The sequence below is a fragment of the Narcine bancroftii genome, chromosome 10 (genome assembly GCF_036971445.1).
Source record: "Narcine bancroftii isolate sNarBan1 chromosome 10, sNarBan1.hap1, whole genome shotgun sequence".
Taxonomy (NCBI): domain Eukaryota; kingdom Metazoa; phylum Chordata; class Chondrichthyes; order Torpediniformes; family Narcinidae; genus Narcine; species Narcine bancroftii.
This window is the reverse complement of record NC_091478.1, coordinates 95693198-95819158: the sequence shown is the minus strand read 5'-3', so window position 1 is coordinate 95819158 and position 125961 is coordinate 95693198. Positions and strand designations below refer to the sequence as shown.

At 46.6% G+C, this 125961-nt stretch overlaps 4 protein-coding genes across 5 annotated transcripts in view; 2 read left to right on the top strand and 2 right to left on the bottom strand.

The window, feature by feature from the left end:
- Positions 1-4550: 4550 nt before the first annotated feature.
- Positions 4551-60853, bottom strand: cdh16 (cadherin 16, KSP-cadherin). 2 transcript variants are annotated; one of them, XM_069902024.1, is made up of 19 exons: positions 60794-60808; positions 60383-60440; positions 59026-59078; positions 52449-52547; positions 50666-50803; positions 48478-48616; positions 44857-45012; positions 38584-38780; positions 35381-35512; positions 33931-34081; positions 30356-30580; positions 28670-28746; positions 27168-27359; positions 26044-26291; positions 25151-25275; positions 12035-12256; positions 9684-9800; positions 6513-6629; positions 4551-5727 (listed from the first exon to the last, which is right to left on the bottom strand). In XM_069902024.1, exons 2-19 carry the CDS (start codon positions 60417-60419, stop codon positions 5618-5620), a joined length of 2535 nt encoding a protein of 844 aa, XP_069758125.1. In that variant the 5' UTR covers positions 60420-60440; positions 60794-60808; the 3' UTR covers positions 4551-5617. The 2 variants fall into 2 exon arrangements, with proteins under 2 accessions (XP_069758125.1, XP_069758126.1); XM_069902025.1 differs by lacking the exon at positions 60383-60440 and having other exon boundaries at positions 60794-60853.
- Positions 60854-63818: 2965 nt separating this feature from the next.
- rrad (Ras-related associated with diabetes) lies at positions 63819-73837 on the bottom strand. Its single transcript, XM_069899533.1, has 5 exons — positions 73697-73837; positions 71909-72254; positions 68553-68626; positions 66382-66586; positions 63819-65710 (listed from the first exon to the last, which is right to left on the bottom strand). The coding sequence occupies exons 2-5, from the start codon at positions 72240-72242 to the stop codon at positions 65433-65435; spliced, it is 891 nt and encodes a 296-aa protein (XP_069755634.1). The 5' UTR covers positions 72243-72254; positions 73697-73837; the 3' UTR covers positions 63819-65432.
- Positions 73838-87929: 14092 nt separating this feature from the next.
- Positions 87930-96092, top strand: ciao2b (cytosolic iron-sulfur assembly component 2B). Its single transcript, XM_069902023.1, has 5 exons — positions 87930-88075; positions 89109-89186; positions 91015-91140; positions 93414-93459; positions 94550-96092. The coding sequence occupies exons 1-5, from the start codon at positions 87947-87949 to the stop codon at positions 94645-94647; spliced, it is 477 nt and encodes a 158-aa protein (XP_069758124.1). The 5' UTR covers positions 87930-87946; the 3' UTR covers positions 94648-96092.
- A 3753-nt stretch (positions 96093-99845) lies between these two features.
- Positions 99846-125961, top strand: part of ces2b (carboxylesterase 2b) — a 74953-nt gene continuing 48837 nt past the window's right edge. Inside the window, exons 1-7 of the mRNA XM_069902016.1 lie at positions 99846-99953; positions 111402-111606; positions 117215-117356; positions 118515-118648; positions 119392-119545; positions 122712-122816; positions 125326-125430. Of these exons, the coding sequence (XP_069758117.1) occupies positions 99896-99953; positions 111402-111606; positions 117215-117356; positions 118515-118648; positions 119392-119545; positions 122712-122816; positions 125326-125430 (903 nt within the window). The 5' untranslated portion in view covers positions 99846-99895. The remainder of the gene's footprint in view (positions 99954-111401; positions 111607-117214; positions 117357-118514; positions 118649-119391; positions 119546-122711; positions 122817-125325; positions 125431-125961) is intronic.

The window sequence follows — 125961 nt, the reverse complement described above, 5'->3', positions numbered from 1 at the left end:
TTCCCTCACAGGATTTTTCCATAAGGCTGTGCAATATCAATGTAGAATGGGAAAGTGGGGGAGGGGAGAAAGACAGAGGTGGAAAGAGCCATGGGAAGGGAGAAAACAGAGGAGGAAAGAGCCTGGGGTGAGAAGGGTGCACAGAGGAGGAGAGAGCCAGGGGTGGTGGAGAACAGAGGAGAAAGCCGGGGTGGGGGGGGGGGGAGGATTAGAGGAGTAGTCAGGGGCCAGGGGTTGGAGAACAGTGGAGAGAGCTGAGGAGGGGGGAACAGGAGGTACATAGGAGGGGAAAGAATAGAGGGGAAGAGAGCCAGGGTGTGGGGGGAGGAAGTGGGACAGAGGGAGAGAGAGCCATTGTGTTTGGGGGGAGGAACAGAGGGGAAGAGATTTGGGTAATGGGAGAGGGGAAGAGAGGAGAGAGATAGGGGAGGGGAGAACAGAGGAGGAGGAAGGCCTGCAGGATTGGGCAACAAAAAAAACCAGGGCAGGAGGGCAGGGAGGATCAGAAGTGGAAAAACTGTTGGGGGGTGGGGAGATGGGGGGGAAGGATAAATGATCACTGTTGGCATACACCAAAAATGGAAAGGGGACAATATAACATTCACGTAATCCTCCAGATGCAGGAACTATAATTTAAGAGCACTTGGAAGTTTCCAGGTCCTGTGCCAAGCTCGGGCACGGTTCCAAGGGGACGGTTATCTGGCTGGAGCTGTCATTGAGGGCTGATCCTCCATAGCCCAAACTATGCCCACCATAATGGGATGATGTCCTGTTGTAGAGCACCATGCTTTGCAGGAGGAATGGGTGTGGACCACCGTGGAATCAGGAGGGGCAGCAGGTTACAGCAGTCTCTCCCAGCTGGGTCACGAAGGGAAGCTCTCGGGGGATGGGTGAGGGGGGAGGTTTAACTCAATCCCTGACAAGTTTTGCTGCATCAGTAGCTGGAAAATGTGAGCAAGGCACGCATTTATTGCAGGAAGATCTCTTCCCGCTCCGCCTCTAGCTTTATTATAGTTTCCATCCATTAGCCGTTATCTAGCGCAACGAGGACTGAATCACTATCTCCTAATTGGTTTTAAAAGTATTTATAGAAATCTATTGAACGACAGGATGAAAAACCAAAACATTATACTCCTCTCTGTGACCTGGGTTAAAATCTGGGAGGAGGCGGGGTGCAGGCTCCACGACAGAAGGCTGGTGGATGCAGTGTTCACGGGTGGGTTCCTGGTTTTTATGGGTCCTCATCAACTTGAGCATTTTGTTGTAAACTACAGGGAATCAGGGGAGGGGTTGGAGAAAGAGGGGACGTGTTAAGGCCAAGATTGGATCTAAGTGAAAGGTGGTGTGGACTTCTGATCTCGTTTCTTATGTTTGTCTTATTTATATATTTTCAAAATCTTAATCCACCTCTGCTGGGTTTGCACCTCTACCCAGTGATGTCCAAAGTACCCATTATTCATGTACAGTTCGATCTCGAGTAAAATACAGCTTGAGCAAGCAACAAGAAGCTGGAGGGACCCAGAGGTTTAGGTAGCACCCGTGGAGAGTGATGATCAGTCAATGTTTCGAGATCCTTTGTCGAGATTGAAGTGGGTAGAGGAGGTAGCGAGCATAAACATGAGTGGGAAAAGGCAGGGGCAGGTAGGGGCCAAGAGGAGACAAGATGTTGGACAGAGAAAGGTGGGAGAGATGAACAACACACAAAGTGCTGGAGGAAGTCAGTAGGACAAGCAGCATCTGTGGTAGGCAATAAACAGTTGAGGTTTTGGGTTGTGACCCTTCAGGGAGTGGAAGGGAGAAAGGGAGTATGCAATGGAGTGATGGGGACTGTTCTCATGCTGTTGGGTTTAAGGCTGTCCAGGAGAACCATGATACGTTGTACCTTCTTCTTACAAAGAAACAAGATTCATAAAGTGCAGACTCGACAAGAGCACAGAGTGGTGCAGGTTGTAGAAAGTCCATGCTTGACTTGGGCTGGAGATGATTTCGCAACAACCTCCACAGGTGTCAACACTGGGATTAACGTCCCAAACATAAGGTCTTTTTGCCTTAACCAGGAAGTATTGAGAAACCTTATTCACATGTTCTATTTACTGTAAATTTGCAGATTCTTTTCAAATGCATCCAGGAAGGAGTTTAAAACAGGTTGCAGGAACACACACCAAAGGTGAGCTGTCATGGGATAGGTAGAAGACCATAGTGGAATCTTTTGTGAGCAGTGACTACAATTTGGTCAGCGTCAAGGTAGTCATGCAAAGGATTAAGGCTGAAAAGGCTGAACCTAACACAAAGGTCCTCAACTTGGAGGGGGTGGGGGGGAAGGATTTAATATTGTGCACAGATCTGATCATGACACACTACTCAAGGGTGCTGGAGAGCTTCATCAAGATGCTGCCTAGGCAGGCTAGGCTCGCTGGAGAGTAGAAGACTGATGGGTGACCCTACAGAGGTTGATATTTGCAGTCTTTCTCCAAGGGTCGGGAGTCTAAAAGTAGAGGGAATGGTTTAAGTTAAGAGGGATTTGATTAGGTATATTAACAGGAGGGAATGGATGAACTACAGCAAAATGAAATCCATAGATAGGCATCTCAGCCAGCACAGATGAGTTGGGCCAAAAGGCCTACTTCCTTGCTTGGAAAATATATAGACAAAATATTCCTTGCATTATTGTTTCCTGCTGCTGAAGGGTTCAAGTCTGAAACATTGGTTTTGATCTTTATCTTTGCTGTATAAAGTACACTGCTTGACCGGAGTTTCTCCAGCACCATGTTTTTATTTTAACCATGATGTCTGCAGACTTTCGTATTTTACTTCTGTTTGCTGCTGTGCATGCTTTGATTAAACTGTACACTGTACAGTGGTATGGACTCTGTATGCTGTACACTGCCTGGACCCTGTACACCATACCATGACTCGAACTCTGTATGGCGTGCCCGGTCCTGGATCCTGTATGTCATACCATAGCCCGGTCCCTGTATGCCGTACCGGGGCCTGGATCCTTTAGGCTGCACTTGGGTCTGGGATCTGAATGTCATAACGGGGCCAGGACCCTGTACACCATACTGTGGCATTGACCTGTATGCTGTACTGGGGCCAGGACCCTGTACACCATACCATGGCACAGACCCCATATGCCGTACTGGGGCCAGGACCCTGTACGCTGTACCGTGGCATGGAGCCTGTATGCTATTTTCCTCATTGTTTGGTTTTGGGAAATTCCAGTCCTTACTTGCAGTTAACTGGTAGTATTGACATTGAAGTTGCTGAAGTATTCTTCCGCAGATTAAATGTTGCTCACATAGATTTCTCTGCCAGAAGTGCTGGCATCTGTACCTCCCGTCTCCTCTTCATTGGCTGACAATGCCATCAGTGGGAGCTCCAGTCCACCTCTCCTCACTGCTACCTTCAGGTAGATTGGACAAGCTGGGCTTTTTCTTGCTGGAGTGTCAGAGGCTAAGGGGTGACACCACCTCAGTCCAGCTCCTCTAGGTTTAAGAGCAGTATTTTTCAATGGCTATCAGACTCTCAAACCTCCTCTTACCATCCTAACCATAAACCATAAAAAGAATAATCTGTACTATTGTAACATTCCTCTTCTTCTTACACCTACTGCAACTGTGGATATTTATTATCTACCTCTTTTATATTTATTATCTCTTTCCATACACAGTATAACGTATACTTCCGGAGTTGTTTCTTTTATGAAAGTACCTGTTTGGCTGCAGCACGTGATAATTTTGGAGCATCTGTACAGAGTACTTATGTATATGACAATAAATGCATTAGCATTAAAATGGACATCTGGAAAGCACTGCACTAAACCTGTATAATTCATAATTACAATGTATTCAACCCTGTTATTCTGCCAAAGCAAATTTATAGACCACTGGTTAACGTTAATGCCAGTGTGAAGATTCTTCGTATTGAAATCTGTGGTGAATTCACATAAATCTCAGATCTACTTGATTCATATCTTCATTACATTGCAAAGTGAACAGATCCTGGCATGACCAAGGCAAGCGGTTACTCCAACAACTGATCTATGCCGCGGCTCTCAACCCTCACCACCAGGGTCACAATAGGGAGAGCAGGGTATGAAAAGGGGCAGAGACTGCAAGTTCCACACAATTGGTGGTCCACATGTAAACCATACCTGTCATCTCCACCTCAAAGCCAATACCCCAGATTGAAAATAATGCACACCCCCAGCACACTAAGTATGTGGTGTGCCAGTCATGTTATATACCATGTAATGCATCAATGAGGTGTGTCACTCACTATGTACCACATTCAGTAAATGATGGGAGTGGTATGTGTATGGCAGGCTGTGAATCCAATGCACTGTACATCATACTCATGAGTGAGAGGTGATTTCATAGCACAAGAATAGAACTCTTTGATCCAATTTCTCTTACAGATTTGTCTGCACCTGAGGATCTTTCTTGCATCCTTCTCTGTCTCCATGCTTATCATGCTCCTCTCCGTATCCCCCTTGCTATTCCCCATTCTCCTCAGCCTCTGCATATAAACCAGATCTTATTCTTAGAGGATTTATGAATGACTGTCTTTTATTTCTGATTAGTTTAGCATCTTTCACACATTTACCCTCCTGCTTGTCAGCAACTACCTTACCAAAAGACTACATAACTTTAACAGTGTTTATCAGATCATATTCAGCCCTTTTTTTGCTAGAGACCTGTGACTGTATCTATCCAAATCAGTCCCAATATATAGCACAGGCCACCCTTCTCATAATCTATTGCCCCAACACATCAGACCCAATAGAACCCAATATATCATACAACAGAGCATGCAGGTATATCACACCCATTATATATCATCCTGTTACAAATACTTATATTATATAGAATCATAAGGACCAAAGAACATTTTCGACCATTGCCTCATTTGCACACAAGCCCAGTCCCATCTTCTTCCACTGCTAGTGACACTCCTCATTCACCCAAACTCTGCTTAAGTGTGATGTGGGATTGACCAGTTCCAGTGTTATGAACAATGGTCAAACCACATTCATGTGGGTTGTCTGATCTCCGCATGGCCAGTTGTACACTGTGTGCGCCCTTTCCCCTGCTGAATTATCAGATCCGATGGTCTAATGTCCTACTCCTGGCTTTTGGCTTCTTAGGAGAGTGGGAACTGGGGTAGGGAGGGCAGAGGAAGTTTCCAGCACAAAGATGGGGGAGGGGGGGAGGAATTCAGTGGATGATCTGGCCTCTCTCTGCCTTGTGTTTTGTACATTTGTATCTTGGTACCACTCTGACTGCATCATCTGTGTCACATAGGGTGTCCAGTCCTGAGATAATGTGAGGAAATTCAGCCCTCCAAACACCCGTTCCACATCTCCTACCTCATCCTGATCTGTATAAAGATTAACAGTGCAAAACACTCCCAGTGAAAACTGTGCTATAGAATTCTCTGAATTTTCTAGCTATTCTAATGCAAACATAAAAATTTCAGTGAGCTCCAGGTCATCAAATAATACAGCAATAAAATGAAATTAACAAAATCATGGTTAGACAGATTCCAGCGTGGACTCTCCCCAGATTTCAGTGGAACCTTCCAACCGATCGATGCAATTGGTTGTTGAACAGGCCATCTATGCTGAGAAGCGTAAAGAAGTGGATTCCATGCTGGTGTCCCTCTGCCTCTTCTTGCCCAGTTTCCCGGTCATGGACAGGCGCACAAGTATGATGACCAGGGAAAGCCCTGTCCATGGGGAATGAGGAGGAATTATACCACAAACAGAGAAAAAACAGCAATATCACCCAGCTCCTCTCTCAACCTTAAACCAAGCATTTTGAAGTGGCAACCTCTGTGTGTAGGTCCAAGGAGGAACTCCTGGGAGCTGACCATTTCAACTTCCCAATCATTCCCACGTGGAAATGTCTGTCTTCGGCCCCACCCAAGAGAGGGCCAGGACCTCAGGTCAGAAGCTGCAGCTCCTCCTGCACCAATCATGGGTGACCTTTCATCCCAGCGTCACCCCCAATTCTTATAGAATCATAACATCTATCGATCTCTATCAGAAATATCAGGGAGCCTCCAGCATCCTCCAGAGCAAAGCTCTGCACCATGTCAATGGCCAACCATTTATTTGAGACTTTGATTATTTCTTCTCTCTCTTTCTCTGACATTCTCTCATTCATTCACTCTCATCACCTCTGACTATCTGATTCAGACCTCACTATGAATCATTCTCTCTCTAATTCAGACATTTATTTTCATTGCCTCTCTCTGACTGTCCCCCCCTCTCTCTGACACTTTTTCACTAACCCTGACTTTCACTCACTCTCTCTCTCACTCTCTTTCACACACACACACACACACACACACACACACACACACACACACACACACACACACACACACACACATACATGAGAAAGAGCGAGAGAAAAATCAGGCAGAGTTGCCCCTTTTAATCCCTTTCTCTATTTTCCCAATACCCCTGGAGCTAATCCAGAATTGTTTCTACTTAAACCCTCACTCACCGATCACAGTAAAGGTGCCAACAAAGGTGCTCACAGTAGTCAAGATGGTGGGTTTACCCTGAACAGGCTCAAGGTCAATCTGGCATTGTCCCTGTGAACTGCAGGTACAAATGGTGACTGCAAAGCAAGGAGGAAATGTTAGGAGGGAACACAAGGTACTGGCAGTACACAACAAGTCAGGCAGCATCTGTAGAGAGAAGCATTGACCAGGATGAGGTAGGAGTTAATGCTTCATGTAAAAGCCTCTCATCTCAACTGATACCGCCTTAAGATGAAAGGAATGGTGGTGGAGGTGGAGGGGGATGATTGGGGAAGACAAAGCAAGGCAGTGATGGAGGGAGATGGGTCAACAATGAAAGTGGGAACATAGTTTTGTTTGGAGGAGGTAGAGGAGGAAATTTACAAAATGATTATAAGATCATTATCTAAATGGTGAAAGATTGTAGCCTGCTGCTGTCCAGAGGGAGTGAGGGTGAAGGAAATTGCTGTGTTATGTGGAAGGACTGTTAGGGTATCTTAGAATGTAGGATGTAGTAAAATAAGGAACAGGCCCTTTGGCCCATCAGGTCTGTGCTGCCCATTTTGACAACCTAAATTAATCCCATGGGCCAGCATACATGGTCTGTATTGCTTCATACCTTAGTCCATCTAAATGCCTCTTAAGCATTGCTATCAACTCTGCTTCCACCGCCTCACCTGGCAATGAGTTCCAGGCACCTGTAAAAACCTTGGGTTTAAACTTTCCCCTTCTCATCTTCAAGGTATGAGCTTTAGTAACAGACAATTCTACCCTGGGAAAGAGATTCTGACTGTCCTTTCTGTCAGTGGCTCCCATGATTTCAGAAGCCTCTATCAGTTCTCCCCCCAGCCTCAACACAGCAGAGAAAATTTGTTCAACCTTTCCTTATAGCTCATCCTCTCTGGTTCAGGCAACATCTCCTGCAAGCCTCCACGTTCCACCTACACACCATATCTCAAACATTTTATACAGCTGTAACTGAATTACCAACTTTTATACTGAATGCTCCAACCAATGAAGTTAAGAATGCTGTTTGCCTTATTTCCCACCCTTTCCACTTGTGTTGCCACTATCAGGGAGCTATGGTCTTGAACCCCAAGATCCCTCTACACATCAATGCTCCAAAGGATCTGCCATTAACTGGATACTTTCCTCTTGCATTTCACCTCCAAAAAGATCACAAATGTGTCCAGATTAAACTCCGGCTGCATTTCTGCTCTCTAGTTTCCAACTGGCGTATATCTTGCTGATTCTTCCTCGTTCTTCACAGATTTACTTATTTTTGTGTAATGTACAAAGTTACTAATCTGATTATCTACAATTTCATCTGGATTCTTTATAGATATCACAAGCATTAATCCCCGTTGAACACCACTAGTCAAAGACCTCGTGTCAGAGGAACACCCCTCCACCACTACACTCTGCCTACTGACTCAGTCTTAATCTGCTTGAACCTCTGGACATGGGGGATCTTGGCAAATGCTTTACGAAAGTCCACATAAACAATGTCCTTCCACTTATCAGCCACCTTCAATCGTTCCTCAAAAAGCTAAATCAAATTTGTGAGCCAGGACCTCCCTTCCACAAAGATTTCCCAAATAAATCCACGCATTTTCAAATCCCAGTAAATTCTGTCTTCTATGGGATATCAGAGCCAGGGCTGAGGGAGGGCTGGCAGTTCAATGTTCCACAGTATAGACACGACAGGCTGAATAGAGGCAGAGGTATGAGCGGGGGACATGGGGGAGCAGGTGGAGGGGAGGTTACATTTTTGATTAGGGAGATCGTCGTGGCAGTAGGTAGGGAGGATATTTCTGGGGCATTGTTTGAGTGAGGCTCTCTGGGTGAAGCTTTAAATAAGCAAATGATTACTTTGACGGGAATGTATTATAGGCACCCCCCAATAGTCAGTGGGAATTAGAGGAGAAAGTGTGCAGAGAGAGATCACAGACAGCTGTAAGAATAAAAAGGTGGTAACAATAGGAGATTTTAATACCATCACGTTGACTCAGTCACCCATCATGCTGAGGGCTTGGATAGGGTGCAATTTCTTAAGGAACATGATCTAAAACAACATGCATTCAGTTGTGGTCACCTTGCAGGAAGGATGTGGATACTTTAGAGACAGTGCAGAGGAGATTTACCAGGAGGGCTTGAGTTATAAGGAGAGGCTAGATAGGCTGGACCTGTTTTCCCTGGAATGCCAGAAGCTGAGGGATGACCTGATTGATGTTTATAAAATCATATGGTGTATACAGTCGCAGTCTTTACCATAGGAAAGGGGACCTAAAACTAGAGGGCATAGGTTAAAGGTGAAAGATTTAAAAGGGAACTGCGAGGCAACTTTTTCACATCATGTAATCATGGTTGTGGGGGTGTGGAACAAGCTGCTGGAAGAAGTGGAACTTACAATGTTCAAAGGACATTTAGACAGATGCATGGTAGGAAATGTTTTGAGTGTATTACATGAAAGTGCTGGAGAAACTCAGCAGATTACGCAGCATCTGTAGGAGGCACTAGGCAGTCAACATTTCGTGCCTGAGCCCTTTGTCTGGAATGTGGAAAATCAGGCAGACGCCTGAATTTAGGGGGAGTGAGGATGGGAAGGGGAGGAGCACAGGCTAACAGGTATTACCTCCACCTTGAATCGCCACCATCCTTCAGTATGGGTCAGTCTAAGGGTGTTGATGGGAAGAATTCCAAGGCTCCAACGAAGGAATGGTGAGAGAACAGTAATGATATTTGCATTTTAAGATGGTGTGTGACTGGAGGGGAACCGGTAGCTGGTGATGTTCCCACTCATTGCTCTCTGTGCCCTGCTGAATGGCAGAGGTGGTGGAATGGGAAGGGTTGTCAGAGTACTTGGGCAGGGGGACTGCAGTGGGCAGGGCTGTCAGATTACCTGGGCAGGGGACTGCTGTGGGAAGGATGGTGAGTACCTGGGCAGGGGACTACAGTGGGAAGGGCTGTCAGAATACCTGGGCAGGGGACTACAGTGGGAAGGATGGTGAGTACCTGGGCAGGTGAGCGACATACTCTCCACAGGTATGGAATCAGAACAGAAAGCTCATGGTTAGTAGAGGAGCCATTATTAAGGTATGGTTATGACGGAGAGGGATCTAACAACTTTTGAAACTAATCTACTGTCTTACCTGGGAGGGTATCTCTGTGTCTCACTGTCTCATCCCCTCTCTCGCTGAGGGCAATAACAACTTGGTATAAGCCTGGTTCCATCCAGCTCAGAGCAATGGACAGAAGTGCAAGGGTGTCTGAAAGAGACATGGACTATCAGTTGTGGAGAGTACTGAAGCTTCCCCCACCCCCCCACCCCCCCCACCCTTGTCTCCAAGTAGACTAGGGCTTATTGGCCAGCATAAAGCTACCACAAGCAACAACAACACCCCTACATTTCTTTACCACCATTTAGATCTCCAGATGCAATTTACAATAGATGAGATACTATTTAATCTCTAGGGTGGCTTGGTTAGTGTAACAATGCCACACTATTAAAGTGCCGCCAACCCTGCCTTGAACCCGCCCCTGTTTGTTAGGAGTTTGGTTGTTTTCCCCATGACCACACAGATTTCTGGGTGCTTTGGATCCCTCCAACATTCCAAAAATGTATGGGTTTGTAGATTAATTGGTCACATTGGTGTACTTGGGCACCATGGACTTGTGGGCTGCAAAGGCCTCTTACCATGATGCACCTCCAAAACAATAACTAAATTATCTTAAGCATGGAAGACTGTTATAATCTGGGAATCACACCAGGAGGCTGTGTACAGACAGGAGGACCAATGTGATAATGGTACGATGATGTACCCATGGTATGATGGAGAGATATGTGTTGGCAGACGTATCAGAAAAAGATCTGTCTCTCTCTGTGAGGTTTGTACAACCACCAGGGAGGTTTAAATCTCTATACGTGTTGTAACTAGGACCCCGTTTATTGCCCATCCCTAAATGGCCCTGAACTATTCCCCTTCTCGACCCCCTGCATTGGGTAACAGACTGTCACCATTCTCCTTTTCTATGCCTCGCAACCCTATTGCAATGAGCTTGGAATCATATCGAGTTAAGAACAGAAAATATCTTCTCTCAAGGGCCTTAGTGAACCAACGAGATTTTCCTCTTCTCCATCAGTCCTAAGGACTAGCTATGTGTTTTTAAATTAACTTCCACATTGACCTAATTTAAATTATGGCTGCCACTTTGATGGGACTTGAACGCTGGATGAATGGTCCAGTCATTTAAAAACTACGCCAGCAAAACAGCACATGTGATGATGCCGTGCTCCCTCAGTCCTGCATGGAGGGTACAGTAAACAGGTTCTGGGATTGGAGTTACAGGGAGAGGTGGGATAAGTTGGGACTTTTTTCTGTGGAGTGTAGGAGGCTGAGGAGGGATCTTTTAAATGTTTATAAAATCACGAGAGGCAAGGATAAGGTGAATGGTCACCATCTGTTTCAGGCCATTTAAAACTAGAGGGCAAAGATTTAACATGAGAGGGTGAAGTGATCAGAAGGGTATCTTTTTCCACAGAGGGCAGTGGGAGTGTGGAACGAGCTGCAGAGGAAGTGGTAGAGGCAGGGACAATTGTAACATTTAAAAGATATTTCAACAAGTATGTGGATGGGAAAGGTTTAGAGGAATATGAGCCAAACCCAGCTAAATAGAACTAACTTGTTTGGCATGGACAAGTTCGGCAGAAGGGCCTGGTTCTGAGTTAGAGGACTCTCTGTCTCTGATTCTATGGAAGTTCATCTAGATATCTGATATGTCTGACGAGACTCCATATGTCATCAGACACTCTTATTGAACTTCTACTGGTGATCTATGGGAAGTGACTGGTTGCATCACAGCCTGGTTTGGAAACCCAAGTGCCCAGGAACACAGGAACCTGCAGGAAGTGGCAAACCTAGCCAGGTCCATCACAGGCACTGACCTCCTCTCCACTGCAGACGTCTATGTGAAACACTGGCTCAGAAGGCAGCTAACTTCACAAAGGACCCGCATCCCCCTGGTCATGATCTCTTCTCACTGCTATCTTCAGGCAGAAAGTACAGGAGCCTGAATTCCACACCTCTAGGTTCAAGAACAGGATTTATCCAACAGCCAACAGGCTCTTGAACCTCCTTGTAACCATAAAGTACTTTGGGATTACCAAAAGATTTTTCTGCATGATTGAAATGATGTTTTTTTTTCTTTGATAATTGGAACTGTGAATATTTAGTTATCATATCAGTTTTCATATTTATTTACTTATTTTAATTAACAGATATTTATCATCTCTTTTTCCGCATTTATTGTGGTAATTTAATCTGTTATTGACATTGGTGCATTTTATGTCCTGGTGTGGCTGCAGCAAGTAAGAATTTCAGTGAATCTGTATCTTGTACTTATGTATATGTCAATAAATTCTCATTGAACATGGGACAAGCCTCCTGACTTTGAGATTTGGGGAGACCAGGATTTAGCTGGTGGTCTCTTCCTTCATACTTACCATTCACTTGGTCAATCCTCCACTTCCTCTGCTCCATCGGCTGACCTTCGACAGATAGAATCATCGGCATGGCTCTGTGAGACACTGTGATGGCAATCACTTGCTCTTCCCTCCTTGGTGTGCAGAGGAAGTTTCCGGAAGATACCAATAATGGACCAGGAGTCTCCTCAAATTCTTCAATGTGAATGACAAGGTGGGCCATCACAAACAAGGATGGATCATCTGCAGGGATATTGGTGAATAACATGGACTTACTGTCACTGTGAACGGGTGGCCCAGTTATACTCTAGACCCTCAAAAGCCAAACCACTGTAGTCCCCACTGTTCCTGTTCACCAACTTCCAAATAGAAACAGTCGGTGAGCTTCCAACTCTCACCTGAAATGTTTATCTCTCTCTCCACACATGCTGACTGACCTGCTGAGTATTCCTAGCAGTCTCATAGCTCCAGCTCCTGAAAAGTGGCATTGAAACTCCCCACTTTTATACTCCAGACCCTCTGCAATGAAGGCCAATGCTCCACGACCTTTCCTGATTAGTGGTTTCCCCTGCAAACCAGCCCTTTGTGAGTCATGAATGAGCCCCTCAGTACCTGTGCCCAGGAACATTTTGTTACTTTGCTTCATTTAAACAACAATAATTTGCTTTTCCTTATTTTGAAATGAAAATTCTCACATTTTCCCACATCATAACCCATCTGTAATTTTCTTGCACACTCACTGAACCCATCTCTATCCTTCTTTGTGTCCTTCCCATAATTTGCTAAGCTGCCTATCTAGGTCCACATGTGAATGTGGCAGGAGGAGACCATTCAGGCCCTTGTGCCTGCTGTAATGTGAAAATATCTGATAGAAATCTGGACTATCCAAGGTCATCCTTCATTCAAGGTTCAGGGATCCTTTTATTGTCAAGAAATAATACATTAAAACTGTCACATTCCTGATATGCTTTGCTTTTTGTTCTCCATGAGGGAAACAATAGGAGAAAAAGAAGCTAAAGAGAATCCCTTCAGAGTAATTGAATGTCCTTGGATTCACCTCCAGGGCTCCCGCAGGCTCTGCAGCCGCAGCTGCTGTTCGATCCATTGGCCACTCAAGTTCCAGATCCAAACCTTCAACACTATCAGGAAGTCTTCAGCACCCGAGGCTCTTCGGAAGCCCTTCTTCTCCTCAGCACCCTCTCAAATCCAACCTCGAGTACCTGGTTCTCTCGAGCCAGTGTCAAGTAGCCCCTACCCTGTGTGAATCCCCCAAACATAAGTCACCTGCAGCCAGTGAAGGTCCTCCAAGTGCAAAGCCCCTCTCTGGTCTGCTGTGGTCACCATCCTATAGGGTTCTTCAGCTGCTGAGACCCTTGCTAGTCTGCTGCCATGGTAACCATCTTATTCTCAGCGGTGGGGGGGGGCGGGTTCCACCAGTTTCTGATGCCCTGTGCCGATCCATTGCCGCCCCCAGAGTCTGTAAATCCCCGTGGTCACTTCAGGTACAGGTGCCACTATCTTAGGCATCTTGGGCATAGACCCCATGGTTGCAGGATTTTATTTACAAACACTGTTGGCTCCATTAACAGGCTGTTTAAAATCTGTACAAAGCTGCCGGCATTAGGGGATTGTGGTGGTACACCACCGGCCTACTGCTGGGGGAAACCTCTGTACCTGCAGGAGTGTAAGGGGACAGGACAACATCTGGCCGGCTGTCGATCAAGCCCCACCCGGTCGGGTGTCAATCACCCTCCGGGATATAAGCCTGCACTGGCCTCCCGAGGCCTCACTCAGAGTTGCAGCCACAGCCAGTCTGGCTCTGTGGAAGTCTTTGTGGATTAAAGCCTGTTGTTCAGTCTTTACCTTGTGTGTGTCTGATTCTGTCTAACAGCACACCACAATTTAATCCACAAAATTTTCCCACGGCAACCATGGAAAATCTTCTGAGCACAGGGAGCCTCGAGGTTGACCCACACCACCCGGAAGCCCAGACACACTTCGAGATCTGGCAGTCATCGAGGCACACAAGGACGACATCCTAGACTCCGATCAGAAAAGGTTGGTCCTACTCCGGTCAAAGCTGGGTCCCCACGTCTTCCAGGTAACCAAAGGCTGCTCCACATACAAGAGCGCAATGGACACTCTTGAGAATTTGTACAAGCCCCCCATGAATGTGGTCTGTGCAAGGTACCTCCTTAACACCTGAGCCCAACAACCCGGGGAGACGACTGAATCTTACCTGGGACACTTGCAAGAGTTGGCCCGACCATGTCTGGCTGAACCCGGGGTAGGTGTAGAGGAGGTCGAGAGGCTGATCCAGGATGCCTTCATCCGAGGGCTACGCTTGAGGGCCATCAGGCAGAAGCTGCTGGAAGACAACATCTATGCCCTAACCAGGACTGTGGAAGTGGTCCAAACCATGGAAGCAGCAGCCCTGCACGTCAAAGCCTTCAATTCCAGGTTCCCCCAGGCATCCTCGTGGCCCTCTCACACTGCAGCTGCAGCCCCAAGCCGAACTGGGAAGGAGAACGTCGCTGCAGCAGGTGCCCGTGTGCCCCTGTAAGTACTGTGGGTCCTGGTGTGGATCAGATCGATGATCGCGCCAAAACTGCCCAGCTAGGAAACAGAATTGTACCTGATGCGACAAGAAAGGTCACTTTGCAAAAGTGTGCCTCTCTAAACCTGCCAGCAGCTCAGCGGCCCTCTATGACCTCCCTACCTCCCCCGCGGACCCCCACCCCCCCTCGTGCGCATGCCGGATGGCCCCATTGTCCTCGCGACGACTTCCACCTTCCCCGACTTCGACTGTGCAACATCTTGCCCCGCCAGCAACTGTTGCAGCGTGTGCCCCGAGCATCTGCACCAGCCCTCGCCCTCGCCGCTCGCTGAGAACTACAGCAACGTCACTTCCAGCTGATGTAACGATGTCACTACTGCCGGCCATGATGACATCACTTCCCCCGGCGCAGCGGACACAGCTGGGGAAGGAGGCCAGCCACGCAATGGCTCCCCATGTGCTGCCGCCATCTTGAGCCTGGCATCGCCCAACACGGAGGGCCCCCGACGACGTTGAGAACGACGTGGTCAACATGGCCAATGACCAGGCCATCCTACTGATGCTCCCCACACCTCCGGATGCCATCAGCTGCTGCACGCCGCACCCAGCGACCAACGGCAATGTGGTCAATGTGGGCGATGACCAGGCTGCCCTATCGATGCTCCCTATCCCTCTGGATAGCGACGACTCTATCTCCGAGATGGTCCTGGTCCCCACCACGCTGACCAGGGACATTCCCCATGATCTCGGGCGCTCAATGATGGACGTGCGAGTCCACGGGCAGGTAACAAAGTGCCTGTTGGACAGTGGCAGCACCGAGAGCTTCATTCACCCGAACGTGGCCCACTCCCTAAGGTTAAAGGTCCACCCCACCACCTGCTCGATCGCCCTCGCCACCAAGGATAAGACTGTTGGTACCCTTGGGCACTGCTCGGTTGATATAACGGTGGGAGGGGAGACTTACACAGGATTCAGGCTCCTGGTCATGCCCAAACTCTGCTCACCACTCCTCCTGGGCTTGGATTTCCAGTGCCACTTGCAATGTCACCCTTGCCTTCGGGGGGCCCCAACCTCCACTCACATTGTACAGCACGCCATCCTACCAGCCCCGGCCATCCTGCAGCCTCTCTACACTGCACATCACCCCACCGGCGCTCTTTCCACATCTTGCGCTAGGCTGCAAGCCAATCACTGCCAGAAGTAGGCGCTATTGCACTGCAGACAGGGACTTCATCAAGGCAGAGGTGCGGCGACTCCTGATGGAAGGCGTTATAGAGCCCAGTAACAGCCCAAGTCCTGGTGGTCAAAGGGGGAAGTAAGCCGAGGATTGTTGTGGATTACAGCCAAATCATTAATCAGTACACCCAGCTGGATACCTACCCCCTGCCGAGGATCGCCGACATGGTCAATGAGATTGCCCGCTACCGGGTTTTCTCCACGATTGACCTGAAGTCGGCGTATCACCAAATCCCTATCCACCCGAAGGACAAGCCCTACACCGCCTTTGAGGCGGACGGACGCCTGTACCAGTTCCACCGGGTTCCTTTTGGGGTCACGAACAGGTTCTACGTCTTCCAGCGGGAGATGGATCGCATGGTAGACCGGAACAAGCTGAAGGCAATATTCCCATATCTGGATAACGTTACTATCTGCGGCCGTGACCAGCAGGACCACGTTGCTAACCTGGAAAAATTCCTCCAGACGGCCGCGAAGCTGAACCTCACTTACAAGGAGAAGTGTGTGTTCAGCACCACCCACCTCGCCATCCTGGGGTACATCGTGCCCCATGGAGTCGTCGGCCCAGATCCGGAAAGGATGCGCCCATTAATGGAGTTACCCCTTCCCCCCACGCCCTCTGCAGGTGCCTAGGCCTGTTCTCTTACTCGCAGTGGGTCCCTCACTTCTCGGACAAGGTCTGCCCACTGGCCCAAGCTACAACATTTCCCCTCCCACCTGAGGCGCAGGCAGCCTTCACCTGCATCAGGCAAGACATCGCGGACGCCACAATGCAGGCTGTGGATGAGGACTCCCCCTTCCAGGTGGAGAGCGATGCCTCCAAGGTGGCCCTTGCTGCTACCCTCAACCAAGGGGGGGCACCCCGTTGCCTTCCTCTCCAGGACCCTCCATGGCTCTGAGCTAGGGCACTCCGCCATTGAAAAGGAGGCCCAGGAAATTGTGGAAGTGGTCCACCGCTGGCGCCATTACCTGGCCGGCAGGAGATTCACGCTCCTCACGGACCAGCGAGCCATGGCGTTCATGTTTAACACTACCCACAAGAGCAAGATAAAGAACGATAAGATCCTGCGTTGGAGAGTCGAGCTGGCAACCAACAGCTACAACATCCAGTACCGCCCCGAGAAGTTTAATGACTCCCCTGATGCCCTCTTCCACACCTGTGTGTCTATTCATGATGACAGTTTGCAGGCATTGCATGAGTCCCTCTGCCATCCGGGCGTCACCCGGTTGTACCATTTCGTTAAGTCCCGAAATCTGCCGTACACCATTGGGGACTTCAGGGACATGACCGAGGCCTGTCAGGTCTGTGCACAGTGTAAACCCCGTTTCTTCCAACCCCCCCAGGCCCATGTTGTAAAGGCTACTCGGCCTTTCAAGCGTCTCGGTGTGGACATCAAAGGGGCCCTGCCATCCATGAACCTCACGGTAGTGGACGAGTACTCACGCTTCCCTTTCGCCATCCCTTGTCCGGACACCTCCACGGCCACCGTCATCAGGGCCTTGGGGCAGATTTTCACCATGTTTAGCTACCCCGCCTTCATCCACAGCGACCGGGGGTCTAGTTTCATGAGCAGCGAGCTGCGCCAGTACCTGACGGCGAGAGGTATCACGACCAGTCGCTCGACAAGCTATAACCCAAGAGGCAAAGGGCAAGTGGGGTGGTCTGGAAGGCAGTCCTCCTGGCTCTCAGGTCAAAAGGGTGGGCCGTTGAGTTCTGGCAGGACACCCCGCCCAAGGCACTCCATGCCATTCGGTCACTGCTATGCACGGCTACCAACGAGACCCCTCACGAACATCTGTTCTAATTCCCCAGGAGGTTGGCAACTGGAATGTCACTCCCAGCATGGCTTACGTCCCCGGGACCGGTGCTTCTGTGTAAGCATGTATGGACACACAAGGCCGAAGCCCTGGTGGAGCAGGTTTTCCTCCTTCATGCAAACCATAACTACGCTTACGTTAGGTTCAGCAGTGGCAGGGAGGACACCGTCTCAACCAGGGACCTGGCACCAGCAGGAGCACCCACCACACCACGCCACCCTCCAACCCAGGACGACGCTGACCAGGCATACATCCCCGTCCCCATGCAGCTATGGGGCACGCAGGGCCTCCTTGACCACCAGGGGCCCGCTTCAGCCTTAGGAGACGAACCCGCCACCCCACCCATCCAATATGACCCACATACGTTGACCCCAGCCCCCCTGGCCAACACTCCGCATGGCACCACACCAGCCACACACACCCCTGCCGCCAGCCTCCCCACCTCCCCTCTGACCAGCGACCAGGAGCCAGTCCTACGACGGTCACAGAGACCCTGGTGGCCGCCAAATCGTCTCAACCTGTAAATATTGTATATACATAGTGGATGCGATTCCTTGTTACTGACCCCCCCCCCCCCACCAACCAGGACAATTTTAAAGAAGGGGGTGAATGTAATGGTACACCACCAGCCTACTGCAGGGGGCAACCTCTGTACCTGCAGGAGTGTAAGGAGACAGGACAACACCTGGCTGGCTGCCAATCAGTCAGCCTGAATGGATCAAGCCCCACCCGGTCGGGTGTCAATCACCCTCCGAGGTATAAGCCGGCGCCGGCCTCCCGAGGCCTCACAGCCAGCCTGGCTCTGTGGAGATTTTTCTGGATTAAAGCTTGTTGTTCAGTCTTTACCTTGTGTGTGTCTGATTCTGTCTAACAGCGCACCACAGGGATTTGAATCCTTTGGAGCAGTGCTGAGTCTCTGTTCTCCCAGGACTGCACCAGGCTCAGTGCTGTCATTACAAGAGCTCCAGCAGGGCTGTCCTTTCTTTTCTCAAAAAGTTTTGCTATACAATATCTCCCTTTACCATAAAAATATTCAGACTTTGCTTCCAACGCACTTTGGGAAGGGGTCTATCTCCATCCTGGGTGGGCACCTCTTATTTATGAGGCAGCACATTCCTGCTCAAGGTTCTCCCACATGGGGGCACTTCCTGTCCATGTTCACCCGCTTGTCAAGGCCCCTCAGTTGTCCCTCTGATCGCTTGGAACTCCAGCCATGGCGAGAGTCCTTCGAGTAATCCTTCCCCGACTGCGTTCAGTGTATTCACATGCTTCCTCAAGGAGCAAGCAGAGGGTAATCACCCCTGGAACTTGCCAAACGATTCCTGGCTGATCCACGTTGGCCTCAACTTCCCCATGTCCACTACTTCCTCCAGCACCTGGCTCCACCCTCTGTCCTTCAGGTACCCATTCAATCTTTCACCTCTCACCTTAAACCTATTTTCTCTGCTTTTAGACTCCCTACCCTGGGGGAAAAGGCTGTGACCATCCACTTTATCGATGCTCTCATGACTTTATAAAATTCTATAAGGAACCCCTCAGACTCCCATGTTCTAGGAGAAAAGTTCTAGCTGATCAAGTCTCTCCTTATCTCAAACTCCAAGTCCTGTGGAGCCTCCTGGTGAATCCTTTCTGCACCCTCTGTGCAAGGCTGAGAGAACACAGCACCATCATATGTGCCACGTTTTGATGAACCTCAGTTCCTTGATCTATCGAAAATTTAACTATCTCAACCAGATCAAAATTGAACTAGCTTCCAGGGGTATCGGAGGCTGGGAATTGCATCAGAGCCTGGGAATTCCTCACATTCATGGGAGGAATAGAACAGGTGAACGCAGTGAGTCTTTTGCCCAGAGTAGGGGAATCAGTAACTGGAGGAAAGAGGCTTAAGGTGAGAGGGGAGAGAATTAACAGGAACCTGAGGGGGATCTTTTTTTACATGGATGCTGGTGGGTTGCATACAACAGGATGCTGGGAGAGGGGTTTAAAGCTGGTACTATTGGACGGATGCATAGATAGTGTTGGAGAGAAATGAGACAACCTCAGGCAGGTGAAACTAGTGTGGGTGAGCAGGTTGGGCCAAAGGACCTGTTTCCATTCTGTGTCTCCATGACCAATACCATTCCAGAGATGGCCCTATCAGTGCCCTTGTCAACTAAAGCATCTCCTGGGTTCTTTTGTGTTTAATTCCACCAGCAATGACTTGCCTACTGACCTTATGCAGTTCATAATTTGATGGGCTGAATGGTGTCCTCCTATGTCAGAACATTTCTGTGGTCCCTTGACAAACACAAGAGTGGGAATTGGGGAAATGGCCAAAAGGAATAGGATTGCAAACCAAGTTACTCAGCAAGTGCTGGGACTGGTGTGCAGAGCGGACAGAATGATGGAAGCAGATTCCACAGCCGTACTAGAGCGCTCAAAGGGGATGATGGGGGTACAGGAGATTGAGGGCCAAATGGCCTCTCAGTGGCATGTACTGTTAGGGAAACCATCGATTTCTGGCTCGATTCTGTCAGATTATCTTCACTGACTCTTGGTTTTTTTATTCCAGATTCCCTAGATTCTTGCTAAATGGCTGCAATTCTGTGAAAACCTGAAAGAAGCCTTTAAAATTACAAGAGATATGACAGACAGTCAAAATCTTTTGCCCAGGATAAAAATGTCACACAGTAGAGGAAATGCCTTTAAGGTGAGGTCGTGAAAGTTGTGTGGGGAAAATCTTTTCCAGAGAGCGGTGGGTGCCTGGAACAGGCTGCCAGGAGTAGTAATGAAAGCAGATACAACAGAAGCTTCTGTTCAAAAGGCTTCTAGATAGACACATGAATACAAAAGGGAAGGGATGCAGAGCTATGAAGATGGGCAGCAGAGGTTTAGTTTAATTTGTGCATGTCCAGCACACACATCGTGGGCCGAAAGGCCTGTTTCTGTGCTGTACAATTCTATGTTCCGTGTTCTAGGTTCCAACCCACAGACATTTCCTGCTGTCACCAACAAGTCTGTGTGGTGGGGCGGGGGGCGGGGTGGAACTGAGACATGGTAGACGGAATCTGCCCAGGTTTCTCAGCTGACGAAGGGCACCTGCTGCCACTCACGCAGAGACCCATGAGTATGGGACACGGTCACCAGACTCAGCTGACAGCGCGACAGGACATTCAATGTGCTGAAGTGAAGCCAGGATAAATATTAGGTTCTGGGCTCTGCAGAGACGTTCCTGAACAGTTGCCTCATTGTCAGGGCAACACAGCATGGTTTCTATGGCGACATCAGTCAGTTTGTTTTATCGCCATTCGCGTAACTAATGCACCACTCAGGGCTGACCCTTTTTCTTGCCAAGGTTGATGTTGGTGAGGAATGTGTCTCAAAGCCAACAGCTCAGGCAGCCTATGGATCAGGCTGGGGTTAGAGAGTCTTGACCTAGCCCTTCTGGTGTGCACCACAGGGCTTTGGCACTCTGAGCCTAAACCTCACACCATATTGGTACTCCAAACTTAAGCCCCACACCATGGTGGCACTCCGAGCCTAAACCCCACACCATGGTGGTATTCTGAGGCTAAACCACACACCATGGTGGCAATCTGAGCCTAAACCCCTCACAACAATGGTACTCTGAGCCTAAACCCCACACCATGTTGGTTCTCCGGGCCTAAACCTCACACCATGTTGGTTCTCCAGGCCTAAACCACACACCATGGTGGTACTCCGGGTCTAAACCCCACACCATGGTGGCAGTCCGGGCCTAAACCCGCACCATGGTGGTACTCCGTGGCAAAACCACACCATGGTGCCTGCAGCCATAGAATGTATTACGAAATGCTGGAAACACTCTGCAGGTCAGGCAGCATCCATGGGAAGAGAAGTATAGAGTTAATGGTTCGGGTCAAAGGGTCCCACTACTGAAGCATTCCTCTCCACAGATGTTGAGTGTTGGTCAGCTCAAAATTCCAGTGCCTGCAGCCTTTGTGCTTCTCTGGAATTACAAGTCTAGTGACACCACCACTGTGCTTCTAAACCCCTCCTGCCGCCTCCTGTCGCCTCCCGCTGGAAGTTGGACACCCCCAAAGGGGTGTCCCGGACTCCCCTAGCACCATCTGTGTCCAGCTTACGTGTGCAGAGGTGACATCAGTGTGCTGGGAGGCAATGCTGCCTCAAAGGACTGTGAGCCCGGACATGGGTTAACGGCAGGAGCTGAAGCTGCCAGCAGCTCCAAACATTGTGATTGCTTCATGCATTTGTGTCATGCACTGTGGCAGTAAACACCTCCAGTAAACCTGCAAGGAATGAGCTCCTGTTTACCGTATCCAGCCTTTCATTCTCCTTATTTATTGCAATATTCCCACTCCAAACGGGGCTTTCAGCAGCTGTTATTGCTCATGCACCTGGCTTTGACTGACTCACCCAGTGTTACACTGATGTCACATTCACTGAAGGCAATTGTCTGCAGTTTATTGAAACGGTTCTAACAAAGAGAGAGAGAGAGTGGGACAGAGAGGAGAGGGAGGGTGTTACATTGACCATGGGGACAGGGGAGAGAAGTAGGCAAGAAAAAAACGAGACGTGCAGGGCAGAGGGGCAGAGAAAGTGAGAGAGTGGAATGGAGAGAGAGAGGGGAAGGAGAGGGAGAGAGAGAAAGAGAATGAAAGAGAGGGAGAGAGATAAAGGAAGGGGAGGGAGAGATAGAAAGAGAGGGGAGGGAGAGAGTTAGAAAGAGAGGGGAGGGAGAGAAGAGATAGAGAGTGCTGCAGAGATCATGGGAATAGAAAGAAAGGGGGAAGGTGAAGGAGAAAGAGAGCAGGAGTTGTAGTTCAGTGAGATGGGAGAGAGACCAAGAAAGACATAACTAATCTACAGGAAATTATTGAGGATCGGGGATCTATTGTGATGGAGGGGCTAAAGGAAATATTTGTAAGTCGAGAAGTTGTATCAGTTAAATTGCAGGGATTAAAGGCGGATAAATCCCCACGGCCGGATAGTCTGCATCCGAGAGTGCTGAAGGAAGTAGCTCGGGAAATAGTGGATGCGTGGGTGATAACGTTTCAAACCTCTTTGGATACTGGATTAGTTCCTGAGGAGTGGAGGGTGGCCAACGTAACCCCACTCTTTAAGAAGGGAGAGGGAGAGAAATCGGGAAAGTACAGACCAGTTAGCCTGACATCGGTAGTAGGGAAAGTGCTAGAATCGGTTATTAAAGATGTAATTGCAGTACATTTGGAAAGTAATGGTATCATTGCACAGAGTCAGCATGGTTTTGTGAAGGGGAAATCATGTTTGACGAATCTAATAGAGTTTTTTGAGGATATAACCAGTAGAGTGGATAGGGGAGAACCAGTGGATGTGGTATATCTGGACTTTAGTAAGGTTCCGTACAGAAGACTAGAGTATAAACTTAAAGAGCACGGTATAGGAAGTATGGTATTAAGGTGGATAGAGAATTGGTTGAGGGAAAGGAAGCAAAGAGTAGGAATAAATGGGTTCTTTTCAGAATGGCAGCCAGTGACTAGTGGGGTACCACAGGGCTCAGTGCTGGGGCTGCAGTTGTTTACAATATATATCAACGACTTAGATGTGGGAATAGATAGCAGTATTTCGAAATTTGCAGACGATACGAAGTTGGGTGGCAGGGTTAGCTGTGTGGAGGATGCTAGGAGAGTGCAGGGTGATTTGGACAAGTTAGGCGAGTGGGCCAGGACGTGGCAGATGCAGTATAATGTGGATAAATGCGAGGTTATCCACTTTGGAGGTAAGAACAGGAAAGAGGATTATTATTTAAATGGTATCTGTTTAGGAAAAGGGGAGACTTGGGTGTTGTTGTGCATCAGTCATTGAAAGTGGGCGTGCAGGTGCAGCCGGCGGTGAGGAGGGCGAATGGTATGTTGGCGTTCATAGCGAGAGGATTTGAGTCCAGGAGTAGGGAGATCCTGCTGCAGCTGTACAGGGCCTTGGTGAGACCACACCTGGAGTACTGCATGCAGTCTTGGTCGCCTTATCGGAGGAAGAATATCCTTGCCTTGGAGGGGGTGCAGAGAAGGTTCACTAAGCTGATACCAGGGATGGAGGGACTCGCATATGAAGAAAGGTTGGATAGATTAGGCTTGTATTCTCTGGAATTTAGAAGATTGAGGGAGGATCTTATAAAATTCTTAAGGGTTTAGACAGACTAGATGCAGGAAGGTTGTTTCCAATGCGGGGTAAAACCAGAACCAAGGGTCATAGTTTAAGGATAAAGAGGAAATTTTTTAGGACTGAGATGAGGAAAAATTTCTTCTCTCAGAGAGTGGTAAATGTGTGGAATTCTTTGCCACAGGAAGTAGTTGAGGCTGGTTCCCTGTCAATATTTAAGTGTAGGTTAGATTTGGCCCTTGTGGCCTAGGGGATTAGGGGGTATGGGGAGAAGGCAGGAACTGGGTACTGATCAGCCATGATCATAATGAATGGTGGTGTCGGCTTGAAGGGCCAAATGGCCTACTCCTACACCTATTTTCTACGTTTCTATGTTTCTATTAAACCATGAAATGCAAGAGCAGAATTCAGCCCATGCCATTGAGTATGGTCCACCATTCGAATCATAGCTAATAAAGTTTTCCTCTTACCCCATTCTCCTGCCTTCTCCCCATAACCATTAAAAGGGAGAGTGAGTGAAGGACAGGCATGGTAAGCAAAGGAGAAATCACGAGCGGGCTGAATGTTGTCTGCGTGAGTGGTCCCATCAGGGAAAGTAGTGTCTGTCTGGGAAAGTTAACCTGTCAGGGTGTGTGGTGTCCCGTCTGGGACATGGATTCTGTCTGAGAGTGTGGTGTTTATCTAGGTAGGTGGTGTCCCGTCTGGGAGAGCATTCTGCTGTCTGGGTGAGCAGCATCCTGTCTGGGTGAGGGATTCCGCCTGGGTGACCAGTGTCCGTCTGAGTGAGCTGTGTCCCTTCTAGGTGAGTGATGTTGCATCTGGGAGAGCATTCTGTCATCTGGGTGCGTGGTGAGAGGTGCCCTGTCTGGGTGTGCACCTTCATCTGGGTGAGAGGCCCCAGCTGGGTGAGTGATCCCATCTGGGTGGGTGATCCTGTCTGGGTGAGCAGTCCCACCCAGTTGAGATGTTCTGTTTGGTTGAACATTGTCCCATCTGGTTGAGAGGTCCCGTCTTATTGAGTGGGCTCGTCTAGTGAGAGGTTCTGTCTGATTGAATGCTGTCCCATCTGGGTAAGCAATATCCTGTCTAGATGAACACTGTCCCGTCTGGGTGAGCGGACGTCTGGGTGAGAGGTTCCATCTGGTTGAACACTGTCCCGTCTTGGTGAGCAGTGTCTTGTCTAGGTGAGTGATGTCTGTTTGGGTGTGTTGTCCTGTCAGGGAGAGCAGTGTGGGACTGGGAGAGTGGTGTCTTTCTGGGAGAGGAGTGTGAGTCTGGGAGTGAGGTGTCCTGTCTGAGTGAGTGGTGTCCTGTCTGGGTATGCAGTGTCCCATCTGGGAGAGTGGTGTCCGTCTGAGCCTCACCTCCTCCCAACCCACTGCCCTGCAAGGTGATGACTGCTTCCTCACCTCCATCCTCCACCCGGACGTCCATCAGGTGGGGACTCCCTGCTGGTCCACGGCCCAGGAACGTCACTTCACCGGACTCAGCACCAATCGAGAGCCAATGTTGAGATTCGTTGTTCAAACGGTACCTGTGAGACCAGAACTCTCCTGTTACATCCATGCTCAGTGATTCCCACCAACATCGTACCCCAGGGAACTCCTCAGAGTGTGAACTGGGAATGCCAAGCCTAACTGGAGGAAGTGAGACATGAATTTCTGCAGTGCCCCTAACCTCTGGGGAAGGAAGATGATGCCGAGGTGAAAGATCAGCCAGCAACTGACTGAATGAAGAAGAGTGAAGGGTTGAATGACCTCCTGCTTCCATGCCTGACATACCCCAGAACAAAGTGGAATTCCCGCAGGAAGCTCATTGTGCATCTCTCCTCCCTGCATGGGCGGGGGGAAGGCTGCCGAAACTGGAGGGATTCTGACGAGTTCCATCAGATTGGACTCATTCACATTCACTGAGAGTTTATTATCATACACACATGTCCAGATGTACAGACATTCTGACTTGCTGCAACCATTCAGGAACGTCAGAGAATACCAATGACAGCAGAAACAATATAAATGATCACTAATGCAAAACAGAAAAAGAGATAATAAATATCAAAGGATGGCAAAATAAATATTCTCAGTTGTGGGTTAGTGGAAGAAATGTGTGGTACAGTTGGATGTTCTGGTTCTAGAGCAGTTTCTAGCTAGGGTCAGGGGTAGGGTAGCATTTGGCACCATGTGGGCCCGTTCCTGTGCTGGACTGTTCTTAGGGCAGTGAAGGTGAGCAGCCATTGGAAGGGTGAAGTGAAGAGAGGGGCTGAATAGCCTCGTGCTGTTGGAAGGCTGTGGAAGTTCCTTACCGCACGGATGTTGGTGGGGTGTCAGGGTCGCGTCCTTCTAGCTTCAGTAACAGGCTGCCAGGCCGTGAGTCACGAGACACATTGACCACGTACACTTCCTGGCGAAGTTCCGGGCGTTCGTTCACGTCCTCCACGTGGATGAAGAAGGTGGCGGTGGAACTGGCCCCGTAATTCACGCCCTCCAGCTGCTCAGAGTTCCTGGCACTCACCACCATAATGTACTCACTCACTGCCTCAAAGTCAAGAGCCTGTAAACATGGGCAGGACACAGTCACCTCACTGTCCCTCTCATAGGGTGACGCTCCCTCAGTGCTGTCTCTCCCACAGGGTGACACTCCCTTGGTACTGTCTCTGAAAGGTGCATCTCTGTGTCCTCGGCAAATAGCATATTAAGAAATTGGAGTGTGGTAGACAGCAAGAGTTGGGGAAAGGGCAGGAGGAGAGAGACAGGGAAAGGTTGTGTGTCAGAAGAGGATAAACTCCTGTGGTTATTTGTCGGAGGGCTTGGAGTGAAATAGAGAAATAGAATTAGAGAGAGAGAAAGATCAGAAAAAGAGGTGGGTTGAGGAGAGAGAGAGAGAGAGAGACAAGGGGAGAGTAAGATTAAGTTTTGGAGGGAGGTATGGATTATTTCAAAGAATTATGAGAGGAAGTGAGAGAGTGATAGAGAAAGAAAGAGATTGGAAAGAGCATAGATACTTGGAGAGATAGAGTATTTTTATATACGGATGGTGGTAGAGAGATGGTGAGGTGGATAATTTACAGAAGGTGGAGGGATGGATACATGGAGTAAAACAAATAATCTGCAGACACTGTGATTGAAGTAAAAACATAATGCTGGAGAAACTCAGCATACATCATATAGCTAAGATAAAGATACATAACCAACATTATATGGTGGAGAGGAGAGGTACCGAGCTGGATCGATGAATGGAAGGGGTTTGGAGATGGGAGGAGATAGGGACTGATTGAGTTAGAGGGACATGGGATTGGACCTGGAGAGAAGGAGATGGAGGTGGGATGGGGGAGAAGGATGGGAAGAGACTGATACAGATTGCTGACAGCAATGGGATGGAGCAGAAGATGGAGATGTAGGTTGGTGTGGTGCAGAGGAGTGAGCCTACCTTACGCAGGGTGAGCTTCCCTGTGTTATTCCATTCATCCTGGATAATTCCAAATGTTTGGTCCTCGTTCCCAGACTGGAACAAATAGGTCACAAGCCAGCTGTTGGACATGTACAAATCAGCATCACTGGCATTGATGGAGGTGATGACATGTCCAACGACAGCATCCTCAGGTACACTGATTGGACCATACTGAAGAACAGCAAGGGAGGAAAAACCAATGAAAAGTAAGCAACAGACTCCTGGGTCTGAACTCCAGCCAATTAGATTACAACGGTCTCCACACCAGCTTCATTCAAGGTAGCACTGGAGTGAGAATCTGGCAGATCCGTGACCTTCCCATCTCTACTCCACAACCTCGAATCTCTACTCCCACCCCAGCAGAATCAGTAACATTGTTCTTTTAGTTTCACTGCTCCTGGATCAGTTTTCTTCCTGCAGCCATCAGGCTCCTGAATGAACCTCACAACAATGCTCTAACACTGCTTTGCTTGGAACGAATTGATCTAGTTTTATTGTAACTCTATACTCTGTATAGTGCGCTCATCTACTTCACTCAACTATGGGAGATGACCCATTAGACAGCTCGCAGAAAAACCCTTGGATACAGTGCAGCAAATAAACCATTAAATCTACTTGTAGGTGAGGAGGGACGTTATGGAAACATATAAGATTGTTGAAAGGAAGAGATAAGATAGAAGCAGGGAATTTGCTTCCACTGGCAAATGAGACAAGAACTAGGGGATAAAGGCTCAAGGTTCTGCAGGAACTGCTTCTTCCAGAGAGTGGTGAATCTGTGAAATTCTTTGTCCAAGGAAGCAAAAGAGACTGCCTTATTAAATATACTTAAGACACAGATAGTTTGATGTTTGAAGAACAGGGGAATTAATGGTTATGGGGAGGAAGGGGTTAAGTGGAGCTGAGTCAATGGCCAGATCAACCATGGTCTCACTAAATTGCGAAGCCAGATGCTCAACACTGTCTCTTACTTCTGATGTGCTCCACTGCCTACAGCTGGACAATTGTGTCTGGTCAACACACCAGGAAAGATGCAAAGGCTCTGGAGATGGTTCAGGAGAGATTTGGCAAAGTGTTTCCTGGGTTGTGATACATTAGCTCTATTGAGAAGCTGGAGTGTGCGATGGAACACTATAGGGGAGATTCATGATGCTTAACCCTGGATTTTGTATGATAGGACAGGATAGGGGGAGCTTCATATGCGTCTAACTCTGGAAATGTGTGATGGAACAGTATAGGTGCCTAACCCTAGGAATGTATGACAGGTCAGTCTAACCCTGGGACTATGTGACCACTCAGTATGAAGGTGGTTTCATTCTATGTTTAACCTTGGGAACGTGTGATGGGATAATATGAAGGAGCTTCACTCTGTATCTAACCCGTGTGGTCTCTGTTCTGAGAGAGTGTGAGGGAACAATGCAGAGCAAGTTGATTCTGAGGTTCAGAGATTCATTCTTGACCAATGGGTTTAGAAAAACCTGTACCTGTTCCTGGGTGAACTCAGGGGCGTGGTCATTCAATTCATCCACGTGAATGATAACAGTACATGTACTTGACAAGCCTGTGGAATAGAAGGGCACAGTCAGGCTGCACTGTGGATCATCCACATCCAGTCACACTCTCAATCTCCCCCAGGCAAGGCTAGCCCACCTCCTATATCAGACGGCAAGATCCTCGGTTCTCCCCGGGTCACAAAATTGTAGGATCACGTCTGTCTCCAGGAAACAACCCTATTGCAGGACAGATTGACTGCAGATCACCAGAGGAGTACTGCCCATCAGCTCTCTGATGTCAGAGGGATTTTCCCTCCTGCATTTGGCCAACATTCCTCCTCCAACACAATTCACAAGAAGCAGATTAAGTAGTCGATTACTGTGCAGCAGAGAATCAGGCCATTCAGCCCATCTGCACAATGCTTTGACATCATCCATTGTCTGATGAAGGCACAACAGTGCTCATATTCAGTGACAGAGCCTGCTCTCACAGCTCTCCGCGAGCCCATCCTCCAAAGGATGATCAGACAACTTTCCCCAGTAACCAAAATGATGTAATCAAATCTTTCAAGTGCCTGGATCAGTGTGATGGGACAGTATAGAAAGAGCTTAACCCTACATCTAAAACCCCTGTCCCTGCCCTGGGTCTCTGTAATGGGACAGTACAAAGGAGCTTAACTCTACATTTAAACACCCCTGACCCTGCCCTGGGGACTGTGCGATGAAACAGTAGAGAGGGAGGTTTACTCTATACGTTACCCATGCTGCCTGTGCCCTGGGATCTGTGATGAGACCATACAGAAGGTGCTTTACCCCTTGTTCCTACCCTGGGATGTGTAGTGGGACAGTGGAAGAGGAGTTTACTCTATTTCTGTTCCTGCCCCGAGTACTTGTGAAAGGACAGGGTTCCATAGAGCTGGTTCTACAGAGGAAGAGAGGAGTTAAGATGCCATTAACAATTAATGTTAACCCAATAATACCCAAGATATTGGTCCTCAAAGCTATCTGCATTCCATCCAGTGAGATTTTGGATCAGAGATGTTGCCATGGTGTATAAAGTTAAATCTTGTCTTTGCAAGAGTGAAAGCAGGCAATTGACTGGGGAGTCATGGAGAGCAAAGCCCTTTCTTTCTGATCTTCCTGTCTCCCAAAATGGCATGGTTAGTGTAGTGGCTAGCACAACATTCTTACAGCATGAGTGACCAGGATTCAAATCCACCGTTTTCTGTTCTCCTCATGTCTATGGGCGTTTCCTCTAGGTTCTCTGGATACCTCCCACATTTGAAAGACATACAGGGTTAGTGGGTCACATGGGTGTAATGGGGAAGCACAGGCTCCTTGGCCAGAAGGGCCTGTTACTGTGTGGAATATCTAACTTAAAATTAAAAAATTAAAAAACTTAAAGCTCAGTCAGACTATACAGCTTTTCATAACTCCTATTAAACCCTTTAACCGGGAGATTTACTTGACATCCAATCCCAGGTCCCTCTCCTGGGACAGTCTCACTTCCCCAGTCTACCCCAAATGGTGGGGATGGGTTTGGATGGCCAAAGGGTAAACTGGATAAGCCCCCAGTAGAAGTGATGGCAGGTGGAAGGGGGCTAGTGATTGATAAAGGGCTGAACTACCTTTTCCAGCTGTACAGGTGACTGTATGAAATGTTTCGAGAGCACCTACCACCTTCAGCTCCACCTAGATCAGCCACGTGGACAAAGAGCTGGTAGTTCAGAGAGTGGTAGTCTCTCATATCCCTGGCTAAAGTAATGACTCCATCACTGTCCACTGTGAACAGAGGCTCCTCGGGGCCCTGAGGCTCCTGTCTGTGCAGTCGGAAGAAGAGATGGCCATTCTCAGTCAGAGGATCATCCCGATCTTCTGCCCTCAGTTCAACAATACAGGAACCTGGAAAATGATGAGTAACACACAGGATAAGGGATGGTTAACAAAGCAGAAAGGTGCTAGGTCATTGAGACAGCAGCCCACTTAGCCCCATCTCTCCCCATTCCAGTGCATCTAGGATCACAGCAATACCCTCGGGAATCCATTCTTCTGGCCTCAGTGCTTTCACTTTTAACTCTGAAACATTTGACTCATGATCATTCTGGAAATTTTATTTTATCTATACAGGTATAGATCACTGCTATTAAACCTCTCTTAGCATCCCTAGAGCAAGGACCTCAAAGCCTGCCTCTCCAGTTCCTTTCCAAGACTGAAGCTCTTCATCCCTCATCTTCGCAATACCTCAACATCATTCCTAAGACATATTGTCCCCGCCCCTCTTCGCTTTCTACAGGGACTTCTCCCTCTAGAAATTCATCCACTCTGGAAATTCATCCACTAATCTCTTCCCACCAGTTGCCCCCTTGTCACCTTCCCCTGTGACCACAGGAAGTGCTACACTTGTGCCCTCACATCCTCCCTCATCACTATTTGGGACCCCAAGCGATCCTTTCCAGTGAAGCAGATTCACTTGCGAATCTGCAGGGGTCATTTAATGCATCCGGTGCTCCTGATGTGGCCTCCTCTACATCAGGGAGACTGAATGCAGACTGGGAGATCACTTTGTTGAGCACCTTCGGTCTGTCTGCTGCAACAGACTTACCTAGTGGCCAACCACTTCAATTCCACATACAATTGCCTCACTGACTTGTCTGTCTGTGGCCTCACGTACTGCCAATCAAGGTCATGGGCAAATTGGAGGAACAACACTTTAATTCTGTTTTGACAGTCTCCAACTAGACACCATCAATATCAACCCCTCCCCTCTCCCTGTCTCCTTTCCTCCAGCACCCCACCCCTTCCATTCCAATTCCTATCAGAGAGCTACTCTTCTCAGCCCTCTGCCCAAACCACTTTTCAGATTCTTTCTCTTCTACCCTCCCACCTGTTGTGGTGAGATAACTACCAGTCTACTGTAGGGGACGATCTCTGTACCTGCAGGAAGACCACCTAAGGGGCTGACTCCATTTGGCTCCAACTCCAGCTCCAATTCCATAACTCAGTTTGTAAGGAGCTTCAGCCGAACTGAAGATAAACCTGAGCCAGCCCCTCCTGAGCCAGTCACAGGGGGAGCTACCAGGGCATGAACTGGTGTTCAGACTTTCACTGGAATAAAGCCTGTTGTACAGTCTTTTGAGTTTGGCTTGCTTGCTGCTACCTCAGTGCACCACAGTCTAAACCTTCCTGATTGTTCCATGTGGGACCTTGTCAAAGGCCTTACTAAAGTCCATGTAGACAATATCCACAGCCTTTCTTTCATCAGCTTTCTTGGTAACCTCCTCAAAAACTCTGTAAGATTGGTTAAACACAACCTAACTCGCACAAAGCCATGATGATGACCCCTAATCAGTCCTTGGCTATCCAAATACTTGTATATTCAATCTCTTAGGACACCCAATAATTTACCTTCTACTGATGTCAGGCTCACCCTGGTAATTTTGGTGCCTTTTTTTTAAACAATGGAACAACATGAAATTACATTCTAATCCTCTGGCACCTCATCTGCAGCTAAGGGCATTTTAAATATTTCTTTCAGGGCCCCTGTAATTTCAACACTAGCCTCCCTCAAGGCCCAAAGGTATACTTTTTCAGGCCCTGGGGATTTATCCCCTCTTTATTTGTTTTAAGACAGCAAGATTTAATCTGTAGAGGTTCCATGACCTCGCTGCTTGTTTTGCTTACTTTCCTTTTCCTGAGTGAATACTGATGAAAAACAATTTAAGACCTCTCCCACAAGGATATTACCTCCCTTCCAATTCAGACTGACCCATCAGAACAGGTCCCACCTTCCCTGGAAGAGATGTCAGTGATCCAGAAGCCCTCCCTTCTGCACCATGTCTTTAGCCACATGTTAAGGTACATTATCCTCTTATTTCTAACCTCGTTTGCACATGGCATGGGTAGCAATCCTGAAATCACAACCCTGGACCTAACTCCCTGAACTCTCTTTGAAGGACCTCCTCACCCTTCCTACCCATGTCATTGGTCACTATATGAACCACAACATCTGGCTGCTCACTCTCCTTCCTGAGAATGCTGTGAACTTGATCTGAGATATCTTGGAACCTGGCACCAGGGAGGCAACAAACCATCCAGGATTCTTGATCTCTTCCATGGAACCACTTATCTGTCCCCTTAAATATCGAGTCCCTTATCACTACAGCATGCCTCTTCTCCTTCTTAGCCACAAGACCAAACTCCATGACAGAGACATGACCACAGTAGCTTGTCCTTGGTAGAGTCACCCCCACCCCCCCACCATCACATTATCCAAAATGGTATGCTTGTTATAGAGGGGAATGGCCACAGGGATTCCCTGCTCTGATTGTATGTTCCCTTTCCCTCTCCTGACCTACACCCAGCTTCCTTCCTCCTGCCTCGTAGGTGTGATAGCGCCCCTGTAACATCTGTCCATCATCCTCTCAGCTTCCTGAATGATCCGGAGTTCATCCAACTCCAGCTCCAATTGCATAACTCAGTTTGTAAGGAGCTGCAGTTGGATGCACTTCTCGTAGATGAAGTCAACAGGGATACTGTTGGCTTCCCTGTTTATCCACATCCTGTATGTCCCTGTCATGGCTGCCATTCCCACTCTCTATGAAACAGGAAAAAAAGTTAGAACAGCCCGTCCTTAACTTGCCTCAACTCTTGCACCTTCTGCTCAGCCTCTGCTCACTGAAGCCTCATGAACAAAAACCTCGAATTCCCACTCCTACACTGAGCCATTCACACACTGACAGCTCTGCTCTGTCCATGCTTTATTTTTATTTTCTCCCTGACCTGGGTGTAGCTTTCTCGCTCATCGACTGGATTGGTCCGTTGCTAAAGAGGCACCTGTGCCAGACAGCTTCTTCACCACCCTATGCCAGATGCCCAACTCAGGGAGATTTTGTGGACTAGCTGGGAATGATCCAACTGTGAAAGGTTTTAAAGCTAGGCCTACCCTGTTACTGTGGGAGGAATCACAGTTTCAGTTCTCAACGGATTTATTAAACTGTGGAAGCTTCACCCCTTGTCCAATGCCTCGCCCAGTGATTAATCGTTTATCCTGCGTTGAGCCAGCCATCCACCATGCACTTCCTTTCTCATACAATACACAAAGGTGCTGGAGATTGCCTTTAACATTAAAGGGTTCAGGCCCGTAATGTCGAATCCCCTTTACTTCCTGAGGATGCTGTGTAACCTGCTGAGTTTCTCCAGCACCTTTGTGTATTGCACTCAATCCCCAGCATCTGCAGACTTTTGTGTTTAACCTTTTTGCTCGTGCTCCTGCACCATGGTCAGGTACAGCTCTGGGGAACACCTGGGCTCGTTGTCATTCTCATCCACCACCCTCACTATCAGCTCCAGTGGCTCAGCATAAGGATCTCCATTGTAATCCAGCGCTGATATCTCCAGGTAGTACTGTATGAGGAGAGGACATAGTTTATCTCACAGGTACAGTGCAAGCCCCCTTGGGTGTTAACAATCTTTCAGGTCATCCACATGGTTCCCCTAATTTGCAGACAACACATTTCCCCCACCGACCCCCGACCCCCAACTCTCTCTCACTCCACCACTCACACACAGTGGCTGCAGTGTGCTCTGCCTACAAAATACTTACTCACTCAACTGGCTCTCCCAAGCCCACCTTCACTACTAACCAGATACTCAGTGGGACACCACTGACTGATGAAGGGTCTTTGACCTGAAACATCAGCTGGTTTCTTTCTCTGCAGACACTGTTTGGCTAGCTGAGCTCTTTTCCAGTTTTGGGTCAGGGTCCAGTTTGCTTCTCCTCCAGGTCGCGCCCAGCTCCGACTTGGAAAGATCACCCATTCCTTCATGCTTGCTGGCTCTATGTGCTGCTGCTCCCACCCCACCAGCTCCATGCAAGCCCTTTCGCCAGAGAACTAGTCTTCAATTGACTACATGTCTCACCCCCACCTGACCAGCAATATCCAGATCCCATATGTAAAGAGGATGCTACTCAGATCACTCTGCTATGCTAGCTCTTCTAATGAGTGATTACGTTTGGTCCCACGCACTTTTCCTGCATTTCATTTTGGAGAGGAGGTGTATGCAATACACAAAAATGCTGGAGAAACTCTATGGTCATGCAACATCCACAGGAAGGAAAGGGTAACCAATGTTTTGGGCCTGGGCCCTATGTCGGGTATGGAGGTCAGATGTTCCCCAAGATGTGGATCACCCAGTGAGATTGGATCAGAGCAGGGTGGGGGTGGAAGATTTTGATGGTGTGATGTGGTAATTCCACTCCCATGTCAGTGATCTGTTAACAAGTGTCAGGCTTGAGGAGACTGGGAACAAAATATTCTGCCCGATCTACAGATGCCAAAATTCCAAAACAAAACTGCTAGAAAAAACTTATCAGGTCAGACAGTGCCTGCGAAGGGAGTAACAGAGGCAATGTGAAGGGCTGATAATTGATGGAAGATCATTAACTATGTTTGTCTCTCTACAGATGCTGTCTGACAAGCTGGGTGCTCCAGTATTTGGAGTCTACTCTCGCGGGGAGGTGTTATGGTGAAAGCCCTGTGCCCAGAAGGATAAGGATACTTAGCTGGAGATATTGGATGGGAGGTTGTGGTGGGAGGGTGAACACAGGGCAGTAGGGAGGGAAAGGGAAGAGGGTTGTTTGCACTGTTGTTCAAAGAGCCAGCACAGGCTTGAGGGCCTAGCATACTTCATTCAGCAGCTTACCTCTGACCCATATTCATAGTCGAGGGGTTCCATCAGCTGGATCTGTCCCTCCTTGTCGATAGTGAAGAGCCCCTCATGGAAGTGGGAGCTGGTCTGTAGCTTGTACCGGACTTCGGGGGAATTCCACTGAACCTGTGCCACACAGGTTGATATGAAACCATGTTAGCACTCATTAGGACGTAAAACATAGAACATTCCAGCACAGTACAGGTCCTTTGGCCCTCAATGTTGTGCCAACCTATTTAAACGTATCCCACAACAATCTAACACTTCCCTACCTCACTCCCATAGCCATCTATTTTTCTTACATCCATGCGTCTTTGGATGTCCCTGTTGTACCAGCATCCACCACTACCCCTGTCAAGCACCCACAACTCTCTGTGCAAAAAATCTGCCCCTGATGTCTCCCCTAAACTCACCATGAGGGGATTCTTTCCATTCATCTCTCAGGATGTGGAATTCACTACCAAGCCTAGTTGTAGTTACTAATAAATTCATAAAAATTAATCATAAATCCCTAATTTTCCTTGAGAAGGTGGTGATGGAGAAGCGAAAAGGCTAGATGGATTCATTCTTAGAAATGCAGTAAACATCTCCAATGACCTAATTTGGAAAATAAAGACTGGATGTCTGTGCTCGTGTGGGCTTTTGTGTGTGTGTGTGTGTGTGTGTGTGTGTGTGTGTGTGTGTGTGTGTGTGTGTGTGTGTGTGTGTGTGTGTGTGTGTGTGTGTGTGTGTGTGTGTGTGTGTGTGTGTGTGTGTGTGTGTGTGTGTGTGTGTGTGTGAGTGTGTATGTGTGAGAGAGAGAGTGAGAGAGAAAGGATGGGAAGAGAGTAATATTAATTTTTGGAGAGAGAGGTTTGCATCATTTCAAAGAAGAATTATGAGAGGGAGTGAGAGAGTGATGGAGAGAGAGGGAGATTGGAGAGGTAGAGTATTTTTGTGTATAGATGGTGAGATAGATAGTATACGGAAGAAGGTGGAGGGGTTGCTTACCCTCAAGTGGACAGCTGAACATGTGTATAAAGCATAGAATGCCAGGGTATGAAGCCAGCTGAAGGAGACTCTACCTCTTCAGACAGTCCCTGCCCGGTCAGGAGAAATTCCAATCAATGCTTGTCTATGAGCCCAGAAAATCATTACACCACATAGGCCAGAAAAAGAAATCTTTATTGAATTTCCTGCCCAGAATGAGTTTCAACTTCTGTCCACAATTTTGTTCTATATTTAGATCCACCTTGGTAACCCTCTGCTTTTGTTTGAGTAAAAAAATATCACCCGAGAAATCAGCTGCTGCTCTCTCTCAGCCTCACTGCCAATCCCCAATTTCTGCTCCTTCTCCTGACTCTCCACTCCAGGGGATCCAGTCCCTGGAACCTTCCCACTCCACCGCCTATCCCAATCAGCTGCGTGTTATCAGCGCAGCACCGACAGGAGGGGGGTCTGTCTCTGGAATGAACATTAGGTACACTTGTCCATTCTCTGATATCATAACACCTTCCCTGCCTGCAGCCGGATCTATTATTCTGGATCTCCAAATCAGATCTCTAGAACCATAATCACTGGAACCAGATCTCCAAACCAGATCTCTGGAACCACATTGCTGGAACAGGATCTCTCAAAACAGATCTATTGAACTGGATTCATATAACCATATAACCATGTCGGCCCTTCAAGTCTGCGCCAGTTCACTTGAACAACTCCACTAGTTCCCCCCCTCCCACTCTCTGCCCATAACCCTCCATCCCCCTCACATCCATGTACACATTCAACCTTCTCTTAAATAACAGAAGGGACCCTGCTGCAACTATTTCATTTGGAAGACCATTCCATTCTGCCACCACTTGCTGAGTGAAAAGGTATCCTCTAATATTTCTCCTAAATTGATCTTTCAAACCAATTTCTGGAGCCAGACCTCTCAAACCAAATCTCTCAAACCTAATCTCTAGACCAGATCTATCAGATTAGATCTCTTGAAACTGATTTCTTAGACTGGATTTCTCAGACCAGATCTCTTAGACTGGATCTCTAGACTTGATATCTCAGACTGGTCCTCTCAGACCTTATCTTTCACACCTGATGTCTCAGACCAGACCTCCCAGTCAAACCTCTCAGACTGGATCTCCCAGTCAGACTTCTCAGACCAGATCTCCCAGCGGTATCTCCCAGCTGGACATCTCTCTGAAACCATGTATGGATGTCAGTGGCAAGGCTAACATTTCACAATCACAGTATGGTCACTGTAGCCATTCAGCCCATTAAATCCATGCTTGCACTGTGTGAAAGAAGTCCACTGGCACAAAATTCTGCCTCTCCCCACTGCCCCATGTATTGTTTCCTCTCGATTAAACCCACGTTCTCCTGCCAGCCATGCACACCACTTACCCATGCTCTCTGTAAAAAAGACCCTACTCATGTTAGTTTGGGCTCTTTTGCCAATCTGCATCATTCTATGCCCCAACTCTTGATCCCTCCATCATTGTGAACAGCATAAACAACTTCTACCTCTCCTATTTTTCCACAAGCAATGGAACATCAAAGGCTTTTCACCCTGGTTGTGATGTTCCATGGATGTGAAAGTGGATAAGAAATGCAGGCCACCACCTGCCCTCTTTATCTAACCTCTTGTTATTCTGGTAATGAACCCACACCAAGGTTAACCGAGAAATGGAGGGTCCAGGCAAGGGGTTAAATTTAAAGGCTTAGCATTTGGATGGGGGGGGTGTGATGTCAGAAACACTTCATCACACAGGCAGTGGGAAGAGCTAGAAGTCTCCTCACAAAAACAAGCCTCAGGTCCAAGATCGATGGAGTTTAATAACCAAAGAGAATGATTGGGCCAGGGTGAACAAAAGGTTTCAGATACAAATGAGGACATCTATGATCACCTCCTTCAATGGTTTAGTGTCAATATTAGTCTTATTACACATCATTCGATGATTTGGGAGTGAGACTGTAAAAGGATGGCTCATCATGTGTCATTGATGAACCCTGTCCAGGTAGAATCAGGGTGCTTTAAGAAAAGAGAGGTCAAAGAATTTAACAGTAAGTGTCTGCATGTCCCATTTAAAACAGAGATCTCTGGGTCTCCAGAATCAGAGCAGGAAAAATTGGGTTCCATTCCACTGATGCAAGTCGCCATGCAGAGTCATGCACCAGCACAGGGACCAGGGCACTCCCTGGTGTTGCAGCAGGAGCCTTACCTTTGAGAGAAGCAGGGGATAAGGCCCTTCTTGGTTCTCGTGCACCAAGACAGGGCTGAGGGAGACCCAAACGTTCTCTGTTACCGTGATTATAACATGTGCTTTCACGTAGTTGCCTTGATTTAGCTCGCCCATGTCCTTAACTTGTACAACCAGCTTGTATTGGTCAGCTGCATGAACGTCCAAAGCAGCAGATCCTGGAATCAAACACAGAGGAGTCACAACTTGTTACCTCACTCTCAGGAAATGATAGCCGGACACTCAATAAGCACAAGAGTTTTGAAGTTTGTACTTCTCCTAAAGCAATTTCAAAGCCCAGAGGCTTCATCAGGATGCTCTTTATCGACTACAATTTGGCATTTAACACCATCATTAGTACCTCAAAGCTGATCAGCCAAATCCAAGACCCCACTATGTAATTGAATCCTCATCTCCAGACCACAATCAGTGAGGACTGGTAAGAGCATCTCTTCCACATCAGTACCGGAACACCACAGAGCTGTGTCTTTAGCCCCCTGCTCTATTCACTTCACACCTACAACTGTGTGGCCTGTTACAACAATAATACCATCTACAAATTTGCCGACAATACCATGGTAGTAGATGTATAAAGAAAGGTGATGAGTCAGCTTACAGGAGGGAGATTGAACACTTGGCTGAATGGAGCGCCAACCACAACCTTGCACTCAATGTCACCAAAACTAAGGACCTGATTGTTGACTTCAGGAAGGGAAAGTCAGAGATATACAATCCAGTGATTATTGGGGGATCAGAGGTGGAGAGGGTAAGCAAATGTAAGTTCTTGGGAGTCACTATCTCATAGGACCTTTCCTGGGCCCAACACACTAATGGCATCGTGAAGAAAGCACGTCAGTGTCTCTACTTCCTCAGGAATTTGCACAGGTTTGGTATGACATCGGAAATCCTGGCAAATTTCTACAGGTGTGTGGTGGAAAGTGTGCTGACCAGCTACATCACGGTCTGGTATGGGAACACTAATTCCCTGAGTGTAAAGCCCTCCAAAAAGTAATGGACACAGCCCAGGACATAACAGGCAAAACCCTCCCCACTGTCAAGAACATCTATATGGAACACTGCTGTCAGAGAGCAGCAGCAATCATCAAAGATCCACAGCACCCAGCACACACTCTATTCTCGCTACTGTCATCAGGAAAGAGGTTCAACCATCAGGTTCAAGAGCAGCTGCTACCCCATCACCATCAGAGTCCTCAACAATAAACTCAATCAAGGACTCATTTAAGGACTCTTACTTGTGCAATTTATTGATTTTTTAAATTTTCTCTGCATTGCACAGTTTGTTTACATTCGTTATCTGTTTATAATTCATTATTTGTTTACATGTATGTGATGCACGTCGAAAGAACCAAAGATTTGTTGATTCAAACCAAGGTTTTTATTAACTAAAAGACTGGAGCATATCACAAGTAGGTCGACCAGTCCAGAATGACCTGGTCTGGCTAGGAGCAATCCTTTAAGATCTGCCAGTAGGTGTGACTTCACTCTCACCCAATCACAGTCATCCTACACTACCATCTGTACATATGTACATATACACATTGGTGATAGAATCTGTACTATCACAATGTGTATACATCGTAGAGATTTTTTTCCACTACCAATAAATGGTAATTCTGCCTCACTCGCAGGAAAAAGAATCTCAGGGTCGTATGTGATGTCATGTATGTAACTTTGACAATTAATCTGAAATAAGGATGGATCAGGCACTCCAACACAATCTACAAATTCACTGATGACTCCACTGTTGTTGGCCGAATAACTGGAAATGATGAGACAGAACACAGGATGGAGATCGAAAACCTGGTTGGGTGGTGCCAGAACAACAATTTTGCTCTCATCACCACCAAGACCATGGAGCTTATTGTTAATTTTAGAAGGGGCAGGCTGAGGGACCCACACATATCCGCATTGTTGGGACGGAGGTGGAGAGGGTTCGTACCTTCACTGGGATTCACATATTTGGAGCCAACACCATGAAGAAGGCATGGTTCTAAGTCAAATATTTGACATGTTGTTGAATACTCTATCAAACTTCTCCAGGTGCCCTGTGGAAAGTATTCTGAATGGTTGCATCACAACCCACTTTGGGAATTTGGCTGCCCAGGAACACAAAAAGGCTGCAGAAAGTAGTAGAATGAGCCAGGACCATCTCTAACCTCCCATCCTTTACAGCTATCTATGAGAGGCACTGCCTCAAGAAGACAGCCAACATCAGAAAAGACCCCCATCATCCTGGTCACAGCCTCTTCACACTGGTACTTTCAGGCAAAAGGTGCAGAAACCCAAAGGCCAGCACCTCCTGGTTCAAAAACAGTTTCCCCCCCCCCCCAACTATCAAGGTCTTGAACGTCCCCTTGTTACACTAATCAGGGTCTGCTCCAACACCACTCTGTCAGCGCCGGTGCTACTGTAACTGAATATTTCTTATATATCCTGTTCATTATCCCTTTACGTCTGGTATACTATTAAATTAATTTATTTTATGTTAAAAGTTTGGTGCATCTGTTGCCATGACAATAAACTCACTATCCTCAGCAATACTAGCAGATTTTACAGGAAGTAGGAGTGATTTTCAGGTACAGTGAGTGGTGTGTTCATCAAACGATCCTTGACTGAATCACTTCCAGAAAGCAGCTGAAACAGAATGCAAAACGATGTGTCCTTTATGAAATAGACTCACAGATTCCAACCTCCATCTCTTTACTAGAACAGAACATGTCAAATGTCACTTCCCACCCCCTTCCCTTGACAGCACGATGACAGCTTGCTCTTGTTCTTAGAACTAACGTCACCAACAATCTCCCCTGGTAAAATTTGATTAAGGAGTCACAATGAATAAACAACATTTGAAGACCAAAAGGCAGGGAGAATAGAGTCATCTCCTGTGTGCATGTCACAGAGATATGAGCAAGCTTCCTGGTGTGAAGCAGCCGGTCTCTGCGGGGCTGGTGTTATTGTCACGTTGCACTGCTGCCCGGATCAGGAGCTGTGCACTCTCCCTCAAAAAAGCCTCAGCTCTGGCTGTGGTCGGGATGTCCAGGAGTTTTCTTGAGGAGAGAGTGAATTGCAGCAACGGAGAGTGATCTGCCGTGATGGTTTCATCACAGTGTCTCCTCAACAAACCAAAAGAGAAAACAGAGGTGGGGGATTGGGAGTTGGTGCTGGGGAAGCTGACAAAGAAACCTTGCCACAGATAGATGTCAGAGCAAGGGGAAGCAACACAGCGCAACACAGTCTCTGAAGACCGGCACCCTGAGGTTCAAAAACAGTTTCTTTCCAACTGTTATTGAGCTCTTAAATGTCCCCTTCTTCCACGAATCATGGATTCCTCTGACACCACAAAAGCTGTCACTCTTTCTGCACTAGGGATAACTGCGAATATTTATTATCTATAGTTTTGTATTTATTGTCTCTTTTCCATTCAATTAAGGATACCATTGTTGTTGCTGTTTTGTCATTTTGTTTTACAAAATGCCTGTTCAGCTGCAGCTGAATTTTGGTGCAAATGTACATTGTACAACGTGCATGACAATAAACTCGTTATCATTATCAAATTAGGAGTGACCTTTCCCAGAGAGTCGGGAGAATGGGAAGTTCAAAACTGCAACTGGAAATGCACACAAATTGCTGGAGGAACTCAGCAGGACAGGCGTGAAGGGCAATTGACAGTCAACATTTTGGGCCAGAACCCTTCATCATAGCCTTTCCTGTTGGCATCTGCAGATGTTGGAATCTTGAGCAAACAATGAGCTGCTGGAAGAATGCAGTGAGTAAAGATGGTCATCCAAGGATGGAGGTGGGCATTAACCATGTCTTTAACCTTGTCGCTGCCTGACCACTGAGACCTTTCACAAGTGGTTCCCTTGGTGGGTGAATCCAGGGCAAGAGGGCACAGTCTTAGAGTTAGAAGGTTCCCATTTAAAACAGAGATTAGGAGAGATTTCTTTCACCAGAGGGTTGTGGATTTGTGGAATTCGTTGCCACGTACAGCTGTGGAGGCTGGATTATTGGGGGAGATTGAGAGGTATCTAATTAGTCAGCGTATCAAGGGACATGGGGAAAAGACCAGAACTTGGAACTAGATGTGAGAACAATTTAGCTCAGGCTGGATTTGTGGCTGAATGGCCTGCTTTGGTTCCTTCTATTCACTCAGTTCAGAGGGAATTTTGATTAAGGCAGTGAGAAGGAAGAGAGAGATATGGGGATAGGATGGGTGAGTATGGATTCAGCTGAGAGAAGCCTTATTGGAACAAGAAATAGAAGCAGGGGGCCATTCATCCCCCCATGCCTGCTCCGTCATTCGACGGGATCATAGCTGAATTTTTACCTCACCACTCCTCTCCTGCACTGAATTCTGGGATGTCTGGATGTGGTTACTGGACAAGATAGTTCAGGCTGGGTCCTGGGCTGTTAGTGATCCTTACCCTCTACAATCCATTTCCCTCCTCAGTCAATATCTACTGATCTCTGCACTGATCACACTCCATGAGCCCCAAACCTTTCCTACCCCAGCCCCAAATGGATAAGCTCTTGTTGTGTGTGACTATCCTGGGTCTAAACATCCCAGCCAGGGGAAACCTCATCTTTCTGTCTACCTTATTAACAAGAATGCCTTTCAAGCTCCTCTCTTGGGAGCATAGAACTAGCCTGTTTGTGAGGACAACTATCAGCCTGGGCTCGAGGGAGGTACAATTTCCAGTATATGCTGACATTTCTAAGAATGCTTGGCTTTCACTGACAGGCTTGGTAAAATTTGGATAGGTAGGGAGGGATATGGACCAGGTGCAGGTCAATGGGACGAGGCAAAATAATAGTTCAGTGAGGACTAGATGGGTCAAGGGCCTGTTTCTGTGCTGTAGTGTTCTACGGTTCTATGGACATTGAGGTGGGGTATGGGGAGATGGATTGTAGAGTGTAAGGCTCACTAACAGCCAGGTCCTGAACTTTCTTGAGTCCAGTAACCACATCCAGACATGACTGAAGCCCATGTCGAGAGAGCATCATCCCCGTAATGGTCACAGCTGGCGAATGGTACTTCATAAAGCTTCAAGGAGTAGTAGTGGGATTGAAACTGGACCCAGCAAGTGACAAGATTGGTTCTTTGAATCTAGAGTACACAATTCAAAGAGTGGCCATTCAGTGCAAGAGCAATCAGTCTTTGCTTATTCCCTGTCTTATACTTCATTCTCATCAGGATGAGCTGGATGCAGAAATTAAATGGAGGAGAAGAGGTCTGTGAGGGAGGAGGAGCCGCGATACCCCCTTGGTTCCTCCTTCCAACAGTTCTTCCAATGTGATAAGGTCACATCGTGGAGCTGTTGCTCTAAGTTTGCCTTTGGTCATTGGAGGTGAACAGCTGTGACTTCCGCTGGGTGTAGACTGTGGGGGCCAACTCTGCACAACTCATTCAGCACCAATTCATCCAGCTCTCTGCGGAGAGCAAATTAAGAGAATAGGTCATTAGGGAGCTCCTCAATGAACATCTGGATGAATGCCCCAGGCAATTGCTTGAGACTCAAATAGTTAGACACTTCAGGGAGAGAGTTGATGCACAAGAAGCCTGAGCTTCAGCATAAGAGCTAGGGAGGAATGGAGGACATTTCAAAAAGGTTCTTCAAAATAAAATTGAGCAATATGTAAGCACAGTCAGTTTTTTTACATTTTGTTACCTGTTTACAGTTCTTTATTTGTTTACATGTGTACATGGTGCAGTTTTTTTTTGCACTACAAATTGTGGTAATTCTGTCTCGCCCGCAGGAAAAAGCATCTCAGGGTTGTATGTGATGTCATGTATGTACTCCGACAATAAATCAGAAATCTGTAATTGGAGGGATTGGCCAAAGGGATTAGAACATTAGAAGATTAAACATGGTCTTGGGGTATTGGTGGATGGATCAATGGTGTTAGAGTATTAGGGATTGGCCAATGGTATTAGAGCATTGGTAGATTGGACATGGTCCTGGAGAGCTGAGGAATGGATCATTGAAGATTGGGTCCTCCTGTCCAGAGTACCAGAGGCATTGGGCTTCACTGTCCCTGCCCTATGCTGACTCAGGAAGGGCTCTGAGCCAAGAACTCAGGTTCCCCACAGAATCTCCTGTGGGTTCACAGGTTCTGGGGGACCCTCCAAGGAGCACAAATGGTGGTTCAGAGCTGGCGATGGTGCTTCCTGGAATAGGCTTTCTCTGCACTGCCACAGAAGGGACATTGAAGGAAGAGATTGAATGACCTTACCTTCTGCAGTTAGGGTGATGTCACCAGTCAGCTCATTAACCTGGAACATGTCAGAGGGTTGTTCTGGATGTTGTGAGATGATTTGATAGAATAACTTAGCGTTGGGGGTCAAGGGGTCATCCAGGTCAATGGCAGCAAGTTTCAGGATTCTGTATCCTACAGTAAGAAACAGCATGAGATCACAGCAGAGAATAGGCTATTCACCCCAACAATTTGCCCACCCCGCTCTGTACCCCCCTCCCAGAACCAGACCATTCTGACAACCTGCAGATGCTGGAAACCTGAAACAAAAACAGAAAAAGCTGGAAACCCTCAGCAGGTCAGGCAGCATCTGCGGAGAGAGAACCATTCAATGTTTCAAGTGGATGACCTCCCATTCGAACAGCTACCCACTCACCCCCTTCACCAGCCATGCTTCTATTTAATTCCATGTCTGCTGTTTAACAGTCCTTCATGCCATCTGGTTGGAGAGAGCCCAGATGGAATATTAGATGCTGTTCCTCCAATTTGTAAGTGGCCTCAGTTTGCCACAAAGTCAATACCAAAGGGGGCACCCATGGGCATTGCACCCCCTAAGCGAGGTGCTGTGCCCCCCATACTGTCGTGGTCATCACCCGTATCAGACCTGCCCCCATCCCTCCTCCTCCTGCCCCCCCTAGTGAGTTTATGATCATCTCACAGTGCCCCCCTCTAACATTCGTTCTGGCGCTGACGCTGGTTTGCCAGCTGCCATTAAATCCCTCCCCCAAATCTTCCTCTTTCCCCATCCCTCTGACTTAATTCCTCCAGCTCCCCAGCCCTTCCCTTAACTCTCCATTAAGAGAGATACCCCCTCCCCCTATCACTTCTCAGCTATTTCTCTTTTACCCTCCCACCTGAAGCCACTGATGACCTCTTACCGATTGGCCTGTGCTCTTCACTCTGCCCCTTCCTGCCTCCTCTTCTCTCCTCTCCTCACCTTTTTCTTTAGGCACCTGTCTACTTTTTGCAAAGGTCCAAAATGTTGGCTACCCTTTACCTCCTGTGGAAACTGTGTGACCTATTAAATTTCTCCAGCACATTGGTGTATGCACTACAATCCCACCGTCTACAGACTTTTCTGTTTAACTCATGGTGTCATGTACCCTGTTGGCAGACAGAGGAGTGGGTTGTTGAGAAGGGCTGGCAGGGTTTAGAACTCATTGTTCGGAAGGCTAGAAAAGGTAGAAACCCTCACCATGTTTACACGTGTACCTGGATGAATGTTTGGGAGGCTGTCACCTAAAGCTTTGTCTAAGGCCTGAAAGCTACATGACAACAAGGAACAAATGGCCTTCTCCCACGTCATCAACTCCATGATTCAGAGTCATTATTAATCCTTCCCCATTACAGGACACAGGGACATGCCATTCAGCCCTTGAGTCTGTAATGAATATCAACCACCCTTTCATACTAATCCTACATTGATTGCATTTTATTCTCCATATTCCCATCCTCTCACCCAGATTCTTCCCCTCAACGCATACCAAGGGTAGTAAGTGACAACAGTCAGGACTGTATGTACTTCCTGTGACTGTGAGAAATTTGGTTTCTCCTACCTCACAGAGACGGGCAGGTCAGTGGTGTCCACTGGTGTGCAGGTGGGATGGGAAGGAAGGAGAGCGGAGGCCACAGGAGGATTTGTGGGGGGATAGGATTAATATGAGTTTAATGCCAAGTAGTTAAAACGATCAGTAACTCTGAGCAATGCACAATGCTGCAGGAACTCAGTGGGTCAGGCAGCGTCCCTGGAAGCCAATGGACAGTTGACATTTCGGGCCAAAACACCTTCCACAGAGGCCATGCGACCCACTGAGTTCCTTCAGCACTTTGTGTTGCTTTAGCTTTCCAGTGTCTTGTTTACCTTAGTAACTGGGAGTTGGCAGAGACTCAATGAGCAAATGGTCTCACTCAGTGTCAGGAGGAAATATGAGGTAACGGTGTTTCCTCGGTCTACACGGGCTCGAGGCTTCGATGTGTGATGATTCAATCCCTCAGTAGACACTTCGTTCTCAAAGGATTCAAAATATTTGTTTCTGTACATAAACATTGAAAGCGTTTGACCAGGAATGGAGGAGACTGTGGGATGTGGTTGTAAATCAACATCACACATCAGCTAGTGCAAATCAGCAATAACTGAGCTTCACACGGATACCATGATGTCTTATTGTTAACCATTGATTTCCTCCTGTTTTGTGTGTGTGCGTGTGTGTGTGTGTGTGTGTGTGTGTGTGTGTGTGTGTGTATGTGCGTGCGTATGTGTGTGTGTGTGTGTGTGTGTGTGTGTGTGTGTGTGTGTGTGTGTGTGTATATATAAGATAGTCTGAGCCATGATCATTACCCTCTGCAGTTTCTTGCTGCCTCAGGCAGAGCAGTTCCCATCCCATGTACTGATGCACCCTGACAGGATGTGTAGTCACTTTCATAATGCAGGAAAGCCAGCAGTCAATGAGAGCACAACAAGCTCCCATAAATAGTAATAGATGGGCCACGTTCAACAGCCAAGACTGAGAGTCGTGGTTTCTAAGGAAGCAAATTGGAGAGGCCAATCTCAGATCTTGAGACTTCCAATTTTCAAGAATTCCCTCTCCTAATCACTCTCTCTTTCCCAACCCCTCTGTCTCCTTTCCTCCAGCTCCCCACCCCCTACTCCTTTCAGAGAGCTACCATCCGCCCTCACCCCCTTTACTTCTCAGCTTCTTTCTCTTCTACTCTCCCACTTGTATCCACCTCTTACTTGTTAGCCTTTGCTCCTCCCCTATCCCTTTCTCCCTCCCCTACCTTTTTATTCAGGCATCCACCTGTTTTCGATTAATGAAGGTCTCTGGTCTGAAACGTTGGTTACCCTTTACTTCCCCTGGATGCTGGGTGACCTGCTGAGTTTCTCCAGCACATTTGGGCATTACAAACAGCATCTGCAGACTGTTCATTCTCCCCGTACTACCCTACCCCTAACCATAAAGTAATACCACTTAGCTTCTTTGCACTAACTGTAACTGTGAATAATTATCAATTATCTTTTATATTTATTATCTCTGTATGTACTGGTGTAATGTATTTTATTGTAGTTGTACTTCTTTCACAAAAGCACCTGTTCAGCTACAGCAAGTAGGAATTTTGTTGCATCTGTACACTGTGTATGGCAATAAACTCCACATCATTATCACAATATGAAATATTGGCCAGGTGTTCCATGTGCTGACACGAAGGAGTACAGACCCAACAGGACCAATTAGCACCCAGTCACTCTGTCAATCATCAGCTAAGTGTTGACCTTAGTGCCATTGAATGACAATCTTAAAAACCTGCCGATCCTGTAAATCGGAAAACAAAACAGAAAATCAGGCGACATCTAGGGAGAGAGAAGAGTTAACGTTTCAGCTCGAAGACCCTTTGCTGGAACTGGGATAGAGAAAAAAGAACCAGAGGCTACAGGGAGGGAGGGGTAATGAATGATGGTACAGGGGGGATATCTCTGGTAGGGTGAGACCACAGCTACGATCAGAAGCTGAAAGAACAAAGACAGAATTGCACATGAACACAATAAAATGCAGAGCCTTAAGCCAACCGATGGAATCTGATTGGCTCATTGCCTTTAATTACCTGCATGTGCACCCTTGTACACTGTGCCTGAAAATGGGTCCTGTTCAAACTCTGGAGCATTGTCGTTCATATCAGTAACAATGAGGGTAACAGAAAGAGGACCATCCACCTGTCTCCCCTCAGGGTCCTCAACGTTAATCTGCAATGGGGAGGCAAATCAGCATTCGTTAATCAGGGACCATTCACAACCTCAGGGCTCAGTGCTCCAGACACTAAGGTTGGAGGAGGATGGAGAGGCATGATTTCATCTGGTAAATCATAATCAGGCAGGTGGCAGGGATGTTGGAAAATGCAGGAGTGATAGTCAGAAGGTAATTAGTAAATTGTCTGTATCAAATAATCTTTTAGAGAGAAGGGTAAAGAGATTGGGTTTTTATGTAAAGGGCCAGTTTAGGCATAATAAATGAATAGCCTCCTGCATTGAATCATTCCATGGTGCCTCTGCATAGACAACAGACTGAAAATCAGGAGGTTCAGGGTCACAAAGTAGGAGCGAATGTCCATGACTGGTTAAGGTGGGCCCAACTTATGCAAGCTGAGAGTTGGCCCAGGCCAGGTTTGGACCAGGCCAAAATTGCAGCAGGCCAAGATTGACTGAGCCAAAGTTGACTGAGCCAAGGTTGATTGGGCTGTTGATTGGGCCAAGGTAGGACCAGACCAAGAATGGACCAGGCCAAGATTAGATCAGGCCAATGTTCACTGGGACAAGCTGGTCTGGGCCAAGGTTGACCGGGTTCACTAGGTTATGGCTTGAAACAAAACATGTCCCTTTCAGGGCTTGGCCAACCTGCACATAGATGCACCAGGTTCAAATTATTGGAATCAAAAGAGGCCATTCAGCCTGACAAGTCTTTCTTAGGAGGCATCTATGTCTGCCTGCATTTCTCCCTCTCTCTCTGTTGCAGGTTCTCTATATCATTTTCATTTAATCATTCATGGAACTGGGTCATTGACGACAAAGGTGTGTGGCCAAGTCGCCGACCACCCGACCATGCAACAGATAGAACTCGGTTACATGGTACCAATAGTTCTCAGATGAGTAGAAGATGAACAGCAATTGTGAGTCTGTGGTGGAGAGAGGGAGGTGGGGGGAGAGGGTTCGTGGGTGGTGCCACCTGAGCGGATGCTTTGTCCTGGGTGCTGCTGAGGTTCTTGAGTGTGGCTGGAGCTACGCAATCCAGGCAAGTGTAGGGTGTTCCATCCTACTCCTGGCCTGTGCCTTATCAATAGTGGACAGGCTTTGGAATGCCAGGAGGAGAGTCATGCCTCACTATTCCCCCACATCTGACCTGCAACATTTACACGACTGGTCCAGTGGACTTTCAGGTCAAGGGTTATTCCTGGGATTTCGATAGTGGGATTCTGAGTCAGCGAAAGGCAATTCCATTGAATGTTGATTGTCTCCTGTTCGTACCATTTTGTGGCACGAATATTCCTTGCCACATTTCAGTACGTGCTTGAGAATTGACTGGGCCTTGTAGTGAGCAAGCAGGGCTGCTTCATTTGCTGAGGACTTAGAAACTGAATTCTTCCAATGCATTTGCTTTCTAAATAGTCTGAGGAGATTTGGTATGTTGTCCAATACTCTATCAAACTTCTACATGAACACTGATTGGTTGCATCCCAGCCTGGTTTGGGGATTTGAGTGTCCAGGAATGTGAAGGCTGCGGCTGGTAGCAAACATAGTCAGGTCCATCACAGGCTCTGACCTCCAATCCATTGCAGACTCAAAAAGGCAGCCACCATCATAAAGAACCCCCATCTCTTCACTGCCCCTTCACATTGCTCTGTTCAGGAGAAGACTGAACCCCAGCACTTCCATGTTTAAGAACTTAATTTTATTCCAACAGCTATCACCTGTATCCCTGCTGATGGCATAAGCCTCTTTGTACAGGCGGTAACACCAAACAAGGCTCATCTGCTCTGATGCACTGGGAGGGAAACCTTGCTTGGTTTACCCTTCAATGACGACCATGTGACATCCTCCCAGATACCTCATTGTCTGTTGTCTGGGTCAGAGGAACAGTGGAGAAAGTTGGGGGAGCTGAGGGAAAGTGGGTTATGCCAAGGAAACCAATCTGGAGCTGACTTTCCCAGCAGAGTGGTCCTTCTCTGTTGAAGCAAAGAGAGAGGGACGCAGGCAGGAGCAAGTATCCATTATGTTGAGTTCCAGCCTCCAGCCACGTACCTTCAGCTCATAAGTGTCCTGTTCTTCCCGATCAAAAGACCTGAGAGAGAATAGGAACATTTGGCTTTCAATCCCAAAGGTCCCATTGTAATCATCAACCAGCCTGAATCCAAATTCTCCAGTGGCATTGGCCTCAATCTGAAATTATAAAGGCACATTGCAAACTGAAAGGCTTGGTTACTGTCTTTCCCTTCCCCTTCTCTCTGCCTGTTTCATCCATCTCCATTTCCCCAATGAAACCAAGGGACCCAATAACCATCCCCTCTCCACAGAGGGTCCTCTGGTCCTGGACCCTCAGTGCTGGCAGAGAACACACCCAACACCCATCTTTCCCCATCATTTCCGAACTTCTGTCAGCCCAGAAATGAGTCTGAAGTCCAACAGTGGACTGAAGGAATCTCGTCAGCCAATCTATGCTCCATGGGTCCCCAACACCACTGATAATGAACAGGTAACAACAGCTGCATGACAAATGTTGACCACAAAACACAGCTGAGCTACTAACCAAGGAACCTTCAATATCCACAGTCATAGAATCTTAGAATTATACAGCACAGAAAAAGGCCCTTCGGCCCATTGAAATCATGCTGACCTTCAAACCCCCTCCCCATTTACATTACTCCTATATTAATCTCATTTTAATCTCCCCACATTCCAATTAACTCCCTCTAGCTTCTAGCACCCACATACACAAGAATGATCAATTTACAATGGCCAATTAACTTACCAACCCACACATGTACAGGATGGGGGAAGTCAATGGTTTCCTCTCCAGAGCTTGGAAGCCTAATGTTGTGGATATCACAGAGACTTGACTGTCACAAGGGTGGGATTGACTGCTTGATGATCCAGGGTTCAGTGTTTCAAAAGGGATAGGGAGGGAGGTGAAAGAAGGGGGGAGTGGCATTGCTACTCAAGGATAGCTGCAGAAAGGGAGGACTCTGAAAGGGGGGTGGAATTGTCTCCTGGGTGGGAGTCAGAAACAGGAAAGGAACGATCACTCTTGTGGAAGAATATGTTCACCCAGACAAAGAGATGAACGGTGATATTACCATTTTAAAAGAATGAATGAAAAAAGAACCAATGCTATATGGAACTTTGAATCCTGCAACCAAGTGTGATGGAATTGCCCAATGTGGCTGTGGGTTTCTCCTGCCACATGTCCATTCCAGACATGGTGAGTCAATGGATGAGCTGCCAGAGGAGGTGACAGAGACAGGGAGAATTTAACTTTTAAAATAAAGTGAGTGGTGTAAAGTTTAGGGGAGATGTCAGAGGTAAATGTTTTTACACAGAGAGTGGTGGGTGCCTGGAATGCATTGCCAGGGGGTGGTGGTGGAGGCTGGTACAATAGGGGCATTTAAAAGACTCTTAGGCACATGAATGTACGAAAAATAGAGAGTTAGATTGTTGAGGTGTAGGGTACATAGGTCGGCACAACATTGTGGGCCAAAGGGCCTGTACTGTGCTGGAATGTTCTATGTGCTAAAATATCTTTGTTTCAGATACCTGGATAGGTAATGTTTAGCCAAATGAAGACAATGGGGATAACCCAGCCCTGTTTCTGTGTTGTATAACTTTGTGACTCTGTGACATTATGGAAGAACATGCAGACTCCAGACAGGGAGCACTGGAGGTGAGGATTGAACTCAGACTGTGAGATGGTGAGGCAGAGGTTCTACACCACTGTGCTGCCCAGTCAGCAGAACAGGGAGTCATCTGAAGGCTGGACCTCGGAGGCTGCTCACGTCCTCAACGCTGCTCGGTGGTGAAGAACTCTCACCTTTGTCAGGAACCAAGGGAACTGGCCATCGTAATTCTCTGGTACCAGGACAGACTTGGCTGCAGATAGGACACTGAGTGCAGTGAGCAGAAAAGCTACCTGTTCAGAGACAAATGCATTAATCATTATTTCTTAACCCTTGTTACCAGAGTATGAACCTAAGGGAGTTCTGCTAAAACGACATAACCAATAGGTAGATAATTGATGGCATGGTTGGTGTAGCAATAGCACAACTCCAGCGACCCCGGTTCGAATCCACCGCAGTTTGTAAGGAGTTTGTACATTCTCTCCATGTCCATAATGGTTTCCTTTTGGCACTCTGGTTTCCTCCCATATTCCAGACACACAGGGTTAGTAGGCTAATTAGTCACATGGGGGGAATTTGGACAGCATGGGTTGGAAGGGCCTATTACCATTGCTGCATCTCTAAATTTCAAATTTAAAAATTAAATTAAACCTTTTTCAGTCTGTAGACACTGGAAAATGCCTTTGTGGTCACTTCTAGTCTCCATAGTGACCTCTAGAAAATGTACAAAAGGGACTAGGTCAAGGTGTGACAGGGAGGGTCAGCTCTGTGGACCATCAAGATGAATTGGGAAGGTGAGCCAAGGAATGGCAGATGGAAATGAACTCAGAAAAGTGTGAGGTTAACTCGGGGCTGGTGCTACACAGTAAATGGCAGGGCTCTGGCAAGTGTTGTAGAACAGAGAGATCTCAGGGTTCAGGTACATAGTTCCTTGTAAGTGGCCACACAGGTAGACAGGATGGTGAAGAAGGCATATGGCAAACTTGCCTTCATCAGTCAGGGCACTGACTTCAAGTGTTGGGACATCATGTAAACAACTGTTGGTGAGGCCACACTTAGAAAGGATATCAATCTGAAAGGGTGCAGGAAAGATTCATGAGGATGTTGCCAGGACAGGAGGACTTGAGATATAAGGAGAGGTTGGGACCTTTCTCCCTTCAGCATAAGAGGCTGAGGGGAGACCTCATGGAGGTTTATAAAATCAGGAAGGGTAAGGATAAAGTCATCGTCTTTTTCCCAGAGCAGAGGAGACTAAAACTGGAGGGTGTGGATTTAAGATGAGAGGCAACTGATTTAAAAGGGAACCTGAGGGGAAACGTCTTCACATGGAGGGTGATGGGGCTGTGGAATGAGCTGCCAGAGGGAGAGGTAGAGGTGGGGATAGATACAACATTGAGAAGACTTTTGGACAACTGCATGGATAGGGTAGGTTATATTGATATTGTCCAAACACAGGTAAATGGGACAAAAGGGTTATACAGCAAAGTATAGGTCTTTCGGCCCATCTCATCTATGCTGACAAAGATGGCATTCCATGCCAGTCTCATTTGCCTACATTCAGCCCATATCCCTTTAAACCCTTTCCATCCATAAATCTGTCCAAATGTCTCTTGAATGTTTGGACATGTTTCCTCTGGCACTTTGTTACAGATATGGACCACCCTCTGAGTGAAAAGGTTACTCCTCAGGTCCCTCTTAAATCTCTCCCCTCTCATTTTAATCCCACACCCTCACGTTTTTGAAACAAACAATGAGCATTCACTTTAATCCATGCTCCTCAGGATTTTGTAACCTTCTATAAGATCACCCCTCAGCCTCGGATACTCTGGGGGATAAAGACACAGCCTCTCCTTATAACTTAACCCCTGCAGTCCTGGCCACATCATGGTGAATCTCCTCTGCACTCCCTTCAAGTTATTGATGTCGTTCCTAGCTGGGCAACTAGAACTGCACTATGTGGGCTCACCTTGTTCAGCTGAATCACGATTTCCCCATACCCTGTTCAATAAAGGCCAGCATGTTAAACACCTTCTTCACCACCATGACCACCTGAGTCATCACGTTCGGGGAACGATATGCCTGTACCCCTGGATCTCTCCAGGGTCAGCGTCAGAACAAGTCCAATCAGGGGGCATTAGGGTAACCACAGGGGGCGTAATCTGATGTTTGAAAAATTGCTCAGTGGGTGTGGGTGGTGGTGCCTACCTACCTACCATGAACCTCCTCCGTGTGCTGCCGCCATCACACTTCCCCCTCCCTCCGATGTAACAGACAAATGCACTGCTTATATCGCGTGGAGACAAGGGACACAGTGACGCTAGTGCAGAACGTGGGGATTCACAATACCTCAGTTGGGGGGCAATGGCCACGAACGGGAGAGGGGGTGGGCAATGCCCGCGAATGTCCACCCTTGGCATTGGCCCTGGGGTTTCTCTGTTGTACAACACTCTCCAGATCCCTGCCATTTACCATGGAACTCTTGCCCTGCTTTGACTTACCAAAGTGCCACATTTCACACTTGTCAGAGCTAAAATCCATTCGCCACTCCTTGGCCCACCTCCCCAACTGACCTAGACCCTGTGGTAAACTTTACTACCTTAAACTGGGATCGTTATCCTTGCAATAGTGAAAGGATAGGCAAGCAGAGCATGGTGTCACTGACAGAGGATCTGTAACTGCAGGTCCAGGCTGACAAACATTGGCAAGGAGACTGAAGAGAAGAATGAGATAAACAACTGCAGATGTTGAAAATCTGAAATTAAAACTGAAATTGCTGGAAACATTCCATATATCAGATAGCATCTGTGGGGTGGTTCTCAACCTTTTTCTTTCCACTCACATCCCACTTTAAGTAATCCCTATGCAAAAGGATTACTTAAGGTGGGATGTGAGTTGGAAGGAAAGGATGAGAATCTCTGCTCCAGACTCAATTGTTACTGAAATATTTTGCTTGAGAAAAATTGTCATTGGGCCATTTCCTTTAGAGTTATGAAACTGTGCACATAACGAGTCAATGAGGTACGATTAAAACAGTGGTTTTCAAACTTTTTCTTTCCACTCACATACCATCTTAAGTAATCCCTCACTAATCACAGAGCACCAATGGCATAGGGAATACTTAAAGAGATATGTGAGTGGAAAGAAAAAGGTTGAGAACCACTAAGTTAAAATTTCAGGTTGAAGACCCCTCGTCAGAATTTTGTTGGTCCAATTCTGTTCAAAGTTCACTGATCTATTTTTATTCCATGGGTGCTGGCTGGTCTGCTGAGTATTTCCAGTGTTTTTTTGTTTTTAATCTCAGATTTTCAGCATTTGCTATATTTTACTTTTGTCTTGTGCACCGCATGTTGAGTATTGAATAAACACATGCGAAAAGGGATGCAACAGTGAGGAGGAAATCAAGAGGCAGGAGGAAACTGGTGCAAAAGAGTCTCAACAGAGAGCAGATGGGCCAAATGGCATGCTTGCACTGTAAATGCTCTGTAGCTTTATCCTAATATAGTTTCTTTGTCAATATTCAGCATCGTTTGCTGCCCAGTGAGTATTTAAATACAAATTAGATTCTGAGAAATCTTCTTCTGGATTCACAGAGCATAAATAAGGCCCTTCGACCCATTGAGTCTATGCTGACCATCAACCACTATTCTATACCAATCCTATTCTATTCTCTGCATATTCCCATCAACTCCACCCACCCCTGATTTGTAACCCTCTCTCACACATGCTAGGCAGTGACACATAGCAACTGAGTAACCCATGAACCAGCATGTCTGTGAGATGCGGGAGGAATCTGGAGCACCTTGAGGAACCCAAGCAGTTACAAGAGAATGTGCAAATCTCTCACAGACAGCGGCAGAGGTTGGGATTGAACCTGCTTCTCTGTAGTAGTGACCTTGAGACACAGAAAATCAAACCAATGAGAGGTGCATCCAGAAGTGCTGACTATCTTATAATGCAGGGAATGGGAGAATTAATGTACATACAGAAAGATCCCATGGAATGATCATTTTAAATTGGTGATTACTCATTGACTGAGATGCAAGAATGGCTCCATCCAGCTCACAGCATCTTCAACCCATGACCATCAAAAAGGAGGGAGAGGAGATTCAAAATCAGGACTGCCAGGCTGGGAAATAGTTTCTTCTCACAAGCTGTGAGATTGATGAACAGTATCTTGCAGCTGAGTAAATGATCCTGAAATATTTATATTCATGGTACTTTTCCAATTGTCCGAAAACCACCTTACCGAAATTCTCAGTTATCTGAAAAACTTTTCCACGGCGACATGACATCACAAGTTGAAACATTTTTTAACCTGCCGTGCTCAAGTGGGTCTCTGGTGTGTTGTTACCATTATTTTGACTGTTGTTGCATTTATCTTATCTTTGTAAGAAAAGATTATGTTGTTTTTTGGTAAGAATTAAACTTTATTTCCTGCTTGAAAAATCTTCCCTTGTTCTTTGTTGTTTTATGCTGATGCCTCTGGGCTGGGATCAGAGCAGGGACCTTGGGCTCCCGGGCAGGATCGGCGATGGCGGTGGGGAGGTGTTGGGGATCGGAGCTGATCCCTTTTATTGTTTCCCTCTCACCCTAAACCTATGCCTTTAGTTTTACTCACTGACACTGAGAAAAGGACTGTGACCATTCACTGTATCTCTGATTTAAACCTCCTCGTGACTTGTTAGATCTTCACAGACCTGAACGTTTTAGAACCCTGTGCAGGAATGCAGATCCACAGGAAGGAACAATGAGGAAACCAGAGGTTGTGACCTACAAATCCAGTCCAGGGGCAGTTGTGGCCCCCACCTTCCCATCAGCATGAAGCCCCCATCCTTAGCAGCAGATCCCCAGATGTGTGCCAGAGGTTTGGGTCAGAGCTGGGAGAGAAAAGATGAGCATTCCTGATATCTTCATTGGAGAGACCGGAAGCAGACTGGGAGATCATTTCGTTGAGCACCTTCATTCCATCTGCTGCAACATCAGGGTCCTCTTAGAGACATTCCATTTCAATCATGGTAACCAGCCCTTTGGCCCTCGAGCCTGTGCTAGCCAATTGCACCCAAATGCCCTCCACCTCCAGTACATTTTGAAGGAACAACACCCAATATTCTGACTGAGCACTCTCCAACCAGATAGCATTAACATCATTTCTATTAGACCCCTTTCCTGTCTCTCTCTTTCCCCATCTCCTTCCTTCCAGCTCCTCCTGCCCTCTGCCATCCATATTCATGTATGGCCTCGCAGTTAGCCTGTGTCCCTCCCCCTGCCCCTTCTTCCCTCCTCCCTGTCTTTTTATTCAGCTCGTACCTTGACAAAGGACTCAGGCTTGAAACGTTAGTTATATATCTTTGTTTCTTCTGTGAGATCTGCTGAGCTCCTCCAGCACTTTTGTGTAATACACTACAATCACAGTATCTGCAGACGTTCCTATTTAACTGCATCTCTAGAATGCTTTCACCTTCAGTTTTAGGACATCCTCAGCAGTTTTTATGAAGTAAATTTAATTGGAGTCACCTTGGCAACAAAGGGAATGGAGTAACCAATCCCTCAAACTCCAACATGGCCAACCTATCTCGAGATTAAAGCTCTGATGAAGATTCCAGGGCCTGAAACATTCTCTGACCTCTTTTAAACTGCAGTGCCTGGGTAGCCCTCTTGGGACCCAGGTCCAATTACAGGGGCAAAGATGCTGGAAGCACCTTTTAAATTGTAGGGGGATCGACTCATTAAATTGCCAACCTGGCGATTTAAGGGGGATCCTGCCCCCGCAATGATGTGTCACGAACGCACCAGAAGTACTGCCAGATGTTTGGACGCTGACATGCAAGCACTGACATCACTGGAATAAGCAGGTCGGCCGTTTTCATTTTTAAATCGCCTGTGGACGCGACCTAGGTAAGTTTAACTGGGTCCCCTGACAATCTCTGAGGTAGATCAGGGACCAGGTTGGATTCTGACGGGGTTGACCAGGTCAGACACTTTCTAACTGCTGCATAACTGGGGTGCTAACCAGGCAATTTGCCCGGTTAACCCCATTTTACATGGTAGTTTGAAAGGCCCTACTGTTTTTCTTTCTGCAGATGCTGCCTGACCAGCTGAGTGTTTCCAGCAATTATTGTTTTCATTTCACACCTCAATGGTGTCAGTTGATTGACTAATTTTGAGGGAAACATCAATAGGAACTCCTTGAACGGTTAAATTAAAATCTGCATGTGAAGGAAGATGGGAGTTTGACAGCTCAGCTAGAGGTGATACTTCAAACAAACACAGAGAAATGGGAAACAACTTTGAGCGGTCAACTGGAAAAGATAGTGAGCAGGAGGGGGAATACAGACATGGAACAGAAAGAACATTGAAGGAAATGAGAGCATGAGATGAAATCAAGTGAGGGAGAAGTAGAGAATGGGTGAGAATGACAAAGGGTTTCCAGGAGGAGGGAAGTTAACAGAATTAGGCCCAGACCTGAAACTTTGGGTTCCCTTTAGTTCCTATGGATGCTGCATGACCAGCTGAGTTTCTCAGGCACCTTTGTGTATTAGAAGGTGAAAAGAACTTGTGAGAGAAATTAGTCTTCATGTGAGAGAGAGAGAGAGAGAGAGAGAGAGAGAGAACATGAAGGAAAAGAAAAATATGAGAGCAAAGCTGGGAGTGAGAAAGAGGGAAAATGGTAAAAAAAAAATTACCGAGAGAAGCAAGCACCAAGAGGCAAAATGAAACTCTGCGCTTCTACACCCAAATATGATGGTTTCGGGGAATTGTCTGGTTACTCACCTGGATGAACTCCTTGATGGGCAGAAACCCCATGGGAATCATTGTTGTGGAGTCTGTAGAATGGAAGTATATCAGCTGTTAATGAAATGCCCAGAAATGGAAAAGGCCTCAGGAAACCCATTCTTAAAAAACCAGTCAATGTCAGCAGTGAGACTGTGACCTTGCAGAGAGGGTTGGCCATTAAATTGGCAGCATCACTCTCGCCCAGCTCTGAACTGCAGTCACATCTCAATGGCTAATCTCCTTGGACTCCTTGGTATTTATTTCCAAAGCTCCCCTTTCACTCTCTCTCTCTCTCTCTCCCTCTCTCTCTCTCTTCCCCCCCACCCGTTCTCTCTCCCTCTCTCTCTCTCTCCCTCCCCTCTCATTCCCCCTTTTTCCTTCCTCTTTCTCTCTCTGCCTCTTCCCCCACCCACTTTCTCTCCTCTCACATCTCTATAGATACCTCACATACTTTATCACTCTTACACCGTCTGCCTCACATTCACCTCTATCTACCCATCTGCCTCTCCTTTTTTAAATATTGTACTCTCTCCTCTCTTGTTCAGGCCCTCGTCTGTTCTCTCTCTCCCTCCAGTCTCTGTCTCTCTCCTTGGGATACTAATCTCTCTTCCTATCCTACTCTCTCATTCTCCTTTTGCCCTCTCTGCTTATTTTATCCCCCTCATTTTCTCCTCTCTCCCTTCCTTCCCAATTCCAACCATTTACAGTTTCTTCCTGTTCATAGTTTTGCCTCCAGTTAATTTCACTGTAATTACTGCAATAAAATTATTCCAAGGCAAATTCGAGGGATCCAGGGTGACCTTGATTATAATACAAAGCATAACATGAACTATAAAACCCGTGCTCCGAGCAACTGACTTGCTCACATCTTTTTTCATCCCTAAAGAACAATGTTTAAGAAACATTTGGACAGATCCATGGATAAAATGAGTTTAGAGGGCAGGTGGGGCTCGTGTGGGTGGAACATTTTGGTCATCAAGGGCAGGTTGGGCTGAAGGGCCTGTTTCCATGCAGTGTGACTCAATGACCCCAGTGGACAATATGAAGAAAAATATTTCCAATATCTTGTTTTTTTCTAATTCACTCATTTCCACATTTCAAATACAAAGATTCTGAAAAGTTTCCCCAGATTTTGACTGGTGATTTCTGAAAGTTAGAAAGTTGGCAGACCTCTGGTTTGAACGCATGGCTGAGATTTTCCTATGGATAAGGACAGGCACCTATCACTGCACCCTTGTTCCCTCACTAGCTCTGTTCCGGTCCATCCACTTTTCATATACATCCTCACTTTTAATCTGGAACTTAAAAGAAAGATAATAATCAACAACAAAGCATCAAGAAGAACTGGTCTTACCTGCTCTAATCCGTGCCTCAGGTTTGTCCCCGTGCATGGAAACGACCCTTTATAAATCCTTAATAAAATACTGTTAATCATTGATTTTCTGTTCTACCCAGAGCAACCGTTTAATTCCACAAGGTAACTGCATTTGCACCTTCTCTTATTTCACACCCCTTCTGTGCTCACATCCTTTTCCAGTGAAATGAATTGGTATGGGGGGGGGGGGGGGGGGGGAGGTGGGAAGCAGGTAGTATAAACTTCAGGGGTTCAGTGTGACACGGAGGTGGGGGGAGGTAAAAGCAAATCAAAAGGATGAGGGTGGAAGAGAAACAGAAAAATGTCAGAAGAGGAGGACCCCACACAAGTAGAGTTCGAGATGGAGGGGGAGAAACAGCTAAAAGAAAGTTATATATAAGAGAAATCTACCTGCTGTAGTCCCCACGGCTCTAGATCCACAGGTGTGTGGGTGTCACGTAACAAAGAAATGCTGGTTGTGCCAACAACTCCCACATCCTGTTGATGAATAAAAATAAAGCTGGACGGAGAAAAAAAAACATGCATGATATCAGATAAAGTGGGGAAAATGGGAGGGAGAGAGAGAGAGACAGGGATTCAACAAGGTATAGTGACAGGGAGGGAAGAAAGAAACAACAAGATTAAGAGAGGAACAGCAGAGAGTATAAAGAGAGAAACAAAGAAATAGAGAAGGAGAAAGCACAGAGAGAAAGAAAAATAAACAGAAATAAAGAAGCAGAGAGGGGGTTCAACAGAGAGACATGGAGTGAAGCATGAGAAATGGAAAGGGTGAGAGAGAGAGAGAAGGCAAAGAGAGAGACATTGAGAGATAGACAAGAAGAAAGAGAGATATCAACCCTATAACCAAAAGGGTATCAACTGATGTTTGGAACAAAGGTTTAGCAGAACTTGGTCTTCATCATACTCCAGTCATTGGACATGTTGACATATAATAATTTCCAATAACTCCACATTTGATTCCCTGTTCTAACTCAGCACTCATTGTTCTCAATGGCAAGACTCATGGTTTAGATCTTAACATTACCTGAGTGAGGTGGACTGGTCTGCTCATCTTGATGGGGGCTGCGATGTTCTCCAACATACAAGCTCAGCTCTTTCTTCTGCAATGGTTGTTCTTAGGTTATCACCACCAATATCCCTGAGGGCCTCTCTTTCTATGGTTTCTTTTGACCTGAGAGAAGATTTGCTGATGTATCCTGTCCATGACCATCATGACTCTGAGGTCATATGTTCAAGGGTTGGGTGAACAGGATGGATCTTTTTCACTGTTCCCATTTCTACCGAGGTAGGGCAAGGATTTCATCATTGCCTGTGCCTGGCTCCACTTCCCCCTCCTACCAGGCTGCAGAGTTCATGTGTGTTGAGGGGAGATTTGATAGAGGTATTTAAAATTATGAGGGGTATAGACAGAGTAAATGCAGGTAGGCTTTTTCCACTGAGGGTAGGTGTGATACAAACCAGAGGACATGGGTTAAGGGTGAAGGAGAAAAAATTTAGGGGGAACATGAGAGGGAATTTCTCACAGAGAGTAGTGGGTGTGGAATGAGCTGCCAGCTGAAGTGGTAAATGTGGGCTCAATTTTAACATTTAAGAAGAACTTGAGCAGGTACATGGATGTGAGAGGTATGAAGGCCTATGGGTCAATGGGATGAGGCATAAAAAGGGTTCGGCTTTGACAAGAAAGACCAAAGGGGCCAGATTCTGTGCTGTAATGTTCTATGGTTTTATGTTATTTCTAACATGATTGGAAAGCTTTAGCCACACAGTTACAGAGTAGAAACAGAGAGAGAGAGAGAGAGAGAGAGAGAGAGGATCAGAGTGAGTGCATCAATGCCCAGAATCAGACTGTTTGCCAACAGTAGAACATAAAACAGAACGGGGCCTTCAGCCAATCTATGAAAACCTACTCCACATCAGCCTAACCCTGCCCTAACCAAAGCCCATTACCGACCATTTTTCTTACATCCATGTGCCTAAGCCAGGCAGCACAGGTAGTGTAGCAGTTAGAACAATGCTATTATGGCACCAGCAACTCGGGTTCAAACCCGCTGCTGTCTGCAAGGAGTTTGTTCATTCTCCCATTCACCATGTAGCTTTCCTCCAGCAGTCCAAAGACATATGGAGTTTGTGGGTTAATTAGTCACAAGGGTGGTGCTAGCTCATAGGCCAGAAGGGCCTGTTACTGTGCACCCCCACACCTAACAGCCGCTGTATGGCCTATGGAGTAGTTGTGATGAGTCTCCATTGTAACTTCTAAACTTCAGCCATTTGTTGGCACAGCAAGGTTCCACAAACTGCAAGCCAATACTAGCCAGATAACCTGTTTCATTACATGATGTTGTCTGAGGAGATATAGGTCAAGGACACAGAGGGCACCATCGACTCAAATTTGCACAGTCGAGAAGAGTCAATAGCCCCTTTCACACTTGCATCCCACTAAATTGACCATTCAGTGTCCTAGGATAGGAAAGGGGGTTTGGCTTTTCACACTTGACCACTCCTAACTGGGACACTGAACGCTTTCACACTTGCAAGGAGCAATGGTGAACCTGCCCTAAATCCTGATCAATCTATTATGATCTTATATATAAACAAAATTAATAATGCCTAATTATAACATAATAAAGCTTTATGTACAGCACAGTATGAGCCCTTCTGCCCCTGTTGTTGTTGTGCCGGCCAATATAATCCTTTACAAGGGACCATGGGAAAATGCTAGCAATTATGGACAATTTTTATACAGCGTGGGAAAGTTTGTAGCATTTTCCCATGATCTTTATAAATTGTGCAATAGCACTAGCAACTTTCCCACACTGTTTAAAAATTGTCTGCTATTGATATTTATTGCTATTTATTTCCCCTCTCTCTCTCTCTCTCCCGCTGCAACTTTTCAACAGCAAAGTTAATACCTTCATTTTTATCTTTTCCTTCACCTTCCTCCACTTACACAAAATCTTGGGTCATTTCAATCCCACAATGCAATTGGTCATTCTACACTTGCCTGACTGAAACAATGGCATCTGCAGACACCAGTGATTGTACTAGGGGGTCGGGGCCATCAATCCCTGTCATGAGATGACATCATCTGATGCCGGTGTTGAGCTGATTTTGCTTTCACACTAGACACTTTAAAGGCCGATTGGCTGTTAATTCCTGTGAAAGGAGCTACTGACACTGGGTGCTGGGGACAAGAGATCACTGAGGGAGTGGGATTAACATCAGTGACACTGGGCATGGAGGGAGAGGGGTCACCAAGAGATGGTGTGAGGGAGGGGTTTAACATTGGGTGAGATTTTAATCAATTGTATTTTTTTCTACACTAGTTCTTTTCATTATGTTGCAAGCGTGATACAGTTGCTCTGCCAGGTAAAAAATAAATCAGTGCACTTGTTGCAATGCTTAATAAATTTTATTTTAAATACAAAAATTGATATGTAAACAATTAGGAAATCATTTGAATACAGCAATATTAAACAGAAATGAACTAGAGTGGAGCTAACAGTGAACCGCAGTAATGACATCTTATTGCTCAGTTATTAAGTTGTTTCTCATCAGCTGCCCACCTGTTCTTTGATCATTACATGTCCAAACATCCTCAGTGATGTACGGGCCTGCGCACTTCACAAGTTGCCAGGCATGTGTGACCTCTCTTTGGTTTCCCTTTATTCTGTCCATTTTCAATAAACTTACAAACGTTAGACTTTGTTGCTCGGGGTACAGATTAAATCGGGAACTAGGGATCATTAAATTTAACTCCTGCACCCAAAGGCCCCACACTCTCCATCCCCCCCTCCCACCAGTGCCGGCCTCAGATGAAATAGAATGCAGTCCCCAGATCAGATTCCCCAGCTTCACACATGGATTCCTTCCCAACATTCCATTGAGCATTGTGTGATGGGCAGCAGAGAGCCAGAATAGTTGCATCTCCCAAAAGCTGGCCCCCGACTCCTCTGTGAAACTTCATCTGTGATGGTGTAACAGGCTGGTGCGGGAGCGCACATCCCTTCTGATTGCCCCTTGGATCGAAGGTTGGAAAGAGGGGGGAGCCTTTGTAACTGGGATTCTTCTGGCCTGCACCAGGAGGGCCTTCCTCACCTGCCTACAGGAGACAGATCCTCTTCTGTCAAATATCCTCCCTAAATACCTGCTCCCTGTCACGGTCTCAGCACCAGCTCTTTCTGAGCTGGATCCCTCACTTTCATCACCCTTCCCGAAGCCTTCAGTGGCTCAAAACACTGGAAACAGCACTCTGCCCCTACCATTGAGATGGAGGACGATTCCATGGCCCAGCACCTGCTGATCTTCCGCATACCACCTTCAAAGCAGTCTGCCCAGTCTGGAGGAGCCAGTGCAATCTGTCCTAAGTTGCCGGACTAGCTTGGGGCCTGTCCCATAGCACTGGCAATCCCTGCCTATCATCCAGTTAACCTGGTTCCCACCAACCAGAGATAGAACCTGGCCACCATCCAAGGAGGTCCACATTGGAAAGATTCCCCTCTATATCACACCCTTAATGGTCACAGAGAAATGAACTACAGCTATTTGCTTGTCTTCAATGACAGGAATTTGTGGGTTAGCAGGAGATGCACCACTTGATCATTCCCGACAACCTGGTAGCAATCAGCTAGCAATGTCACCCCATCCACTGGGTGCCTACAATGGCACTGGAGCCCTGCCCCCACACCACTCTCACTGACAGGAAGATAGCAGTGGGGAGCTCTGGATGTGGACTGCCCAAAGACATCACCCTACCACTAGGGACAAGGTGCTTATGCTCAAAGTGAAAGAGGTAGGACTTGCTCTAAGGTTCCGGGAATGGAGGGGACATCACAGCTCCAGATGCAGCAACCACGACAGTGTCAGGAGAAGCAGCTCCCCCACCCACCCACCCACCACCCCTCGCACGTTGGGCAGCTTCTCACATCCATTTTGTATAGTTGGATCCCAACAAGCTGTCTGAGCAACAACATATCTCATTCCACTTGAGGACACACAGGCCTGCTGATGGCTGACATTGCCCAGTCTGGTATCAGAGGACTGACAGGTCGTGGCAGGACTTGGACTTTTGTTTGAAGGCCATCTTCTTGTTGTTTCTGGCCACAATCCGGCCCAGGAAGCGCTTGGCCTTCTGCCCAACGCTTTCCCGCCTCTTGGCATTGGCCAGTCGCCGCTCATTGTCCTCCTTGCTGTCTCTGCGCAGGCGGATCTGACGGATGATGCCCTCAAACAGGTCCCTCACGTTGTGGTGCAGAGCGGCTGATGTCTCAATGAACTTGCAGTTGAAGACCACAGCACATGATCTGCCCTCTGCAGAGGAAACACAAATCGTCAGCATTCCAACAGGCAGATAGAAGCAACCAACATGCAGGCAAAGAGGCGTTGCTTCAATAAGATCACCCATCATTCTTCTCAACCCTAAAGAATACTGATCCAACTTCTTCAGCCACCTAGCGACAGATAACCTCTCAGTCCAGGAATCCCAGTGATTAACTAAGTACTTGCCTAGTCACTAGACACTGCTCCCGTGTCATTTCTTGGAATATTGGCCTGGTCCCCTGGTAAAACTTGAATATTTTAAACTCTGAGATCCTGCCCTCAGGCTGAACATTAGAATATAGAACATTACAGCACAGACCCTTTGGCCCATGATGTTGGGCTGACCAATGTAAACCTTCCTCACATGCACAACCCTCCATTTTTCCTAGACACATGTGCCTATTTAAAAACCATTTGAATGTCCCTATTGTAACACCACCACCCCCAGCAAAGCATTCCAGGCAACCTCTGACATCTCCTAAACTTTCCTCCATTCACCTTAAATAGATGTCCTCTGTTTGCTATTGTTGCCCCAGGAAAAAAGTGGTGGCTGTCCACCTTATCTATGACCCTCATAATCTTGTACATCTCTATCAAGTCACCCATGAAATCCTATCTCACCAGTTTAAACATTGGCCTTCCCATATGTGATGAAGACTCACCATCCACTGACACCTCTCTGGTCCGAACCAGATCAGTCTTGTTCCCAACCAGGATTATGGGAATGTCTTCAGCCTGCCTCACTCTCCTCAGCTGGATCCTCAGCTCAGAAGCCTTCTCAAAGCTGGCCCTGTCGGTCACCGAGTATACAATGATGTAGGCGTCTCCCAGCTTCATGCAGTGATCACGGATCCAGTTGGTGTCATCCTTGAAAGGTGAACAAAGGTTTTACACTCAAGATACCAGCAAGCATACTGAGCCAAACCTTGCCATTGAGCCCCATTTCTTGGGACCACTCTGTGCCCCCATTAGGTCTGCCCTTTGCATTGGTCCCATCCTGCGACTGAGCCAGGTCAGGGAAACTCCCACTTCTCGTGGTCAGGAAACACCACACAGCCGATTAGAATGAGCAAGTCCTAGACCGGTGGGTCGATCAGTCTCACCCATTTCCATCCTCCAGACCTGCCCATTACCCCTCCCCACCCTCACCAAACCCCACCTGCTACTTTTGCCCTTTGAAGAGGACTTGAGGCCTCTGACAAGATTCAAAAGCAGGATCCCCTGGTTACAAAACCTTGCTGGAGTTCTGCATGCAGTTCTGGGATCAGTGATAGGAAGGATCCAAGGACAGCGACAGGCTACAGAATGTTGATCAGTTGGCAAGATGACAGAGCAATGGCAGATGGAATTTAATCCTGAGAAATGTAAAGGGTAAACAAGAAAATCCCCACATGCTGGAGTCTAGTGCAGTATACAGAAGTGCTGGAGAAGGTGGCGGTGAGCTGAAGAAAAGGTGTCAGGGAGGTATTAAAAGACAGAGACTCAAGGGAGGGGTCATAGAAATTGGAGAAGTCGATATTGATGCCACCAGGTTGGAGATTGTTGAGAGGGAATACTAGGTGGTGTTCCTCCAATTTGCTGGTGGCCTCAACCAGGCAGTACATGAGTTCATGGACAGACATGTCAGTGTGACAATGGTGTGTGGAATTCAAGTGGTTGGCCATTGGGAGGTCTTTGGAATTGCAATGGACAGAGTGAAGGTGCTCAATTAAAGGATCTCCTCCTCTGCACCCAATGTAGAGGAGCATATCAGGAGCACCGGATGCAGTAAATGATCCCTGTAAAGTGTGGCTTCACTGGGAGAGACTGTTTGGGGCCCTGAATAATGGTGAGGGATGAGGTATAGGTGAAAGTGTAGCACTTCTTGCAATGTCAGTGACACATTTTGAGAGAATGAGGATAGGACACACACCATGAATGGTCGAATTTGAGGGAGTGTCAAGGAACACAAGGAGCTTGGTATGCATCCATGGATCCCTGAAGGTGAAAAGGTGGTTGCAAAAGGATTGTCTTTGTTAGAACAGAAGTGCGGGGAAGTTATGGTTCAACTTTATAAGCATTGTGTGTAGTTCCGGTTACCACACTATAGGAAAGGTGAGATTCCACAGCGGAGAGTCACTGAGATATTGCCTGGGATGGAGTGTTTCAGTTACAAGGAGAGATTGGGTTTGTTTCCCTTGAAACAGAGGAAGCTAAGAGGATGTACAACATTACCAGGGGCACAGATCAAGTCTAAAATGGAGGGTAAGGAGAAGAATGTTTCAGGCCAGAGTGTAGTGGCCCACTGCCAGAGTGGGCAGTGGAGGCAGGTATTGTCACAACACTAGAGAAGGACTTTGGCAACCACTTGAATAGTCAAAGTGATGGGGATGGAATTAGTACAGATAGAGATGATGGTCAGCATAGAGGTGATGGGCCAAAGGGCCTGTTTCTGTGCTGTATGACTGTGATGTTATGACTCGATGAGTTCCTTTAATGCTTTACTGATCTACTTGATCATCACAGAACCCCTTGCTGGCAGCAATCATTACCCCACCCCAAACCAATAAGGAGCTGGATAAAGGTTGGCCTTAACAATCATTCCTTTAGTGAGGGGTCAGAAACCAGCTGAGGTTTGCATTCATGCACTAACCACCCCCATCCCACCCTCAATGTGTAAGTGTGTGATCATGAACTTGAGTCTGTAGACATACAACTTGATTTGCACTATACATATGTATGTGTGTGCATGTGTGTAATTCTACATGCAAGGTGTTTGTGTGTATATGTGTATGTGTATGTACATACACACACACATTGTAGGGGAGAAGCAGTAACAAGAGTGTGCACCAACCTGTTCCCAGATATCAAACAAGAGGAGGTTGGCGTCTTCCCCATCCACCAGGACGGACCTATTGAATGTATCCCCTGAAAGGAAGGAGATTGAATTTAGACCAATTCTTGTCTCTGGATACTGCTGCAGTCAAGAAGCCACTCTTGACCAACTTGGCGAAACTGAGCCACTAGCTCTCCATATTTCCTCTCTCACCACGCACCTCTTGTACTCAAGTCCTCCTATAATTGGTATGCTGAACCTGCAAACCAACCTTTAGTGATACAGACACAAGGATGCCCATCTGTTCAACCTTTCACCAGTTAAATACTTCCTACAATGTTTTTCCATCACCCATTCACTTATCTATTCCACATCCCCTGAAGCCTTCTGCATCACCCTCAGAGCACACGACCACCCAACAGCACATTGTTTTAGTTCTCAAGTGTTCAAAGTCTGGATGTCGCTGGCAACAGCTCCATTCATTGCCCACCTCAATAACCTCAAGAAGGAAGAGGCAGGCCGCTTTTTGTTGCAGAAGGAGCACCACCATTCCCAGGTCATGCAATGGAGATTCCAGTGAATTACAATTAAAGTTTTGAACCAGTCAAAGGACTAGATGTGCATTGCTGATCCGTGACAATTCATTTGACTGTCTTCCTCACCCAGCAGGATTCAAATCAAAACACTGCTGGAAATCTGAAATAAACCCAGAAATTTGCAAATACTGTAAGAATTAATGGGGGGGGGGGACAGACACAGTTGTGTCCCCATTCCACCATTACTGAAGAGGTTGCATTTAATTTCTATTAATTATTAAAGTTGAGATTAAACTAGCTACCAGGGAAACCCTGATCTCAGGCAGTGGATTCTATTAATATCTCCAGCGAAGGTTACAGCTGCCTTGTCTCAGGGGACAGACAGCTGAAGGCCAATTTTAACAGAATCAATAAAATGGTCAGGTTTCCAGAATGAGTGTGCTATGGGAAATGTGGATAACATGCAGGGAACCCCAGGCTGGGAAAATAGCAGGAGGCAAGAAAGACTGCCTTGCCTAAAGCATCATTCACTACATCAGGATGTCTCAATCTGTTCCATGGACAATGGAAAACTAGAACTGCTGTGTTGTGGGAACCAGCAGCCAACTTGTGCACAGGAAGCTTCCAGACAAGGCCAAGCTAGATATCTGATATCAATCATGTGGGTGAGACACAGCAGACAACCATCCTGCTCTCTAATAGGGTGAGGGATTTCTAGAATCTCTGCTCCAAGGTGTGAGCTCATTCATTAAAGTGGAGGTGGACTCACTTTTGAAGGTTTAGAGGATTGAGGGTGATGTTGTGGCCCAGAGCCTATTGAATGGAGGGATAGGCTTAACAGGTTGAGTGGACTCCTGTTTTATTTACTTACCTTCCTGTGTCTTGGGATCTTAAGTGCTCAAAAAGGCAGGAGAAATGGGTAATAATGAGAAGCTGGAGGAATTCAGCAGATCAGGGGAAGGAGAGAGACCCTTTATCAAATGCAAGTGAGGTTACAATTACAATAATCATGTCCCCAACAATGAAGTGTACTGTGTACTCCCACTGGATATACCAGCCTGGACTCTACAACTGTTCACAATGTGGGGACTGCACCTACAACCTGCTGATGCAGAGGTTATCCGTCTAGAGTTGGTTGTCTAAATCAATTCAAATGTTATTGGTCTGAGAACATGTCCAGCTTTAATATTCCAGGAGGGAGTAAAGTTACCTTGAAGCTGTTGGATTTTTGTTGCGAATATCTATCTACCCACAGATATGATTCTTGAGGAGTAAATGTTATCTTTAACCCCTCTGTGACTTTCTAGGACTCCAGTACCAGTTACTAATTGCCGGGTTAAACAGCTTGGCAAGGTTGGTTGAAGGAGAAGGTAGCTCATCAACCTCTGGCCAAGCCTTAGCCACATAACCCACCATGCCAAGCTTTAGCAGAGTCAGCCCCAGAACCAAATCTCGCCAGCATCACCAACAGTGCCATACTTTCCTGAGCACAGAGGATCCTCACTCTCCAGGACAGTCAATCCACACACAGCCAATCCCCAACAGATGGGGAATACTCCCCCCGCCCCAGTCTGGGCATACAACTGTGTATCCTCTGCACCTGTACACCCTCACTTATGTCTGACCAGGTTGACTTTCACCAGGTTCCTATCATACAGAGCTATCCACATTCTCTCTTTCTTTACCTCCATCTCTCTCTTTCCATCTTTTTTTTTTATTTACACGCTCACACTCTCTCCCAGTTTCTCTGCTTACCAGGCTGAGTGCAGGGCCAACATTACTCAGGAGACATGCTACTACCTGGTTCATCCTTTCCTCTAGACCAGTACCTCACCCAACCTCCCTACACATTCACTCTCTCCTTCCCTCCACTACAGTAAACACTATCTATAGGTTTCTTGCCCAGACATTTCTCCTACTAAGAAAGACACTGGCAACAGATGCAGGAGACACCACAACCTCACATTCCACTCCATCCCAACTTGGAAATCTTTGATCTTTGGAGGCTCTAAATCGTGACACCCCTCCCCAACAACACCTTCATTAGGACTACGGTGGTTCAAAAAACACGTACAAAAAGTTGAATTAAACATGCTTCCTACAGAAATTCTCCAATTTCAAGGCACCTGCTCCCTCTCCTTCTGATCTACTCAGGTCCTCTCACACACACATCCCTTTCCAATCCCCCAAGACCCAGTTTCTTTCTCCTCCCACTGCGTCCCCCATTCCCCCCCCCCCCCCATTAATCCCATCTGCCCACTACCCTCCCTCAGTTCCATCTATCCTTTCTCATCAGCTATGCTGCCCATTACTCTCTCGACTCATCACTACCTGCCTTCCCATCCCCCCCACCCCTTGCTATCTCCATCCTCCTTTCATCCACCTGGCAGACCTGCGAATCAACAGTTCCTCACCTGGATCCACCTATCACACCAGCTTTCGCCACTTTCCCCTCACCTTTTTCTATTGCCTATCCCCTTACTCTTCAGATGCAGGGTTGCCTCCCAAAAGATCTTCTCCCCATGTCTCTCCACAGTTGCTGATTCACCCTCTCTCAAACTTTATCCCATTGTCATCCTCTTCTTTCTCTGTGGTACCTTTTGCTCCTCTCTAACCTCCTCATATCCCTAAATACAGCAGGAAAACTTTGACCACCTTCCTCAGGCCCTCCTCATCTCCCATCTCTGCACTCCCTTTCATCTCTCTCCTTTTTCTACCCTCTCTCTCCTCTCCCCATTCTTTCTGCCCTCACCCCTTCCTCCCCTCTCTCCCTCCCTCTCTCCAACGTCTGCCCTTACCCCTCGCTCCCTCCGTGTCGCCAGCCCGAGCCACACTCACCTCTCCCTTCCGTCTCATGAGGCTCGCTCTCCTCCACGCCCCCAAATATCCGCGCCAGACTGGATTTCCCGACTCCGTGGCCCCCGAGCAGGACCACCTTGTAGAGGTGGGCACCGCTGTCGCTGTCGCTGGACGTGACAGAGTCGGAGGAGCCGGGGGTCCAGCCGGCGTGCTGGGACTGCCCGTGGCAGCGGGACAACGGGCAGGCGCTCGCTGCCTGCAGTTCGCGCTCGTCCACCGGCATGCTCCGGCGGTGCAGCTGCTGGCCGTGGAGAGGCGTGCTGTCCCGGCGCTTGTCCAGGCCCCGGCTCCGGTCTACCTTGTTCAGGGTCATGGTTCGCTCTGACTGGAGAGTGGGGCAGTGGAGAGGGAGAGCGGAGAGGGCGAGGGGGAGGAAAAAGGGAAGGGGAAATGGAGAAGAGGAGGAGAAGGGGGGTAAAGACGGGGAAAATGAAAGGGAAGGGTTGAGGATGAGAGATGGTGAGTGGGAAAGGAGAAGAGGGAGGGAAATGGAGAGGGGAGAAGGAGAGGAAAGGGGTGAGTGAATGAGAAAGGGGTGATGTGGAAGGAAGATGCAAAAGGTAGAGGGAAGATGAAGAGGGTGGGGAGAGTAGAATGGAAAGAGGTGAGATGTCTGACCCATTAAACCTCTTACTGGGACCGTCTGGGCTCATTTTGAATACAACCAGGGAACCTAGAATCCAGCCCTGCTTCAAAGGACCACCTGAGGGAGCGCCTCGCTGTGAGTGGGACATCCTTTGAGATCCCACAGGAGCCTGAGTGCAGTCATATTATCGGCTCGGTCCCGCCCGCTGATCGGTGTGATCTTTCTCCAAGGGCGGTCGGCGTGGGAAGTGCGAGAGGACCCCAGAAGCCGTCCTCTCACTGTGTGGGGGCGCATTCTCCCGGGTGGGAAGGGCAAGCGGAGGGTGGGGAAGGGCTGCCCTCGGGCCGGGGTGTGGAGGTGATGGATTGTGGGGAGAGCAGCGCGGGGGGTGTAGGGGGAATGGCAATGGGTCCAATTGATGGATGTGGCCACGGGGACGTGAGAGGGAGGCGGTAAATGCGCACCCGGCCTGCGGTGGAGCAGAGAGGGGCCGGGCAGCCCGCTGTGGCAGCAAGGCTGAGCGGGTGGCATATGGACGCCTGAACACGAAGAGGAGCCGGGGGGAAGGGAGGCGGGAGCTGGGGTCCCGGGCTGAAGCCGCGTACCGATCCACTCCGGAGTTCACGCTCCGCCCGCAAACTCAAGTCGGAGGCCAGCAGGGAGAGGTTAAAGAGCGGCAGGCGCTGGAAACTGGGGCGAACACAAAGCTGGCGCCGTCGGACCCCAGGCACCGGAGAAGGGTGCGCGTTTCGGCTCGGGACTGGGGTAGGTGGGAGTGACATCCCCTCTCAGCACCAACCAGGTCCTGCCCCTTCTTCTCCTCCCCCTTTCTCCACCCCTCCCACCAGGTCTGGATGAAGGATCCCGACCCTCTCTCTCCACGGTGGCTGACCGACCCGCTGAGAACATCTTTCTCTCCAAAGTCATCCATTGACCGTTATGTTTCGAGGCGGCTGCGGAAATCCCTCGGGAGAGGTCCCACACTCCCTCTCGAATGGAAACTAGTAACTGAGAGCAGCGATTTCCTCGCCGTCTCCGAGCCAGGTGCGCGGCGAGATCCCACAGACTCCTGGCCCCGTGAGCCGGAGTGGTTGATTCTCCGGGGCTGTCTCTCTGACCCTGAAACAAGCCCAGAAGTGACACCCTCCCAGATCTAGACCCCTTCCCCCGACCGTTCCTACCTGCGCGTCGATCGGTGCACAATGCCGGTTCTCTGTGCTGTCTGCCCGAGCCTCGGCCGTCACTACTGCGTCCTCTGGAAGCTCTGCTCCATTTATAAGCGGCAGTGGGTGAAGTCAGTCCTGACATCAGCCCTGCTCCATTACCCTCCGCGCTCAGAATAGCTCCATTAAGCAGCCCCACTCCAGGCAGGGTTTTCTCCGAACTCCTCCGCCCACCTCGCTCCACAGTTCATTCTGGGGTGGGTGGAGGGGGCGGGGGCTATTCCGCGATGAACATGCGAACTGTTATCCATGAAGGTCCCAATATCGCTCCGGCTCTTGCGGGCACTGGGAACTCCTTGTGTGCAGAGTTCCCCTCCTGGCACTGGGAATTCCTGCTGGGTTGGAGAATTCCCGCTGGGATGGGGAATTCCTGCTGCCAGGGTTGGGACTGAGGCTTCCACCGGATTGGGAGGTGGGGGTGGGAATGTCAGAATGGCAAATCCTCCCTGGAGAGAGGACAGATGACGGGTGGGAGGGAAAAGAGGGAGAGAGAAGGAAAGGGAGAGGGAAATAAAGGGAGATGGTAATGAAGAGAGATGGGGTGAATAAAGGAATGAGGAAATAAAGGGAGAGACAGAGAAAAGCAGTGGCAGTAAGTTCAGGGAGGGAATTACAGAGCTTAGAACAGAGATGCCAATTTTGGAGAAATTAAAATCCAGGATGTTCACATTGGAGGCAATGCGGAGATCAAAGAGTCACGGGGGACACGGGCACACAGGCCCTTCAGCCCACCATTGAGTGCTCATCTGCTGTACACTAATCCCATTTGTAAGCACTTGATCAGTTCTCTCCCGTGCCTTGGAGATTCAAGTGCTTGTCCAGATATGTAGATGTTGTGAGAGCCTCTGTCTCCACCAGCTCTCAGTACATTCTGGAGTCCAACCACTCTCGATGTCTAAAAATACTTCCCAGAGCCTGCTCTCAACCTCTGACTCCTGGTTTTAGACCTCTTCTTTCTTAGTGTGGTAGACAGAACTGGTCACATTACTGCAGCTTTGGCCAAACAGTTTTGACCTCCTTATCTGAGAAAGGATGTTCCTATCATTGAGAGGGTGTCGCGAAAATTCACCACTCTGATTCCTGGGACAACAGAAGTGATGTATGAAGAAAGTCTAGATAGACCAGGGTTTTCCTCACTGGAGTTTAGGAAAATGAGAGGGGATCTCGTTGAGATGTATAAAATTCTGACAAGGTTCAATATTAGAAGAATGTGTCTGATATTGGGAAGTAAAAACAAGGGGGTCACAGTCTAAGGAGAAGGGGGAAGCCATTTAAGACTGAGATGAGGAGAAATTTCTTCATTCAGAGAATTGTGAACTTGTGGAACTCCTTGCTACAGAAAATTGTTGAGACTGGTTCATTAGATATATTCAAATGGGTGTTGGATGTGGTTCTTGGGGCTAAAGGGGTGAAGGGATAGGAAGAGCATGGAGGAATAGGGGGCTGAGGTTGCATGATCAACCATGATCATATTGAATGGTAGAGTAGGCTCAAAGGCTGAATGGCCTTCTCCTCTAATTTGCTATGATGCAAGAAGTAATATTTTCTAAAGTTGGACCAAAACCTTCCAGTTCTTGTGTTTTCTGTTTCAGCTAATGAAGACAAGCATCACTTATAACTTCATCTCCATTCTATTTGCCTGTGCTTATTGGACTCCATCCCTTTATTCTGGGACATTGTAGCTGAAGGAAGTTCTAGAGGTCAGGAGAGCAAAGGTCACAGAGGAATTTCAAAAAGTGTTGTTAGACAAGCAGCTGGGTAGGGTGGGGTGGTGAACAGTGGCCCTCAAGTCTGCAGATGGTAGGAAATGAGGATGCAAGCCTTGGAATGGTCCAGGGCAAAGAACCTTCTACATCCTACCTCAGATTTAATATTTTGAGAGGGGTAGACAGGGTGGTCAACCAGCGGCAGGGCAGCAACAGCGAATACCAGAGGTGAGCGGAGGAAAATTTAGGGGAGATGCCAGAGGTGGGTTTTTACACCATAGAATGCATTGCCAGGGATGGTTGGTACAACAGGAACATTTAAAGGATTCTTAGATAGACACATGGATGAGATAAAAGTACAGGATTATAGATGTGAGGGAGGGAAGAGTTAGGTTGTTGTGGAGTGACACAACTTTGTGGGCCGAAGGGCCTGCGCTGTGCTGTAATGTTCTATCCTCCTGCAGTACACCTACCCCATCAGTAGTCAAGTAACGAGTTACTGATAAGTAATAACCATCCTCCAGTAAAGGTTTGTCCTCTCTGGGTGATGAAAGGACAAGAGATTTGACCATTGAGATGTTTCAGTGCTCACTCTATGGCAGCTTGTCCTTGTGCAGGGAAAGAGGTGCCACATGAAGACCAACATGATGACATGACAGTCGTTGGCTTCATCAGCAACAACGATGAGTCGCACTACAGAGAAGACGTGGAAAATCTCATCGTATGGTGCAAAAGTAACAATCTGAGTCTCAACGTAGACAAGACAAAGGAGATGATTGTGGAGTTCAGGAGGACCAGGGACAACCAGCCTCCACTGCATGTTAATACTTGGTAGTGAAGAGGGTGGAGAGCATCAAGTTTTTCAGAGTCTACTTAAGAAATGACCTATTCTGAACACAAAATCTTTTCACTTGTCAGGAAGGCACAACAGTGACTGCACTTTCTAAGAAGACTGAGATGGGCAAAGCTACCGGCCACCATCCTGTCAACTTTCTACAGGATTGAGTATTTTAATTTTGTGGTAATATACATATCATGAATTAACCATTACCCAAATACATAAATTGAAATGAAAAATATCAATGATACAGGTTGTTCATATTTCAAAACAGCCCCATCCCCCACAAACAAAACCCCGAGATAGAAATCAAGAAAGGAAAGAGAGACAATAGATAAGAGAGAAAGAAACAGAAAAGCAAGAAAAAGGAGGAAAGAAAGAGAAACTGGAAGGATCCGGTATCCACTTCAGGGGATCTAATTACTTTTCTTCAGAGTCCAGTATTTTCTCCCCTTCCCTGGATATTAAATAAACCATTATGGTACTGGATGGGTTGGCCCGCCCCCTGAACCTGTGACTTCTCCCTCCCAGATACTGCATAAAGGCTGTTATGCCCAAACTTCTCCCTCAGTACCTGCCTTGGAACTGGCCAGCAAGATCCAAGCTGTGCTGACACTTTAAGGTGATTAAAGCCTATTAATCACAATTCTCTGTCTGATTGTGGTTGATTGGTAGTACAACCATAAAAGGCAAAGGGAAAAAATGTAAATTAAAAATTAAAACACGTGTCATCTGTACCACAACTTTAATTCAGTCTCTTCTTTATTTATCTGTCAAGGCAGTTTGTATCTGAACTAATTTCTTTGGCGGGGGGGGGAGGTATAGATCATATCTATGCACCTCTGTGTCTCAGGTATGGCTGCCACACTTCAATGAACATGTCATACTTCTTTCTCAAGTTATAAGTAACCTTCTCTGGGGAATCCAACTCCACATTTCCATGCTACATTGTGCAATACTCAGTCAGATTTCCATGCCACCGCTATGCACTTCCTGGCTACCAACAAAGCAGCCTTCACAAATTGAATTTGGTGTTTGGATAAACACATCGTATGGTGTGTTATTTCCCAGAAGGAATAATTCTGGATCTTGTGGAAACTCTTGTCATTTTTAAAAAGATGTCCCCCAGGTCTACCCAAAAGGATCTCACCTTTGTACATAGTGAGGTGGAGTGGATAAAGGTCCCAACCTCTATACCACATCTGAAACACATATCCAAAATTTCTGACTTTGATTTATGTAATTTTTGCAGTGTGAGGTACAACTGATGCAGGAAATTCTACTGCATCAGCATGTATCTACCATTGACTATCCCCAATCTGTTTGACAAAGCTTTGGTTAGTATTTTATAGACTGTATTCAACAAAGATATGATGTCAGTTTCAATGGATCTCTATCTTTTATGGGAATTACTGTTATTATTGCTGTGAGAAGGAGTCTGGCAGGGTATGTGATCGAACTGCTTGATTCAATACCTCCATAAAAAGTGGCATTAACAAATCCTTAAATTCTTTATAGAATTCAGGTGGAAAACTATCCTCACCGAGAGATCTGTTCATGTGCAATTAATACAGGGCTTCCTCTATCTCCATTTGAGTAAAAGATGCATTGAGTTTTCTCTGCTCTAACAAGTCCAAGTTCAGGAAAACCATTGCGTCAAGTAATCATTTATTTTAATATCTTCTTGAGACTCAGATTTATATAATTTGGAATGGAATAATTTGAAGGCCTCATTAATGTCCTGTGGCTTAAAAGAGATTCTCTTGGCTTCTGTTTCAATTGCTTCAATTGTTCTGGAGACCTGCTCTGTTTTCAGATAGGACCTCGTGAACTCTTTCCCCCAATTCATAGTACCTTTGCTTTGTTCTCATTATTGCTTTCTCCATGCTGTAACATGATATACTCAAGCTTTTTATTACTAAGTACTCTTCGCTTCTGTTCTGAGCTCCTCAACTGCAGGTCCTTCTCCAAATTAGGCATCTCTTGTTCCAATGTATCTACTTCCCTCATGTACTCTTTTGTATTTCTTGAAGTATAACTAATTATTTGATCCCTTGAATATGCTTTTAAAGTATCCCATATGTTAAATTTATTGGCAGTAGAATGACAGTTAGTCACAGAAGATTCCAATATGTCTTATAAAATCACAAAACTCAGATCTTCTCAGCCACAATGGTTTGAAATGTCATCTGTATACCCTACCCTACTTATCAGGCATAACAATCGATAATAATAGAGGTGAATGGTCTGACAAGACTCCTGCCTTATACTTAATTTCCATGATTTCATCCTGAAAATGCAGTGATAGTAAAAATAAATCTATCCTGGATGATGAATCATGTCTACCAGAGTAAAAGGAATAGCCTCTTTGCCTTAGATGTAATTTCCTCTAGGTATCCATTAAATTCATCTCTCTCATTGAAACTAAGGTGGCTTTTGCCATCCTTGTCATGGCCACTGCTCTTGTTGATTTGTCTAGAACAGGATCCATGCCTACAGAAGCTCTATTGAGAGTGTCCTGGCCAGCTACATCACAACATGATGTTTCCTGTACAGCATTGGATTGGAGGTCAATCCACAGGACTCTCAGAGTGGCATAGAGGATTACTGGGGTTTCCCACCCCCATTGACGTGATCTAGCAGGATTGTTGATTGAAGAGAGCTTCCATAATCATTGAGGACACCTACCACCCCTCACACTGCATCTTTCAGCTACTCCTTTTGGGAAAGAGACACAGGAGTATCAGAGCCAGAACCACCAGGCTGGGAAAAACTTCTTCCCAAGAGGATTGAGATGAACTGCTCATACAAACCCTCTGAGATGCTACTAAGTGTCTGCCACAAGTCCCTGCCATGTCATACCTCCCCACAACCAGAATTTTTGGGGCAGTAAAGCACTCGGCAGTTCCCGGAGATGGATAGAAGCAATAAGGGATACTTCCTCAGGAGTTTGCGGAGGAGCTAGTGGAGTTGTTCAAGTGAACCGGTACGGACTTGAAGGGCCGACATGGCCTGTTTCCGTGCTGTAAACAGTTATATGGTTATTCATTAAACAATATTTATTTATTTTTATATATGTACTGCATATGTATTTTTTGTCTGTATGTGTGTTATCTCTGGATGTGTGTTATCTCTGGATGTGTGTTTATATGTTTTGCACCAAGGACCAGAGAACGCTGTTTCATCAGGTTGTACTTGTACAAATGGATTATAATAAGCTTGAGCATGAATTTGAAACTGGCACAACTATTGTATCTCCCAGTCAAGAAGTCCAGTGTAGCAAGGTCAGAGAGTCTAGACACAAGTCAAGGCAGAGACTTATTACTGTATTACTTATTTAGTATCATCCACTTTACCCTGGCAGCCTGCCACACTAACTACCTTGCCATGGAGAAGTCCTGGAAATATTCTTCCTTGATGACACTAAATTAGACAAGAAGGAATATTCCTGATATGCGGAGACAGCTGAGGGTATTCTGTGTGGTTATCTAGAAATACTCAGTATCCAACTGACATCAGGGCAGATCCTCTTACAGAGGAGTTCGCCCACTTACAATTTTCTTACTTAGAGTCATTGCAACGTGGATTCACCAGACAGTCATGGGATGAGGAGGTTGCTCTTTCAAGACAGGCTGTGTAAGGCTATCCCAAGAACTGACGTTACTAGATGGGGTACGGAGGGTACGGACCGCACATAGTGACACCATCAAAGGGGGTGTCACCAAAATGACCGTCTATAAAATGTTTGTGCAGTGTTTCAGCAGAAATGTATTTTTTTTAATTAAAATATCCCTGTAGTTAGTTATAACAGCAAAAACATTTTTCGTAAGCCTAGCTTACATGTATCAATATTCCTACAAGACTAAAACTCGAGGCTAACCCACCATAGGGAACAACCTTTCTACATCTACTCTATCCATGCCTTTCAACATTCAGAATGTTTCAATGAAATTCCACCTTCATTCTCCTAAATTCCAATGAGTACAGGCCAAGAGCTTTCAAATGCTCTCATATCATAACCCTTTCATTCCCAGAATCATCCTTGTGAACCTCCTCTGAACCCTCTCCAACATCAGCAGATCCTTTCTTAAATGATCAACCAAAAACTGCTCACAATTCTCCAAGTGAGGTCTCAACATCACATCCCTGGTCTAAAACTCTATTCCTCTTGAAATAAATGCCGGCGTTTTCCTTCTTCACCATTGACTCAATCTGCAAGTTTACCTTCAGGCTATCCTGCATGAGGACTCTCAGGGCACTTTGGATCTGGGTCTGTCAGAGCTCAACACCTGACCTCTAGATCTCTTACATTGATCTCTGCAGTCCAATTGGAACAGTCCCCTTTGCCCTTCCCCTGGGAGAGGAAGGACAATGGGGGGGGGGGGGGGCACAAAGAGAAGCACAGGGGACCACACTATATCCTTGCATCTATGTAACGCAGGAATGATTGCCAGATTTTAAGAAAAGTTTCAAATTTTTTTCCTTATATTATACGTAACTTTCTCCAGGGGAATGCAGCTCTGTATTTCCACATTCCAGCGAGCAATGCCTAGATGAGAGTCCGACTTCCAAGTAACTGCTATGCACTTCCTGGCCACCACCAAAGCAATCAACACAATTTGAATTTGAAATTGGGACAGCTTCATCGAAATCCTTATGTCCATGATGTTTCCCAACAGAAAATCTTTTCCCTCCTTATGAGTTTTTAGTTACATTTTGCAAGTTTTTCATCAACTTCCCAGTCCTAGATCTTCCCACTAATTTTGGCTTTCTTGTATGCCCTCTCTTTTGCTTTTATGTTGGTTCTGACTTCCTTTGTCAGCCATAGTTGTGACATTTTTCCATTCCATTCGAACATTGTTCTTTTTTGGTCTGTATTTATCCTGCACATTCTTCATTTTTTGCAAAAACTCCATCCATTGCTGCTCTGCTGTCTTCCCTACTAGTCCCCCCTTCCAATCTACTTTGACCAGTTCCTCAGTCATCCCCTTACTCCACTGAACGACCAACACATCTGATTTTAGTTTCTCCTTGATAAATTTCAAAATGATCTCACTGCCCCCTAATGGTTGCTTTACTCCAAGCTCTAATCACCTTTGGTGCATTACATAACACCCAATCCAATGCAGCAGATACTCTACTGGGTTCAACAACAAGATGCTCTAAAAAGCCATCTCATAAGCTTTCTACAAATTCTCTCTCTTGAGATCCAATCCCAACCTGTTTTTCTAACCGACTTACATAAAATCCCCTATGATTACCATACAATTGCCCTTCTGACACGCCTTTCCTACTTGCTGTCATAATTTGTTGTCCACATCCCAGCTACTCTTTGAAAGTCTCCGTATAGCTGCCAACAGTGCCCTTACACCCTTGGCATTTCTTAACTCAACCCACAATTATTCTATATCTTCTGATCCTACATCACCTCTTTCAAATGATTTAATGTTATTCCATATCAACAGAGACACACCAGCCCGCCCCCCGCCCCCACCACTGTGTATCCTTGGACATTGAGATTCCAATCACATCTATCCTTTAGCTAATTTGTAGCAATGTCATGCACTATTTTGTGCTGTGTGCATTTAAATCCAAAATCTTTAAACCCCCTCCCCCACCCCAAAAAGCTTCCTTGCCAAGAGATTGGTTCCCCTCCAGTTCTGTTGCAACCTGCCCCATTTATATGGGTAATTCTTTTCTCCAGAAAAGATTTCAATGGTCCAAGAACTTGCATCATCTCTTCAGCCACTCAGATCTCTGCAATATCTTCCTGTCCTGATCTTCCCTAGCTTGTGGCACCAGAAGTAATCCAGAGAATCCTGCTCTTCAGCCTCTTTCCTAACTCTCTAAACTTATTGTAGGACCTCTACTCCACTCCTGCTTATGTCATTGGTACCAAGACCTCTAGCTTCTCACCCTTCCCTTTAAGAATATTTTGCGCCCAATCAGAGATATCTGGACCCGCGTACCCAGGAGGCTACACGCTATCCTGGGCAACTTCCATAGTTGGCTGTTGCTGTCTGTCATGTCAGTGCTGGGAAGGAGGTGAAAGGTGACATGCAGCAGAGGCTGAGGCTTATCCAAGAACAGCTGCCAAACACAGCTGGTACTGGGTTACAGCCTCTCTGCTGTGAAGGAGTGTAATGTTCCATCCAGCCCGGAGTTTGATAGAAAGTCACTTCCAGCACCTGGCACCCCACCCCTCTTCCTCTCACTTAGAATACTTCTCACCCACAACCTACCACCTCTGTTTCCTTGGAGGTGCTCATGATGAATTGTTTACTTGTCATGTGGATCAAAACACAGTGAAAAGCTTCACTCAGCGTGTTATCCAGGCAAGACAGCCTCTGTGTGGTACAGCACTACGGGCATTATAGTGAATGTAAGTGATGGCTCTGGGAGTGTGCTCTCTGGAGTTTAGAGAAGGATGAGCAGGGATCTCATTGAAACATTCTAAATATTGAAAGGACTAGATAGAGCGGACGTGGAGAAGATGTTTCCAATAGTGTTGAGGACCGGAGGGCACAGTCTCAGAATAAAAGAACATCCCTTTGGAACAGAAATTTCTTCAACCAGAGGATGGTGAACTTTGGAATTTGTTGCCACAGATGGCTGTGGAGGCCAAGTCACTAGGTAGATTTAAAGCAGAATTTGATGGGTTCTTCGTTAGTGTGGGCATCAAAGTTATGGGGAGAAGGCAGGCAGGAGAATGGGATTGAGAAGAAAAATACATCAGCTATGATTTGATTGGCAAAGCAGACTTGATGGGCTGAATGGCCTAATTCTGTTTGTAAGCCTTTGCTGATGGTCTTCTTCCATGAGGAACAATGAGATTGTGACCAATTACTGTGCTTTGAGATGGTTAGGGCTTGAGGCATTTATTGGGCAGGGTCTTGAGGAGAACACTCCCCAGGGCACCTATATCATGGAATATTGTGGTAATATAAGGTGTACTGTTGTAGTCGGTGTATCTCACTTATGGCTGCAGCAAGTGAAAATTTCAATGCATCTGTGCATTGTACTTACAGATATGACAATAAACTCTCAAATGCCCTCAATGACCCCAACCTCCCTCAGACCCCAAATTCCCTCGACATCCAACCTTTTATTAGCAATCAGAACACAGCAGAGCCTTGACAACCTGTCAACTGTCCATTTTGACTGGTTTCATAATCAGAATTTATTGACATGAACAAGTCACAAAATTCAATATTTTGCAGCAGTACTGAAGTGCAAACTGAAAAAATCCCTCATTCACTCAGTAAGCAGATGGTCTGGATTAGAGGTGAATCATCTGTTTAGATGTGAACCTAACGCTCATGACTGAGTGACTTTGCAATATTGAATGTGTGAGTGGGTCAGTTCTCCTCTTGATGACTGCGTAAGGAGCTGAAATCAATCTCTGCACCGACAGCACTTTTTATTTAGCCCAGATATAAGTAGACAATGAATATTCCTCCATGTGTTGCGCAATTGACTTTGGTATCATGTTTTGTTACGTTACACATTGCTGGTATTTTTACACAGTGAATGATGTTATATAGGGTTACAGTGGGCATGGTTTCCTGCTCCCTCCATATTAACCCTTGGATGACTGCAGTAGATGTGATGACCTCTTTCCATTATGAGGATTTTGTGGATACAAGGAGTCAAATAAATTCATCCCCCAAACTCTGTGACCTTGGCCTCAGCTCCATGCTCTGCAACTGGACCCAATCAGTGAGGATTGGTGACAACATCTCCTCCACCATCCACCAGGGCACCATAAGGCCCACCACCACTGTATCCGACTACATGGCCAAAGCCACTCCTACTCCAACTGTAAATTCACAGATGACATCACCATTGTAGGTAGGATCTCTAACAGGGAGGAAGCGGAGTATAGAAGATAGAGGGACTGGTGGCACAATGCATGGACAACAACCTCTCCTTCAATATCAGCAAGATCCCAGTGTGGTCTTGCCTTATCAGAGATATTCCCTTTGTTCCACCAACCTTTTTTCCGTCTAAAACTACCTTGTCTCTCTGTCGGTTATGATGAAGAATCTTAGTTCTCAAACATTGTTTTCTCTCTCTCTCTCCATGGATGCTTGCCTGACCTGCTGAGCATTCCATAATTTTCTATGTTTATTTCAGATTTCCAGCATCTGGAACGCTTTGGTTCTCAGCAGCAGTGTGAAGTCCATGTGGATCCTGGGGTGAAACGGCCAGGCCACATTAATCATCCACAAGGTGAAGTCCAAGATTTGGAATGTTGGGAGTCTCAGAAAGAATCCCAACAGCAATAGCCCAGAACACAGTTCATGTGCGTGAGAACTAAACTCAGCTTCAGAGATTCCGATTCCTTCCCCTGCCCCACAGCCACTGGCCTGAAATAAATCCATTGCTAATCCCAGGGGATCTCCCATGGCCAGATGGGAAGGTTGAAAGTTGTGGATCAGTGGTCCACAATGCTGGCTACCAACCCAGTGACTTAACCACTGCACCACCTCATTCCCAATGACTCATGATGATTTGACAGAACTTGGTGCAACTCAGGATGAGCTCAGTTGTCAGTTCACAATCGAGGTGCTCCTGCATGGAACTCCATGCACAGTTCCATGCTCTATGATTTATGTTCTGAAGCTCCATGCATGCAAGGAGAGTAAAGAATGAAGGGAGGGGTGACATTTGAGTGTGGTGTGGTATCAAGCTTTGATAAAGAAAAGAGTTGATTTTTGGATTGATTGAGAGTGCTTTTTGTCCAGAATACCAAAAATAACTTTCCTTCTGAATAAAACAGCAGTTGCTGCAAATCTGAGATTAAAATAGAAAATGCTGGAAACATCTCTTGGCATCTGTCCAGAGAAAGAAACTGAGTTTATATTCAGGTCAGAGACTCTTCATCAGAAGTTGGAGACAGAGGAAACAACTTAGTTTTCAGTTGTGGAGAGGGTAGGGAGGGTGGATAGAACTAAGGATCTACCTGTGGTGGGAGAGACTACAGTTGAAAAGCTGATGACAAAAGAATACCTGTGTATCTCCATGAGAGGGAAGACGGTGCCTTGGATTTTAGTCTCATACTGAAGATACTCTCTCTAATGGCACTGTAGTGACCCACCCAGACTTTGGTCTTCATTGATCCTAAGCAAACCCCAAGAGTCTGGGCTGATCAGGGTGCCTCTCTCTCATCTGCACCACCCTCCCCATTTTACCTCCAGGTGCTTGGTTAGCCAAATGTGAGAATGGGTTTCCCTGACTCAGATCTGTCCAATCCTCTGGGCGGTGTGAACAAAGGAAGGATTGGGGGCTTTGTGGTGCCCGTTGACCACTTCCTCTGACTCCCCTTTCTGAATTCTTCCCTTTCTTAGACCCTCCCTTTTTAGACCTTTTTCCACAGATTCTCTTTAGAAGACCCTCCCATTTCTCAGGCTCCACCCTCTTCTTAAACCACCCTTTTCTCAGGTCCCGCCCTTTTCTCAGACCCTCCCGTTTCTCAGGTCCCACCCTCTTCCCAGACCATCCCCTTTCTCAAATCAGGTTTTCATTCAATTGGCTTAAAGGGGCAAACAGCGTCCCTTAGTGGAACAGGGTCACCACTGCCACTCGCTCCACGCTCCTGAAAAGTTGTAGCGCAGCGCCACCTTGTGATGGGAGCTGGACCAAGAACAGAACAACTTCCAAAACCAGGTCACACGTATTATCAGACACACACACATTGTTTTACTTATACATAAGGAAACATAAATCAGGTTTATTGCAAGGCACCTGAAATTTACAATAAAATAGTAAGTGCTGTGAATACACAATTGGTCAAGCAGCATTATGAAGAGAGAAAAAGAGTAAATGTTCCAAATAGAAATCCTGCTTTCCAATCGAGAAACCATTAGCAATAAAGCAAGGGGGTGGGGGGGGGCGGGGGGTGGAGAGAGAGAGAGAGAGGACCCAGAAAGACTACAAGGCAGTGATCATATACGTTGAACAATGCACTAAAATTCTTACTTGCTGCAGCCAAACAGGTACTTGTAAAGAAAAACTATAAAAGTAAACTAATAAACTAATTCAATGAAAAGAAACAATCAACACTTAATATGGGTAATACATATTCACAGTAATCCTTGTCCAAAACAAGTGACTTGCAATAGAGCAAATAGTCCTTTTGTGCAGGCTGTGATTAGTGGACAAAGGGAGGTTCAAGATGTGGAAAATACTCATGAGTTAGAGCATTTTGAGAAGTGGTGTTGAGTATTTTGAGAAGCATTAAAGGGACAAGTCCCCCAAGTCTGATGGGATACATCCCCGGTTACTGAAATAGGCAAGTGAAGGGATTGCTGGGGTCTTGACAAAGATCTTTGCATCTGCACAGTTGACAGGAGAGGTCCCAGAGAGCAGGAGAGTGGCTAATGTTGTACCTTTGCTCAAGAAGGGAAAAAGGATAATCCAGGAAATTATAAACCAGTAACCCTCACATCAGTGGTGAGGAAACTACTGGAAAGGATAGTGAGGGATAGGATTTATGCATATTTGTCAAGACATGGTCAGATTAGGGATGGTCAATGTGGTTTTGTGAGGGGCAGGTCATATTATACCAATTTGATTGAGTTTTTTGAATAGGTGACAAAGGTAGTTGATGAGGGTTGAGCAGAGGATGATGTCTACATTGACTTTAGTAAGCTGTGTGACAAAGTCCCTCATGGTAGGCTGATAGAGAAGGTGCAGATACATAGGATTCGAGGGAAACCTAATATAGGTGTATAAAATATGTGAGAGGCATAGATAGAGCAGACAGTCAGTTTCAGGGCAAAAGTGTCACACTAAAGGTGAGGGGGAGGAACTTTGAGGGGAATGTGCAGGGTAAAGATTTTGCAGGGAGTGGTGGATGTCGAGAATGGGCTGCCAGGGGTAGTGATTGAAGCAGATGCAATAGTCATGATGGGCAGGTGAATACGAAAGGGAAAGAAGGAGATCTATCAAATTGAAACAGTTTGATTTAGCATCATAACCTGCTCAAATATGTGGGCCAAAGGGCTCATTCCTGTGCTGTACTGTACTATGTTCGAATTATGAAACAAGAGTGCAGTGTAACATTGTCTAAAAGTGCAAGATGCAACACACACCACCCAGGAGAAGGCAGTCTATCGGACTGACATCCAATCCACCACCCTCTTCACTCCTCCCTCCACCACTGGGGCAGAGTGCAGTGGGAACTGCCTACCAAATGCACTCTTCCAGGCCATCCAACAGCACCTCCCAAACTGAAGCGAGAAAGGAGAATGGCAGCTGGTGCGTGTGGTACAGGATCCCTGCAAGTAATATATCAACCGTCCCTTCATTGTCATGGGTTTAACCCCTCATTTTCTTGCCCAACAGCACCATGTACCACCTTCACCAGCAGGGCTGGTGTCTCAAGGCAGCTGAGAGCAAAGAGAGACCCTGATGTAGACCCACCCTTAGGTGAGCTCAGTGAGGTGCCACCCATGGGTGAGCTCAGTGCAGATCCATCTGTGGATGTTTAATGAGACCCCAACGGTGGGTGCTCGAAGCCCCACCTGTGGGCAAACCCACCCAATGGTTCCTCGCACAAGCACTCCGGCGTGATTGACAGGCACGCAGCTACCGCCCGCCCACTGTCTGTGGCCAATGGGAGCGCGCGTCCTCTGACCCGGAAGAAGAAGTGGTAGCAGCATGGCGGGTGGGCAGCGTTTGGAAAACGCGAACCCGCTGATCTTCGGGCGGAGCTCGGAGCGGCCGCTCACCGCGCGGGAGCTGGACGAGCAGGAGGCCGACGCCATCGACGACAGGGAGATCTTCGATATCCGGCGCCCGAGGCCGGCGGCGTAAATGGACCCCAGTAAAAATGAGAGCGGGTCATAGGTTTCCCCACCCGGGAGGAGAGGTCCTGGGCCAAAGGTTCCCCTGGGTCAAAGGTCCCCCCCCGAGGAAGAGGGGTCCTGGGTCAAAGGTTCCCCCAGGAAAGGGGTCCTGTCAAAGGTTCCCCCAGGAGAGGGGTCCTGTCAAAGGTTCCCCCAAGGGAGAGTGGACCCGGATCAAAGGTTTCCCTAGGGAAAGGGGTCCTGGATCAAAGGTTTTGGACCCAGATCAAAGGTTTCCCTAGGGAAAGGGGTCCTGGATCAAAGATTCCCCCAAGGGAGAGGCGTCCTGAGTCAGGTTTCCCACAAGGAAGAGGGGACCTGGATCAAAGGTTTCCCTCAGGAGAGGGGTCCTGGGTCAAAGGTTCTTCCCCCCCCCCCTCCCCGGGAGAGGGTCCTGGGTCTAGGTTCACACACCACCCCCACCCCTGCCTCGCAAGAGGGGTCAGAATTGCAGTGAAAGATTCCTCAGATAAAGTGAGTGTGTGACACGTCCCCCATCTGGGAGGGTGGATCTGAATGAAAGGTTCCCTCCCCTACCAGAGACAGGAGTTCAGGATAAAGCCCCCTCCCAAAAAAAAGTATGCCCTATTCAAAAGTTTCCCTCAGAGAAGGGGGTCCAGGTTGAAAGTTCACAGGACCCCTTGCTGGGAGGCAGATTGCCAGCAGGGGGCCTTATTTTATTCCTTAACCCTTGTTTGTTCGCTTTATATTAAGTTTCACACTTTCTCACCACTCCCCTCTGGAGCAAAGAGTAGTAATATAAAGATGTGGATTTATAATTTAGAAAATAGAATGTTAGAGCACAGTACAGGCCCTTCAGCCCATGATTTGTATTTGAATTACTGCTTGCCCCATAACATTTCCAATCCAAACCCTCCCCTCTCTTTGCCCTGAGAGTCAGCAAGTGGCTGAATCCCTGATTGATTTTTATTTTTTTGCCCCGTGTTTGGTCAAATGTTCCTTAACTTGTACATCTGATCAGATCAATAAATGACCCAGAACATCCACTCAGTCTTGAGGAGCTGAATGTGGTGGAACAGCTTCGTGTTAATGTAAGTGTGTTGTTATGGCAGAGATTTTGTTAAAATTATATTGTAGTCATACAGCATGGCAACTGTGGCCTAGCACATCCCAGTAAACATCCATCTGTTCTAATCCCATTTTATGGCAGTTTATCGATGGCATTTTATACCATGGCATTTCACGCGTTCATCTAAATCATCATCTTCAGGCTATCCATCCCATAGGATGATGGTGGTTCCTTTCAGTCAGTTTGTGGGGATTGGAATGTGGATCCCCCACTCTTCAGAAAGGAACAGCGTGTGCGTGAATGGGATTTAGGCGAGTAGGAGTTGCACAGATCCAGACCCACCCTCTCGATATATCCTCTCGGATCCAGTGGCACGGTGAGGTCCAAGGCGGCTGGGGGAAGATTTGTTGCAGTGAATGGCAAGACCAAGCTTCGATGCAATTGATGCCCTTTCCGCGCTTCAGGGCACATGTTTGCTCGATGGCCATTGACCCTACGAGAGGGTTCGTCTGCCCTTTGACAGGTCTTGTTTCTCATCCTGCAGGGTGTCTAGCCACCCTCCTCACCAGGCAAGCATAGCGGGGGACCACCTGACCATGTGACAGGAAGTACTGGGTTACATGGTATTAGTAGCATTCAGACAAGTGACCTGACTAGTGTCATGAGAGTTTCTGCCTGCCCCATCCCCTTGTACCCCTTATCTTAAATATATACCATCTGGTTGTAGATGTGTTTGCCAGGGTGAGAAATTTGTACAAATTTTTTCCTAGTTACCTCAATCACATGCCTCTGCTCCATCACAGTGCAGCCACCAGAGAAAGTGTATCTTCCCTGCCCCCTCTCCAGTGCAATCACGTCCTTGTGTGGAGGTTGTACTCTCGCTATGGCCTAATCAGTGTTGTTTATAATGTCCCTGCCCTACCATATATTCTACATATCAGTTAATGAAGGTGATATTGTCATAGTTCCCTCCAGTACTACCTTGAGCCCATTCAGTCATCATGTACAGGCGATTCCCAGACATTATAGTGGATGGGTAATGAAAATTTGCCCTTGCAGAATTCACAAAACATCACCTAAAATCTTGACAAAGCCATAAAGTAGCACAGCGTAGAAACAGACACTTCAGCCCAACTTGCCCACCCACACTTGTCCTACCTACCTGTGTTTGACCCCATATCCCTCTAAACCCATCTTATCCATGCATCTGTCCAAATGTTTCTTCAATATTACAATAGTACCTGCTTCAACCACCTCCTCCATCAGCCCACTCCATACATCCACCACCCTCAGTGTTTATTAAAAAAAAGTTTACTCCTTGGGTTCCTGTTAAATCTCTCCTTCTGGTTATTGAGTGTCTTACTCTGGGCAATAGGCTGCATTCACCTGATCTGTACATCTCATGATTTTGTACACCTCGATGAGATCACTGCTGAATAAAATTTGGGGAATCTGTGAGGAGAGAAAAGGTCGTGAAATAAGCACAATTTCTTGACATTTATGCAGATGATGTAGCCTCACATTACAAAACCTCTTAGTACAAGCTGTTTTTTTGGAGCACATCACGCCCAGCCCCCCTCATGCCATAATGTGGACATTGTATATTATAGTCTCCTTCCTCCTGAATTGCATCACTTTGCATTATTCAGGATTGAATTCCAGTCCTTTGCTCATTTTACTAACTAATTATAATAAAACTCCTTGGGATATTCTCTGGATTCAGTACATGTAATAAATATAAACAATTTAGATAAATGTTATTTGGGTTGTCTAATTGGTCTGGTTAGTGGAATGGATTGAGAACTGTGCTTCTGTGAACTGTGTTGACTTGCTTCATCTGTTTTGTCCAGGTGGCTGATCAGGAGAACAGTGTGTCAGTGGCCTTCACTCCCACCATCCCTCATTGTAGCATGGCCACACTCATTGGCTTATCGATCAAAGTGAAGTTGCTGCGATCGCTACCTGCACGTTTCAAGGTGAGAGTTAGTTACCTGATAATATGTTTGTTTTTATATGTATCCACCCCTGTTCATCTGGTATGTCTGCATCTTAGATTCTTTCTTTGGCTTGGCTTCACGGACGAAGATTTATGGAGGGGGTAAAAAGTCCACGTCAGCTGCAGGCTCGTTTGTGGCTGACCAGTCCGATGCGGGACAGGCAGACACGATTGCAGCGGTTGCAAGGGAAAATTGGTTGGTTGGGGTTGGGTGTTGGGTTTTTCCTCCTTTGCCTTTTGTCAGTGAGGTGGGCTCTGCGGTCTTCTTCAAAGGAGGCTGCTGCCCGCCAAACTGTGAGGCGCCAAGATGCACGGTTTGAGGCGTTATCAGCCCACTGGCGGTGGTCAATGTGGCAGGCACTAAGAGATTTCTTTAGGCAGTCCTTGTACCTTTTCGTTGGTGCACCTCTGTCACGGTGGCCAGTGGAGAGCTCGCCATATAATACGATCTTGGGAAGGCGATGGTCCTCCATTCTGGAGACGTGACCCATCCAGCGCAGCTGGATCTTCAGCAGCGTGGACTCGATGCTGTCGACCTCTGCCATCTCGAGTACCTCGACGTTAGGGGTGTGAGCGCTCCAATGGATGTTGAGGATGGAGCGGAGACAACGCTGGTGGAAGCGTTCTAGGAGCCGTAGGTGGTGCCGGTAGAGGACCCATGATTCGGAGCCGAACAGGAGTGTGGGTATGACAACGGCTCTGTATACGCTTATCTTTGTGAGGTTTTTCAGTTGGTTGTTTTTCCAGACTCTTTTGTGTAGTCTTCCAAAGGCGCTATTTGCCTTGGCGAGTCTGTTGTCTATCTCATTGTCGATCCTTGCATCTGATGAAATGGTGCAGCCGAGATAGGTAAACTGGTTGACTGTTTTGAGTTTTGTGTGCCCGATGGAGATGTGGGGGGGCTGGTAGTCATGGTGGGGAGCTGGCTGATGGAGGACCTCAGTTTTCTTCAGGCTGACTTCCAGGCCAAACATTTTGGCAGTTTCCGCAAAGCAGGACGTCAAGCGCTGAAGAGCTGGCTCTGAATGGGCAACTAAAGCGGCATCATCTGCAAAGAGTAGTTCACGGACAAGTTTCTCTTGTGTCTTGGTGTGAGCTTGCAGGCGCCTCAGATTGAAGAGACTGCCATCCGTGCGGTACCGGATGTAAACAGCGTCTTCAATGTTGGGGTCTTTCATGGCTTGGTTCAGCATCATGCTGAAGAAGATTGAAAAGAGGGTTGGTGCGAGAACACAGCCTTGCTTCACGCCATTGTTAATGGAGAAGGGTTCAGAGAGCTCATTGCTGTATCTGACCCGACCTTGTTGGTTTTCGTGCAGTTGGATAATCATGTTGAGGAACTTTGGGGGACATCCGATGCGCTCTAGTATTTGCCAAAGCCCTTTCCTGCTCACGGTGTCGAAGGCTTTGGTGAGGTCAACAAAGGTGATGTAGAGTCCTTTGTTTTGTTCTCTGCACTTTTCTTGGAGCTGTCTGAGGGCAAAGACCATGTCAGTGGTTCCTCTGTTTGCGCGAAAGCCGCACTGTGATTCTGGGAGAATATTCTCAGCGACACTAGGTATGTCTGCATCTTAGATTCAGTTATCTGATGATTGACATAAGTGAATAATTTGCCTGGCAAATGGTGTGTGTGTTGGTTGCCTGGCAATCAGCATGTGTGTGTCAGTTACCTGGCGATCTGTGTGTGTGTGTGTGTTGGTTGCCTGGCGATTGGCGTGTGTGTTTGTGTGTGTGAGTTACCTGGCGATCGGCATGTGTGTGTTGGTTGCCTGGCGATTGGCGTGTGTGTGTGTCAGTTGCCTGGCGATCGGTGTGTGAGTGTGGGTTACCTGGCAATCGGCGTGTGAGTGTGGGTTGCATGGCGATCGGCGTGTAAATGTTGGTAGCTTGGTGATCAGTGTGTGTGAGTTGGTAACTGAGTCACCAAACTCAGACTGTGTATACATGATGCTGGTAATAGTCCCATGGGCTCACTCATTAAACCATTGTTGGTGCAAAAGTCATCAGTAAGTTCTAGATATGATCAGTTGATGAACCCGAACTCAATAGAGAGTTCGAAAAAACGCTTGGAAGGGTGCAAGGAAAATCCAGAAGAGCGGAGAGCTGCCCAAAGGCACACTGTGGAGTTAGTATACATTCTTCCCTTGGGGCACAGCTTTAGTCACCACAAGCAGCTTGCTCTCATTGTGTCTGTTTTTGCTTCCAGCTTTTATCGTAGACCTACCTCTGATATGGGGTTTATTTTCCCTACAGGTGGATGTTCACATTACTCCGGGAACACATGCCTCTGAGCAAGCAGGTGAGCAAAGGTCTCTTTCATCGGCCCTGTGCTGCCCTGGTCAGGGTGAATAAATGTTACTCGCACGGTGTGCTCAGGAAAGCAAAGATCGAGGTGTGTGGGGTAGGGTTAGCTCCAGAATGAGTCATATTTAGCTCTATACAAGGAGCTCCAATATGGGAAAAGGCAGTTGCCTCAGTGGAGAGTGCCGTCAGAAGTATCCAGAGTGAATGTGAAATCAGAGTCAACACTAGGCAATCATCTATTTGTTGGTCATACTGCTTTCACACACCCTTCTGAAACAGGAGAATTGGTTAGAATGGAGGTTTATCTGTCTCCCTAACCATAGCCCAGACTAGACTCAGCATGGCATAATTTTGGGAAGCTTTTCTCAACCCTTAGGGTGTGCATTTCCTCCTGTTTGACTGGTGAGTTTACTGCAGAGCAGCATTTAATGTGGCAAAACACCAGCCCGACCGTTAACCAGGCAAGCTCTGACCACAGGCTGCAACCAAAGGGTTCATGACCATCTTCCAGGAGAAAGGCCCAGAGTGGATCATCCAGAGCTTGTATGGACTTCGAGGGGTGCAGGGCCTTCAGATTGTAAAGTGGGAAGGATTTGAAAATGCGAATGGCTTTGTGGTTAGTGCAGATTTATTGGGTCTCTCAGACAATGCCCTCACTCCCTGCTCTCAGTGGGTCAATTAAGCAGTGTAAATTGTCTCCAGTGTAGCTGGATCTAGTAAGAGTGTGGGGAGAGTAAATGAACGAACTTGTCGAATACATATGTATGGCTGGAATGGAAGTCCAACTTACTGTAGCCTCCCAGTGGCATAAACACAACACATGAGGAAAAACTGTTAAAATCAAAGAAAGAGGGGAAAATTAAATAAATATTCACATTTGGTTCTTATAGGATTTGATGATGTTTGATGGGTGGCATGGATGGTGGGCTGAAGTGTTCTCTTTATTCCACTGTAGTGTTTGGGATAGAACTCAGGACCACTGCTCCATGCAAACGGCTGGGTATTGGTTTTCTATCACGGCTACTAATAGGATATACTGTGCTCTTTCACTCTTTCATCCAGTGAATGTCTCCTCCCTCCCCTAGTGAACAAGCAGCTGGCGGATAAGGAGCGCGTGGCTGCCGCCTTGGAGAACTCACACTTACTGGAGGTCGTCAACCAGTGCCTGTCGGCAAGGCTGTGACTGGGGAACAATCATGGCAACAGACCCAACCTCTTGTGGCAAGGGGTGGCCTTGTGTCTGATTCTGTATGGATTGGTCCATGGATATGTGTTTGGGGGAGTGGGGGGCTGGGTAGTGTGTGTGTCCATGGATCAGTATGTAAATCTTTTTTCTGTGTGTGTGTCTAAGTGTGTGAGATATATGTGGTGTGTGTGATTCTGGGATCTGTGCATGTGCATACATGTGTTTGCCAAGAGAACACTTGCTAATAGAGGGACTCCCAGTGGGTTGTCTGAGAGTCGGACGCAATTAGTGCTGATCTGTTAACTGATGTTGATCTGTGTAAGCCGATACCTTGTCACTTCTCCTGTCTCCAGCTGTCCTTGGCTTGATCTTGCTGTCACCTGATGGAGCTGAGTCTGCTGGTGCGGTGGGAAAGGTTTCTGCTGAGGAAACAGGAAGATTTTTTTTTAAAAGCCCCATTCTCTTCGTCACCACCTGAGACCAGCCCCAAGAGATCAGGTAAACCTTACTGTGTCAGAACTTGTACTTGCTGACACTCCCCGTGATTTGCACATACTCCCTCTTCCTCTCCCATGCACTCTACTGCGTGGCAGGTTGCATTTCAAAATGTTTCAATAACTTTCTGCAGTTCATTAATCTAAAACAAACTTCTGCTGTGGTTTTAACCTGTGTCTTTGCAAGAATCAAACAAGTAAATACATTTGCTTGCAATTTTTTAACTTGCCACAGCAAAACTTAAATATTGAGGTTAACAGGATGAAAGGTCATTTAAAAATTGTTAATCACTGTATCTACTTTTATTGGTGAAATTAGCTGTTATGCTAATTGGCCTCCTGTTCCCTTGATACTGTCTGTATTGCTGATGTCAGATGTGTAAAACTGGGATCTCACTCTTGCTCGAGAATGTGTGACACCAAACTGAATAAAAGCTCCAATATGTGCAGTGGTTGCATTGTGTTTTCCCTCTCTCCCCCCCCCCCCCCTCCCATGTCATTATAGTTGTCTGTACAATTTAATGTTGATGTGTGAGGTGATGCATTTTGGGAAGGCAAATTGTGGGAGGGCATAAACCGTGAATGGAAGGGAACTAAGGAATGTTGATGCACAGAGAGACGGTGTCCAAATCTAAAATACCCTGTAAAATGGCAACGTGTGGATAAAATTAAGATAGCTGTGCCATGCTTGCCTTCATGGGTGGGCATAGAGTTTAAAAGTTGGAATGTTATGTTGCAACTTTGCAGAACAGGCTTCACTTGTGTGTTGTGTGCAGTTCTGGTCACACTTTCATTGGATCCTAACGTGTTACAGAAGTCTAGCATTTTTATCTCTGGTTCAAAAACAGTCTTTCCAATCGATAACAGACTTTTGAACCAGCCCGTGCTACCCTTCCCAAAAGTACCAAAAAAGACCTGTCTATACAATAAAACAACACATTTTGTTTACTTGTACCACTGTAACTGAATATTTCTTATCTATCTTTTATGATTATCTTTCTGTTTAGTAATTTAATGTTTATTAGAGTTTATTTTAAACAAAGTACCTGTTTGCAGTAAGTCAGAATTTTGGTACCTATGTTCATTGTATTTCTATGACAGTAACTTCATTAACCACTATCGTATTGATCAGCCAAGTGGTGGGAGAATTCCCATAAACCTCAGCAGAGGTTTAGCTCCAGGGAAAGACCCACCTGTGTTTGAGAGACATCTGTTAAGGGAATCTGAAGGTACCAGACATGAACTGAGAACACAATTGATCAGGACCATCATATTGTGAACACACACATGCGAACACCTCCAAAATTGCAGAAGGAACCAACAGCACACAGGCCTGTTTAAAAGTCTGTGGCAGCTGTGAATGGAGCCACATGAAGCCTGGTGCGTAAGGTCTTTATTCAGGATTCGGTTCCTTTATTGTCATGTACATAAATACATAAAGGTATTTTAAGCCAGGCAACATCCTTGTAAATCTTCTCTGCACCCTCTATATCCTTCCTATAATTTGGAGTCCAGAACTGAACACAATACTCTAAACCTGGCCTCACCAATACCTTAAACAGTCGCAGCATCACTTCCCAGCTCCTATACTCTATGCTATGATTTATGAAGGCTAACATACCAAATGCCTTCTTAACCACCCTGTCAACGTAGAAATCCACCTCCAAGGATCGACGCACCATAACTCCAAGATCTCTTTGTTCTTGTGCATTTCCCAATGTCCTTCCCTTTACTACATATGTCCTATTTTGATTATTTTTTTCCCGAAATGAAGCACCTCACACTTCTCTACATTAAATTCCATCTGCCATCTTTCAGCCCAATTTTCCAGACAAGCCAAATCCCTGTATAATCCCTGAAAACCTTCCTCGCTATCCACCACTTCTCCTATTTTCGTATCGTCTGCGTATTTACTTACCCAGTTAACCACCCCAGCATCCAAATCATTAATATAAATTATGAATAACAGGGGACCAAGCACCAATCCTTGAGGCACATCGCTCATCACAGGCTTCCATCCTGACGACAGTTGCCACCATAGGAAAACTATGTTCATACCATTGGGCTGGCGACTGCCCAGGCTGAATATGAGGTGGTGTTCCTCAAGTTTACATTGGACATCAATCTGGCAGTGGAGAAGGCCCAGAACAGACAGGTCAATGTTGGAAGGGGAGTTGAAATGGCAACAACTGGGAGCTCCAAGTGGCCATTGCAGATAGAGAGAAATGGTCCCCAAGTGCCTGTTTGGTCTCACTGATGTAGAGGAAGGAGGCCAATGAGTTGGGAGGGGGTACTCATGAATCTTTGCCTCACTTGGAAGGACTGTTTGGGACCCTGGGTGCTGGCAAAGAAAGAGATGCAAGAGAAAATGTTACCCTTCCTGCAGTTACCAGGGGTAATGGACAGGTGGATGGGAAAGGATGTGATTCTAGGGAATCTTGAAGACACTGGAGATATTCTCTGAACTCAAAAATATAATCGGGCTTAACACCGTTTAATGTTTAAGTGCAAAGTTAACAATCGATGATTAAATGCAGGTTCAATGGTTATTATCAACTTAACATGAATGTTCTGGGTAGAAACAGGTAGTTTGTGGAATTATTTTCTCAATGGGAACACATGCAAGTTAACAGTATACCTTGGAATATTCAAACAATTATCTGAGAGTTCTGAGCACTAAATGCCTGAATACAAAATATTTTATTACTCTCTTGATCTACAAACATATAGAATATTAATGGTCAAAACAATTGTCTTTCACTGTTAAGTTGTAGTGAAATGTCTTCAAGATGGCCACTTAAAACCTTCCCTAATTGCATCCTAGGCTTTTCCATGAGGGCGATTAACATAAACATTTATTTGTAACATGGTTGGTCAATGTTTCAGGTCCAAACCCTTCATTGAATAGGTGAAATTACAGATATTAAAGTGGGAAGAAAGCTGGGGGAGGGGCCCAGAGGTAATGTAGCAGATGTAGGAGGTAGAGAAAAAGAGGGAGAGAGAAACCATGGCGGGGGTCGGGAGAAAAGAAATGTGAGAGATGGAGAGAAAAAAGTACAGTTCACTGAGCACTTTGTGGGTCTTCCTGTAACCGACTATTTAACTGTCCAACCATCCTGCAATGACATGCCTGTCCTCCATTGTCAGGGTGAGGCCAGGTACAAACATGAAAAACAATACATCGTGTTCCTCCCGAACACCCCTTAACCTAACAACACGAACATCGAGTTTTCTAATGTATTGCACTGTTTCCATCTTATACTTTTTTTTCCTCTCTAACTTTGTCTTTTATCTGTTTCTCCACTTCCTACTATCACCTCTGGGCCTTTTCCCCCCTTTATATATGTAATTTTACTGATTCTGTCTTAGTCTTGATGAAGGGTTCCAATGCATGGATGCTGTCTGACCCATGAGTTTCTACTGCAATCTTTGCTCAAGGTTCCAGCATCAGTAGCTGTGTGGTTTCTCTCAGGTTTTTGTTTGAGAACTGGTTCCCACCCTATAACTCCAGAAAGAAGTCCATCTTCAAGCACAGTAGCTGCCACAGAGATATTCAATCCCTTGAGGACTTCCAGTTCAAAAGCAGCACATTCAGGACACTCCCTTTGGTGTTAATCCACACTCTAGCCCAGTGGTTCGCAACCTTTTTCTTTCCACTCGCAACCCTGTGCCACTGGTTGATCCCTGGGATGAAGGTGTTGACTTATGATGAAAGATTAAATCGTCTAGGATTGTATTTGCTCGAGTTCAGAAGAATGAGAGGAGATCTTATAGAAACATATAGGATTATGAAGGGTATGGATAGGATAGATGTAGGAAGGTTTTTTGAGCTGGCCGGGGAAACTAAAACAAGAGGACACAGTCTCAAGATTCGGGGGAGTAGATTTAGGACAGAGATGAGGAAAAATAGTTTTTCCCAGAGAGTAGTGAATGTTTGGAATTCTCTAACCCGGGAAGTGGTTGAGGCTGCCTCATTAAACATATTTAAAATTCGGTTAGATAAATTTTTACATGATAGAGGAATTAGGGGATATGGGGAAAAGGCAGGTAGGTGGAGTTAGGTCATAAATTAGATCAGCTATGATCAGGCTCGATGGGCCATTTTTGGCCTACTCCTGTTCCTACTTCCTGTGTTCCTATGGTGCTCTGTGATTAGTAAGGGGTTGCTTAAGGTGGGATGTGAGTGGGGAGGAAAGGTGGAGAATCACTGCTCCAGTCCAATTGTTACTGAAATATTTTGCTTGAGAAAAATTGTCATTTCCTTTGGAGTTATGAAACCGTGCACATAAGGAGTCAATGAGGTACGATTAAAACAGTGCTTTTTAATTGTTATCTTTCCATTCACATACCACCTTAAGCAATCCATAATACTCTGTGATTAATTAATAACGGATTATTTAAGGTGGTTGTGAGTTTAAGATACTTGGTGTGAGATATTTCAGGCTGGGAATCTTGTCCTCTTCCCGTGGGTCAGTTTCAGTGAGAGTGGTGAGTTTTAGGAGGGCGAGTGAGGCGTGACGGCTCCGTTGGAGATTTCGTTGGCTTGGTTTTGCTCGATTCGCTCGCTCTTGCACCATCCATCATTGATTTTGAGTTTTGCCGAGCAGTGTTCTCTCGGTCAGGGCGCAGTTGCGGGAACCGTGCCCCGGAATTGAGCAACGCTTGGAAGTGTGTCGGCGCGGGCGGAGCGTGTTGGACCCTGGCCGGGCTCATATTTCCCTGTCAAGGGCAGCGGGAGCCACACGGGAGCGATGGGGCTGAGCGGATTGCAGTCGATACTCGCGGTCCTGGCGTTCGCTTCGGCCGCAGGTGAGGGTTAGCGGGAGCGGACTGGCTTGGATTTTATGCGCTGAGACACAACGTGGGAGCAGGGACGGGAGAGTTAAGGCTCCGTGTCCAAGGAGGGAGAGGGGAGGAGGAGGGAGGGAGAGGAGGAGGAGGGAGGGAGAGGAGGAGGAGGGGGGAGGGAGAGGAGGAGGAGGGAGGGAGAGGAGGAGGAGGGGGGAGGGAGAGGAGGAGGAGGGAGGGAGAGGAGGAGGAGGGAGGGAGAGGAGGAGGAGGGAGGGAGAGGAGGAGGAGGGAGGGAGAGGAGGAGGAGGGAGGGAGAGGAGGAGGAGGGAGGGAGAGGAGGAGGGGGAGGGAGAGGGGGAGGGAGAGGAGGAGGGGGAGGGAGAGGAGGAGGGGGAGGGAGAGGAGGAGGGGGAGGGAGAGGAGGAGGGGGAGGGAGAGGAGGAGGGGGAGGGAGAGGAGGAGGGGGAGGGAGAGGAGGAGGGGGAGGGAGAGGAGGAGGGGGAGGGAGAGGAGGAGGGGGAGGGAGAGGAGGAGGGGGAGGGAGAGGAGGAGGGGGAGGGAGAGGAGGAGGGGGAGGGAGAGGAGGAGGGGGAGGGAGAGGAGGAGGGGGAGGGAGAGGAGGAGGGGGAGGGAGAGGAGGAGGGGAAGGGAGAGGAGGAGGGGGAGGGAGGAGGGGAGGGAGGAGGGGGAGGGAGGAGGGGGAGGGAGGAGAGGGAGGGAGGAGAGGAGGGGGAGGGGAGAGGAGGAGGGGGAGGGAGGAGGGGGAGGGAGGAGGAGGGGGAGGGAGGAGAGGAGGGGGAGGGAGGAGAGGAGGGGAGGGAGGAGAGGAGGGGAGGGGAGAGGAGGGGGAGGGGAGAGGAGGAGGGAGGGAGGGAGGGGAGGAGGGAGGGAGGGGAGGAGGGAGGGAGGGAGGGGCAGGCGGGGAGGGCGGGCAGGCGGAGGGGGCGGGGGGGCGGGGGAGGCAGCAACATTTAACCATTCTGCAAGTTGTTCAGACCCGTGCACCAGCTCACAGAGGGGGGACGGAGCCCCGGATCTGACGGGGGGGGGGGGGGGAAAACCAACTGCATCCTCTCCGACTCCCTGTTGGACTCCGACCCGGCTGCCTTGGCCTGCACTTTCACCGTTCTAGCAGTCACCCAACGCGGAAACTGTCTCTTCGGCCCAACTCCTGCATCCCCAGTCCCACAAGTGTCTTATCCGAGCTGATCCCCATTTCCCTGCACTCTGCCCAAACCTCCAGGGACCCGAGTAAATGTTCTTTAAACGTTACAAGTGTGCTCGTCTCTTCCTATGATTGCTGGTACCGTCTGAACGATAAATAAATAAATAAAGGTGATTTGACTTGGTTCCATCATCCCACCACCCTCTGTGGAAATTCTTGCCCCTCCGCATCCCTTTACATCTTTCCCCTCATTGCACCTCTCCGATTGCACCAACTCGCTCTTCTCTGCTTCAAAGTCTAATTGTCACCTTTCTGGCAATGGACCAAGATCATCTGTGACTCCCTGGAGACAAATGGGCCTGTTTCTGTGCTGTAGAAGTTCATAGATTATGTTCACCTTAAGTTTCTGTTTGAAATAATAAACAAATCGTATACATTTCCTTGTACGGGAATAAAAAAGACTGGCCTTTTATGCATTCCCGCTAATAATTTTATAAACCTCTACAAGTTCACCCTTCAGCCTCCGACACTCCAGGGAGAAAAGTCCCAGCCTGTCCAACCTCTCTCCATAACTCTAGTTCTGGGATGGTCCTTGATCACCAAATCTGTCATTCCATTCATCTCTCAGAAGGCAAAGGTTGTAAACTTTGGGCACTCTTGGATTTTAGTTTTGACCCTGATCATCAGTTCCAGCCTGAGCTTCACTCCCTGATGGACCTGTCTCAACATACTCCCAGCCCCAAGTCACACAAAACTCTTCCTCTGGGCTGCCTCCATTGCCAGGAGTCTTCCTCTCCAGAATTCCCAATTCTCCCATCCCTTCACCTCTCTGCCCCTGTTCACCATGTGACATTGGCTGCCTCAGTTTTCCCGCATTCACTATAACTTACCACCTCTGAAGTCACAACATGTGGTTGATCCAGGACCAAGCCCAACATTGCCATTGAACTGCTGACAAGGGGATACTTCTTCTGTTTGATGAACTAACCTCTCCTCAACTGCCTGAAGTGATAGTTCTTTTGATATGTTGGCAGCAGGAGGTAAAGATGGAGTGTGTGGAGGGGAGGTCTGTATGATGTCTTGAACTGCAGTTACTACTCTCTGGCGTTTCTTGTGTCTTGAGCAGAGCAGTTCCTGCATCATGCTGTGTCCTTGATCCATTGCCAGAAAGGTAGCAATTGGACTTTGATGCAGAGAAGCATGAGTAAGTGCAACTGGAGAGGTGCAATGAGGCTAGGGATGCAGAGTAAGCCAAAGGGTATCCAGTGGGTGTGGAGCAGCGCATGTGTCAGCCCAGGCACTATGGTTAATGAGAGCAGGGTATAGAATGTAAGAACAGACCGTTTGTGGAAGAAATGTACATAAGACTAATTAGACCACAGTGAGCAGAGTACAGCTCTGATCATCACGTTATAGCTGTGACGAGAGAGAGGAAAGGATGCTGCCAGGACTGGAAAGTTGTAGTGATGAGGCAACATCGGATAATCTGGGGTTGTTCAATTGATTATTGTGACGTGTACAGAGATACAGTGATGAGTGCTATCCAGACAGCTCTCAAGATATGGAGGGGACTGGACAGGGCAAGGTAGAAGGGCTATTTCCCTTGGCAGGGGGTGACAACTGATGGCCAAGTGATTAGAGAGGAGTTGAGGAAATAGATTTCTGTTTCCATCCAGAGGGTGTGCAGACTTAGAACTTGCTAGCTGAGAGTTGGGACATACAGAAGCCCTCTTCCTATTTAAACTGTGTATTTTGAAGATAGGGTGCAGAAAGCTCTGTCTTAATTCATAGATGGTGACTTGATCAGGATTTATTGTCTTCCACTTGTGGCACATTGACAACCTGCAGGCCTTTTATATTCATCCAAGGGATGTGGGGCTCCCAGGCAGAGAAGGTGGTGGAGAGTTGCCTGCTTGACCGCTGCAGTCCTTGAGGTGTGGGTGAACCCATGCTGCTGTCAGGAGGAAGCTCCAGATTTTGAGCCAGCGATGGGAATACATGTCAGGTGAAAGTAATGTCATTAAAGGGCAATGACCACCTGGTCGTGTCCTCATGCATTTAGAATATAGAACATAGTAGAGCACAGTACAGGCCCTTCAGTCCACAATTTTGACCCAACCTACTCCACAACTATCTAGTTCGTCCCTGCCTCACATATGTAACCCTCTATTTTCCTTTTTGCTGTGTTGTCCTTCCAACTGGTAGAAGTGGTGGGGCTGGAAGGAGTTATCTAAGGAGACTCAGGGAGCTCCTGTAGATGCTGCAAATCATTGGTACTCACCTGTCCTGCTTGCATATGGTTCAAGGGCCAGAGAGGGGGAAGCACAGGTTTAAATACCCCGGGCAAAGGGGGATCTGACCAAAAACGTATTCATGCAGAGACCAGAGGTGGTCCAGATATTTTTGACTGTAGAGTGGTCTGGATGTTTCTGACAGATTTGTTTTCACCAATGTCTTGTACAACTTCACCATAACATCCCAACTCCTGTAATCAATACTTGAAGGTTAATATTCTTTTGTTGAAGGATAATTGAACTGAACTGTAACTCTGTTCCTCCCTCCACAGATGCTGGCTGACCTGTTGAGTATTGCTGCACTTTCTGTTTATATTTGTTATGATATTGCTATCCCACAGTGCCTATGGGATTTCCCTGTTGTGAGGGCAGGGTCTCTTAGCACTTCTGGTTCTGCAGCCCTCCCTTAGTAATGAACGCAGCACAGGTCTGGTTGTTATGTTCTGCCTCGAGAACCAGGGCCCATAAGCAGGATTCAAGGTTTGTGGTAGAGGTGCAGGGAGTGCAGAGAAGACCTAGTGGATTAGTGAAGCTTAGCCCATGAACAACAAAGTAAAAGAAGTGGAACTCAAGCTCTATTCATTTAAAGTGGAAATTTGATGCCTCCTGCTTCAAAAGAAGGTAACCATTGTTTTAAGTTAGTAAGATGAGAAGATCATTTACATTGGTTGGTGAGTCAGTAATTAGATACCATGTGGTTGCAATTAAAAGAGTGAAGGGGTTGTCAGTTGAATGGTTTTTGTCCGGTATTATTATTGAGGTCACTGTACTCCAGATAGGAGCTGGTGATCTCAGTCACACAAGGTCGAAAAAGTACTTCTTGTACCAGCCAAACTTGGGTCGTACAAATGTCTGTGGAGGGGAGACTTTGGCAAGTTTATTGTTAATTGCACAAAGTGCAATTGCACACATCCGGAAACTATCTGGAAAGACGGGGGAGTTGATGCAACTCCCACATTCATTCCTCCTCTCCAGCTTGTGTTCCTACGTTGAGTGTTGGTCCAAGGTTCTTCCTGATTTTCAGGGTTTAAATCCCATCTCCAAGGCATCCCCATCCTCCTTCTCCAAACTATTGGACCTTGCAGTACCACCCAGGGACCTCTCACTTTCAGTCACCTAAAGTTTCTCTTGGCTGATCAAGGTGAGAGGGTTGAGATTTAAAGGGGATCTGAGGGGCAAGATTTTAACTCAGAGAGTGGTGGGTATATGGAAGGAACTGCCGGAGGAAGAGGGACAATGGGTAAGGTTACAATGTTTAAAGGATATTCGGACAGGTACATGGATAAGAAATGTTTAGAGGGAGATGGACCTAACAGGCAAATGGACAAGCTCAAGTAGGAACCTTGATCAGAATGAACAAGATGGGCCAAAGGGCCTGTTTCCATGCCATACGAATCTATGACTCTTTGATTACTTGATCCAAGGAGTGCGAGTGTCTCCTGGAACAAAGTATCCAGGAAACCTTTTCCCTCCCCAATGCCTATCTGTGTCAGCTCCTCTACTCAGAGCTGGCTTTGGAATTGCAGGCACCTACCACTTTATCACTGAAATAATAAACAAGTCATATACAAACAGAAACTTAAGGTGAACATTATCTATGAACTTCTCCAGCACAGAAACAGACCCTTCAGCCCACTTGTCCATGCTGACCAAGATGCCCCTCTGGGCTGCTTCCATTTGCCTTCATTCATATCCTTCTAAAACTTTCCCACCCATGTATCTGTCTAAATGCCTCTTAAGGTTACAGTCATCCCTGTTTCTCCCCCTTCCTCCAGCACTTGTTAAATCTTTGCCCTCTCACCTTAAATCTGTGCCCTCTAGTTTTAGAAGACTAACCTTGGGGGAAAAAGACCTAGTCTTTTGCTTTATTGATGCCCCTCGCACTGGATTGTCCCTCTGCCTTCTTTACTCCAGGGCAGAAATATCCTCTCCTACATAACCTTACAATTCATGCCCTCTAGTCTCAGTTGCATCTTCACTAATCTTTCCAGTTTCACAATAACCTTCCTACAGCGAGGTGATCAGGACCTGCTTACAATACTCTGTCCTCCCACTCTGTAATCTCCAGCCTGACAACCCCCTGACCTCTCTGTATCCTTCCACATCTGACCTCTAACATCCCTTTGCTCTACCATTGGCGGCAGTGCCTCAGCTGCCTGGACCCTGAGCGTCCATATCCTCTCCTCCACTTTTCCTTTATCACTTCCTAAAGCCCCTTCCCACCCTACCATTTGCTCATCAGTTCTCCAATCCTCTTTGGGGAATTACCCATGAATTTATTTTCAATTTGAAAACACTGTGAAGCGTTTTAAATTTGTTATGATATTGCTGAATGAATTAACACTCTGGGGAGCCTTTCTTAGATAACCAATTCCCTGCTGGGCCAAAAAAATATTTATTCAGGATTGTTTAAGCCAAGTTGTGCTGAGGGATTAATGGAAGTTGAATTCTCTACTGTTGTACTCTGTTGCTACGCCTCTATTTGATTCAAGATCCCATTTATTGTCATGTAATAAAACAGTATCATATTACACTAAATTACTTTGTCTGCCGTAAGGCCGGCAGATTCACCATTGGCAGAAATTGCCTGAAGTGCCTCTTACAGTCAGAGTGTATTGGGCCGAGCGACCGCGCGAGTAAACAGGCCGAATCGCTGCAGCACGCGGCTGGTCCAAGATGGTGCGGGGTCCTCTTCACTGCCGAGAATGAACTCATGTCTAACATCATGTGCGGGCTAAGGAGACCTCCACTTCCGCAAAGCGGCCCGGCCACCGGAAAGTGACACCGCAACGCAATGACGTCATTTCCAGAAGCCGCCGGGTACGCCACCGGAAGTGGGCAGGCCAGTGCGGAGATGCGGCAAATACAAACCAATAAAGTCATTCTTTGGTTCACCCTCATGCTGTGTGGACAACTATTTACTCGGTAGCGCTGCTGCAACAGTCGCTATGGTGGTGACTCCGACGGTTCCAACATTTTGGAACCAGCATTGATCACTTGAGAATGCAGCAACTGGCTGAATCCACAGTCGCAGCGCCTGCGACCAACGTGGTTGTGTACACCTGCCGTTCTGGGCAAGCCAGCCCAGGAACTGGCTACAACTGGCTGAGTCACAGTTCCACATCAGGGGAATTGTTTCAGAGAACACTAAGTTCTGGCACATTGTCAGTGCCCTGGACACCGCCACAGCTGCCAAAGTAAGATCCTTTGTAGAAAACCCACCGATGGAGTGTAAGTACAAGCAGTTCTGATGTTTCCTCCTTGACATCCTAGAGCTCAGCTGGCACGAGCACACCATCAGCATCCTCAATGTGCAGGAGGTGACAGAAACCCCTCCAGGCTAATACACGAGATGGTGGCCCTGGCAGACGGGCATACAGACTGTTTACTGTTCGAGGCCATATTCCTCTCGAAACAACCAGTATACGTATCCTCGGCAGTTTCGGACATGGATTTCAGTGCCTTGCACCTCATAGCCAAGGAGGCAGACAGGCTGTTCCACACACCACAGCAGAGCTCCTCCACATGCAACCATTCTACACAATCGGTGGCGCCACCCCATCCAGACCACCAGAAACACCAGCTGTAGCTGCGGCAACACGAAGGGTCCCTGCTGCCCAAATACACCCATGTGGCCAATTAACCTACAAACTCCATTCTTCTTTGGAATGGTGAGAGGAAATCGGAGAGCCAGAAGGAAGCCCATGCAGGCGACGGGGAAAGCGTACAAACTCCTGAGAGGCAGTGTGGGATTCGAACCCAAATCGCAGGTGTTTCTTTTTACTTTAACCATGTGAAATCATCATCTTTTAATTTCACATGGTTACCCAGTAGTTACTGGCAACCACTTGTTGGACTTCACTGAAGTTTGTTCATCTGTCAGATTCAACAATTCTGCTCATTTTAGGATCTGATCATTTCTTTTGAGATTTTGTCTCCTCAGATGCTCGTGAAATGTTGTCTCCTTGTTCTGATCATAACCAGAATCCCCACCCCTACCTTTTTATTCAGGCACCTGGGTGCTTTTTGCTTCACAAAGGGATCAGGCCCAAAACAATGGTTACCTTTTCCTTCCAAAGAATGCTGTATGACCTGCTGAGATTCTCAGGCACGTCTGTGTATTGCAGTTCGATCCCAGTGACCTTAGATTTTCCTGTTTATCTTTAAATTTAAGTACAGCAGGTAGGACAATAATAAGACAAAATTACAGTACAGTGAGTCGCAGAGTGCAAGGAGCGGTGTTACAGTGGGTCACAGAGTGCAGGGCGCGGTGTTACAGTGGGTCACAGAGTGCAGGGAGTGGTGTTACAGTGGGTCACAGAGTGCAGGGAGCGGTGTTACAGTGGGTCACAGAGTGCAGGGAGCGACATTACAGTGAGTCACAGAGTGCAGGGCGCGGTGTTATAGTGAGTCACAGAGTGCAGGGCGCGGTGTTATAGTGAGTCACAGAGTGCAGGGTGCTCTGTTCCAGCGGTCTGCTGCCTGCTCTCACGTTGTGGACCGCTGACTTTAACCTGAATCCAACACCTAACTCTAACCCTGACCCCATGCCTAGCCTTAACCAGAAGCCCAACCATAGCCAGAACTCTATCCCAGATCCCAACCCTGTGAATATAAGGTCATTCACTATGCAGACAATAAACATACCCCAGGACATATAAAAATGCACAACTGATCCCATTAAGAGCTAGAAACAGGCACAGGGTAATGAAAGCATGGGCTGACCAAAAATGTCAGTCTATTGTGACACAGAACCTCTGAAAGACAAGAAGGATGATTACCCTGCTGCCTGCATTCAGGTTAGTTTGTCATAGTTTAATAAACCCCCGTCAGGTCTCCCCTCTGATGCTCCAGAGAAGACAACCCACATTTGTCCACCCTCTCCCCTGAAATCACTCCCTCTAATACAGGCAATATCATGAGACACCTCTTCAGCAGGCTTTTTCAAGCCTCCGCATCCTTTCTTCTAAATGTGAAGCAGCCAAAGTTCTGCACAGCTGCCACATGACCCCCTTCCTCTTGTTCTCAATGTAAAATAGTTATTCAAGCTTGTTTAAAGGAAATCAACAAAGCTAATGAACACTCAACTCTGCTTCTGTCCCCTCGATTGTACCTTAGAGTTATACATGGAGTAAGGACCTTCAGCCCACTGTACACAGGATAGCCATCCAGCATGCATCTCCACAAGTCCTCTCATCAGTTCCAATTTATTCTCCCTGCACTGTGTCCTGACAAGGAGAATATTTCCTGTTGTGTCACAATGTTGAAGAATTGCAGTGAGTGATTTGAAGAACTTTGTGGTAAGAGGAGTAACAAAACCCAATCTGCTTACCTCACATCTCTGCACTCCTCAGTCGCGGCTTGTGAAATAGTTTACTTCAAAACATCTTACATTCTGACCTCGCTCTCTGGCACAGTGTGGGACCTCTGAACTTCAGAAAGGTAATGCAGTAGTTACAGGAAGATCCTACCATTGGTTCTCGTTTAGGGCGGACAGTTAATGTAGTGCCAGCGACCTGGGATCGAATATTTGAATCCACCACTGCCTGTAAGAGGTTTGTTTGAACATTCTAACTGTGTCTGCGTGAGTTTCCTCTGGGGGCTCCGTTTTCCTCCCACCCTTCAAAAATGTGCTGTGATTGTGGGTTAATCGGTGTATTCAGGGAGACACAGGCTCATGGGCTGGGAGCGCCCATTAATCTGCTGTGTGTGTCTAAATAAATTTATTCCAAGGATTTTTCTCTCCACAATTATCCCTGAGAAGTTATTTTTTCATTCTTTTCTTTCTCTTTTTGTGTGGAGATGAATGTCTTGCTCTCACTGCCAGATTGACTAATTGTACATTGAAACACAGTCTCAAAAAATCCATACACCAACTGGCCTCGTGCCCCTGAAATCCCTGTTGAAGTTTTGTCGGAAAGGAATCATTTAAGGTCCACAACTAGGCTTCCCCTAAGTGGGAAGAGGAGGCTATATATTGGGGATCTCAGGGTCACCAGAACCATGTTCATCTTCAAGAAAGGAGAAGAGTCCAATAGGAGTTACTGCAGAGAGGTCTTCCTACTGCCTGCCACACAGAGTCCTTGCCAGAGTTTTTCTGAATCTGAATTTATTGTTATGAAGATGTCACAAATTTGTTTTGCAGTAGTATCATAGTTAAAATATTGCTAGAAATTAAATTTTGGAATAAATAAATAGTGCAAGATAATAGGGGAAAGTGAGGCAGTGTCTTTGGTTCATTGTCCATTCAGGAATCTGATGGCAGAGGGGAAGAAGCTGTCCTTGTGTCGCTAAGTGCTTGTCTTCAGGCTCCTGTACCTTTCTCCTGATGGTAACAGAGTGAAAAGATTGTGGCCTGGGTGGTGGGTGTCCTTGAGGATAGAGGCTGCTTTCTTGAGACATCTCCTAGATATCCTCGATGGAGTAAAGACTATTGCCCATGATGTCACTGGCCAAGTTAACAACTCTCTAGATTTTTTCCCTGTCCTGTGCATTGCCACCTCTATTTCAGTCAGTGATGCAACCAATCAGAATGCTCTCCACAGAACACTTGTAGAAATTTTCGAGAGTCTTTGGTGACGTTCTAAATCACTTCAAACTTCACAAAGTATTGCCACTGGTGAGCCTTCTTCATGATTGTATTGATATGGAAGCCCCAGGACAGATCCTCTGAGATCTGCAAGGGATGTTGCCACCCAGGAATTTAAAGTTCTTGACCCTTTCCATTGCTGAGCTCTTAATGAAGACTAGTTCATGTTCTCCTGACTTCCTCCTGAAATCCACAGTCAACTTCTTGGTTTTGCTAGCGTTGAGTGCAAGGTTGTTGTTGTGACATCTCTGATCCATCTCGCTCCTGTGTGCTTCCTCATTGCTATTTGATTCTCCTCATCCACCTCCTCCCAGTAATAGAAGGACCACTCCCCAATTTGCAGTGTGGGTCCAAACACTCTATACACATCATCTTCATCGCATATTAGCTGCAGGAGAAAGACAGCTGTGGACAACTTTTCCAATGCAGCGGGAAGTGGAGGGAGGGAGGTTTGTACATGCATAGGAAAGGTTTAGAGGGTTGCAGGCTGAATCCAGGCAAATGGAACTGTCTTGGGAAGACAACTTGGGCTAAATTGCCCGTTTCTGTGTTGTAGAACTCCATGACTTTAGTCTTGCAGAGAATGCAGCAGGCAATTTGCATGCAGCAAGATCTGGTGAAAGCAAAGTGAAAATAACCAGGTTGCAGGACTGCTGCACTTACCTGTGCCTCTTTGACATCATACTGAATGATAGAGAGAAACAACACAAAACAGGTCCTTTGGTCCATTCAGCCGATGATGACCATCAGCCACCCATCTTTCATCCTCCACACATTCCCATCAATTCTCTCCAGATCGGCCACTCACTCAGACAATTAACCTGACACCCTGAAAACCTTTGGGATATGGGAGAAAACTGGAGCACCCAGGGAAGGTGGGGGGGGGGGGGGGGGGTCACAGGGAGTATGTGCAAACTCCACATGGACAGTTCCGGAGTATGGGATTGAACCCAAGTCTCTAGGGGCTTGCTGAGCCACTGTTCTTGGCAATGGTAAGTCAGGGTCTCCACTGTGAGATGGGACCCTTCCACATTCTGCACCATAGAACACTACAACACAGAAAGAATCCCTGATGTTCCCCTTAAACATTTCCCCTTTCACTCATAATCCATATCCTGTACTGCTCGTCTCACCTAACCTCATTGGAAAAAACCTACTTGCATTAACCTGTCACAATTTTGTAAACCTCTATCAAATCACCCCTCATTCTCCGATGATCCAGGGATAAAGTACTAACCCATTTAACCTTCCCCTGTAACTCAGTTCCATGAGTCCCAGCAACAACCTTCTAAATCTTCTCTCCACTTGCAAATTTATTGATCTTCTTCCTGGTCACCCCAGAGAGTAGAGCCAATCACCACAGCCTCCTGAGATGATGGACGGGCAGGTGCCTTTCTGACCTTGTCCTCCTCTTTTAGGTGCCAAGGATGGGCCGCCGATAGTTGTCACCAGTTCTGGATGGCTGGAGGGCAAGCAGTGGTCAGTGAGGGGATTGGACAGGCCCGTCTATACCTACCTCGGAATCCCTTATGCAAAGCCACCAGTTGGCCGCTTGAGGTTCTCAGAGCCTGTGGCGCCAGAAACCTGGAATGGGACAAGGAAGGCGACATCATTACCCCAAGGGTAAGTATGTCCACAACGGGGACCCATTTTTCCCCCAATCAGGGTAACTGTGTCCACAGTGGGACCCTCTTACAACACCCCCCCCCCCCCGCCCAGTGTAAATGTATCCATAGTGGGACTGTTCCCCCCCTCCCAGGGTGTGAGTCCACAGAAGGACCCTCTACCACCACCCCCAGCGCAGGGTAAGTGGGGGGGGAGCTGTAGAGATAGGTAGAGGAGCACCCACAGGGTGGGGGAAAGATGGAGAGAAAGGGAAATTGGAGCAAGTAAAGGAGTGAAGAAAACCGTAGAGTCCAATCGAGGTGGTGTTACCAAAATTTGGAATATTCAACATTCATGCCATTGGGATTAAGATATATGGGAGAAACAAGATGTTTTGTTCCGCAAGTTTATGCTTGGCCTCACCCTGGGGTTGGATGAGGTCATGAGGCAGACATGTTTGTATGGAGATGAGGGGCTTTAAAATGGTTGGCAACTGGGAGTCATAGCCCCTTTTAAACAGAGCTTGAAAGCTGGGTTTTATCTGCCTTTCGAGCACTGTGTGAAAGAATTGCAAGGTGGATTGGGGTGGGGGGAGGTCCTAGACTTGCCTGTCTTCAGTTCACCTAGGTAGGTAGTCTCAGCAGTGGAGTGTATTTGACTCACAGATCTGGCTTTTCTCGGTTCTATGTGAACAAGAAAACTGGCTTCCAGATATGGGTCATGTATACGGCAATAACATGACTTTTCAGTACAAAAAGGGCTATAGAGTCACACAGCATGGAAAAAGGCCCTTAAGCCCAACTTGCTAGTAGTGTCCCACCTGCCTGTCCATATCCCTGGTTGCAATAGTACCTGCTTCAACCTCCTCCTCCGGCAGCTTGTTCCACACACCCACCACCCTGTGTCTTAAAAAAAAAATCACCTCTCAGGTTCCTGTCAAATCTTTCCCCCTCATCTTGAACCCATGTCCTCTGGTTACTGATTACCTCACTCTTGGTTCACCTGACCTATTCCCCATAATTCCTGCATGGACACACAGTCAGGTGCAGGCGCTCAGCGAGGTGAATCCAAGTGGTACCGGCTCAGTTCACTCACCAAACATCAACATCAATTATATAGGTAAAGTTTGAAATAAAATTTGAATTCTTGGAAAAATATTCATTTTAATACAGTTAACTCTCCCAATTAATGTAATAGATAAATTTACCCATCTCTTTAAATCTTCATCTATCTTTTAAAATATTTATATAAATGTTTCCAATTATTATCAATATGTATACCACGTAAATAATCTCATTGTACCAATTTCTTCACTTCACTTTTATCCCAATTTATTTTATACCCTGAAATCTTCCCATATTCTAACAACTATCTATAAAGTCTTGGCAATGATAATTGCAGTTAAGTTAAATAAACTAATACATCATCAGCAAATAAACTAATTTTATCTTCAATCTGATTTATCTCAAATCCTTTCAACTGCCAATCATCTCAACCATTTTGTGTGAGAGGTTCTATAGTTTAAGCAAACAAGGTTGGTGATAAAGGACATCCCTGTCTACTAGATATAGTTAAATTAAAAGATTGAGAAATCTGTCCATTTGTTATTACCTTAGCTTTAGCTTTTGGATTTCTATATAATGCCTTAATCCAATTTATAAAATTTATAGCAAAACTGAATTTACTTAGAACCTTAAACAAACAATCCCATTCTAACCTATCAAAGGCTTTTTCTGCACCTAAAGCTACTATAACACTTAAATCCTCTTTCTTCTGCGTTAATTGATTATACTTAATAACCTTACAATATTTTCTGAAGTTATCAATTCAGGAAGATACTCATTAAGCCTATTTGCTAATATTTTTGCTATAATTTTATAATCAATATTGAATAAAGATATATATCTATATGAAGCTGGTTTTAATGGACCTCTATCTTTTTTAGGTATGGCTGTAATTATTGCCATAGATAAAGTTTCTGGAAGATGGTTGTTCAAAAACTTCAACTACTTCCATAAATAATGGAATCAATAAATCTAAATTCTTTATAAAATTCTACTGGGAACCCATCCTCTCCTGGAGATTTATTGTTTTGTAAACTATTAAGTGCGACTTAAACCTCTTATTCAATAAAAGGACTATCCAAATCATCCTTCTTGAGTAAAGTTTGGTAAAAATAATTGTGACAAATATTCATCTATAGCCTCCTCATCATGCAATGATTCAGATGTATATAAATTTTCATAAAATTCCTCAAATACAGCATTAATTTTTTCTGGTTTATATGTCACTTCGTTTTTATTCTGTTGTTTTGCATTTATTGTTCTTGAAGATTTTTCCACTTTTAGTTGCCAAGCTAAAACTTTATGTGATCGTTCCCCAAATTCAGAATATTTCTGCTTATGTTAACATTGTATTATATTGTAGTTTTTTATTGAATTATTTTTTATATTTATCTTCAGAGAATGATTTTTGAATTTTTTTTCCAATGATGATATTTCCTTTTCCAATTTTTCTATATCCTTCATATATTCCTTTTTAAATTTTGTAAAATAACATAATTTATCCTCTTAAATAAGCTTTCAATGCATCCCAAATTATAAACATGTCTTCTGTTAAATGCAAATTAGTATCACAAAATAGTTGTAAATGTTGTCATTTTTTAAAAAAACAAATCTGGCCTTTTCAGTAACAAAGAATTTAATTTCCACTAATAAACTAAGTGTTGTTTTTCAGCGAATTCCAATTCACTCAACAGTGGAGAATGATTAGATAATATTCTTGTTATATAATCAACATTCACAACTGTAGATTGATCTTGGCAGAAAGCAAAAAAGGTCAATTCTAGAATATGTATCAAACCTTCTAGAGTAAAAATAGAAATCCCTATCATTGGGATGGATCCTTCTCCATATATCAATTAGATTATAATCTTTCATTAAGGATAACAATGTTTTAGCTGCCTTTTATTTAACTATAGTTCTTGATGATCTATCCAGTATTGGTTCCAAACAAAAATTAAAATCACCACCTACTAAAATATTTTCATGTACATCTACTAAATTTAGAAAAGTATATTGCATAAATTTTTGTATTAGGTGCATAAAGATTTAATAAAGTCCAATTTTCAGGGAATATATGACAATTTACCATCACGTACCTTCCTGCCGGGTCCGTAGTCACACTTCAAATTTTAACTAGTAAAATTTTCTTGAATAAAATTGCCACTCCCCTGGCTTTAGAGTTGAATGTAGAGAAAACTATCTGACCTACCCAATCTCTTTTCAATTTCAAATGTTCATTTTCAGTTTAATGAGTAGAAGAGCAATATCTACTCCTAATTTCTTAATATAAGATAAAATCTTCTGTCTTTTTAAGGGCCCATTAATATTAAAAGTCAAAATCTTAACTCCTTTACTCGGGGTTTATTTTAAAAGTGTATAGATTAAAACAATATCAATCACTTCTATCCAGGGAGAATTCCCACAAATTGATCTGGTCCTAGGTGTCATCGTTTTCAATCCAAAAACATTAAATTCAATCAAAATAAAAACATTATGAAAGATTAACAAAATGAAGCCCCCCCCCCCCCAAAATGGCAGAAATATTAGCATTTTACGGGTCGTAGTCAACCCACAAAAACACATGTAGTCGTCAGAAATCAACAAACACACCACCCAACATCCGGACAGAAAAAAACTTTCCATTAGAAGAAGAACACTTCCCCACGCATCTTCGCTTCTTCAATAAAACAGAAAAGGTAAAAAAAATGGCTTGACTCAAATCAGGATAGAAAAAAAATCTAATCTTCATAATTCAAAGGCCCACGTTCTCTGGCTCTTTTCATCGCTAAACTAAGTACCTTCTCTCTATCTTGATAATTCAGCAATCTTATCAAGATGGAGTGAGGTCTCTGATTTGGACTTGGTTTCGGTCTAAGAGCTCTGTGAGCTCTCTTACTCAAGATCTTATCTTCAAAATGATTCGGTCCAAATATTTCCAGTATCCATTCTTGAAAAAAACAAAATTCCTTCTTTACCTTCTGACATCCCGACAATTTTAAGATTATTTCTTCTACTATAATGTGCCAAACTATCAACTTTCTCAAGCAATTTTTCATTCATGAAACCTAAAGCAGAAACCAAATCTTCATTAACATTTGACCTTTCTGCGATACGTTGCACTTCTTCACGGTCATTCTCAGTTTTTTTCTTCCAATTTATCAACCCTTTGTGAAACATTATTTATAAGATTAGTCATGTCAGTTCTAACTTGTTTTTCTTCGACCATTTAGAAATTTAAAATTATTTTCTAGTCCATCCGAAAGCTTGTCAATTTTGGATTCAGTTTTATCTATCTCATTATTAAAAGTCTTTTCCTTTCCTTTAAATCCTTCTTCTGTACTTGCCTCTTCTCTTGCAGTTGCAGAGTTGTTAGAATGCTCCTCCACGTTAAAATATTCAACTTCCTGTTCAGCAGCCGAGGCGCTGGAGTGGTCCTTTAAGGGCTGTGGAGATTATTTTTCGGACTTTTTTTCTTCTACAGCGCGTCTCCATGAGGAGTCGCGCATGCGTGATGTAGTTGTAGTTCTCCCAATGGCGCCGTCTTTGCGGAGAGCCACAGGGATGGCTCTGGAAGGCGGTTGGTCACCAGGGCTGTCTCCAGCGGCTCCAGGGCGGACTTCAGTGGCCTGCTTCAGGGAAAAGGTAGGCCTAATTTCTCTCTCCTTTCTGCCTTCTTCCTTTCGGCATGGTTTTTAAAGCTTTTTCTTTTTTCTGAGACATTTTTTCTTAATATTAAACACTTCAAAGTAACTTCAGAGTTGTATTTATGTTTTAACTTTTCTTAAAATATACTTTTAATAAATCCCTCGGGAGTCAGCAGGGTGCGTGGTGTTCCTTCACGACATCCCGTGACACCCCACCAGTTCTGTCCTTGTTGTTGCACCAAGATAGAGCAATCCAAATCTAGAGGGCATGGAGATAAGGTGAGGGAAAGATTCAAAAGGGATTGAGGGGCATCCTTCACACAGAGGGTGGTGGGTGTGTGGAATGATCTGCCAGAGGTGGTGGGAGAGGTGGAGACAATTGTCACATTCAAAAGACATGCACAGGTAAGGTTTGGAGCGATGAAGCAGGCAAATGGGAAAGCACAGGTAGACATCTTGGTGAGTACAAGTTGGCTCGAGGGGTCTTCCATGCTGTAAACTCTGATGCTCCATCCTCTGCGATTGTCAATTGGCCATTACCTGAAGTCTCAGTCAGATAGCCTTTTGTCCCCTGAGATGATTTCCCATTGAATTAAACCCATGGAGACGTCACTCCATGGACGGAGCATGAAATCCTGGCCGAACAAAGTACCAAGGGTGTGTAGCAGTATTAGAGGTGCTGTTGTTCAGGTGAGGATCAGGTGGCTCAGGCTAATGTCCTGCCCTGGCAATGGAATAATGATTTGCAACGTGGAGGTGCAGCAGTCAGGATTGTGCAGGAGGTTCATTGGACCTCTGAACATCGGGGAGAGCAGACGCAGCCTGACTGGCAGCTCCTGCTGAATGAGTTGCCTGATTGCCGCATGTGTTTGGGTCAGCAGTCTTTCCCCATCACTCCTGGTCTCTCCCACATTCCAGGTGCCTGCAAGATTCATTGCTGGAAGACATGTTGGCGGATTTCATGAAGATTGAGACAAACCTGAGGATGTACACTGAGGATTGCCTGTATCTGAACGTATTCACCCCTGTCCCACCGCACGATACCAAGACAAAGCTTTCCGTGAGTACTGTGTGTGGTGTTCAAGCCCCAACTCGTGAAATATTGAGGAAAGATGTGGGCGTGCACGGCGCAGACACACTCAATCAGACATTAAAACACAAACTGACATACATGCAGAAAAATTAGTACAATGTGTGCAAGAAACACAGATGGAGAGAGACAGACACATACAAGCTCATGCAAGAAGAGAGAGTGGGACAGTGGCATTAGTTTGGGGACTGATACACACTGGTTCCATTTGCAGAGTTGTTACAGATTGATGACATTCCTTTGATAGTGAAGACTGGTTTAATCAGTCATAATTTATGACCAAAATGTCATTCATTTATAACCATGAGTCTTCTCTTGGATCAGATCTTGATTCAAAGTTGAGCTTTCTGCAGAGGGAGGGAAAGGGGGGGATATCACATTCTCTGGAGCAGGGAAAGAGCTGAAATTGAACCCAGCTGAGAGAATTGGATTCTGTTCAAGTTCAGGTTCATTGTCACAAGGACTAAGATGCTGTGATAGAGGTTGCTTTACGAGCAAACCAATTAGCTGTTCCATTCATTAGTACAAGAAAGGCACAATACAGAAATGCAGAGTTATAGAGAGATCCGTTGCGGTGGAGCAAAGGTGTGAGTTCATTCGGGAGTCTCATAGCAGCGGGAGAGAAATCGTCCTTGAATCTGCTGGTGTGTTGTCTCACACTTGTGAATCTTCTTCCTGATGGGAAGGGATGAAGAGAGTGAGGCCGAGGTGGGATGGACCCTGTAACACATTGGCTGCTTTTCCAAGGCAGTAGGAGTTGTAGATGGAGACAATGAAAGGAAGGGTGTGTTTGATGGTCCAAGTTGCCCTCAACACATTCCTCACTTGGGATAGCTCTGCCAAGTTGCACTATGGAACCACATTGTTCCAGAAAGCTCTGCTGCCCAGTCTCTCCAACTGGCTCATTCTGTGCAGGGTGGAGAACAAGGAACCATCCCACCTCATCGCCATATGGTAGGGCCAAAATTTCCATCCCACCACAGGACAGGCTCCAACAGCAACTGCTCACAGCACTGAGAACAGACGGTTACAGGCAGAAATCACTTGTTGTGTCTCTGCAAATTGCCAGTGGCTGGGACACCAGAGATCTGGTGGAAAGTATGGTGACCACTTACTGTCTCACCTCAGGTCATGGTCTGGATCCACGGCGGTGGCTTCTGGGTGGGGAGCGGAAAATTCTATGATGGATCAGCCCTTGCAGCCTATGAGGATGTGGTGGTGGTGGTGATCCAATACCGTCTGGGAGTGCCCGGGTTCCTCAGGTAACTGGTCCCATTCTCCTCAGTACAGTTTTTCAACTCATCCTTCTATATACTGCTTAATTCCCAAGAAATGGGACAGAATGAGGCTCCCTCCACACCATCCTATCCCATTAAACTCACCTGGCTCTGACACTCAGTGAAGCTCCCTCCACACCATCCCATTCCATCAAACACTCCCAGCTCTGACACTCAGTGAAGCTCCCTCCACACCATCCCATCACACACACCCAGCTCTGACACTCAGTGACGCTCCCTCCACACCGTCCAATCTCATCACCTACACCCTGCTCTGACACTGAGTGAAGCTCCCCCTACTCTGTCCCATCACACACCCCCAGATCAGACACTGAATGAGGCTTCCTCCATAGTGTCCCATCATATATTCTCTGTGAGACACAGTGAGGCTCCCTCCACACTGTCACATCACAGACTCCCAGGGCATACTGATATGATTAGTAATTTTGAATACCCTCAGAAACACTGAGGGGCGGAGGGTGAGGTCGAGGGGACCAAGGGGCGGATGGAAGGGACCAAGGGACAGAGGAAGAGAGGCCACCAAGGGTCGGAGGGAGGATGAAGACCAAGGGTCAGAGGGAGAGGTCTGAGGGCAGGAAGGAGAGTCCAATGCCAAGGACAAGCTGTGTCCATCCTGTGTGGGACGTCTAGTGAGGTCTGATCTCCAAGCTGCCTCAATCCCCAGCCCCTCCCATCTGTCACCTGACCACACTGCCTTTCTCCTTCAGCACGGGGGACGAGCACCTGCGAGCAAACTTGGGAATGTTGGATCAGATTGCAGCGCTGAAATGGATCCAAGGAAACATCAAGAGTTTTGGAGGTGACCCCAGCTCAGTCACCATTTTCGGGGAGTCCGCTGGAGGAATCAGCGTGTCACTGCTCGTAAGCTCTTGGTCCCACTTTGTGTTGGTCACTGTTTCCACAGACTGCCCTCTTCAGAACACCCTGCCACATCTGCTATGCCCCACATTGAACCCACAACTCTGCTTGCAGCATTTCCCCTGAACTTGTCTCATTGCCCCTCTCGTAAACAATGCTCTGGGCTGCCCGTTATAATTTTTCTAAATATCCTGCTCTTGCCTCCTTTCAGATGATTTCCTGCCTGTTCCAAATTTCTGCTTTCTCCCTCCTTCAGCATCGTTACATTTGCTGCTTTCCATTCCTCTGGGACCTCTCCAGAATTCCTTTCTGTCTGCTGCCCTTGACCATGTGGTAGAGGTCGCAGGTTCTCCAGGGTCTATTAGTGTAAGGAGTGAATATGTGGTGTGGTGGGCAGAGGGTGTCAAACAAATAGCTGTCCTGACGGTGACGCTTCATGAAAGGTGTTGGAGATGTCATCAGCCAACGAAGTGGAGATCATTCCATCACACTCCTCCCTCTACCTTGAAAATGATGGAAAGAGATGAGTCACTTGTCACAGCATTCTTGGCACAGTGTTTATGTGGTATTCCTCGTGTCTGGTACATGGATGCTGCTGAGAAAGGAATGGTTAAGGTTTGCCTTAGTCCCAAAGAAGTGGGAGAAATAGTATCTAGGGAGGTGCAACAATGCAAAGGATGTTTCTGGTCCTAAGTGTTTGGAGGAAGAGAAAGCCAGAACTGATCATTAAGATAGTTTCATTTGGGACTGTGTTCTGTTCTTTGAGCTGAAGCACAAAATATAAGAGCAAGTTAACGTACGTCACCACGGACAGTTAGACTGCAGTACGTCACAGTGTAGACCACGGTACATCACCATGTAGACCACAGTACCTCACCATGTAGACCACAGTACCTCACCATGTAGACCACAGTACCTCACCATGTAGACCACAGTACCTCACCATGTAGACCACAGTACCTCACCATGTAGACCACAGTACATCACAGTGTAGACCACAGTATGTCACCATGGATAGTTAGACTGCAGTACATCACCATGTAGACCACAGTACCTCACCATGTAGACCACAGTACCTCACCATGTAGACCACAGTACCTCACCATGTAGACCACAGTACATCACCATGTAGACCACAGTACCTCACCATGTAGACCACAGTACATCACCATGTAGACCACAGTACATCACCATGTAGACCACAGTACATCACCATGTAGACCACAGTACATCACAGTGTAGACCACAGTACATCACCATGGATAGTTAGACTGCAGTACGTCACCATGTAGACCACAGTACATCACCATGTAGACCACAGTACATCACCGTGTAGACCACAGTACATCACAGTGTAGACCACAGTATGTCACCATGGATAGTTAGACTGCAGTACGTCACCATGTAGACCACAGTACATCACCATGTAGAGCACAGTACCTCACCATGGACAGTTAGTCTGCAGTACCTCACAATGTAGATCACAGTACGTCACCGTGTAGACCATAGTATGTCACCATGGACAGTTAGACTGCAGTACGTCACCGTGTAGACCACAGTACGTCACCGTTAACAGTTAGACTACAGTACATCACGGTGCAGACCGCAGTGCATCACTGTGGAGTTAGACCATGGTACATCATTGTGTCATCCACAGTATGACACCGTGGATAGTTAACATGTAGACGGCAGCACGTCACTGTGGACAGACTGCAGTATGTCACCATGGACAGTTAGACCATGGTACATCACCATGTAGCCCATAGTACATCACTGTGTAGACCACAATATGTCATGGTTGACAGTTAGACCACAGTACATCACGGTGCAGACTGCAGTACATCACCGTGGACAATTGGATCACAGGTTAAGAAGGTTCGGAAACCACAGCATGGGTTGTAATAAATTGATGAATTGATTTGTGAAGAAATGAGAGATGATGTTTCCTGTCTGAAGGGTGAGAGTGGGAGAAGCCCTTCCCACATTGTACCAGAGGAGTCAGTATCTTGGGGCTGGAGGTCCAAGGTGGCAGTGGATTAGGCTTGACCGACACAGTAAACAGGCTGAATAAACTCCCGTTTCAGTGAAATACTCAATGCTGAGCCTCTGGTCCTGTGTTTGAGCTTCTTGCTATCAGTTTCGTACTTGTTATGAGACAGTAAACTTTGACCAATAGATCCCCCAACCTGCTGTGTCTCTTTATAACCTTGAATACCTCTGGATACCTGCTTGTGAATATCAGCCCAGTGTGTGCTTTCTGCTCTCAAAATGCCACGTTTGACCCCATTGATTCGGCAGGTGGTTGAGTGGCGTGGCCAAGATCTGAACTGATATTTAACCACAGCTCCTCACAGTGTGCTCCCTCTCCCCTAAAGCCCGCCAGTTCACCCAACAACACGTCCTGTTCCTCCTGGGCACCCTTAAACCCTGCGGCACTATCGCTGAATGTTTGGGTAACCTCCATCTGCTTCCGCCTTTTCCGCCCCTCCCTCACCAGCTCCCAGTCTGCCTTTTCTCTCAAACTTCCTACAACAGAGATCTCTCCCCCTCACTCTCTTTCCACCTCCTACCCTTCTATCTAATACCCCAAAACCTTTATGCCCCTTCCCACATCTCTTGCAACCCCTCCCAATCTATCTCTTCTTACTAGAGAGTGACAGTCTCTCTCTCTCTCTCTCTCTCTCTCTCTCCATGGATGCTGCCTGTCCTATTGAGCCCCTCCTGCTTCTCTTCGTTCATTCAAGATTTCAGAGTCTACAACATTTACATTTTTATCCATCATGAATACGTGATTATTGTTTTATCGCAGTAAAACCCTGGTATCCGGCACCAATGGAGAATGGTAGATGCCGGATAAGTGAATTTTCTGTTTGTTTGAGATTGCGTGTTACGTGAATTGGTGAACTAACGGCAAGGTGCACCAATCTTAAACTTCCGGATTTTTTAACCTGGATATTTTCCTCTTTTTTTACCAGTTTCTTGAATTCTGGATATAGGGGTTTTACTGTATTATGATTTTCCCACCACCCACCAACCCCACCACCTCTTACCTTGGAGTCCAAGTAAAACCATCTCCACCAGATCGCTGTAAACTGTCCTATGTTGTTCTACAGTCCAGAAGGAGGAGCTCCTAGGGTGCCATAGCTCATCACCCCTGTTCTTTACACAGCTTGTGTCTCCACTGGCAACTGGATTGTTCCACAGAGCCATCTCGGAAAGTGGCACCTCTTTGATCAGAGGTCTGATCAACACTGATCTCAAGGCAACGACTCAAGTGAGTAGACGTACAGAAGTCAGAATTCTTCAGCTTCCCACCGGCAACATTCCCACTCATTGCAACCACCTCGGAGAACTGGTAACACCCTTGTATGAAAAGGTGCAGGATGGACAACATTTTTCATCTACCTTCAATGTGGGCAACTCGTTAGAGCAATCTGTGTTTTCCCCTGCCCACCCCTGTAAGTCCCAAACCCTGTCCCATCCTCCTGCATTCCACCACCCCCTCCCCACCCGAGTCCTATGGGACTAAGCCTTGTCCCATCCCCACCCCAGTCCCACGAGACCTTATCCCACCCTGCCATCCCTCTCCCAGTCCCATGAGACTAAACCTTGTCCCATTCTCCCATTCCCACCCCCCCTCCCAAGTCCCAAGGGTCCAAATCTTTTCCCATTCTTTCTGATCCCACAGGACCCCAATTAATGGATTCCAATTAATTCTTAGTCTGTCCAGTGCCAGGGGATCAAAACATTTTGCCTCCACCTCCATTGTTTACTGTCTCAGTTGTACTGGAGCAGCTTCTCACTTGTTCAGAAGAATATCAGAAACAGGCAGGAGTCGGCCATCCAGCCTGTTGAGCCTTTTCCACCTTCAATAACATGGTTGATTGGCTGTGAATTCAGCTCCACATGGTCTGTTCACCAGAACCCTTTCTCTGCAGAAATCTAGATAACTGGGTCTTAAATACATGTAATGAGGCAGCCTCTACTGATTCCTTGGGCAGAGATTTCCATAAATGGACACAAGCAGTTCCTCCTCATCTCCATCCAAAATCTGAATCTTGAGGCCAGTCCCCTCGTCCTAATATTTGCTCCAACTCTGCAGAGGACCAGTTGCTCAACCCACTACAGTCCCCAGTGACACAGCGGTGCAGCAGGTGAAGTCACTGGTTCACAAAGCCAGGCAGCCAGGTTTGATCCTGACCTCTGGGGCTGTCTGTGTGGAGTTCGCAGGTTCTCCATGTGGGTTTCCCCTGGCTGCTCCTGTTTTGTCCCACGTCCCAAAGACATGCAGGTCAGTAGGTTAATTGGCTGCTGTTGAGTTCGGGGGAGTTGATGGGAGTGTGGGCAGAGTGAAGTGGGATTAGGGTACAGTTAATGTTACAGAGTGTGATAGTCAGCGTGAAGTCAGGCCAAGGGCCTGTACTGGGCTGTAGAACTCCCAATTAACCCATTACATTTCATCAGATGTATTCCCGATGAACAAATTCCATCCCATTATCCCTCTTGACAGAGGATCACAATGTTTAGCACCTTCTCCTGTTCTCTCCTGGTTTATTGAATTCAAATGGCACCACATGAGACATGAGGCAAACAAGCAGATGCTGGAAAGTTGGAGACTTAATTTGATGAATGTTTTAATTTCCATATCTGCTGTCACATCATGGTCCCAAGGTTTTACAACGTGGAAGCAAACCCTTCAAGCCAACTCATCCATGTGATGGTTATATTTAAGCAGGTTCCATTTCCCAGTGTTTGCCTCACATCTCTCTGAACATTTCCTTTGCGTGTTCTGGTAACTGCCCTCGCCTATTCCATTTCCTCTGGTAGCTTTTTCCATACTTCTCTTTGAATAAGAATATAAATGACACTTTCCAAGCTCTTGTATTTCCCAATTTCAAAACGTCATCTTCACAGAAACATAACGACAATATTCTGAATTACTATCTTATTAATCCAGTAAATCAAACTTCATAATTTCAGCTGTAAATAGCTTTAATTCATTGATAAAAGGAATAAACATTTAGTAATAACTTAGCATTGAGATTTTCATATAAAATGTTTATTCCTTTTATCAATGAATTAAAGTTATTTACAGCTGAAATTACGAAGTTTGATTTACTGGATTAATAAGAGTAATTCGGAATATCGTCGCTTACGTTTCTGTGAAGTTGTTTTGAAATTGGGAAATACGAGAGCTTGGAAACTGCCATCTATATCCACCTATGACCTCTTACCTGTTAGCTGTGCTCCTGCCCCTCCCCCTTCCTCCCTTCTCTCTGTCAACCACCTCCCTCCACATTTTTTATCCAGGCGTCTGCCTGATTTTCCAGATCCCAACATAGGCCCTATGCCCAAAACATTGGTTACCCTTTACTTCCTGTGGACACTGCGTGACCTGCTGCTGAGTTTCTCTAGCACCTTCATGTGTTGCATTCGACTCCAGCAGACTTTTTTGTTTAATTCTCAGCACACTAGGGACATGGGAAGCAGGATCACACTTCCTGTTCTGGAGATCTTGTGAGATGGCATCAGTTCATTAAGATCTGTTGCAAACCTGTCCTTTAGCAACAGAACACTGCAAGAACTCAGCAGGCTCCAGCAACCCCTGTGGAGACTTAAGGCCAAGTGATGTACTATTAACTCACGCCTTTTGCTTCCATGGATGCTGCTTGACCTGCTAAGTTCTTCTGGCGTTCTGTAGTTTGTTGCATGCTCCAGACTCTGCAGTCTCTTCTGTCTTTGATCCACTTGAGTCACAGTCCTTTCTCTCAACGCTCCTGTAGATGATCGCCAATAAGACAGGCTGTGGCACGGAAACTTCATTGAAGTTCGTCAGTTGTCTCCGGAACCTGTCGGAGGAAGAAATGCTGAACCTCACCAAGATCAATGTAGGTGCAAGCTACTCTCTTACCTCTTAATTTGATGAATGTTTTAATTTCCATATCTGCTGTCACGTCATGGTCCCAAGGTTTTACAGCATGGAAGCAAACCCTTCAACCCGACTCATCCATGTGATGGTTATATTGAAGCATGTCCCATTTCCCAGTGTTTGCCTCACATCTCTCTGAACATTTCCTTGCATGCACTGATAACTGCCCTCGCCTCTTCCATTTCCTCTGGTAGCTTTTTCCATACTTTTCTTTGAATAAGAATATAGATGACACTTTCCAAGCTCTTGTATTTCCCAATTTCAAAACGTCATCTTCACAGAAACGTAAGCAACGATATTCTAAATTACTATCTTATTAATCCAGTAAATCCATTTCCTCTGGTAGCTCTTTCCATACATCCACCACCCTCTGCAAGACCTTCTTCACTCAGAAAATGGTGAGAGTTTAGATCAAGCTGCCAGCCGAGGTGATAGATGCAGGTTTGATTTCAACTTTTAAGGGAAGGTTGGATAGGTACATGGATGCGAG

Bases quoted from the DNA above. Each gene is read 5' to 3' on its own strand.
- cdh16 (XM_069902024.1), bottom strand. From the start codon at position 60,419: ATGCACGGGGACAAACCTGAGGCACGGATTAGAGCAG. The intron at 9,801-12,034 runs GTAAGTATGAAG...TGTCTCTTTCAG, and splicing joins GAGGATTGACCAAGTGAATG to ACACCCTTGCACTTCTGTCC. The intron at 5,728-6,512 runs GTGAGTGAGGGT...CCCCATGGACAG, and splicing joins TGGCACCTTTACTGTGATCG to GGCTTTCCCTGGTCATCATA.
- rrad (XM_069899533.1), bottom strand. From the start codon at position 72,242: ATGACCCTGAACAAGGTAGACCGGAGCCGGGGCCTGGACAAGCGCCGG. The intron at 66,587-68,552 runs GTTGGTGCACAC...TCACCTTTCAAG, and splicing joins TGTTTGATATCTGGGAACAG to GATGACACCAACTGGATCCG. The intron at 65,711-66,381 runs GTGAGTCTTCAT...TTTCCTCTGCAG, and splicing joins CAGAGAGGTGTCAGTGGATG to AGGGCAGATCATGTGCTGTG.
- ciao2b (XM_069902023.1), top strand. From the start codon at position 87,947: ATGGCGGGTGGGCAGCGTTTGGAAAACGCGAACCCGCTGATCTTCGGG. The intron at 88,076-89,108 runs ATCCGGCGCCCG...TAACTTGTACAT, and splicing joins ACGACAGGGAGATCTTCGAT to CTGATCAGATCAATAAATGA. The intron at 93,460-94,549 runs GTGAGCAAAGGT...TCCCTCCCCTAG, and splicing joins ACATGCCTCTGAGCAAGCAG to TGAACAAGCAGCTGGCGGAT.